At 49.5% G+C, this 101,280-nt stretch overlaps 3 protein-coding genes across 3 annotated transcripts; 2 read left to right on the top strand and 1 right to left on the bottom strand.

Moving 5' to 3' along the window:
• Positions 1-1,763: 1,763 nt before the first annotated feature.
• Positions 1,764-8,864, bottom strand: PDRG1 (p53 and DNA damage regulated 1). The gene is made up of 5 exons (XM_068524601.1): positions 8,698-8,864; positions 6,521-6,596; positions 5,364-5,438; positions 3,342-3,422; positions 1,764-2,716 (listed from the first exon to the last, which is right to left on the bottom strand). The coding sequence occupies exons 1-5, from the start codon at positions 8,782-8,784 to the stop codon at positions 2,634-2,636; spliced, it is 402 nt and encodes a 133-aa protein (XP_068380702.1). The 5' UTR covers positions 8,785-8,864; the 3' UTR covers positions 1,764-2,633.
• Positions 8,865-23,579: 14,715 nt separating this feature from the next.
• Positions 23,580-46,970, top strand: XKR7 (XK related 7). The gene is made up of 3 exons (XM_068524955.1): positions 23,580-24,172; positions 44,472-44,674; positions 46,015-46,970. Exons 1-3 carry the CDS (start codon positions 23,580-23,582, stop codon positions 46,968-46,970), a joined length of 1,752 nt encoding a protein of 583 aa, XP_068381056.1.
• Positions 46,971-59,085: 12,115 nt separating this feature from the next.
• CCM2L (CCM2 like scaffold protein) lies at positions 59,086-78,332 on the top strand. Its single transcript, XM_068566149.1, has 10 exons — positions 59,086-59,115; positions 61,415-61,582; positions 65,337-65,420; positions 65,513-65,696; positions 66,562-67,025; positions 70,138-70,273; positions 71,953-72,016; positions 74,665-74,794; positions 75,359-75,497; positions 76,389-78,332. Exons 1-10 carry the CDS (start codon positions 59,086-59,088, stop codon positions 76,703-76,705), a joined length of 1,716 nt encoding a protein of 571 aa, XP_068422250.1. The 3' UTR covers positions 76,706-78,332.
• Positions 78,333-101,280: the final 22,948 nt, after the last annotated feature.

The following is a 101,280-nucleotide window of genomic DNA, read 5'->3' as shown; positions in this document are numbered from 1 at the left end:
CAGACTTTAACCTTGACGGATCGGCTGTCTTGGCGGTCAGGCCCGAAGAGGACAAATGCAGCAAGTTCTGCTACGCCAGAGATCACATCTAATAAAGGATCACAGTCCTTATTCGGGCTCCAGGCTTGGCTCAGGGGATGCTGTCGGCTGCAGCCAAATCTTCCTGGCTTTGACCCTTTGATGTCTCTCAGGGCATCAGTGTTGAAAAGATCCTCCAGGAGCAAGGGTTCAGGGTTTATGGAACTTAAGCTGTGTTTGCAAAGCAAGCAGTTACTAGATTGAGTTTACTGGGGGTCTGGGGAAGGACTGAGCCTTATATACATCTTGCCCTCCTTACAATACCCTGACTGCATGTCAGGGAACCCATGGACAAGGTAAGGATCAGGAAGGCAGATCCTACTTAGAGACAGTCTCTGCAAAGGTGCACTTAACGAAGTCAGATGGGTGACCTAGGTGCCTCTCTGAGCCTTCCTGTTTGAGGTTGGGAGCTGAGCTTTTTAGACCAGAAAGCCTTGGGCTGGCAGGCAGAGATGGCTTGCGGAGTTGGGCACAAGTAAGAATGTCTGCATTTTCCACATTCCTATGCCTCCTCTAGGTTGAAGAGAAGTTGCAACAAGAGTGGGCTGGTGGCTAATTGCTCCAGGGCGACCTACCAAGGGACCCTAGTCAGCTCCCTCTATCAATCACTCTCCCCCCTTCAGGACAGTTCTTTTGGTTGCAAGAATCTGACTGTGGAGGGAAAGGAAGGGAAGGGGAGGGGTGGGGAGGGGAGGGCTTTTGAAAGGAAAATACTGGGAAATCTGAGTGAATCAGCCAGCCTTGGGAAGGCCTGAAGCCAGGCCATTCTGGGCCTCCTGCCTCCAGAGCGTGGGGACTTCCCTCATCCCTGTGACTGGGGCAAGCCCAGACAACCCTAGGCATGGATTCCACGTCTTTCCAGGAGAAGGAATCTGATTGGCTCTTCTTTGGCCTAGCATCCACCCTCAGCCAGACAGGCAGTGGCAATGTTCAGACAGACCAACTGTGAGCCAGGCAGTCATACCAGACAGTACGAACCAAAGTCATACCAGACAGTATCAACCAAAGGGAACATGTCCTTCCCTTGCACCCTGTGCCCCACCATGCAGTTTCTATTCCAAAGGAACCACATAATTGTTTGCACACAAATTATGAGCTTATTAGACACCTGTCCTTGCTTCTCACTTTAATGTATCTTGGAGCTTGTTTCAAATCAGTGCTCAGAGCTTCTTCATTCTTGATTACAGCTGTATAGTATTCCACTATTTGGAGTTATCAATTTCTTTAATCTACTGTGGACATTTAGTTTCCAATTCCACCTCCCTACTTCTTAGGGCCATTATGGGGAAACCCCAGCAATTTCTACTAAGAAAACTCAAGAGGATGCAAAATCATAGGTCTGGGCCAAATTTGACTTATGTAAAGTGTTTTGTTGGCCAACACCCAAGCTGTAAAAAATTTTCTGAATTAGCAGTATTTAAAAAACAGAGGATTCAACCTAAAAATCTAAAATTCTAGATTATCTTGAAGAAAACACAGGATCTGGCCATGCCAGCCTGATTCCCCATATAACCTGGTTGGAACCAAATGGAGTGCCCTCTCCATCCTGCCATCTTCTGTTGTTATTGCCTATCTAATCCTGACATCATTTCAAGGAGGAACCACTGCCCCTTCATAGATGGTATCCTAAAGGAGTGGCATGCCCTCAATTAAGGACTGAATGAGGTGAAGACTAGAAGCTGCTATTCATTCACGTAGGTAACATTTATTGAGCCCTCGAGGCACACGAAAGACACCCCTCACGGCACATTCACGTCAGGATTGCAGACCCTGAAGGCAGATGGGAACTCCGAGCAGCACTGGCCCGGGTCCTGCTTTCAGAGCCGGTGGAGGCGCATCCTGCACAAGGGCAGCACCGTAAGATGCAGCCCCTCACCCATCTCTGGTGCAGGACTCTGCAAGGCCTTCCTGACTACAGAGCAGCCGCAGCAGGTTGATACGCAGCACCTACTCTGGGCTCCGTCCTGGGGGCAAGCAGGAAGATGGGCCCAAATGGAGGCAGTGCAGGGGGACTGTGTGTCTGCCTATGGCGGGCCATGAAGCACCAAGATTCTGTCCTTCATTCAGGACAGGAGCGTCCACTGAGCCTCCTGCTTTATTCCAATTCCGTTACGCACACTGCTTGAAAATGTGTCTCTCTCTTTCTGAGAGGAATGCTGGAATGAAGCTCCCACTCTTCCCCCTGCCCGGGGCCCATTTCAATAGCAGGCCATTGTTGAGAAGTGCCTGTTGCAGTCATTCTCACACCCCCACAAGCGCTGCCCCCTCCCACCTCCTGGTGGCTGCCAGGGCCTGTCAATGGGCCTTGTGTCCACCCAGCCCCAGTGGTCAGGCCCGGCAGATACTGGCAGGCTGAGGGTTCCCTCCTGCCGTCACAAAATAGCCAAGTGCTACAGACAAAGAAGCTTCGTACAAGGGCTATGGCCAGATTCCTCACAACTGTCCCCTTGCAGAGTAGATCCTGTCCTTGCAGGTGTCAAGGCTGGAGAGTTCTAGGTCCTCCATGATCCCAGGGGGGATGCTGGTCTTAGGTCCCCCACTTTGGTTCTTAAATTTCATCCTTTCAAGATGACCTTGAGAGCTTTCAGCTCATCCTCGTTGAGGGGGTTCAGGTTAAAACCCTTCAGCTCCGGTTTGCCTAGGGAGAGAAGACAATTCATCAGCGAGTCGGGGCTCCTGCTGTCCAACCTACTGGCCCTAGAGTCAGGCCTGGGAAAGGGACTTACACTGCATTCATGCTGCCAAACACTTGGCCTTGAGGTCTGACAGAAATGGACCTCAAATTCTGCAATGCACTGAACAATGCGCATCGACACCTGCTCCTGAGTCACCAGGAACCTGCAGAGTCATGACTGCTGTCTAGAAACCTCCAGGTTTGCACCAGACTGTGACCAATCTGGAGTGATTTGGTTTACCTAGAAATTCAGCTCTAACCTGGACCACCTGACCGAGGCCTTCTGACCCTTAGTCAGAGCTATCCCAGTCCCGACACCATGCCCTGGCATAAATGTGAGATATACCAGGCCATTCCTGGTGCCTGAAAAGAACTTGTGACAGGAATAAGATCCCACAAACTTCCCATCCATTCCATCTCTGAGCGGCTCGAGACAACCCTGCCCACTGCCCACAGCTTCAGTGCCACTCACCAGCTGCCCGGGTCACTGCCCGCCTGGAGGGGCTTCCTACCCCTGCCTTTAAAGTCCGTGTTGATGGCTGTCTCCCCTCCTGGTTTCCAGCCCCACTCCCAGCCCCCAGGCCAATACCTTGGGCCTCAAAGAGGTGATTGACCTTCACTTTAAGTTGTTTCCGGAGCCTCTCTATTTCTTTATCCAGGTGTTCCTGATCTGAAAAAATGAGATAGGCAAACAAGATGAGGTTATACTATAGACAGATCTAAGGGTGCCAGCCTCTCCCCAGCCCCCTTGAGAGCAAGGGGTCTCAGCATGTGGGAAGGAAAAGGGGACTTCGGAGACCAGCTGAGGAAGAAACTAAAGGCTAGAGAAGGGACATGACCTGCCCCGACCCCTGAGTGAGCCCAAAACAGGGCTGAGCACACCAGTCCTGACTCACAGTTCACCGAACTGTTTTCATTATGCAAAGTACCCCGGCCAGTGGATGGGGACGGCAACGCCAGGATTTTAGGTCACCCTCCCACAGTGAAATTATGGAAAATTCAAATGTAAGGACAAAAAGAAGAACCTAGACCCAGCCTACCCTAAGATGGATGGAAAATAGGTGGCTGAGGAATTTCACAAACCCACATTCATCAAGGTGAGGGGTTTTCACAAAGGCAGGATTGTGGTGACTGATACGCGAACAGTCAACGTTCAGCCTAATGCTCACGCTTAGCCTAATTCAGGGCTGTGAAGAGAAGGCTGTCTTACAGGACGGACTGCACCCAAAGGCAGATGCAGGACCGGGAGTAGTGCAACTGCCTGCTGCCACCCAACCAACTCCACCAGCTCTGTTTTCATCCACTCGTGAGTGACATTCCCGTCTTCCTCACAGGCTTTCACTCTTTCTGATGGGTAAAAGCCCTAACCAGCCGAGCCTTCTGGCCTGGGCAGTGGTTCCGGTTCTCACTGTAAATGAGGAAGCACAGTCTCCCACAAGCTTGTTTAGCCTGTGTCCATCCCTGAGAACCAGAGGTGATGATGTCACAGACCTTCTCTATGTCGGTGACAAGACCACACCTGTGGGCTAAGAGAGCTGAGGATCCTGAACCCAGGCAGGCGATGCCCCTGGAAGCTTAGTCTGAGCGGCCTCCAGCCTCCACCCAAGTGAAATGACGACTCTTAATTTTATAACCACGATATTAGTGTATGTTTTTCAACAAGACAGCCGGAAGCTTCTCCTCCAAGCTGACCTAGTTTCCTTTGCTAGAATTTCGGTTTCAATAGGGATAGAGATACCCTGTTTTCAGGGACAGAGGCAACCTTGTTGGTCCTCCTGGCCCACATGTTTTCAGGGGTACGGAAGAGAAAACGTGCATAACTTGCCCTTTTCCCAGTCAAGGACCCATTTGTAGCCTGACCTTTTGCCTTTATGACGCTCCTCCAAAGAGCCTCCAGGAACGTAGTTGTGAGATTTGAGTAACATATGTTGTGTATACAGGCTGTGGCAGACCCTAAAGGTTCACTCTTCCCAAACGTCCATTTTCAACCCACCTGCTATTGCAGGGGATGTGAAAAATAAGAGCTCTTCTCCCAGGCAGCTATGTGTGGGCATGTGCCTTAAATCTGGCAAATGAGGTATCAGCAGAAGTCCCTGAGGCGGACGGTCTTATTTTCAAAATAGAAGGCAAAGCCATATACGGAGAAAACCCTCTGCCTTTTCTCCAGCCTGGCACTCAAACATGAGGCCTTCAATGATGACACAATAACCATGAGAATATGTTAAGGTGACACTGCTGAACAGCTGTGCCAGTCCTGTACTGCCCATCTCTGGACAACTTCTTACATAAGAAAAACAACTCTATTTCCTTAACCCTCAATTTGCTGGATTTCTGTTATTTGCAGTCCAACTCATTCCTCACTGATAAACAAGCACCGCGCTAGGCAAGTGTCCTGTTTTATCTCAACTTCACAACAACTGTGCTACGTAGAAGTGTCCCCCTTTTAGAGATGAGGAAATAACTCAGTGGCAGAGCAGGGATTAACATGCACACAGCCGCCTCTCATCAAGCTGCTGCCCAGAGAAAGCCTGACTCTCAGTTCTGGGTTAAGACCAAGGCTGGGGGCTGCGGGGAGGGGACCTGTTCCTGACCCCTGCCCAGGAGGCCTTACCTTTCTCAATCATTTCCTTCGTCTCACGGTGAGGCATCCTGATAAACATGTTCCCAAAGCAAACCATCACGTCTTCTGAAATGGCAAACAGTCATTCCTTCAACAAATATTTTTATTTCAGGCATTGTTTTAGATGCTGAGAACACAGCAGAACAGGACAAAGTTCCTGCCCTCATAGCTTATGTTATAGTGGAGGAGAGGGAATAAACAAAAAAGTAAAGATAATAAACAAAGATATGATTTGTCAGACCCTGAAGAATATCGTAGAGAAAACTAAAGCAGAGTAAGAGAGATGGAGAATGCCAAAGTAGGGGAGGAGTTTGTCATTTATACCAGGCAGTCTGATATGGCCTCACTGATTATGTGCCATTTGGGCAGAGACCCAAAGAAAGTGAGGGTGTAAGCCCTGCAGACACCTGGGGAAAGAGCAAGCCAGGCAGAGGAACCAAGAACAGCAAAGATCAGTAATGTGCCGGGGCGTTAGGAACAGCAAGGACACCAGCGAGGGTGGAGCCGATGAGTAAGGGGGAGAGCAGAGGAGATGATGTGGGAGAGTTCAAGGAAGTCTGGATTCCATGGGGTCTTGCAGGACTCCGGATTTTACTCTGGTGAGACGAGAAGAAACTGGAAGGTTTTAGGCTTCCCAGTGCACTTTAAACCCTTGGTCCCCAAGGCCCTTCATTATGGCCTGGCCTCTGCCCACCTCTTCAGCCTCATCACACACCCCTCCCCTGCTCCTTACTCTGTCACAACCACTTGGCCTCATCTAAAGAGCCACTATCCCCTTCTCCAAAACCTACCCCATGTCCAATTCCTTCTTCAGCTTTCTCACAATTTTCAAATTGTGAATTTTCAATTCACAATTTTCAAGTGCTGGGGGTTTTTATACCCCCCAGCATTTTCCCAGTGCCATCACTAATAAGCTGGCAGCTAACAACCTGTTACTGAGGAAGTATCATAGAGAAAACTAAAGCAGAGTAGCTGCTGAAACCCTGAGCCACAGTCTATGTCAGACCTGCAATACCGTCTCCCCCATCTCCACGGGCTGTGCTACATGCCTGTGGCCTCCTGCCCAGTCTCTATCAGGGACAAGTCAAAGGCCTTAGAAGGAAAACGGAACAGGCCTCCTGGGCTGCAGCGAGGAGGTCTAGGCTTACCAGAGAGGCTGAGATCCTTCTGCAGGGCCCTCAGGCCCTCCCGGTTCCGATTCCTTTTGGTATCCAGGTCCACAATCTGAAAAACACAGGGGAAGGAAGGAACTCAGCTACTTCTTACCCCAGCCTGTACTCCCAACAGACCAGGGCTATTAAAACCTAACAGAGACAAGGCATCATTCCTAGGTTAATTCCAATGTCCTGCCTAAAATGGACTGATGTGTGAAGGTATTTCTTCCCCCACTCAGCTTCCAGCTCCTTAAAAACAATGCTTTGTCCAGGTGTCTTCCCCCCAGAGGAGGTGCTGGGGAAATGTTTAACGACTAAATAGGTAATTTTTTTTTTTTATTATCCACTGAAGCACTAGTTCTCAAGCTTTAGGGCATTTCAGAATCACTAGGAGAGTGCAAACCACTCCCTGGACAAGCTCCTCCAGTTGATTCTGACCTAGTATCATGAAAAACCCAACAATATTAGATCAGAACAGCAGAGGTGTTGGCACTGAGATGGTGGTAACAGTCCAACAGCTACAAAGGGAGCAAGCAGGCAGTACAGCATACTGCCTGACAGCACTGGCTCTGAAGCCGAATACCCAGGTTTGAATCCTGCTGTCCACTATGAGCTATGTGATTTCACCTCTCTGAAATACGGAGACAGGAATAGGACCCACTACATAGGTTACTGTTTTTTAAAATTTTTTGTTATTTACTTATTTGGAGTATAATTGCTTTATAATGCTGTGTTAGTTTCTGCTATACGATGAAGTGAATCAGCTATTATGTATACATATAGCCCCTCCCTCTTGGACCTCCCTCCCCAGTCCCCGATCCCACCCACCTAGGTCATCACAGAGCACCGAGCTGAGCTCCCTGTGCTATACAGCAGGTTCCCACTAGCTATTTATTTTACACATGGTAGTGTATTTATGTCAAACCTAATCTCCCAATTCATCCCACCCTCCCCTTCACCCCCGTGTCCACACATCCATTCTCTACATCTGTGTCTCTATTCCTGCCCTGCAAATAGGTTCATCTGTACCATTTTTCTAGATTCCACATATATGTGTTAATATACGATATTTGTTTTTCTCTTTCTGACTTACTTCACCCAGTATGACAGACTCTAGGTCCATCCACATCTCTACAAATGACCCAATTTCATTCCTTTTTATGGCTGAGTAATATTCTATTATATATATGGATATATATATGGATATATCTCACATCTTCTTTATCCAGTCATCTGTCGATAGACACATTTAGGTTGTTTCCATGTCCTGGCTATTGTAAATAGTGCTGCAATGAGCATTGGGGTACATGTGACTTTCTGAATTATGGTTTTCTCAGGGTATATGCCCAGTAGCAGGACTGCTGGGTCATATGGTAGTTCTATTCTTAGTTTTTTTAAGGAACCTCCATACTGTTCTCCACAGTGGCTGTTATCAGTTTACATTCCCACCAACAGTGCAAGAGGATTCCCTTTTCTCCACACCCTCTCCAGCATTTATTTTTTGTGGATTTTTTGATGACTGCCATTCCAACTGGTGTGAGGTGATACCTCATTGTAGTTTTGATTTGCATTTCCCTAATAATTAGTGATGTTGAGCATCTTTTCCCACCACGAACTCCCTTAAAACCCTTGGCATTTCCATTAGAACCAGACCCAAACTCCCTGTGCAGGTCTACATGGCCCTCCATGGCCAGGGCCCCACGCTCCTACCAAGTCCCCACTCCTGTGCAATCACTAGACCACTCAGGGCTCTTTCCTGTTTCTCTTCTCCACTCAGGGCCTGGACTGGGGCGGTGCAGCCCAGGTCGGTGAGGTGGCCCAAGAACTGCATTTTGAAAAAGGGGTTCAGGTCAACCAAACGCCCAAAGGGGTAATGGGTCGGATCCAGAAGGCAGGGCAAGAGGCAGAGAAAAGTTGGCGAGAGAGGAAAGGCCTGGCACAGACAACGCTCACTTAATATATGCTAAATAAGAGTGAAGCAAGGTGCCGTGCCACGCATTTAGCCCACGTGATCTCACAACCGCCCGGTCTGTCGTCACAGCCCTTGGCCCACAAGCCTAGGTCAACTCACGGCGAGCCCGAGCTGGAGTCAGTTCCGGACCACGCGCGTTTCCCTAGGCGCTCGCCGTCAGGCCAAACCCGGGCCCCAGCCCCGCGGACGGGCCTCCTACCTGCCGTTTGTCCGCCAGCACCTCCTCGGCGAGCTCCTCCACCTCCACGAGGTACCGAAGCACCCGCTCCGCCTCGGGCGACAGCATGGTGTTCACCTGCTCCGACTCGGCTCGGCCGCGATCCGTATCCCCCTCCGCTCTACCTCCGCTGCAGCTCGGTCCGCGCACGCGCCGATCTGACAGGGCTTCCGGCGCGCATGCGCAATTGAAAGAAGAACGGTGGCGCGCAGGCTCCAATGCACGCGCGGCGGCCGGACGCGAGAGGCGGGGCCTAGCTTTGGGGGCGGGACTGAAGCGCCCCCTGCAGGCCCAAACCTTTCAACCTCTTCCTTTCATACAGTTCTTGAGCCCCTCCTGTGTGCCAGGCAGTTTTAGGGGCTGAGGGTGCAGCAGTGAACAAAACAAAGTCGCTGCCCTCGTGCAACTTCATCTAGCGGGAAACATCGACAATTAATGACAAAACAAATAATTATATACTATGGCAGGCAGTGATAGTGCTTTGGAGAGATCAAATCATTCTTCCCCTCCCTGCCTGAGGAACACCAAGGAGGCCCATGTGGCAGTGTGACTTATACTAACCTCTGACACCTTCAGGTTCCAGTTTATAAAATGAGAGTGAATTAAAATCCCCCTCATTGTCTTTCCTCAGGGTTGGAAGGAGGCAGGAATCTTTTCAAATTCAGTTTGACCCCCACGTTCGTTGAGCCCCTGTGTTAGGCCCAATGTCCGGAATAGATGACGTAGACCCAAGGAAGGGGCTGGAAAACTATGGGCAGTGAGCGATGAAGTGCCAGCTCAGAAGAAAGTTGTGTAAGTGCTGGAGAGTGAATTGGTGTGGGCTGTAGGATCTGGGAAGACCTCCAAGACGAGGCAGGCAGGTGGAAACTGGCGGCCCTTCAGAACCAGAGGGTTCCCTAGAGATCTTCAAGCCCAATACCTCATTGTACAGCTGCAAAAACCAAGGTTGAGAGAGTGGCGAGGACTTTAAAAAGTCAAGAGCAGACCCAGTACTAGAGCTCTGACCTCTTGTTTCCCAGAGTCCAGCTTTTATTTCTCTCCTTTTGGCCGCTGTAACCAAGCCCTTTCACACCCCTTGCCTTACTTGAATTTCACAGCAACCTTTGTGTGGATGGGTTATTACACACTTCACAGTTGCAGACTGAGGCCAGGAAAAGGGCAATGCCCTGTCACACAGCAAGCCAGACCGCAGCTGTCTCTGGACCCTGAAAAAAGGCCCTCCCTAAATCGTGGCCCCAGAAGTCGCAGTAGCAGGCCGTCTTTGCCTGGCCATTGGCTTCCTTCAACTGCCAGAGGGAGAGCTAGTTTTCCCTGCAGCCACCTGTCATGGGGAAAGAAGGAGATTCATTAAGGATTCCTCATTGAGGGTGAATTTGTCGCCAAACCCAGGATGTTTTGTGTAAACACCTTCTGGTTCAGAAACGCAGACGCAGGCCCTGTGAAGGAAGGGGGAACATTTGCCAAAGGAGAAACAGGCCTCACCAGGCATCTGTGGGGCCTGGACCCCAGGACTGGGTCTCCTCCATCTTGGGGCTCAAAGAGGGCTGGACCAGGCTGACCCCTGACCCCTGACCCCTGACAGATGGGCCCGGGTGGGGAAGGGTTGAGGAAGTCTCCCAAATTGGCAGCTTCTTGGCTGTGACTGGCCCTCAGAGGGCACCCCTGGCCACTTGCAATGTTGGGGAGGGAGGTCATATCTAAGACTTTGGGACAGTCAGACCTGGAAAGGCTCCTGTTTCAGAATCACTTATGTTTCAGAACCATCTATTTCACACATATTTATTGACTGCCCTGGCCCTGTTATAGGGATTTCACCGTGAGCAAAACCAGACGTGGTCCTTGACCTCAGAAAGCTTTCAGTCTGGTGGGAGAGACAGACAATAAACACGTGAACAGGCAACTATATCATATGTCAGGTGGTGGGTGATAAGTGCTATGGAGCACACTGCAGGGCAAGGTGGAGAGGGAATGAACCAGGGGTGATTTGAGATAAGGTGGTCAGGGAGGACTTCTCTGAAGAGGTGGCATTTGTGCAGAGATGTGGAGGAGGTGAGTGGGTGAGCCACGTGGGCATCTGGGGGATGAGCATTCCAGGCAGAGGGAACAGCAAATACAAAGGCCCTGAGATGAGCCTTCGTTTGGCAAGTTGGAAGGACAGCAAAGCCAGTGTAGGTGGAACAGAATGTGGGGGGAAGGTGGGGGGCGGGCGGAGTAGGAAGTGATGTCAGAAAGGGGAAGGAGGCATGGAGCCTATGGGCCTATAGATGGGGCTATAGGTGCCCCGCCCACATGGCCAGGCCCTCCCTGTGGGTGGCCTGCAAGTACTGCAGCACAGGCCTGTGGCTTCCCGTTTCTCCCTGCTCACAGATGCAGGTTGAGTGGGGAATGCAGGTGAGTTAACATCCACAGGAGTGGCCCTCAGCAAAGAAGAGGAAGGAGCTAGTGGCTGCCTGCCCCAGCTTCTTTGCCTCTCTGTGGGAGACCCACGAGGAGGCTGTTAAAATCATCCAGGCTGGAGAGGATAGTTGCTGGACAGAGGGTAGCAATGGAGACAGTGAACACTGGTGGGATTCTCTGGGCCTTTGCATGCACTCTTCCATCAGCCTGGATTCGTTTTCTCCCAAACTTTGTACCTGTATAACTACTACATGTCCCCCACTTATCAGCTTGGTGTCACCTCCTCCCAAAGGTCAAGAGTCCTCTCGGGGCCCCCACAGCTTCCTGGGTTACCACCACCTCTGCACTTACCACACCATCTTTTTCTCTAATCATCTCCCTCTCCAGTTGAGAGTTTCTCAGGGCAGGGACCTTGTCTGTCATGTTTGCTGCTGTGTCTCCAGGACCTAGGATGGTGCCTGGCATACAGTCGGTGCTCAGCCATGGGCTCAACATGAAGCAGAACTTTCTAAAACCCAAAGTATCCAAAAGTGAACAGATCTAACCCAAGGGTAACTAGCTCCCCATCCCATAAGGTGTATAAGGCTGGACTGCCACGTTATCGGGACATTGCAGGGCATGAAACCCTCTGCAACTCAGGAGGAGGTGGACCCTAGGTCTTTCCTAACCAGAAAATTCTACCTAGTCACACTGGGGTATGCCCCATCTTTGGCCACCCACCGCCCCGGGCCAAAAGGGCCGTAACTACTGGGGTTTTGGTGTTTGGGGACTGGAGGCAATAAGAACGATGCTGCACCCCTTCCCCTTGGACCTCCTTTGACTGTTTCTGTGCACCACCCCCCCCCCCCCGCCTTGGGTAAGTGTTCAGTGACCAGCACCCACTTCTCTCCTTTGGGAGGACTGCTCTCAGGCTGCTGGAGCCTTCTGGGGGGACCCACCCTTCCTCCAAGCTGTAGCTCATCATTTCAAGGTTATGAAAGCCCACCGTCTTTGCGTGGGATGCTGGCAGGGGCGTGGGTGGATAACTCTGAGGTGTAACTTATGCTCCAGAGTTCCCACGTGGAGTCAGGCTGAAGCAGCCACCCACACGACATCCGCAAGCGCTACTTGGCTTCCTCTCCTTCCCTGTCCTGCCTCCCCCACTCCCTTATGGTCAGAACCCTCCAACGCTCCCATCTCACTCAGTAAAAGCCAAACTCCTCACCGAGGCCCACAAGGCCCTACATGACCTGCCCTACCTCTCTGAGCATCTCCCACCTCTCTCCCCAGCACCTTGCTGCTCCTCAAACCAGCCAGGTGCAGTTCCACCTCAGGGCCTTTGCACTGGCTGCTCCCTCCACCTGTACTTTCCCTTGGTGTCCTCTTGTCTCCCTCCCTCAGCTCCTAAAAGTCTTTGCTTAAATTTCACCTTCTCAGTGAGGCCTACCCCGACCATTCTATTTAAAAATAAAACCCCCACCCCCCCAGTACTCCTGATCAACTTCCTCTGCTCTACTTTTTTTTTTTTTTTACAGCTTTTGTCACTTTCCAGCATGCTATTTAATCTATTTAATCCAATAAATCTGATATTTATTGTTAATCTCCCTCCGTTAGAAAGGAAGTTCCATGAGGGCAGGAATCTTTGTCTCATTTGTTTCTGATGTATCTTCAATACCTACAACAGTACCTGGCCCACAGTAGGTGCTCAATAAACATTTTTGAATGAATGAATGAGGAAAAGAGCCAGAATTCTAACCAAGGTAGATCTCTCTGAGGCCAGGCTCTTAACCCCTATGCTGGAGGTGGAGGTGGGAGCGGCAGGTCATGCCAGGCCTTGTTGTTAAGGTAAGGGGATTGGATTTTGTTCCCAGATCAATACGAAGCTACTGGAGGGTCTTGAGCAAGCATGGGACGTGATTGGGTTTTACCTTGTGAAACCTCTCTGGCTGTGGGGATAGGATGGGCTAAAAAGGGCAAGTATGGTGCGGTCCTGTGTGTGTGTGTGTGTGTGTTTGTGGTTGGGGGTGGGAGGGTGATGATGGGGGCTTGGAGAGGTGACAGGGCTGTGACTGCACTGGGGTTGGGAGTAGCAGGAAGCTGGATAAATATCCCAATTTTCCAGGCAGCCTGGGTGGCTGGCCCACGGGCTCTGGCCTGCGAGTGGTCCAGGCCAGGCCTCCCAGCTGCTGACAACGTGCCCTTGTCCCACAGATGGGCTGTTTGCTCTCCTGGGTGGTCCCCAGCTCCTCCCTCTGCTTCCTTTGTGCCTTGTGGGCTTGGCAGGTGGAGGGGAGGCTTCCACTCCCTCTCCTCCCCTGACCCAGAGAATAATCCCTTATATTCATGTGATTCTCCTCGTGCCCTCACTTCATCCTCCCACGTCCCCAGGGAAGGAAGAAATCTGATTCCCATTGGGCAGATGAGGACACTGAGGCCCAAAAAGGGCATGGGATCTTCCCAAGTTCACGCAGCCAGATGGGGATGCCAGGTGGGGACCTGTGTCCTAACTCCCTGCACTTCGATTTCATCAGGCAACAGATGGTCCCAAGGCTTGACTTGAAAAATCTTAAAAGTGACCTCAAAGATAATACAAGCCCAGAACATTCCCAGCCTCCCTGAGCTGGTCTTTACTACTACCTTTAATACTAAATCCATTCATGTAAAATTCCATGAATAGATTCTTCTTATTGAAAATGAAAACATTACAGAGAAGACTAACGTTCCGTCTTGACACCCCTCCCCCATCTCAGTTCTCTCCACAGGCCCAGTTTGGGTGTGTGATGCTGTTCATTTAAAGATGTAGTTCGGAACCCAGAGAACATATGTAAGACTATTATGTGCGTGGCAGGGTAGGAAGGTGGGATGGAAGGCATTGCACGCAAATGATCACTCTGCAGCCTGTTTGCTCTTGGACATCTTTGATGGGTATATTTAGATCTCTCTCCTATTCCCTGACTGCTGCAGAGTATTCTACAGTCTATAAGCACCGGAGTTCATTTGTTTATCTAGTTTCCTAAACTAAGTTTTACATTTATTTTTCATGCACTAAAGTACAGGCGGTTGAATTAATCCCACCTCTCAGCTCTTAGCACGTGATCATGAGTTAGTCTTCAAAGACCCTCTCTTGTTTACATTCTTTTCTCTTTTTCCCCCCACCCCCACTCAATTCTGAGCTCACCGAAACCCTCTGTACTGTGTTTGATATATGTCCTTAAATATTTGTGATTTCTTGAAAAATGCATAGTAGTTGTGTTATGTGTTTATGTATTTTAAAAATTCTTATGAAGGTATAACACACACAGGAGTGCACAAATCTTAAGTATACTATAGTTTATGAATGTTCAAAAACTGAACACACCCAAGTACGCAGCACTCAGATCAAGCAACAGAATGTCAGCAGCTCCCCTCCCCAGAAGATCCCCTCCAAGCCCTCCCATCCCCCACCCCAAGGTAACCACCGCTCTGACTTCTAACACCATACATCGGTTTTGCTTGTTTTTGAACTTTATGCAAATGGGATCACACAGAGTGTGCTCTTTTATGTCTGACTTCTTTCGCTCAACATTTTGTTCACGGATTTATCTCTGTCGTTGGGTGTGGCTGTAGATCACTTAACTCTCGATGCTGAAGCGTACTCCATCAGAGGACTACACAGCAGTTAAGCCATTCTGCTGCTGGTGGAGCTGTGGTGGTTTCCAGCTCGGGGCTGTTACAAAGAGCGTGGATATGAACAGTCGTGTGTATGTCTTTGGGTACACACACATAGGTATCATTTCTGTGGCGTGAATACCTAGGAATGGGATTGCTGGGTATGATTAGTTTTAGTAGATAGTAGATACGGATAATCCACATAATATTATTGTGCTGCAAATTGTGTTCATTTCCCACTTTTAGTTTTTCTCATCTCGATGTTCCTCGGATCTATCCACATCCTCTGTGTACCTCTAGTTCCTTGCTCCTGGAAGCTCCAGAGAACCCGTAACTTCTTCCACCACGTTTCATACGTCCTCCTCCTTGGTTGTGGGTGCTTGAGCTCCCTTCTTCTCCGCACGGACACACAGTGCCACAACGAACATCCTAGTGTGCTGTTGCCTTGCTGAAGGGCATGCACACGCTTTTTTTCCCTGAACAACGCCTCATTGCCCTCCAGAGTGGCTGTACTCATCTACGCCCCTACCAGTGATGCACAGCCTCCCGAACATTAGGTATTATCCACCTTTCTGCGGCTTGCCAGTGTGGTGGTTGTATCATGTTTACTGACACATTCTTTTGTGGATGGACACTTGTTTTCCATCTTTGGGGATTATAAGAAGAGCTGCAATGATCCTTCAGGGACACATCTCCTGATACTTGTCTGTGAGCTCTTCTCCACCTCCTCTTCCTCTACTCTCCTTGAACCCTGGTTCCCAAACACTCCCTGACTTGCCCACCTCTCTGCCTTTGCTTGGGCTGTGCCCTCTGCCTGGAGTACCCTTTGCTTTCCTTCTCCACTTGTTGAGGCTGACTCTTCTCTTAAGGCCCCTCCTCCTAGAAGACCCCATCCCATCCCCGACCTGATCCCCCAGGAGGGTGGCTCTCCCTCAGGTCTTCCAGAAGGACTGTCGTCCTCCTTTTCTTCTGGCGTCGATCACTTTCTTGTTTTGGACTAAACCTATTTTTGCCATGGTTTTGGCTTTCTCACTGACATGGGAGCCCACTGAGGCTAGGGGCTCTGTGGGCTTCCCCTCGAGTACCCAGGACCCTCAGATGATGTCCCCGGAGAGGTCTGCTGAATGAATGAGTGAGGTCGTGACATAATCATGCCTTGGAGGGAATTAAGAGTCCAATCTCTCTCTCTCTTCTTCTTTACCAACCAAAACATTGCGGAAGTTGCTCTTTCCACTGGAAACAGAGTGGAACATGGAGTCCAGACTTCCGCAGTCTTGGGTGGGGATGCGTGGCTCAACCTTTCTGTAAAATGAGTGTTGGCACTCACTTATTCACTCAGGGCCATGGTTATTGAGTGCCTACACTGTGCCAGGCTCTGCAGATTCAATGGTAAACAGGACAGGCCTAGTCCTGAGCCTCACGGGCTTTTGGTCACAGGGATAAGATTGACATTCGTGCAGGCACCATTCCTATTGTGATAAGGCTCAAATGAAAAGCTCAGAGTCCAATGAGATTGTATAGAGGGGTGTCCCCATATAAATCAGGGAATAGATGTAGAGGAAGCTTTCTTCAGAAAGTGACATTTGACCTGAGACCTACAGATGAGTAGAAATAAACTAAGCAAATGGAGAAGTTATGGGTGGGTGTGGGGTAAAGAAATTGTTTCAGGCAGGGGAAACAGCAAGTGCAAAGGCACTGTGGCAGGAGGGAACCTGGAGGAGGCAGTGTGGCTGGATCCCAAGGAGAAGGGGAGAAAGAGGTAGGGGATGAGCTGAACGGACAGGCAGGAGCTAGGTCATAATGCAGGGCCTAGTGGGCAAAGTGAAGTTGGAAAGTGGACTCATTCACTTACTAAATAATTATTGGACACCTTCCATTAGCCAGGGCTGTGCTATAGCACCGAACAAGACAGACAAGGTCCTTGTTCCCACAGAGCTCGCAGTCTGGGGGCAGATGATAACATCAAGCAGAGGAGGAATGCGAACCTTCATAGAGGCCCTACTATGTGCCAAGAACTATGCTGAGGACTTCCCATGCGCTATCTCATTTTATCCTTACCACCACTCTATGAAGTAGGGTACTCATTTTATTGACGAGGAAACAGGCTTAGCAAGGTTGAACAATTTATTCATCTATTATACAAGGAGTCTTGAGGACTTATTGCAGTCCATTTAAAAAGGCCTATTATGGGCTTCCCTGGTGGCGCAGTGGTTGAGAATCTGCCTGCCGATGCAGGGGACACGGGTTCGAGCCCTGGTCTGGGAAGATCCCACATGCCGCGGAGCAACTAGGCCCGTGAGCCACAACCACTGAGCCTGCGCGTCTGGAGCCTGTGCTCCGCAACAAGAGAGGCCGCGATAGTGAGAGGCCCACGCACCGCGATGAAGAGTGGCCCCCGCTTGCCACAACTGGAGAAAGCCCTCGCACAGAAACGAAGACCCAACACAACCAAAAATAAATAAATAAATAAACAATAATTTAAAAAAAAAAAGAATGAATTGCCCATGAGAGCACAATTAAAAAAAAAAAAAAAAAAGGCTTATTATGAGCACTTTTACTCAATGCTGATATGTGTGGGATAAATTGGTATAGTCCCTATAGGGGGCATCTATCAAAATTATAAACACACCTACCATTGAATCAGCAAGTCCATTTATTATACAGGTATCCAAAATGGTGTGTCCACAAAGTCATTCACTGAAGTATTGCTACAGGCTTGTGACAACCTAATTGCCCACCACCTAGGGGATTGGTGAAGTAGATTATGGTACGTCGATGCAATGGAACACTGGGATGCCACAAAAAAGAACAGGAGTGCTCTCTATGCACTGATATAAACCAACCTCCAAAAATGCTGCTATGCGAAAAAAAGCAACACAGAACTGTGTATAATTAAGCTATGATTTGTTTCAGAATGGTGAAGGACAGTATAAAGGTAAGCAGTGGGGGGCAGGGGAGAAATAAAGAAGGAAAGGAAGGAAGGGAGGCAGGGAGGCAGGGAGGGAGGAAGGGAGGAAGAAAGGGGAAACTTGTGTACCTAAGGGAAGGAGGAACTTGGAGAACAAGATAGGAAAGACATATGTGTTGCCTTTGTACCTTTGAATTCTGAATCATGTGAATGTATTAACTATTCAATAAATAAGCACAATTACGTTAGTTTAAAGGACTTTCAGATTCCATGGAGGAGAAAGTGACGTTGGAATAGAGAAGACATCCCAGGATTGTTGAATTGAAGGTGTCTTTGTGATTCCCTTGTTTTACAAATGAGGAAACTGAGGCCCAGAGAGGCGACGTGACTTGCTTAAAGTCACCTAAGCAGGTAATGGCAGAATCAGGACTGGCTGTCACCTGAATTGTAGACTGTGCCCTTTCACGTCACAGCTGGTTCAGGATCGCTAAGCATCTATGTGCCAAAATCTGCTAAGTGCTGAGGACACAGTGGTGAACAATGTAGGCAAGACTGCTGCCTCCACAAATACATATTATAACATCATGTAGTGATAAATGCTGTGGATGAAAAATAAGGCAGGTGAGGGGACAGAGCGTAGGGGGGAAATGATGAGAAAAACCCCTCTGAAGAGGCAACATTTTAGAGAAGAGAGAGATGGAGGCTTGTGAACACCTGGGGGAGCAGAAGGAACAAAAGCTGGGTGAGAGGGAGAAGGTTGGCATGTTAAAGGAATAGCAAAGAGTGTGGCTGGAACAGAATGCGCGAGGGAAAGACGCAAGGATGAGAGGTTGGAGAGGAGAGCAGGAGAGAGCTTGTAGGCAGGGCTGAGGAGTCAGGCTCAAAGTGAGTAGGAAGTAGTCAGAAGGTTCTGAGCAGAATGGGATCTGATCAGATTTCTCTTTAAAAAAGTCCCTCTGGCTAATGGTGGAGATTGAACAATAGGAGGGGGAAGAAAGGCTGCAGGGCGCCCAGTGAAGAGGCTGGTGCAGTCCAGTTGTCCAGAAGAGTAGCGACAAAGCTATGGTCTGGGGCGGGGTGTTGGGGAGCAGAGGTCAGTCTTCCCAGCTGCACAACGAGGGGGTTGGATGAGATGGTCCCTTAGGGCCTTTCCAGCTCTGGCATTTTGTAATTTGGTTGAATTACCTCAGCACACACCAACTAGGTGCCGCCAAGCCCCTGTTTTTCTTTTCTCACAATCTCTTGGATGCCGAGTCTGGACAGAGCCCAGTGATCTGAGGCTCAGAGTGGAGACTCCTACCCACCCCCACTTCCCAGGGACAGATGGGTGGGCAGCAGGAGACAGCTGTGCCTTGATGCCTGCAGGGCCCCGGGGGAAGGATTTATCTGAGCGTTCATAACCTCTCTCTGCCTTGCAGGTCTTGAGTTAAAAGCCCCAAATATCACAGCCCCAAGGGGCAAGGGTTGGAGGGTGCCAGGAAGGGGGCAGGACAAGACACTTTTCTGCTTCTGTCTGCAGCTGCCCACAGTGGGGCAGAGACCTGGGGTGCTGAGAACTCCAGCCTGGAAGCAGAAGGCCGTTAGAGCCGAGGCTGAAAACTGGTGGCCCTCAGGCCACATCTGACCCACTGACCTATTTATTTGGCCTGAAAAGTGTTTGAGAGAAAATGGAGCCAAGGTTTAAAAATCAAGAGATTTTACAATAAAATCTGGATTTCTGGCTTCTCTTGAGCAATTGGAAAATCTGACCATACTGACTGTCTATTCCCATATGACAACACTCAGCAGCAGCTGAGTAGCACCTGTCCCCGTTATTATTTCAATTTATTAATAGGTAAATACATTCACATGATTCAAAAAATTATAAACAGGCATATAACAAAGTCTCCCTCCCAACCTTTCCCTTCTGCCCAGTGCTCCCCAGTAATCTCATTTCCTTATGTAGACTTCCAAAGTTTCTTTATGCATATGCAAACAAATACAAATATAGATTATTAGTCCCACTTTTCACCTGTTCTGTCACTTGCTTTTCCATACGGCTGCCTCTCTGTATTAGGAGACAGAGTGCTTCATGACCTCTTTTACTGCCACATGCCATTCCGTTGTCAGGAAGCCCATGATTTACTTAGCCAGTCCCCTACTGATGGGCATGTGGGTCGTTCCCAATTTTTCTTGTTATAAACAATGTTGTGTCAATTATCTTGTGCACAGTTTGCACAGGACTAAAGGAATAGTATTAGAAACTGGTCCAAGCAGAGAGTGTGGTAGGCACGGATTAAGCGCTTGGCTAATTGAGGAAATGTGATGAAGGCTGTTCCCAAGAGTGAATCCCAACAAAGCCCAGAGGCCATGTCCTTGGGCACTAAGGAAAAGCTCCCAGATTTGCTTCTGCCACTTGCTAGATATACTTCTCTCTGGACCTCAGTGTCCCTGTTTGTAAAATGAAAGAAGAGCTCAGGGAACTAGATGAGATCTCAAAGGACCTACCCACTTCTGACCAGCTGTGGTCCACCTTCTGCCTCCACATCAGCCAGACCCAGCCTCATCTTAGCCCTTGAATGAGCCTGGCTCAGTCCCACTGCAGAGCCTTTGCCCAAGTTATTCTGCCCCTGGCCCCAGTGGAACACCACCCCTGTACTTCCTCATTGGTCTTAGTCTGAATCTCTGATCTCTGATCTCAGGCTACTCAGAACACACTGGTCCAAACTCGCTCAGGGCAGAGTCCCCTCTACAGCACCAGTGACAAGTGGGTCCCTCCCACCTGACCCACTCAGGCACCCCATCAGTTCCTTCCTCAGTGTCACTCCTCCAGTTGCCTGAACTAGAGTTCTCGAATGCCAACTCTGCTACTTCCTAACTAATGGTCTCGGGTAAATGACAGCACCTCCCTGAGTCCCAGTTTCCTCACTCCCAAAAAAAAGGCTAGTTTGAGGATAACGTGGTAATATCAGTAAATTTCTTAGCACAGCTTCTGACACACAGAAGGGCTTCATAGTTACACAAGTCGCTGCCCTTTTCCGAATAAGTTACTTTGTTTATAAAATGAGGAGCATAGGGCTTCCCTGGTGGCGCAGTGGTTGAGAATCCGCCTGCCAATGCAGGGGACACGGGTTCGAGCCCTGGTCTGGGAAGATCCCACATGCCGCGGAGCAACTGGGCCCGTGAGCCACGATTGCTGAGCCTGCGCGTCTGGAGCCTGTGCTCTGCAACAAGAGAGGCCGCGATAGTGAGAGGCCCGCACACCGCGATGAAGAGTGGCCCCCGCTTGCCGCAACTAGAGAAAGCCCTCGCACAGAAACGAAGACCCAACACGACCATAAATAAATAAATAAATAAATAAATAAATAAATAAAATTTAAAAAAAAAATGAGGAGACTAGCAGAACCTATTTCATAGGGCTGATCACTTATTCATTCATTCATTCATTCATTCAGTGATTTTTATAGAATATCTATTGAGTGCCAGGCACAGCACTGGGCACTCGGCGATTTGTCAGTGAAGAAAATGGATGAATTGTCCCAACTCTCATGGAACTCCCAGACAATTCCAAACAGGCAAACATAAAAAGATAAATTGCCAGTGTATTGATGTTAAGAAGGAAAAGACTAAAGTGTCATGGAAGCTCCTAATAGGGGAAGGTCACGGAGATTTCTCTGAGGGATAGGGAGCAGGGCACAGCTGGGTAGGAGATCCAAGAGGGCTTCCTGAGGGAGGCATCACCTCAGCTAATGATTAGCATTAATTTTCACCACAGCCCTAGGAGGAAGGCACTGGTTATCCCCCAAGCCCGCCATTTTACTTTCTTTTCTGAAGCTAAGAGAAATTGAGTGACTTGCTCAAGGTCATAGAGCCAAGAATGAGTGAGTAGGTTTTGAACCCAGGTTTCCTGGCTCTAGAGTCTCATACATAAAAGTGTGTCTTCTACTGCCTGTTTGAACAGGCTGATCCTGGGATGTGGAGAGGCATGGGAGGTAGAGGGGCTGCCTCCATTGGGTGGGGCCCGAAGGTGAGAACCTAACTCTGTCAGGCCCTATCCATACACATGCAGAACTGGCCAAGGGCCATAAGGGGATCTGGGGTCAGATCTTCCCCCTGCTCAGGGCTCCATGCACTACATGAGTCTCCCTGCCTAGGGCTGTAGAGGAGAAAGAAAGGAAGAGACACTTCTCCTGCTTAATCACATTGGGATTCAGACTCCCCTCCAGCCCAACCCACAAAAACTCCCACCAGTCTACACATGCCTGTGGATAAAGACTGTCAGCTTTGTATCGGGCTTGGAAAACTCCCTTAATCCCTAACTCTTCGTCCTCCATTTTCAGCCTTGGACAACAGCTGGCACTCCAACTCCTGAGCATTGCTGGGACCAAAACAGTCCCTGGACATGAAAGGGATGTTGGGCTGAAGGACTGCAAATGGCTGCTCCTTCCTGACCCAGGGCAGCTGTCTCCCTTCATCTTCCCTTCCTTGCCACTCCGAAGCAGGGTGGTCCTCAAACCTCCCTTCCTCCCCTCTTCTCTCCTCCCTTTCTCACCTAATTCCCATCCTCCCTTTGGAAGGTAGAAAAGCTTATTTTGGAACCAGATGATGGGTTTGAGTTTGACGCTAGCACTTACTGTGTGATTCCAAACAAATAAATAAACTTCTCTGTGACTCAGTTTCTTCATCTGTAAAATGGGAGGGAAACATAAACTACCTCACAAACTGTAAGGATAAAGAGTTAGTAAATATACAGTGCTTAGAATGATTCTGAGCAAAGAGAAACTGCTACATGTGTGCTTGTATCATAAATGCCCTGGTACATCCAATCTGAGCAAAGCAGGGTGAAGTGGGGTGGTGAACTAGGGATATCCAGGACATATGAGGGACCTTACCCCTCTCATGGATTACTGTTATCACTCTCTCTCTCTCTGGTCTCTCCATCCCCACACTGCTTCCCTGTAAGCACTTCTCTCCTCTGGCTGCAGGTCTTTTTTCCAAATCCTGATTTGATCACATTACTTCCCTGCTCAAATTCTGCAGTGGTTCCCCATTGCTTCTGGCTCTTTAGGATCGCATCCCTTGGAACTCTCCAGCCCCAAATTTCCTAGCTTTCCACCTCCTTGGATCTGTGATCCAGACTTCCTTGAAAACATGCCCTCCGGTCTCAGGCCTCCAGGCCTTTGCACTTGCTCTTTCCTCCACTTGGTGTTTCCTCTCATCCTTTTCCCTCTGATGTTGCCCCCTTCCCAGCCTCTGTTCGACTAGGGCTGTGGCCAGATGAAGGCAGTCCCTGAGGGAGGGAAAGGGGAGAGTGGGAAGAGACAGCAACTCTCAGAGCTGCAGTTTACTCAGCTTAAATAAGAAAAAGACAATAAGAAAAGAGACCTCTCAAGATCAAAGAAAGGGATGGAACAATACGTGAACACTTTGGAAACTAGGAAGTGGGGTGTTAGCATGGAGTGATGGTCTAGTGGGGTGCCTGCCTAAGAAGCCCCTTACTTTCAAGTCCCTGGTCCCCTACTCTCCTCAGACCCAGACCACTGAAGGTAAACAGAGGAGATAAATGGAAGAGGAGAGGATGGAGAGAGGGATGGTGAAGAAAAGAGGAAAGAAGGAAGTGGAGTGAGGTGGGGGGCTTAGAGGCAGAAAGCATGTGGCTGGAGCCCCACGCCTCAGAGGAAGGAAGGGGAGGGTGACCTGGGATGCTCTCCCCTCCCCTCCCCCTCTCCATTCCCTGGAGGGCTGCCCCCATCCGGCCACAGCCCAGGCGGGGTGGGGGAAGGGCGGGGGCGGGGGCGGCGCCGAGGGGAATGAATAATTGAAGTGTAGGGGAGGAGAAAGAAGAAGAGGAGGAAGAGGAGGAGGCGGGAGCCGCCCGCACAGGGTCCTTCCACTCCGCACCCCACCCCCCTCCGCCGCCCGGAAGTCGCTCCCCGCCTCCTGCTCCGCCAACATGGCCGCGAAGTCGGATGGAGCGGTGGCCGCGGCCGGCCCGGGGCCGGAGGGGGCGGCCGGAGGAGCTCGGGGCGGTGCGGGTGGGCGCGGGGAGGCGGCGGCGGCAGCCGGGGACCCCGGGGTAACCGGGGCGGGAGGCCCGGGGCCGCGCTACGAGCTGCGGGACTGCTGCTGGGTGCTGTGCGCGCTGCTCGTGTTCTTCTCCGACGGCGCCACGGACCTGTGGCTGGCGGCCTCCTACTACCTGCAGGGTCAGCGCACCTACTTCGGCCTCACGTTGCTGTTTGTGATCCTGCCCTCGCTTGTCGTACAACTGCTCAGCTTCCGCTGGTTCGTCTACGACTACACGGAGACCGCCGGGGCCCCGGGACCCGCAGTCAGCACCAAGGGCAGCGGCGCCGGCGGGCCGGTCATCAGCACCAAGGACAGCGCCGTCGCCTTCCGTACCAAAGAAGGCAGCCCCGATCTGGGCCCCCGACCTGAGCCCTCCTCGGCCAGCGCCTACCGCCGCCGCTGCCGCCGCTGCCGCCGCCTCTGCGTCTGGCTACTGCAGACCCTCGTCCACGTCCTGCAGCTCGGCCAGGTCTGGAGGTAGGAGAAGCTCAGGTGGAGAGAACTGAGTTGGAGGAGTGGGAGGTGGTAAGGGGCTGCCTGCCGCCCCAGCCTTTCTCTGACCCTCCACGCCCGCTCCTGTCCTGACCTCCGCCCCGCCCCACCCTATTGCAGCTCTGATTCCTCCTCTGCCAGCTCCTCCCTGACCTCTGCCCTCTAACTCTGACCAACCTCAGTACCATCCTCTATGATCTGGCTATTGAGGGAAGAGGGAATGGGGCAAGAAGAAAGAGAAAGAGATCCTCAGGGGTGTGTGAATGAGAAGGGCCCAGGGCCGATGGAGATGAATGTGAAGGTTGGAACAGGGCCCCAGGGCTCCATCCAGCCCTGTCCCACTCCCCTCTGCCTGAGTGCTGAGCCTGAGCCTGGGCTTAGGAAAGATCTCAGAAGTCCCTCTCTGCTCTCAAAGATTCTCAGTTCGGAACTGCAGTCCATTCCCAACCTCCCAGGAGAAACAGAATTCGAGGCAGCTAAATGAATATCCCACCCAAACTTTTTGGACTTTTGGGAAAGGTTGTGGTGGACCCAGCTGAGAAGATGTCTAGCTCCTTCTGCCTCCTAGGACTTCCCCAGTGTCTCTGCAGCACCCGCCGCACCCCCCCCCCAAAACAGAGCCATGGGGATATGGGATCTTGAATCTGAGATTAGATAGCCACTATCTGTCCTTTCATCTCAGGACAGTAAGACAAAACCGAAGCTTTGTACAAGCAGCCCAATTCTAGGCTTCTTCCTCTGCCAGGACTGAGGGTGGCTGCTGAGCTGAGCTGAGTTAACTGGAGACAGTGGGAATTCTGAACCTAGGGTTCCCCTTGAGTCTGTATTGCTCTAGTAGCTTAGGCTCTACTGTGCACTGACAGAATGAACTTGTCTGCTATTTGATCTTACACAAACCCCTCCTCCCTCCAAGCCTCAGTTTCCTCACCTGTGAAGAGAGTGCGATTCCCTACTCTTCTCATCTCATTGATCTACATTACATTTTCTTACCTATTGGGATGGTCAGGTGAGAGAAGGTCTTGGTAAAGGCCCTGCAGACTGTAACATATTTTAGGAATGCAATAGATTATCATGATTATCACACCTGTGGGGAAAACATGGAAAAAGTCAAAGTCACTGTGGAGTAAAGGGTGATTATTGCTGTTGTTATATTTATTCTGCTACTTGTTAACACATTGTGCTTAACTCAGAAGATGCAGTTCTGAGCTGAGGGTTGGAAAGAGGACTCCCAGGGTTTGTCCCAGCTGCTCACTTGCTGTGTCACCCTTGTTGTGTTGCCAAATCTCTCTCTGACTTGGTTTCCCCATCTATGCCTTGCCTAGATGATGTATATATTCCATTTAGCTTGCCCTGGGGGGAAAGGTGGGAGGAGCTCTATCCACACTAGGTGGTGTTATTATTATTAGCTTGACACAAAAAATATTCATGTCTACATCCAGGAACTAATCTGCATTTATCATTCTGTGCCCGAGTGGACAGATGGTGAAAGATATTTTTAGATTCTGAAATGGTAACTTCCTATTCTTGGTAACCAAAGCTTCATCCCCTTTTCCCTTCAGCCTAAAATGGGCCAGCTGCCCCTTGACTCACTGGCTACCTCATAACCCCTTTCTCCCATTTTCAGAATCTACTTACAAGAAATACATACTTCTTTCTTGAACATAAACTGAATTTCCCTCATACAGAGCAAAAAATGTCCATGGGTGGAGGTGGGGGTCTCAGGGGAGTGGCTGCAGATGGCTGAGGGTCCATTGAACTCCATGGTTTCTTAGATAAAAGGGCTAGCGATTTCTACTCTACCCTATTCGTAAAATGAGGGGCTTGGGATGAGATGATTTTGCAGGGATGACAAATTAATGGCTCTTAGGTTGAACCTGGCCTACAGAAGTATTTTGTCTGGCTTGCATAGTATTTCAAAAATCCAAAATCCTAGCTTCTCTTGAAAAAAAAAATGCATCTAGCAATATCAGGCCTGGAACAATTTAGACAGGGTATATGTGCTTCAGTTTGTCCGGTTCCATTCTCTTTGATCACGTCTGGACTCTTTCACTTAGGCATTAGGGGCATGAGAGCCCTAATTTACAGTTCTGTAACAATTGTTTCATTAAGCATTCACTTTGTGCCAGACTACTGATTGCCTTTTTACCTGCTTCATCTCCTGTATCCCTCCTAATAATCCTGCAATGTGGTTGTATTATCATTCCTGCTTAACAGATGAGGGAATGGAGGCTCAGAAAAGGGACATCCTTGCCCAAGGTCACATGGCTAGGGAGTAAAAGCCCTGGGACTCAAGACTCTCTGCCTTCAAAGCCCAAGTTCAATTTATCTCCCCTGCAATTCTGCCACTAAAGTGTCCTCCAAGCTCAAAGAATTACGAGTCTGAGATACCAAGATTCCAGGATGATAGAAAGTCAGGGCTTCTGCTGGACTGAGATAAGAGTGGGAAAGGACGGGGAGGGAGTTGAACTATGTGGATAAGGATGGGGAGACCGTGTATATTGTCAGGAAAGTGCTGGATTGGGGGTAGGGTGGGATCAGGAGACTTCATCCAGGTTTGTAACTAGCTGGCTAGGTGACTTTGGGCAAGGCTCTTCCCACCTCTGGGCCTCAGTTTCCCTGTATGTAAAATGAGAATAATAGATTTGATGACCTTAAGAGCCTTCCCTTTTCTGGAATTCTGACTCTGGGTCTATATCAGAGCTAAACCTCTGGGCCCCTGTCCCAAAAGCTTTGGATTCAAAAATGGCTGAGAGTCTGGCTAAATGGAGAGAAATCCAGACAAGAAGCCACCGGAGTTGGTATTCCTAGAAACTAAGCAATGTGGTAAGCAAACATGAGGTTCCCACAAAGAACAGGTTCATTGTTCAGCGGGACTTGGTGCAGATGTTCTGAGGGGTGGAACCCAGGGTAATGAGGAAGGAGATGTGTGTGTGAGACCTGCATGATCAAAGCTGAGGGACTGGCCATTCATTCACCTGCTGATCCCACGCCCCCAGATCTGAATAAATTAATTTGAATCATAAAGATATCTTTCAACTCCTTATGCTTGCACAATGCTGAATCAAAAGCTTGAATACTTTGAGGAGCTAGTAACACAGACTGTGTCAGTACATGGGTGTCAGACAAGGGGACAGTATGGGGCAAGCAGTGTCCTAGAGAAGCTGAAGCTACCACCCAGCTCCAGCTGATGGTGTCACAAGAAATCATGGACCAGGTGTTGTCAAGTCTTGATTTCTCAAGAGAAATGGGAAATTGGGATTTTTTTTTTTTGTGAATTCTGCCAGTATTCAACTACTAATTAAGGTTTTTAAAAATAGTGTCAACCACAGGAAACATATGTGGGCCCATCCTCTTTGTAACCTCTGGCCAGCTCCTTACAATTGATTGAGGTCCTTTCTTCTTCTGTTCCCAGACAACCCTGCAAGACACATGTTATTATTTTAATCACAAAATGGGGCTCTGAGGAGGGAGAGCAAGGGAAGGAATTCACAGACACTATGCACCCTCCATGTCCCAGCAGGTCCCATGTGAGGTGCTCTAGGCATGTGATCTTGTTTTGCCCCAAAACCTTCCCTCTGGTGACAGTTGATATACCCATTTATCAGACAAGAAAGTGAGGCTTGGAAAAGTCAAGTAACTTGCCGAAGGTCACCCACTGAGCAAGTGGGGGAGAGGTGAGGTGTCAACCCACCTTTGTCTAATTCCCAAGCCCAGGCTCTATCCCTGACACCACCACACTGGCTGCATTAGAGGATCCCAGAGCAATGGCCCGGTACAGAGACAGATTGATCCCTGAGAGAACACACAGATCCTCTGGTCAGACATGAAGCTGGCTGGGGGCTGGACACCGACCTGTGTTTTCATCCCCTTCTGCCCAGCTCCCACCCCCAACCCTCTGAGCTGTTAAGCCACTCAGCACTGTTAAGCCAATTAAAGTCCTAACCCTGTCCCCTCTGACCCTGTGGGCAGGAGAGCAGTAAGCCATGAATCCTGCTTTCCCTAATCTTAAACTCACTGGGCCCCAGCTTTGCCCAGATAAGCGTGGTTTGTTAAGCCAATTAGTGGAAGACGATCTGGCATGGGATTCCTCCCAGGCTGTCAGGATCTGGGGACCCCAAAGTGTGAGGGAGGGGAAGGAAAGAGGCAAACTGGACCTTGAAGTCCCTCCCTCTACCACACTCTCTATGTCTAGGCCCCAGCACTGCTCCCTCTGCCTCCTCACAAGCCCTGCACTCCAGAGAAGTTCAGAAATGAATTAGTGACCTAGCTGGTATGAAAGTCAGGCTCTGGGGCTCCTCTCTGGGAAGCTCTATTCTTTGCATGATGGTTAAGAGCATGAACTCTGGATTCAAATGTCCTCAGTTCAAATCCTGACCATACCACTTTGTATGTGTGATCCTGACAGGTCACATAATCTCTCTGTGCCTGGGTCTCATCCTTTATAAACTAGAGACCACATGGTATCACCTCTTGGGTTGTTTCGAGGTTTCAAGAGAAAATATACCAAGGGTTTAGCAAAGGGCTGGCTACCAAGGGTTTAGCAAAGGGCTGGCCATCGTCAAGTACTCAGAACCCCTGGCAATGGTTAGGACCATCAGCCTGGGCTTTGTTCCCTGTAGAAAGAGGTTTGTTCACTGAGCGGGTGGCCTGTGAGTGGGCAGGAGGGCAAGAGGGCCTTGAAGGACCCTGAAGCCATAGGGACACGGCAGCTGTGCATTTAATCTGTAGTCATTCATTCCACAAATACACGGAGCACCTGCTGTCTACCAGGCACTGCGCTAAGTGCTGGAAATACAGTGGTGAACAAGACAAAGTCCCGGCCCTCTTGGAGCTCAAGAGTCTAGTGGGGGAAACCAATAAACAAACAAAATAAAATATAATATATATTACCTAATATAAAATATAAATATAATATATAATGTAAATATAATACATAATATAAAATATAATGGGTCAGATAGTGGTAAGAACTATGGAAAAAGTGAAACGGGGGAGGGTGTGGCCCTTCAAGATAAGGTGGTCAGGGCAGCCTCTGTGAGGGGTGGGCACGTGGGCAGAGGGCTGAACAAGGTGAGGGCAAGCTGTGTGGATGTCTTGGGAAGGGCGTTCCAGGCACAGGGAAGGAGCAGAGCAAGGAGAAGGCCCTGTGGCAGAGCAGAGAGCTGGGGGGAGATTGTAGGAGACGATGGTGGACAGAGTGGCTGGGGGTGGATGACGCAGGGCCCCACAGGCCGGGGGGCAGGATTGGGGCTTTCACTCTGCATGAAGTAGGGAGCCCAAGAGGATTTGAGCAGAGTAGGAACAGGGTCTAGACTTACGCTTTACAATGCACACTCTGGCTGCTGGATGGAAAATGGACTGAAGGGAAGCCAGGGTAAGTCTGGAAACCCACGAAGAGACCCACCCTCGATGATCCAGGTGAGAGAAGATGGGGGCTGGACCAGGGCAGTAGCAGAGGGGGCGGGGGTCTGTTTCAGGCATAGCAGGCAGGATATCTTTCCTTCTTTGGTCAGTTTCCCCATTGGGGCCAGACAGTTAATGGTTAAGAACTCATACTCTGGAATCAGCCTTATCCTGTGTCTGCCACTTTCTGTGATTTGGGGCAAATGGCATAACTTGTCTGTGCCTTAATTTTCTCATCTGCAAATTGGACATTCTTACTGATAGTATGTATCACATGTGGCTTGGAGGAGTAGTAAATTAAAGAATGTATGTGCAGTGTTTAGCACAGTGCCTGGAACACAGGAAGTGCTCAATTCTCAGGAGCCATTACTAGGTGTACAGTAATAATACAAGTATATAAGTAATACATAAAACAGGTCAGGAGGTGGATTCCATAGTGGTTTTCAAACTGTGTTTCACCTCTTACCATCATTTCAACCTGAGTATCTCAAGTTTCTCTTTCTTGATATGATGGTCACGTGTCTAAGATTTTGTTTTGACAGTCCTACAGCTGAAACATGTTTACAACCCCCTGAACTCGGTGACTATCCACAAGGTCCCTCCCTGCTCTGACCTTGCAGGGTTGTTCCAGTCTAGCCTCACCACCCACCTCCTGGGAGACCCCTCTCTAGGTCTCTCTCCACCCGGCCGCCCTCCTCTCCCTGCCCAGCTGGCAGCAACAGGCCATTAGAGCAGCTCCTAACAGACACAGCGGCGGCAGTTGGGCCCAGCGTCCCCTGTTTGATCTATAAAGACCACACAGGAGAAGCCCTGGGGGAGGAGGGAGGGCTGCCAGGAAATGGCTTTGAACCCCCGGCAGCTGGGACGAAGGTCCCCAGGGAGAGGAAGGAAGATGGGTTGGGATCTTCTCTGGCCTCTCCATTCACCACTCTGCCTTTGTTAGAGCCTCGGAATTCCTCCTCTGGGAAATCCTATCAGCCTCCGGTCTCCCCCCAGCCCACTCCTCCCCATCCTGTCTCCACCTGCGGCCAGAATGGTAGTTCTAAAGCTCAGAGCTGACCCTGCCACTCTGTAGCCAGAGGGCCAGCCCTGGCTCCCCTCTGCCCCTTGAGCGAGTCTTAATAGCCTGGTGTCAAGCCCCGCACCTCCCACCCTTTCATCTCCTCACTGCTCTTCCCTCCCCCCCAAATAAGTCACATGCTCTTTTTCTTCATGCGTCTAAGCAGCTGCCTGCAGTCCTTCCTTCAGCAACACCCCGCCCCATCCTCCTCCCAGTGAAACTCTGTACATCCCACAAGACCAAGCTCAAATGCCACCCCTTCTGAGACGCTTGCCCTGAACAAACTCAACATGTGCCACCCTCTGCCCCTCAGACCCCACCTCCCATTTCCTCAATCAGGCTAATTGTTGTCATTTTTCATCTAAAATGAAAACTGCTTGGTTGTTTTGTCTGTTTAAAAAGGAGCTGTATGCTCTTGTTGAAACCTCAGGCAGTGCAGGAAAGGTGCAAAGAAGACTCCCCTCCACTTATTATCTCTGGGGGCGCAGAGGTGGGGTTAGGGGAGATTTTCCCTTACTAATTAGATATTTCTTGTATCACTTGATGATTTTACTGATTTTTAATTAACCAAGAAATACATTTTACCTGCATACATTTTAAAAACATGTATACCTGCTTTTAAAGAGTCAGATACTACTAAAAATTATAGTCACCATTTATAGAGACATAGATTAGGTCATTCCTCTTCAGTCCTGTCAGGTAAGGAGTGTAATAATGAATAATAAGGACTGTGGAGCCCAAACTCTGACTCTGCCACTTAGGAGCTATGTGACCTTGGGCAAGTCACTTAACCTCTCTGGGCCTCAGTTTCCTCATCTGTGAAATGGGATAACACCCCTATACAAATGGCCATTATGAAGGCTTATTGAATTAATATATGGAACATGCTTTGCACAGTATTCAACACATCATTAAGTCCTCAAGTAGTGTTAGCTAGCATTATTGGCCCATGTGTCAGATGTGGAAATTGACACACAGAGAGGTAACAGCCTCCTAATACATAAGTAGCAAAGCCAGTGTTTGAAGCCATGCGGTCAGGCTCCCAAGCCCACATGTGTAACTACCAAGAGATACTACCTTTTGCTAGTTAAGTGTATTCTTACAAAACAAACAATCATGTATTGCTTTGGGAAGAGGGCAAAAGTCAGAAAAGTATTTTTTAAATTTTATTTTAATATAAAGTACCCAGTGTTGACATTCTGGGTTCTTCCTCTCCAACTTTCCCCCCATGCACAATTACTCATTCCTCCTCAGCCCCACAGTCCTGATCAGATTCTGTTGTGATCCTTGCCCACCTGGCTGGTTTTCCTACCAGATTAAAAGCTCCTGGGGAGTTCAGGCCTTGTTCGTTCTTCTTTCTGTCCCCCACCATGACTGGCTCCGAGCTGACACTCTGTTGCTATTGGTGGCCTTGTACCCAGCGAGCTTTGGTGAGGTCCATAGCAGGGTCTTAGAACACGAATTCTGTTGAAGCAGGGTTTGCATCTGTGGCTGATGTGGGGGGCGCTAAGGCAGTGTAGGAGCCCCTTGCTGTGTGGACACAGTGCTGAGGTCTGCTTAGGCCTTCATCCGCAGCCTTCCAAACTGTCAATGAACAAATGCAGGCTAAGGGCAATACATATGTATTTGTACAAGATGTGGTAGAAGCAACCCCAGGGCTGAGTTCCCAGGAGGATGCACGTGTGTCTGACAGGAGATGAAGTTCCTCGTATGCAGTAAGTGCTCAATAAACGTTCACGTGAACTGAATAGAATCTTTAAAATCAGAATCTTTTTTCCCCCACTGTTAGTAACATAACTTTATTTAAATTTTTTATTTTATATTGGAGTATAGTTGATTAACAATGTTGTGTTAGTTTCAGGTGTACAGCAAAGTGATTCAGTTATACATATACATGTATCTATTCTTTTTCAAATTCTTTTCCCATTTAGGTTATTACAGAATATTGAGCAGAGTTCCCGGTGCTATACAGTAGGTCCTTGTTGGTTATCTATTTTAAATATAGCAGTGTGTACCTGTCAAACCCAAACTCCCAATCTATCCCTGCTCCCACCCTTCCCCCCTGGTAACCGTAAGTCTGTTCTCTAAGTCTGTGAGTCTGTTTCTGAAATCAGAATCTTGAGCAAGACATTTCTCTGCCTGGGATTCGGTTATCCCATCTGTAAAGTCCAGTTGGGGGCTTGGGGATCCTGCATGAGTTTTCCCAGGACTTGGACAAGACAGCAGAGTAGCTGAGAGCTTGGGGCACTGGTACAGCCCATGGCGCCATGGCTTCCTTACTGTGTGAACTTGGGCAAGTTGCTCCACCAGCTGGAGCTCTAGTCGCATTGTGAAATGGGGTGATAGTATTCACTCCTTAAGGTTCTTGTAAAGATGTCTTGAGATAATGTAAATGAATAGGGTCTTCACATATTATATGCTCAGAAAATATTTACTACCAATTATTATTGGCCCAAGTAGTAGCCCATCCTACTTGCTTCATAACAAGATAGGGGGTGGGAGAAGGGCATCAAGGGTCCTAACGCTCACTACCCCTCACCCACAGATCCCCCCTTCAAGGAAGGAGACTTATGCTGTGACTCCAGAGACAGTGTGAGGATAGGTGACAACCCAAGGTTAAAGGGAGGCAGAAGCTGTTTGATAAGAAGAAAGATCTCCCTGGGTTGCCCCGAGGGTGTGAACTCCACATCACCAGACATGCATGCAGACAAACATGACTGACTTTGGCAGGGAAGCTGTAGCAGGGCCTCCTGCCTTCAGTTTGGAGGATAAGCCAGTCATCTCTAAAGCCCCTCACAGTTTTAAGAGTCTGTGGATCTAACTTGGGTGCTTTGTGATGCTTATCTGCTGGACCACAGGTTGCAAAGCAGTGGCCCAAGGGCAAATCCAGCCTGAGGATGTGTTTGTCCCACACAGTATTTTTTTTCCCCTACTATTTAATGAAACTTTTTATTATGGAAAAATTTTAAATATATAAAAGCAGAGGAAACAGGATAATGATTCCTCTGTGTACCACCATCCTGCTCCAAGAATCATCATCTGCTGGCCAACCTTGTTTTATTTAGGCCAGCACCATCCGAAAGAACTTTCTGCAGTGATGGAAATGCTATATATGTATATAGGAAATGCACTGTCCAATACAGTAGCTACTAGCCACACATGACTATTGAGCATTTGAAATGTATAACTGAGGAACTGAATTTTAAATTTTATTTAATTTTAACTAATTTAAATTTAAAGAACCATACCATATGTGGCTAGTGTAGGACACGTAGGTGTTGGAGAGTATAGGTCTGGACCCCACCCCATTTCTTGCCCTTCCATGTTATTTTGAAGCAAGTCTCAGATGTCATATCATTGCATCCATAAATATTTCAGTACATCTCTAAAAAGATAGACTTTTTTTTTTTTCACACACACACACTGTATTTTATTTTTACAAGAGATAAATAGACTGACACCAAGCATTGTACATGGATGACCACAACAAAAGCAACAATGATTGCAATTACCAAACATGAAACACACTCATACTATGTCATAATATTGACATTCAGTCCAGTAATAAAGATAGACTTTTAAAAAATATAACTGAAGTGTGTAATACTGTTATCAAACCTAAAGAAGGAATAATAATTTCTTTTAAATTCATATGGTATTTTTAAAATTAGTTGCCAACATTTCCAAATTGAAGTTTTTGGGTTTTATTGTTTTGTTTTGTTTTGTTTTTTGCATAAATATCCTAATTTCCAGCTCTTCTTGAAAAATTGAAATTCCAGCCATACTGGGCTCACATTCTCCCATGGCAGCAATCAGCTGGAGCTGAGGGACAGCTACCTTTCTAGACACCTCTCTTTCATTCCCCAGAGCCCCTCATAATATCAGCTCGGCCCCTCTACCATCTAGGATCTCATAGATCAGAGACAAATAGAAGTGGTGCTTTCTCCCTGCCTTGATCTTCAAGTACCTTCAGATGCCACCAGGAGACCAGGATCTAACTCCTTCTCCCTCACAGGCTCATGCCATCCCAATGTCACACAGGGATATCAGGAAAAGAGGAAAGCGGGGATCAAAGAGCCTTGGGCTAGAGTATGGAGTCCTGGCTTTGAGTCTCTGCTCTGCACCCATTTCACAGATGCGGAAAGTGAAGCCCAGAGAGGGAAGGAGATCTGGCTGCACTCATACAGTGAAGAACATAAGAGGCAGGAACCTGGTCCCAAATGCTTTGCTGGAGAGGAGCTGCCTGCTTCCCTGTTGGGCAAAGAGAGGAGCACTGTCTGGGAGCTGACTGCAGTGGGCGGGTTGGGAGAGGGTCTCAGCTTTACAGCCAGAGCCTAAAATTAGTGGCAGGGAGATGTTTGGCCTTAGCCCAGCAAAGAAAAAGTGCTGTGACTCTGTAGGGGGCTGCTGAGGAGGAAGGAGACAGCCCAGCTCCCAGCACCATATGAAATGGGAGCCAAACGTGTAAAATCACATCCTTTACTGACATTTATGACTCATTAGGCTGCCAATTCCAGGAAGGTCCCATTTTGCATCCTTGCAGGAGTGCTCAGCATTGAGGAGTGGACAGATGGGGAGGGGGCCTCAAGGCCATTCCCCCCCAGGAGCTTCCTTGGCCACATTTCAGGTGAGGAAGCGGTACAATTGGAGGCCCAGTGTTTTGCAGGGGACTCACAGACTGCATCTAGGTCCTCAGCTTGATCCATGCCTGTGGTGAAATGAAGGAGTCCACCATTCCTAATCTGAGATGCAATTCCGATGCTTCAGGCTACTGACCTTGGGCAAGTCACTTCTCCAAATGCCTGCTAAATGTCTCTGGGGTCCATCCCTTCTGTCTGGACCATCCTCACCTCTCACCTGGTAACTGGTCTCCCAACCTCCACCCTTGCCTCCCTCTAATCTGTTCCTTACAGCCAGGGTGCTCCCTCTAAAATGCAGAAGTGCTAGCCAACACTGTCTTCACTCTTCAGATAAAGACCAAATGCTTCACCATGGTCCCCCTCATCCCTTGCTTTCTCACCTCCTTTTCTGGAGCTATAGCCATTCTGACCACTTACTGTTTCCGCCTAACTCAGGACCTGTGCCCATGTTGTTCCTCTGCCAGAAACTCCCTTCCCTCCCTTCACCTGGTTAACTCCTGTGCCTGCTTCAGATCATGCCTCAGTAGCCACCTCCTTCAGAAAGCCTTCCCTGACTGCCACGCCCTTCCCAAGCTGGGCGCTTCCCCCATAGCACTGCCTTCCTCAGCGCTGGAGCACAGAAGCCAGTTGGAACATGTCTGCAACCCACAGAATGTCTGTCGTTTCAAGTCTACAGGACGATTTCATTGATGTCCAGGTTCCCCGCTAGACAGTGCCAGATGGACTGGGTCTGTCTTGCTCACCGTCGTGTCCACCAGCATTTTAGCATAGCTCCTGGCACACAGTAGGTACTCAAAAATGCTGGGTGAATAAACGTCAAGTGAACCTCCTCTTTTCTGAGACTCAGTTTCCTCATCTGGAAAATGGGGGTCATGCCCACGAAACCTCACAGGGCTGCAGTGAGGATTTTAGCAAAGTACCCACAGAAGGTCCTTGATGAGTGGCAGTTATTTTCTGGAGGAGGGCGAAGACCCCAAATAAGGCCCTGCCCTGTGAACTTGTCCAGAAGGGACTTCTCTGACCCTCTGTCTCCTGAGGATGGATTCAATGAGCACCAGGGAAAGTCAGGCGAGGAGTAGGTCTCAGCCTCGACAGAAACTAAACTGGAAACTACAAGACCTCCTCTCCCTGCTGGAGGCTCTGAGTCTGTCAGCTTCTTAAAACCTCGTATTGGTTGAATACCCTGCACTGGGCTGGGCATTTTATACAAATCACCACTTTCTGATTTTATAGCTACCCCATAAGGTGGGCATTGAGCTGAAGGGTTCAGAGAGGGAAGCAACTTGCCTAAAACTATACAGACAGTAAATGATGGCGTCAGGATCTGAACCTGGGTCTCCCTGACTCTCAAGGCTGATTCTTTCCCTCTGCACTTGACAGCCTTCACTTGGGGGCTTATAAAATACATTCACACTCCATTCATTCACTCATTCAAGAAACAAATATATATTGAACATTAACTATGTGCCAGGCACTAGAGGCATAGCAGAGAAGAGGACAAACACGGTCCCCACACTCATGGAGAGACAGACAGGAAATATGTAAGCAAGTAAATTAGATCATCTCTGGTTGTGATATGTGTTATTAAGAAAATAGGGTAACTTGACAGAAAGTGGCAAGAGGGGTGGGTAGAATTGCTTTGGAAGGCAGGGGGGGATCTGCGAAGGCCTCTCTGAGGAGGTGACACTGACCTGAGATGGAAAGAATAAGAATTTGCCAGGTGTTGGTAAAGCCCTTTCCAGGCAGAGGCCCTGAGGCTGGAAAGAGCTTGGGGTGTTCAGGAAGAAGCAAGACCAGTGTAGCTGGAGATGTGGGAGAGGGGGAAGGCGGAGGGAGATGAAGTCCTAGAGGGAGACAGAGGCTGGATCGCACCGGGCCCCACAGGTCATGGTGAGGATTTTATTCTAAGGACAGTAGAGAGTGACATGACCCGACCTAGGATTTTACAGGACCCCTCAGGCTGCTGTGTGAAGAATACGGTCTACAAGGGCAAGGATGGAGGGAAGGAGATCAAGGTAGATGGAGGCTGCCGCTGCTTGGGGTTGGGTGGCTTGGACCAGAGTGATGACAGCGGGGTGGAGAGAAGTACTTGGGCTCAGGACACAGGTGTTGGGCCTTAATGTTATCAGAATTGGATGGGTGGGGAGATGCGCCTGATGAAAACTCCTTGGGGTAGGCAAGAATCAGGTTCCTTGGACCTATTTTGTAGGAGAACTAAAGCCCACAGAGGGACTGGACTTTCCCAGAAAGTCCAGTGAAGGCCTTGAGCCTGGGTTTCCTGATGCTCCAACTACTATTGTCACCCCTTCCCCAGTTTTCTCTAAACCCACATAATTCCAAGCAAAGCTTTTAGGTCCAGCCCTGTCCGACATGGGTCCTCCCGGGCAGCCCTCTGAATACCTTCCAGGCAACTGAAGCACCTTCTCTGATGCAGGGGCCCATGCAGAGCCAAGTCTGAGTCCTAGGTCTGGCACTAACTTGCTGTGTGACTTTATACAAGTCCCAGTCCCCTTCTGGGTCTCAGTTTCTTCATCTGTAAAATAAGGATAATAATAGTACCCACCTCAAAGATTTGCTGTGAGGAATGGACAATATGTATAAAAAGGCTTAGCACAGCCTATCATACAGTGGGCGCTCAATAAGCGTGAGCTATTATCATTATTTTTGCCTGCACACTATCCCCCTACAGACTTACGGAGCAGCTGTGGGCCCAGTTGGTATAGTGTTCTGCCCCTTTCCATCAGGCCAGCCTGGTCACCCTCCAGAGCCTGCAAGCCTGGCCCACAATGGAGACAAGAGAGCTGGCCATGGTGCCATTTCTGGATGGGGTGGGAGCGGGGGAGCCGCTGGAAGCTGCTGTGTTTTTGGCCCAGAGCTGTGAGGGGGAGTGGAGAGGGACGAGAACACACACTCGGAAACGCTGAGATCGACAGATGGAGGAGCCGAGGATGTGAGAGACGCAGACAGACAGAGAGAGCCCCAGAGTCGGGAGACGGGGAGCAGGCAGGGGAGGGCGGCCGGAAAACTGGCAGTCACGCGAGCCACGAGCTGAGCAACAGACCAGCAGATGGACCAAGCCACCGAGAGACTGAAAGACGGACAGACCAACAGGCAGTATCCAAGAGACAGCCAGAAAGACAGACAGAAAAGCAGACCTGGTATCCGAGGGGACAGACAGGCTATCCTGACATCCAAGGGACAGACAGACTGACGTTCCTGGCCTCTAAGAGCAGACAGACAGGCTGACTTGGGACCCCAGGGTCAAGCTGACTAACAGATGGACATAGTATCTGAGAGACGATGTGACCTATAGTCCAAGGACAGACAGGAGGACTGACCCAGGGTCCCAGGGTGACCCTGACTGACAAATAGATTGACTGACTGACAGTAATGGAGGAACAGATAAATAAATAGGCTGACCCTGCATTCGAGGGACAGACACAACCACAAGCTGATCTGAGCCGGAGACAGAGAGAGACAATGACCGAGGATGTGAGGACACACAAAAGACGGGTCCAGGCTGACCTTCTGCATGGAGACTGAGGCCAAGGCCAGCAGCCCTGACTGGTACCAGAGACTCAGGGCAACCCAGGAACAGAGAACAGGAGAGAGATAGGGTGACCCAGAAACTTTCTGGCTTCTTAAGGATGTGGGATCCCCTCATCCTTCTCTCTTCTGCCTGTTAGAAAGGAGCCCTCAATGCTGGGAAGTCCCTGGGCCTGGGGAGAAGGGAATGAGCTCTGTTCATCTCCTGCCCAGCTGCCTGCTCGCAGGGCTGGGGGGTCCAGAGGAGACAGCCTTTCGGATCTTTGAGTGGAGGGATTTCACACCCTCACTGCTGGCTTCTCTCTTCTCTAGGCTTGGTCATTTTGCTCCCTACCCCATCCTCAACGATACACACTTACCGCTTCAATTTCCAGTTTCCTCTCAGACAGGCTTCTTCTCCAAGCCAAAGATTGGGAGTCAGCAAGTTAGATCCAAAACAGACTTCTGAGCACCTCTGTTTCCTCACCGGTAAAATGGGGGTGGTAGAGCTGTCTGTTAGGTTCTGGCTCACGCTGGCCTCAGGCAGTTTAAGGCTGGGGCGTGTCAGAGCTGGGGAGGCCCAACCAGGCTGTGGAGCATCAGGGAAGGCTTCCTGGAGGAGGAAGGACAGATGTTCTGGCTCTGTGCAAACTCAGGCAGGGAAGCCCCAGGGCCTCCAAGGTCAGGAGGGAGACACCTGCAAACACTCATGCACATGTATTCATTCAACAAATATTTATCGAGTGACTACTACACGTACTGATGCTGGGGACACAGTGGTGACCAAGATAGATGAGGTCCCGACCCTCAGCAAACCACAGTGGTAAAACAGAAAATAGATGTGTAAATTAATAAATAAAATTGTTTCATAGTGTATGTTAAGAAGAAACTAAGACAGAGTGATAGGAGAGATGAGAGTGATTTAACGAGAGTGGAGGGGCTGACATGGGATGGGTGGCCTGGGGGGCCTCTCTGAGAAGGTGACGTGGGAGCTGAGGAATCAGCCACGGGAGGATCTGGGGAAGGGGGTGTTTCAGGCAGAGCAAGTAGCAAGTGCAAAGGTCCAGAGTCAGGAACAAGTTTGGCTGGCTTCCAGGAACCTCCAGGACACGAATGAAGCAGTGGTTTGAGACGAGTTGAGAGAAACAGAAAGGGCCAGATGGTTTAGGGTCTGCAAGTCAAGAGGAGATGCTTGGATTTTATTCCAAGTGGGATGGGAGGCCCTTGGAAGATTTTGAGACGGGGAATAGCATGATCTGACATGATTAGTTTTTAAAGTATCCCACTGGTTGCCATGTGGAGAATGGACTATGGTGGTGGGGCACAGGGGTGGATGCAGGACTGAGAAAGCAGAAGATGACGATGGCCTGGAACAGGGTGGTGTCAGTGAATGGACAGACTGGGGATGTGTTTTGGAGGAGAGCAGAGGCACTGTCCCTGAAGCTGGATTCCTTTCCCTGAGATGAGGTGTTCTCTGTAGGTGGCATCGGTCCCATTTGTGGTGAAAATCAACTTCTTCCAACTTCCTTTCAAGTAGAGTGGAATCAGGTGGGCTTCCTGGAGGAGGTTTGAAGGGCACCTGCTAGTACGTCAACTTTCAATTAAAAGAGAGAGGCTGCTTGATGATCAGAAGGAGCCAGAGGCCTCCACCTAGCATATGCTCACCCCCACTATGTGCACATCCCTCTACAGTTTACAAATGCCCACAACAAGGGGGAAAATGAGGCTCAGAGAGGCAGAGAGATTACCTAAGGCCACACAGCATCCAGGGCACGGGCAAACTCACAAGCCCAGCATATTGCCACCTTGTCTCCTGATCCTCACCCCAGTGGCTGTGATGTAGGCAGGAGGGCAAGTGCTGGGCCCCTTTCTAGAGAAGGTAAAACTGAGGCCCAGGGAAATTAGGTTGTATGTCCTGGGCAGAGCTGTTTTAAGACTTTTGTGGGCCCCACATCTATCAAGCATATTAAAATGCAGCCATATCAAACATCAAATGTAAATTATATATACCCAGATAAAAGCCAAATTGCAGTCGACTGGCTGATATCATGCTTTGTTTTGCAGACATTTAATTAAACATTTATTAATTTTGATTCTGCAGTTTTTCCCTGTGTTTTAGAGCCAATTTTGTTTCCAGGCTTCAAATGTTTTGCTAGGCCCATGAAAACCTCGCAGGTCCTTGGCAACGAGCATTTACCACCGGCTGGAAAGGACAGCCACGATTTTTGGTCCTGTTGCCAAAAGGGGCAAGGGGCAGAATGAGGCTGAAGCGAGGCCCTTTCACCCTCAGGCTGCAGCATGGTCTTTCCACGCTCCCTGCTGACCCCATGTTCTTGGGTCTCAGAAGCCTTCTTTCTTCCCCTCCCCCTTCCTTGCTCTGGCCCAACAGCGGCCCTCGGCTGGGTAAGCCCTTTGTCTGCTGTTAGCTGGGGTGTGGGGTGTTGGGAGCTGGCACAGGAGGGGACAGGAGTGGGTGGGGAGTTGGGCAAGCAGCCTGTCAGGTGGTGATGGATGCTGGCCGGGCTGGGGCCTTTCTCATGCTGACCCAGGCCGGGAAACAGATGGTCTTCCAGCCTGAGGGAAACTTCCAGGGTGTTGCCCTCCCCCAGCTCCCCAGGCCCCTTCACACTGGACCAGCTGGTCTCTCCTTCCTGTTCAAAGCCGGAGCCACAGGACTGGGAAAGGGAATGGGAAGGGGGAGATGGAGGCTGGGACAGGTGGTCTGCGTTTTGGGCCCTGAGAAGCTCTGGGGGCCATCCTGGTCTCTCCCCGAGTCACCCCCACTTATGGCATCTCCAGCTCTGCGCTCGGCTCCTCCTCTGTGCCCTGCCTTAACTCAGCCCTGTCATTTCAGGCCTGAACTAAACTGGGGACTCACCTGGCCTTCCTCCAAGCCAGCCAACAGAGTGAGCTTTCTAAGCCACCGAGCTGATCATATCACCCCTGATTCTGGGATAGGATTCAGATTTAGAATAAAATATGAACTGTTTAGTCCAAAATTTGATGCCCTTCACAATTCTAGTCTTCTAATGCTCCTCCCTAGGACAACCCTCCCCACCAGGCCTGGCAAAACACGGGCCGTTCCCCTAAAAAGCCATGTTCTCTCATGCCTCTACACCTTTGCCTTAGTTGGGCTTCCACCTAAAACGCCTTTCCGCTTCCCGTGTGCCTTCAAATGCCTACCCATGCTTTAAAACGGGGATCAAACGTTTCTTCCTCCAGGGAGTCTTCCCTGGAAGATTCCAGGAAGTCTTCCCCAGCTAAAGTTACCCATCTCTTCTCTGGGTTCCACAGCATCTTAGAGCATCTATTTCAGCTCTTAGCTTGTCTGTCCTCCCGTGGGACTGTGAGGTACTTAAGGTCACAGGGCCTGGAACATAGCAAGTGGTCAAGATATGCTTGCTACGTGAATGAATGATTCTAGCTGCAGAGATCCTTATTTGGGGGGTAGGCAGGGGCCTAGAGAATAGAAGTCACAGGGAGACAAATTTCTCCTCATCAGGAGAAACACAGTTCGGCCCTGGAGCTGCTCGGAAGCCAAAGGCTCTGCCTCAAGAGGTAGCGTCTCCCTGTTCTGAGAAGTGTGTGAGCAGAGGGGTAAATGCACGGGGCTGGGAACTGCTGAAGGGATTCCAGCACTGGACGGGAGAGTTAGACTGAAGGGCCTTTGCATCTTGAGTCAGCTTCTGAGGCAACAGCCCTCTTCCCCGTCCTGGGTGCCAATCCCATACTGTTTCACACTGAGGGTGTGTCTACACCACCGATTGGTCCTCAGAAGACCCAGAGATGGGAAGGAGAGGCCTAAATGGGATGTTTCTGGCCATGTTTTGGGGGGAAAGTTTGGGTCCCAGAACATTAGCTCTGAAAGGATCTCCAAAGTCTCCAAGCCCATCCCTCTTGTTGGCAGATAGAGAAGCTGAGGCCCAGAGAGGGCCACACCATTGCTAAGACCAGGATGCTCATTTGGGAAAACTCTGGGACTTAGCTGAGCACAAATTCCAGGGAGCACTGTGGTTCCTCCCTTGGGCTGGTCACACACAGCTGAATACAGAACATCCTGGAAATGCCAGCACTTCACATCTGGGAATAGACCCCCAGATCCCTGGTTCCCTGATTTTGGATTCAGGCAATAGGGTCATTGAATCTGGTGGGATTTTCTCCCCTGGTTTTGGGGGATATGACTCCTAGAGGAGCCCTCTCTGGTTTTATGAAAAGGGCTTCCCTGTCCTGTGTATCAGAGAATTTGGGGGTTGGGGAGCAGGGTCTGTACCTGCAACAGCCAGGAGTGGAGCTGCTGGGCAAGGAACCAGGGCAGAGATCTGTGTGGACAGGTCCTTTGTCACCCTAATGGGCGCTGCACTTTATAGTTGCAAAGTACCTCATCCATTTAATCCTCACAACCACTTTAGATGGGATCAACTAGGGCTCAGAGAGGGTCTTGTTCAAAATCACACAGCAAATTAGAAGCAAAGTCAGGAATTGAACTCAGGACTTCCAGATCCCTTCCATACCTCCTATGGGGCTACCAGAGTTCCATTCAGTTAAACAAACTTGGAATCATGCACTCAGTCATGCAGCCAATAGGGCTGGCACCTACTGTGTGCTAAGAACTGAGGGTATAGCAGTCAGTTATGACCTAGTCATACTCATGGAGTTCACAGACTGGGGGAGATGGATGCATAACCAGACAGTTACAATCCACTGTGACGAGTGCTGGGTTGGAGGGAAGCCGGGGAGAGGCCCCTACCTCAGGTGGCGGGTGATCAGTAGAGGTTACCTGGAAGAAGTCATATCTAAAAGCTGAGCCTTGGATGAAAAGCAAGAGTTATCCAGGTTTGGGGCTGGGGTGGGGTTGGTGGACAGGGCAAGGTGTTCCAGGCAGAGGGAACAGAAAGTGCAAAAGCTTAGCAGTGAGGGCGAGCAAATCTGTGACGTGTGCAAAGCAGCTGGAGCTGTGAAGTTTGTTGGGAGAAGTGGCACCAGAGGAAGCAGCCAAGTCGCAAATGCCAGGGGATCTCTGAGCAGCTTCCCTACGGGGAGAACTGGGCACTCAGACGTGGGGTTGGGGAAGAGGCCAGGAAGCTGGCAACAGAACTGGGGGCTGGCACCAGGACTCTCCCTGAAGGAACCTGTGTATGGGCAAGTCTTTATGGCTTACAGTGAGAGGCAGTGTTGCCTATTGGTTAGAGTGTGGGTCTGAGACCAGCCCACCTGGGTTTGAATCCTGGTTCCACTGCTTCCTAGCTGTGTGACCTTGGACAAATGACATACCTCTCTGAGTCTCAGTTTTCTCATCTATAAAATGGGGATAATAATAGGGTTATTGCAAGCTCCAGGTAAGGTGTCCAGAATCCTGCAAAGAAAGCAGGCCCTAACTTGCCATAGCAATAATGATCCTTATAATGCTGTATTAAAGGCTTACTTTGTGCCAGTGCTTTAAGCTAGTGAGCCCAGTGGGAGCAGCCCAACAACAGCCCCGTGAGGTGATCCTTTCAATGAGGCCGTTTCACAGCTGAGGAAACAAGCGCAGTAAGTGACTTGCCCAGGGCAACACCGCGCCCTGGCCCTTTGCACTTGCTGGGTGGCGAGGGTCTGGTTGGGAGGGGGCGAGGGGGATGAGCGCGCGCAACAGCCTGAGCACCGCGTCCTCCCGCAGGTACCTGCGCACCGTGTACCTAGGGCTGCAGAGCCGCTGGCGCGGGGAGCGGCTGCGGCGCCACTTCTACTGGCGGATGCTGTTCGAGAGCGCCGACGTGAGCATGCTGCGCCTGCTGGAGACCTTCCTGCGCAGCGCGCCGCAGCTTGTGCTGCAGCTCAGCCTCCTGGTGCACCGCGGCGGCGCGCCCGACCTGCTGCCCGGTGAGCCCCGCCCCTCCGCCTGCCCGCCCCGGGCGCCCCCGCCCCCAGGGCTCACTCGTCCGCAGTATTCTGACGGCCCCACCTGTCCACCCCCCACGCCCCCCAACCTCCGCCCCATGCTTAAGGCCCCCTGGGGAGGCCCTGTCCACTCCCCGCACCTCTGCGCACTCACTGTCGGGGTTTTGGAGGCCCCGCCCCTTCTACTCTCACCATTCTCCAGGCCTCTGGAGACCCCCAGGTCCCCTCCAATGGCCCCCTTACCCTCAGTGTTAGGAGACACCCCACCCCTTTGCTCTTCTCAGGCTCCCTGCGCACTACCCCCTCCCGCCCTCCTCCCCCCCGCCCCCGCCATTGCCGGGGCAGACCAGACCTCACTTCTGACAAGTCCAAAAAGGCCCTTGACCCCATCACCACACCTCAGACCCTCAGGGAAGTCCCCTGCCCCTGCTTTCCCCAGACTGTCCCAATCCCAGCCTGCATCTCCTGGGGGCCCCTCTGCCTCACAGACCCTCTGAATCACCACCAGTTTCCAGAGAGCCTTTCCATCCACCCCTCACTGCTCTTCAGCCCCTTGGGAACTCCTCCCAGGCTTTGTCCTGGTCCCCATGAACTCACCCCGCCCACCCACCTTGCCCCTTCTCTAACCCTAACAGACCAGGCCAACCCCTTCAGTGTCAGAGAAAAACCACATTCCCAGTCTCCCTGGAGCTCCCCACGCTCCTCCCACCCCGACACTGCCCGACACACCCTCAGTGTTTCAGAAGACTCTATCACCATCTCTCAGGTTCCCTGGGCATCCCTCGCCCAGGGTCCTGGGCCCCAGTCGAAACTTCCCACCTGGGATTTCCTTCCCATGCCCTCAGCTGTGCTCAGCTTGGATATTCCTTTCCATGCCCCAGCCTCATCCTGGTGGCCTGTAGCTTCTAACAGTCCCTTCTGGCTCCTCCATTCCCTAATCATGACCCCCCTCTTCACCTCCTTTTTCACTCCCAGAGTCCTGGACCCTATTTTCCCACCCTCCCACCAAGACGCCTGAACCCTGACAGCCCCATACTAGAGACCTCAACCTGACCCTTATGGAGACCAAAATCACCCACTTCCCCTCTCCCTTTATGCTCCCACCCCTGCAGAAGTACCCAGCCCTGTCCACTCTCACCCCTGCCTCAATGTTCTTGAAGACCACCCACCCAGACCCTCTCCACACCCCTCTTGATTTACAGACCCTTCCCTCACACCTCCTCAGAACCCAGATCCTGACCCAGACCCCTCCCCCTTTCCTCAGACCCCAACCCAGACCCATCCCTAACCCAGCCCACCCTGCCCCCACCCTGTCTCCGCAGCCCTCTCCACCTCCGCCTCACTCGTGTCCCTGGCCTGGACCCTGGCCTCCTACCAGAAGGTGCTGCGGGACTCACGGGACGACAAGAGGCCGCTGTCCTACAAGGGCGCCGTGGCCCAGGTGCTGTGGCACCTGTTTGCCATCGCGGCCCGCAGTCTGGCCTTCGCGCTCTTCGCCAGCGTTTACAAGCTCTACTTTGGCATTTTCATTGTGGCCCACTGGTGCGTCATGACCTTCTGGGTCATCCAGGGTGAGACGGACTTCTGCATGTCCAAGTGGGAGGAAATCATCTACAACATGGTGGTGGGCATCATCTACATCTTCTGCTGGTTCAACGTCAAGGAGGGCCGCAGCCGCCGCCGCATGACCCTCTACTACTGCATCGTCCTGCTCGAGAACGCCGTGCTCACCGGCTTCTGGTACTCCAGCCGCAACTTCTCCACTGACTTCCACTCGCTTATTCTGGTCTGCGTCGTGGCCTCCAGCTTCGCACTGGGCATATTCTTCATGTGTGTCTACTACTGCCTCCTGCACCCTAACGGGCCCCTGCTGGGTCCCCAGATGCCTGGCTGCATCTGCCCTGAGGCCCGAGGGACCTGTGGCCCACCAGCCGATGCTGTCACAAGTCCCCCGAGGTCCCTGCCCAGGACTACAGGCGCTGAGCGGGATGGAGCCCCCATGGGAGCCGAGCGTGCGGGGACCCCCACACCACCTGTCTTCCAGGTGCGACCTGGCTTGCCTCTCACGCCCATGGCCCGCACCTTGCGGACAGAGGGGCCCGTCATTCGGATTGACTTGCCTCGTAAGAAGTACCCTGCCTGGGACGCTCATTTTATCGACCGCCGGCTCCGGAAGACCATTCTGGCGCTGGAATACTCCTCGCCTACGACACCCCGCTTGCAGTACCGGAGCATCGGGATCCCCCAGGAGCTGCTGGAGTATGAGACCACGGTGTAGGTCACAGTCTCCCTGCACAAAGGGAGGAACTTTGGCTGATCCCACATCGAGCACAGTGTTGAGCCCAGAATTTCAGGGCCACCAGGCTGAGGGGGAGTGGATCTGTTGGTTCAAGGGTAGAGTGGCGCCCACCATTGGGTTATTTCACGGGAGGGGACAGCCTCGTGGAGGCCCCAGGCCTTGGCCCTGTTTTCAGCCCTGTGGCCCATTTCCTAAACTCCCCTGAACCGGGGCCCAGGGAACCAACTGGTGCTACGCTCCTCGTGAGCTGCCCCACTTTCATGGAGGCCTCCATATCACGGCTGGTGCTGAGGACCCCACACCCTCTCCCCTGCCTGGAGTTGCCCACCTGTCAACTCTGGTGGGCCCGCCAGAGAAGGGGGTCCATGACCTAGGCCCTGTGCTCCTCAGGGGGCGTGGGGGTGGGCTGCCTCTGAGAAGGATGGAGGAGGCCACGGAAGATGTGGGGTGAGGCGGAAGCATCTGGTGAACGAGGTTGGTACAGCTCCTGTGGGTGGAGGTCTGGAGCCTGGGCAAGAGGGGAATTAAAGGAGGGAGTTGGGGTAGGGTGGGAAGTTGGGGTGGGGGGCTGACGGTGCTGGGGGTGGACAGGAGGGAGGACCCTGAGACATCGGAGAGGTACAGGCTGGCAGAAGCATGGAGGGGTGGCAGATTTGGGGGAGGGCAACCTCAATCCGGAGCATAGAGAATGTTCCTCAGGAGACACCCTTTGTTGTGGGCTCTTTTATGGATGAGGCTACAGACACCTCAGGTGAAATGTTTCAAGGAGCCATTCTTTGTTCTAGGTGAGCATCTAGAACATTTCTTCTGGATGAAGGTCTTGACCACAATAGATGAACTGCCTAGGAAGATACTCTGTCTGGGTTTGATTGTAGTTGAGGTTCTGGCACGTTTAGCAGGGAGACTGTTCTAGAGAGACATTCTTTGTTCTGGCTTGAGTTCCAGGACACATAGCTGATAAAACGTCCTCGGGAGTCACTCTGAGCTGGATTCTGTTATAACGAGGTGCAGACACTGGCACCCTGCTGCTCTGCTGCGGGGGATTCTAGCTCCTGCCATGGCGGTGGGGGAGAGGGCACCAGAACCCTGTGTGAGTGGAATGTTCTAGGAAAGGGTACTCCAGTCCTAGACTTCTAGGGTTTATAAAAGTTCTGTGCCCCTGTCCACCTTAGTCCACAGCCACCTTCCCGAGGAGAAACTGTCCTCAGAACCCCTGAGACATTTCAACTGCCAACTGGTTTCCAGCTGGAGAAAATTAGCTCTGGGGACATGACATGAATCTTGGCTCTTAGCCACCTTGCAGATGCAGCTCCCTGGGGCTGCAGCTGTGAAACTGATTTGTTTTGCCTCAGATCTGACAACCCTCCAGGACCCGTGGTTCATTCCCATGGTCCAAACATCCCAGGGCATCCTTGGGACCATTCACCCAGCGCCCTTTCTCTCCACCTGGGACAACGAGTCCTGGATAGCATGGGGGGTATGGGAGATGAGAAGTAGGCAGTTCTGTGGGGTGAGGGGACAGAGCCTCTAGGCGAAGCTTGGAACCCCTCCCCACAAATTCCTCCCCCCACCCCGCATGCCTACTAAGGTGCGTTTACTGCAAGGGCTCAGCAGGCGATATTAAGGACAGATGCAAACCTGGGCTGGGGTGAAGTGGACATGAGAATTAGAGGGGCAAACTATGCAAATTAGAGGGGCACTTAGCCCTTTCTGGTTCAGCCTCCCTTGGGTTACAGATAGGAACTGAGGCCCAGAGTGGCAGCTAGTCTCACAAGGTCCTAGATTCCTGGCTGTTCCATCAGAATGTGAAAGGTGATAGTGGCTTTGCTAAGGATGCTGGGAGAGGGCCACACTCACGGTGCAGGGTGGCTCCAAAGGCAGAGAAGGCAGGACTGCACATACACACACACACACACAAAAGCACACATCACCCCTGTGACACAAGTCACCTCACCCCCCAGCACCACAGGTGACTGCACAGACACCCGCCCAGGCCGAGATGGTGTGTGCATGCCTCCTGTCAACACACAGAGAGTGTTTTTCCTTCTTTCTTTCTTCTACTTCCCTGATCCCTAAGATGCCTCAGGAACCAGGCCTCAAGGTGGTGAGGGGTAGGAGAAGCCCAAGGCTGACCCAGACTCCCTCTGGTGTGTTCCCCCATCCTCTTTATCCTCTGTCCATCTGTTTTCAGAGACCAAATTCCATGGCCCTTTGTGAGATGGAAGCATTGAGGATGTGGACCCAGATCCAACCGACCGTTTCTCCTGGGTTGACTGCCAGGAGTTTTCACCCTGGATTGTTTCACTTAAACTCTCCCCTGCCTACAACAGAGGTGTTATCAATCCGTCTTACAGACGAGGAAACAGGCTCAGAGAGGGGACATAAGGGTCAGCCTTGGCGAGTTATTTTATTCCCCAGTGTCCTAGAATGGTCCATCTGGCTGCCCCATTCCCCAGCATCCTTGAAAGAAAAGTTAAAAATATCCTCCCTGGGAGTTGGGAGTCCTGATAGCTCCAGGAGCTGCCCAGAGAACCAGAGAGTAGGGGCGAGCAGGCAGTGCTGAGGTGTGGCTTGAGGCTCATTTTTGGACTTTACTCCACCTCCACCCCACATCTTCTCAATCCCACAAAACCTTCCCTAAAGGCCTCTGCCTGCAAGGACACCTGAACACCAGAAACGGTCATAGTCAAAGGGCCCAAGGAGAGGGCTACAGGCACCTTCTGCATCTCACCCTCTGGAAAGAGCTCAGCCCCTTAAGGACTGCCCCCTCCCTCCACACCTAGGAGCTCAGGACCCCATCCCTCCCAGGCCTGAGGTCCCTCTCTCTGCTGGCCTGTCCCTTACTTCATCTTGTCCCTGCTGGTCCCCTTGTTTCACTGGGATGGAGGAGTCAGAGTAGGGAAGGGGCACCATCCCATTCGAGCGGTTTTAGTTTCCTTTCTGTGACACAATCTACCTCAGCCAGTCTCTCTTCCCTGCCGGAACTGGACACCCTGGGTCCCTGCCTCCTGCTCCCCATTCCCTGTCTTCCACCCTAGCTTGGCTGCTCAGCCCTTCCCAGAATCCCTACAGCGTCCTTGCAGTGAGAGAAGGTTCACAGCCCAGAGGGGCCCTTAGTGCCTCTTAAGCCACCTACCCTCCACATCCACTATAAAGAAGAAATGGAGGCACAGAGAGGGCCAGGGACTTGCCCAAGATCACACAGGAAGTTGTGGCAGAGTTAGGCTTTTCCTGGGGATGAGAGGTAGTTGGGTCCATCTTAATTTTGCCAGGGAGAGAAGAGAACAGGATGCTCTAGGTACCAAATATGTCAGGCCCTGCCATGCTGTCAGTATCTCAACCCCTAGGAGACCGTGTCCCCATTCCCAGGGCAGACGTCTGTCTCCCGGTTTTTTGGAACTGATGCCCCAGGCTGCCGCCTGTGCTCTCCAAACCTCTCCAGGCAGCACACAGCCCTCATCACACCCCCACGCACTGATGTTCCACGTGCCTTGTAACTATCACCTGGTTGGACAGCACAGACCTCCACCCCTCCCCAGCAGGGGGCTCCCCAACAAGGAAGCCTTCCTTGGTCCTCTCCTTTCATCTGCCTTATCCTCGTATCTCCCCCAAATCTGCCTTACCCCAAGCCAGTTCCCTGCTACACCTGTGTCCTGCAGAGGTGTGTCACCCATGAGAGTTGAAGAAAGCGGAGGGCAGGGAGGGCAAGGCCTGGTCCAGGTCTCAGGGTCAGGGCCAACAGGGCTAGGGGTATCCAGGGAGGGAAGGTCTTGCCTGGCAGCCCCAGTGCCCTCCTAAGGGCTAAAGTCCCACAGGTCCCTTGGAGATCACCTGGCCTGGGAATTCATTGAAACCTCAGGCAGTGGGGAGAAGGTTTCTGAGTGCATGGGTTGCAAATTCAAATGCCTCCAGTTAATGAAAATAAGAGCAGTAGAGGTGCTAGACAATAAAGAGCGGTGGGGACTCTGACAAACCGGAGAGTACGTGCCCTGCCTACAGCCACTAAAGTTCAAATTTTTGAAAAATCCAGTGCGGGCCAAACTAAACACTCATATTTGACCGTGGGCCACCAGTTTGAAACCTCTGGTTCAAAATGTTAATAAGGTTCTGGGAAGCCTTGAAGAGTCTGGAAACTCCTTTGAGACTTTTCTAGTCCAACCCTAAACCCCCATGGCCTGGCCACCTGAGAACTGGTCCCATGCCCTCTCGACTGAAAAGGCCAGAGAGGTCTGGGCATCCACGAGGTCCCTGGCTTGGGAACCATCATTCGATAAGGGCTGCAGGCCCCTCCAGTGACTGACAGGGGGCAGCGTAAGGACTGGGGTCTTCTCCAGTTTGGGGGCCCCCAAGTAGGAGGAACCTGCACTGGGTAGGGGGAGAGTTCAGGCACAGGCAGAGGACTGAAAGCCAGGACCCAACTGCCCCATCCTGTGCTGGGCAATGCCACCCTTTGGCACCCTGAGGATGGCTCCCTCCCAGATATGGCCTACAGGGGGAGAAGCTATCAATTTCTGTACTTCCGTTCTTTGTAATGTCTCAGTGAAAGAGATGGAGTGAGTGCCAAGCCACGTGCGCAGCAGTGGGGATGGGGTCTGCGGTCCCCCTTCCCACCCAGAGGGGCTTCTGAGACCCTGGGGCTGGGGGAAAAAGACTCTAAAGTGCCCTTCTGGTTGGGGAGGGGCTAGGACATTCCCGGGTTCTTGGTTGCTGCAGGTAGAGGCGAGGGGAGGAACAGCAGGAAATTGTGGAAGTGGGAGAGGAAGGCCTGATCTAGGGATGGCCTGGTTCCTGGAAGCAGAAAACTCCCCGGTATGTGTGTGTGGGTGGGGTGTGGACCTGCTGTGCCCGGCTTCCTCTACCCTTCCCTTCTCCCAGCAAGAAGGGGGCTGCCTTCTCCCTAGCAATCCTGGCCTTTATTCTATGCACAATCGTCGTTAAGGGCACCCCCAGGCCAGGCTGAAGGGGGGTGGGCCCTGGGGCACCTGCAGTAATCCCAGAGTGGAGGGTAGCTTGAGGCTAAGGGGGTGAGAAAGGCACTAGGTAGGAAAAGGATATTCTTCCATCTCCCTCTCACCCAAATCCCAGACTCCAAACCAGGCCTGTCTCCATTTGGTTGGCTAAACAACCACACTTGGAGGGACCCCATCTGAACAGCCCCCCAAAACCACTGTCTTTTGTGAACCAGTCATAAACTAGCTGGAAGGGACCTGAATGATTCCCAGATCCCCCCTTATTATTTTCACCCCTGAAGATCCTATAGTTTGGGAGATTTTTCTCCCAAACTAGCCTCACTTCTTGAAGGATAATTAATTTTCCCACATTAAATGAACTCAAACTGAGCTTCTGATTGCAGATAAATGCTTCCAAGGCCTTGAGTTAGCTTCTAGGGCTTAAAGGTGGGGGGAATATCTGTATTCTGTTGGCATTTAACACATAATTCTCAAGAGCACCTGTGGGCCCCATTCTTGCCTCTGGGACCCCAAGTTAGGAATCAGTGGTTTAACCATCCAGCGTCTGTTGAATCATCCTTCCCCTTCTGAATGGGAAGGCCCAGAAGAGGTGGCCAGCGGAAGGTCGCACAGTGAGTTGGGAGGGTGGGATCAGAGCCCAGGTTCTTCGGGGTCCCACCAGAACACCCCCAGCCCTGATGCCCCCTCTTCCACTTTTTTTCCAACTCCAGGAACCACTAGCCATGCCCGAGGGGCTAACTTCCCTCCCTCAGCACAATTCCGGGTGATTCTCCCGTCCAGATTCTTTCTTCCCTCCCTAGTCGGCCCCCACCCCTGCCCAATTGTGTTTCCAATCCCGATCCCACCTCCTGGTATTTACTGCATCTGTGCCATCCTCAGTCCCGACCCCACTCACCCCTCTGCCCTTCCCCCAGGAGGGGGTGGGGACCCCAAGCTGGGACTTCTGTACTGAGACTCTTTTGTACACCACAAACTTTTTGTATATTTTTAATTTTGCTGCAACATGAGATATTAAAAGTCATTTCAGTACGTGCTGTTTGCGTCTTATTGTTTTGGCTATTCTGCGCCAGAGAAAGAAGATGAGGAAGGAGGGTGCGGGGAGAAAGGATACCCTCTGCCACAACCCCTGCGGCTCCTGTGGCTCCATTAAGAGACAAAGGCATTTGGCTGGAAGAGGCCCGCAGTGCACAAAGCTCCCTGTTGATTGGACAGAACCTCAATCACTCAATCAGAATGGTGGGTGGGGACAAAAATTTAGGGATTTTCTCCAAACTCCTCGTTTTACAGGTAAGGGAAAAAAGGAACTGGGGACAGACTTGCTAGAGGTCACAGAATGAGTCCGTGGCAAAGTCAGGACCTAGACCGAAGTTCCTAATGCCGCTAAAACAAATGTTTATTGAGTACCTACTACGTGCCAGGCACTCTTCTAAGACACAGTGAATAAGAAAGATATAAAACAGTCATGATCGCTGCCCTCCTGGAGCTTACATTCTAGAGGGCATTGCCCCTAAGAGAATTCCCTACCTCCAGGGTTTCCACCCTCTAAGCCAGTGGTTCTCAAACTTCAAAATGCATCAGAATTACCTGAGGTAGAGGGGGGTTATTTAAAATGCAGATTTCTATCCCCATAACTGGAGGGGGGGGAACAGAGCATGCCTGGGAATGTGAATTTTAAAGGGTCTCCAGAGGATCTAGTACAAGGGGGTCTAAGAACCTCACTTTGAGGACCATTGCTTTAATGTTTCCTCCCCCAAACGTGACCATGACATTTCCTGGCTTTACAATCTCCCATGGCTCCCCAGGGCCTTCAGAATAAAGATTGTCAACTTTGAAAAAGCGCACAAGGTAAAAGCTGTGAGTCAGGAGCCTTACTGAGGGGCTTCCCTTCCCTGGTGGCGCAGTGGTTGGGAATCTGCCTGCCAATGCAGGGGACACGGGTTCAAGCCCTGGTCTGGGAGGATCCCACATGCCGAGGAGCAATTAGGCCCGTGCACCACAACTGCTGAGCCTGCGCTCTGGAGCCCGCGAGCCACGACTGCTGGGGCCCGCATGCCTGGAGCCCGTGCTCCGCAACAAGAGAGGCCACCGCAGTGATAGGCCTGCGCACCGCAGAGAAGAGTAGCCCCTGCTTGCCGCAGCTGGAGGGAGCCCTCGCGCAGCAACAAAGACCCGACGCAGCCTAAAATAAATAGATAAACTTTAAAACAAAAAAAGAAAAAGAGTCTTATCGAGGACTATAGCCTGGGAGACTGCCTCTTAGCTAGCTCTGAGAAACTGTCCCGAAGAGGTAAGGGGGGAGATCAGTATATATGTGATTTTGGTGAAGGGAGGTACGTGCAACCAAGCACACATCTCGGTAGAATGTTGCTGCTAGTCTCAAGCAACAGATATCTTAGTTAATGGTTTTAGTGCTTTTCGAAGTATGGGAAGATGCAAGAATCCAGGTGCATAAAAAATTTCTCCTGAAAATGTATAACTATCTGAAGGTCTGTTCTGCCAGTTTTCCCAGAGCACAGAGTGCCTCATTCCTGATCTCCTTTCAGGGTGTGTTAAAGGTCAGTGACTGCAGTGCCTAATGACTCAATTCTTGTAGAGCCAGATGGCTGGTGACATTCTTTAGTAGGCAAGATGCTGACTTTTCACAACCTGGACCCAAAATACCTCTTAATCCTCACCTCCAACATCACCCCACCTAGACCTCATAGCTTCTCTAAACCACCATCTTCCTGTTTCTGTGAGGTTCTCCTGGTTGCCCTTTCTCACCATTCTCTCATGCAGGTAGAGCCCCATTTCCTAGGAGCCCCCAGCCCAAGTGCTCAGGGAATGTAGCCCCTACCTGGCCTCAGGAGGCAAGACAGTAGTTCTCAAAGTGTGGTCCCCAGGGCAGCATCACCAGGAAATTTGTTAGAAATGCTGATGCTCAGAGCCCACCCCAGACCTACTGCATCAGCCATTGTGTGGGTGGGGAGCACCATGTTTTTATAAGCCTTCCCGGGGATTCTGAGGCACACCCAAGTTTGAGAACCATTGGTCCAAGATAATTCCCCTGACTGAGGATTGGTGGGGGCAGGGCCATGTGACCCAATTCTGTGAGGCAGAGACTGCTGTATGTCCCCCAGTATCCATGCCCCCCCTTTTTCTATAAAGGAATTATTAGCTGGGCACATGGCCACTCAGAATAGAAGACTGTATTTCCCAGCTTCCTTTGCAATTAGGCGTTTCCATGGAAACGAGTTCCGGTCAATGGGATATGAGCAGTAGAACTTTGTGCTGCTTCCAGGTCATCCCTTTAGAGGGAGGAGCTGTGCTCTCCTCTGGCTCAGTTTACCCTTCCTACTGGCTTGACTGCAGCTCTGTGGAGAGCCAGCTTGAAGTTGAAAGCAAAACCCTAGCCTGGTGGAGCAGTGAGACAGGAAGCCCCTAGGTCCTGGACACATGCAGCTGCTATACCTGCCCTGGACTGCTTATGTGGTGGAAGAGATCAACTTCTATCACGTTTAAGCCACTGTTATTTGGGTCTTTGTTAGAGCTGAAATATATCCTGGCTAATACATCTGACCCCTAGATTCCTAAGGGAAGTTTTTTGAAGAATCTCTGGGAAAGGTTTTCCTTCTCGATAAAAAGACACACAAGAAGGGGAAACCCTTGGCCTCATCAAGGGTTGATAGCATCAAAACCAGAATAATGATGAGTAGTATCATGTCTGTATTGGTCCTACAACTGCTACAGCCCTCTTGCCAGCTGTGTTAGTTTGCTAGGGCTCCCATAACAAAATACCACAGACTGGGTGACTTAACGGAAATTTATTTTTTCACAGTTCTGGAGGCTAGAAGTCCAAGATCAAGGTGTCAGCAGGACGGGTTTCTTCTAAGGCTCTCTCCTTGGCTTGCCAATGGCAGCATTCTCACTGTGTCCTTAGGTGGTCTTTCCTCTGTGTGTGCGCGCCCCTGGTGTCTGTGTGTTCAAATTTCGTCTTATAAGGACACCAATCAAATTAGATTAGAACCCACACTATGGCCTCATTTTAACTTAATCACCTCTTTAAAGGTCTTCTCTCCCCAAACAGCCACATTCTGAGGTACTGGGTGTGCGGGCTTCAACAAATAAATTTTTTTTTGGGGGGGGGCACAATTCAGCCTATAACACCAGCAAAGCAGAAGATGTAAGGAACTTGATGCCATTTTTAAGCTGCTCAATTAACCAGCCCTAAAATCACTTACCATTGGGCTTTGTCTTGGGAGATAATAAATTTCCCTTATGTCTAAGCCACTTTTGATCGGATAGTCTATTCTTGGTAGCCAAAAGTGTCGCATCTCAGGCACTGAGTGTTCACGCTGTTCCCTTTGCCTGGAGCGACCTTCCTGTCCATACGCCCTTCAAAGTCTGGCTTGAATGCCACAGGCTTGGTGAATGGCTCCTGATTCTACCTTCCCCAAACAAGTCGCTTGCCTTGTATCAGAGTTCTTTGCCTGTGTGTCTTTCTCTCTCACCAGTTTAGGGGTCAGCATATGCACTGTACACCAGCTGCCACATTCCCCACCCACCCACCATCCCATGGCAATCCCTTTTTCATTGGGAGTAGATCTGGTTTTTCTAATCAGCACTCCAGGGCAGCCCCTGCCAAACAATTGGAGGTGGCTCAAAAGAGGTGAATCCTATTCGCCACAACTGTTAAGTCTTGAGGGCATGGACTTTGTTTTACTCACCTCTTTTTTGATTCACAAGCAACTTTATTAATAAGTGTTACCACTGTATGCTTCTGATCCCATTTAATCCCTGCAGCAGCCTTCTGAGGCAAGCACCATCATTATCCTGCTTTTGAAACACGAGCCTCTGGGACTCCGAGAGAAACTACTGGTTCAAGGTCATACACATTTGAACCTAGGTCCACCTGTCTCCGCCCATTTCCACTGACATGTACTAAGCACTTGATCTGTTCATGGCCCTGGGGTGGCCACTGCAGGGAACACAGAGATAGTTTGCTCTTTTTAGTGGCATTCAGAACACTTCTTGTCCTGTTTGAGATTCCCAGCAGTTGAGTGATGTTTGGAGTTATTCCAGGAATAACAGACATCCCCTTTTTACAGATAGGGAAACTGAGGCTCAGAGAGAAGAAAAGGCTTGCAAAAGTCAGTCATGGGGGACTTCCCTTGGAGGTCCAGCAGTTAAGACTTCACCTTCCAATGCAGCGGGTGCAGGTTCAATCCTTGGTCACGGAGTTAAAATCCCACATGCCTCGCGGCCAAAAAAATCAAAAAAACATAAAACAGAAGCGATATTGTAACAAATTCAATAAAGACTTTAAAAATGGTCCACATCAGGAAAATCTTTAAAAAAAAAAAAAAAAAAGTCAGTCTTGGAGGTGCCAAAGCAAGAGACCACCTTTCATTCCCTGCTGCCACTCTGAGGGTAGGAATTCAGGACCTGCTCAGGGGTTAACTGGGAGTTTGATGTCTGGGGCAGTCAGGGATTGGGTAGCACAACCTGGCCTCTTCCTGTTGGCCGGGGGAACAAGGGAGATCTCACTTCCTGCTGTTGGGAGGTGACTGGCAGGATGTAGGGGAGCAGGAGGGGGCGGCTGTATGAGCTAGCACTAAGCAGCCTGGGCCATTTCCCCACCCCCGAAAAAGGGAGGGAGGGGAAGAGGGAAGGCTGGTGTCTGGGAGTCTCCGTCTGCTCTCACACCCAGAGGCAGTGGGGAGCTCTGACCCTCGCTCCCACCGGCACTAACCTGGCACACCCAGGCTTTTAGAAAAAACTCACATCAATCCTACGCATTGGCCCCTGCACTTCATAATTTCCAACTGCCTTCTTATCCCCGGCCTGATGTCTTTCCTGCCATGTCTCTGACTGCAGGACAGGGTTTAGGGGATTATTGTTCCCGTTGGAAAGATGAGGAAGCTGAGGCCCAGGGAGCTTACAATAAGCAACCTCCCTGGATCATACAGCAAATCAGTTCCAGGACTTAGGTCTCCAGAACCCAGGGGTCGTGGCAAGGTAAGGAGGGGTCAGTCAGAACCTTTCCAACTGTCCTGGGTGGGCCACACAGAGGGCATAGGCCCTAGAGGAAAGGAACCAGGCTTCAGATCAGAGCCAGACCCAGCAGAAATCCCAGCTCCTCCTCTCATTCACTGTGTCCCCTCCTTGGGTCAGCCTCTGCAATTGAGCCTGTTTTAAAAATCTGTATAACAGGTATAATAATGGTACCCCAATATTGTGAAGAATAAGTGAGATGAAATATGTAAAGTACTCAGTCCAGAACCACAGAGGGAACCTTGCCTCTCTAATATTATTCTCTCAAGAGACAGTAAAACAGCCCAGGACACACAGACACACAGGTAAATAGTTAATATTTATTGAGTACCTCACATGTGCCAAGAGCCTTTCTAAGTGCATTTAATTCTTACAAGGTCACAGGCTGGTATTATGCCCATTTTACAGATGGGGAAATGGAGGCACAAGAGGTTACAGACCCAAGGTAATAACCCTAGTAAGTGACAAAGCCAGGATTCAAACTCAAACAGCCTGTCTCTGAAGCCCATGCATACCACCTCCCTTAATAGTAATGATTAATTTTTAAAGTCATTACTTGCTCAGACACAATATTCCATAGTTTATGAAGCATTTTCCCACCCACTTCCATTTAGTTCTCACCACACCAGCCCAGAGAAGAAGGCAATGTTTACTCCTAATTTATAAAAGGCAGGCGGAAACTGAGGCTGTGAAAGGGGGAACTAACCTGTCTTGCCAAGGTCACACAGCAAGGTCGGTGGCAGAAGAGGGGGTGGAATTTGGGACTTTCCGACTCCAAATTCAGGGGACCATTTCCAGCCTTATTCAACTCCCAAGCCCCCTAAATAGCAAGCCTGCTGGCTGGAGGCCTTGGGGGCTTTCTCCCCAGGCCAGTTGCTCTGGCTGGGCTTCCACTGTTCAGCTGGAGGGTCCCAAGGCTGCGTTCTCCACCCACCCCACACCCCACCGCTCACTATCAGATGGGAGGGGCAGGAACTCTGGGCCTGGTGGAGCTTCCGATGAGGCAGGAAAAAGAACAAAGGAACTGCGTGGGGGGAGAAGGTGGAGGGGGGTGGCCAGGAGGGTGGCAGGAGTGGAGGGGACACTTCACCATGGAATATGAAGTCAAGAAAGGGAAAAAGGTAGGTGGGAGGTTGGAAGGGGTGCGGGGTAGAGAAATGTCCCCGGAGTTGGAGAAGTGGGAAGCCTGGGGGGAGGAGGGGGGTGATGGGCAGTGAGTGGCGTCAGGAGAGCCTTTCTTCTTATTGGGAAAGACCTTCCTCCCCACACTTGGGCAGCCAGACATTTGGGATCAAAATTCCCTAACCCGTCTCCCTGCTCTCAGTGGCTTCTGCCATCCCAGGAATGTGCAGATGGACAGGCACCTTCCAGGAAAATCCAGCCAGTCAGATTAGTTTGGGAGATACTGTCAACCTGCTTCCCTGGTGTTCCTGGGAGTTCCCTCCTGCAGCTTCTCAGACCGAGGGACAGATGGACAGCCACCCAACAAACCCATTCCCCTGCTCCCTGCCTCCCCCCAGGCAGAAGGACCTCAGCCAGGGCAATTCTGTGCTATGAGGCTGCCTATCCAGGCTAGAGACACCTATGGGTTCCCCCCCGCTGGGTTCCAACTGAGCCTGCCCCCTCCCTATCTTTATACAGGGACCAGTTCTGCTCCAAAGGCCTCAGCCTGGGGGTCATTCCCCCCAGCCCTAGACCTTTACCCCTCCCTGACTCTCCGATATTTTCTAGTCTAGTTCTCTGGGCATCTCACCTGTTTGTCTTTGTGGTCCAGGGAGCCTCTGGGATTCCAACTCCTACTCCCACCCCCACTGAGCCCTCTTCCCCCAGGAAACCTAGATCCAGCTGTTTGAAAAGACTCCCACATGAACTGTGAGGGCTCCGAAGGGAGACAAGACATAGGTGCTTGTTCTCTCTTGGTTCATTCCTTCTATAGATATTTATTTATTCAGCACCTATTATGTGCCAGGCACCGTGCCTGGTGCTGGTGATAATGCACTTGGTAAGCAAAGTCAGACAAGGTCCCTGCTCCCTCCCTGAAGCTCACATTCTAGTGAGGGAGACAACTATTACTTTTTTTCAAAAAACAATTAATGTAAAACTGCACAAAAGTCTCCATACGCAGTGCTGGGGGACAGAATATTAAGGGACCCAGCCCTAGACTGGTCAGTTTGAGCTGAGATCTGATGGGTGGAAGGAAAGAGGACAGGGAAGAGTGTTTTAGGCAGAGGAACAGCATGTGCAAAGCCCCATGGTAGGAAGGAATGTAGCAAGTAGGAAGAACTGAAAGATGGCCCTATAGCTGGAGGGCAGGAGTTAGGGGCAGTGTGGGGTGAGATGAGGCTGGAGAAGTGGGCAGGGGTGGGCCATTGAGGGCCACAGACAAAACATTTACCTCCCCACTCCACTCACACATATACACATACTCCCATATACAGGATAAAGTCCTGGCTCCATAGCCGGCATTCGAGCCCTCTAAGACTTGTTCATCTCGTCATTCAGCCACAGCTACAACACACCTTCTCCAGGCTCGTGCTCACCCTTGCAGCCCCCAGTGTTTTGCACATGCTGTGCCCTCTGCTTGGAAGGCCCGTTCCCACATCGCTTGTTGTCATTTCTCAGAGCTTCCACGTACTTCATCCAGGCTCCATGATACTGATTTTAAAACTTGAGCTGGGCCTGCAGCAGAATCACCTGGAGCGCTTGATAATACACAGATCATTGGGTCTCATCCCACGTTCTGATCCAATAGGTTTGGGATGGAGCGCAAGAATGTAGATTTCTCTTAAGTTCACAGGCGATGTTGCTGCTACTGCCGGTGGAGACCCAGGAACCACACACTGAGAACCACCGCTCTAGAGCAGTGCTCACACTTTCCTGGGAGTTTAAATTCTGTTGGGCTGGGCTGGGGCCCTGAAATTTGCTCCTTTAACCTTGATCCAGGCCATTTTTATGCAGGTGCCCACTGGATTAAACTTCAAGGTACTTGTTAACCATTTCTAATATTTAGGAAAGCACAGAAAATAGCTTAAATACCTATGCACCCACCACTCAGCCACATTGAATGTTAATATTTTTCTGTACTTGCCCCAGCCTGGGTGGGGGTTCCTTAAACCTCAGCCTGGGCCTGCACAGGGCTTCTACCCTCACCTGCGTGTTTAGAATGGAAGGTTTGGAGCCAGACTGCCCAAGGTGAACTAGTGGTTCTACCACTACTAGCTGGTGACCTTATTAGCTAGCTCCCTCTCTGAGGCTGTTTCTCCATCTATAAAACGGAATCATAGAGCTACCCCCTCTGCAGAGTTTTTGTAAGAATTAAATTAGGTAATGTAAGTAAAAGGCTGCACATGTAAGTGCTGAATAAGATCAAGTCAGTTGCTGTTATTACTGTTCTTCCCCCCACGCCCCTGCCTCTCCCAGGGCTTCGTGTCCCCCATCCGGAGGCTGGTGTTCCCGAAGGCTGGGCGCCGGGCAGCCTTTCGAAGCAGTGTGAGCCGCCGGCCCCTGCATTCGATGCCCCTTTATCCCCCCGACTACCTCATCGACCCCCAGATTCTGCTGTGTGACTATCTGGAGAAAGAGGTCAAGGTACGTGCGGGATGAGGAGGAGGGGTGGGAAGAATCTTGAGGTAAGGGGTTGCAGGGAAAGTTTTCTTCAGCCCTCTTAGGTTACCTGGCTGGATCTGAAAATTAAACTGAACAAAGATTAACAGGAGAAAAGCACACACATTTTATTAAGTTTTCACATGTACATGAGAGCCTTCAGAAGAGAATGGAAGACCCTGAGAAGTGACCAGAGCAGGAAGCTTTTATACTTTTTGACAAAGAAACAATAAATCTGTGAAGAATGGACAAGGCAGAGGGGTTTGGAGGGGGGTGGTAAATGGTGAAAGAGGAACAAGGTTTGTTTATACAGACTTCTCGGCCCTTAATTCCCTGTCCCTGGTGATAAGGATGTCTCCCTTCCTACTGGTACCTTGAAAGGAGGGTACCCTTCACCAGGGAGATTTATCGCCTGCTTTCACGGAAGATGGGTGAGGTGGGGGAAGTTAGAGTGACCTTCCTGCTTCTGCCGTTTTCTCAAACTCCTTCAGCTTAAGATATTCAATGTGCCAAGATGCCATATTTTAGGGAGGCATGTTCTGGATCCCATCAGGAAAGACCTTACCTCTCCCCCACACCAACCCCTGACCAGCCCTGTCTCACACAGGGGAGGCTCAGGGGAAAGAGGCCTGGGTTCAAGGCAGCCTTGCCCCTGAATTATGCTGGGGACCCTCAGCAAGTGACCTCCACCTGTTCAGCCTCAGTGTTGCCATCTCAACATGGGGCTCAAAGCCTACCCCAAGGGGAGAGCAGATGGGAAGGTGCCCTGTGCACCAAAAAGCCAGACTGTCCTGTGAGATTTTACTGCAGTGACGTTGCTGCTACTTGGACAGTGTCCAGCTTAAAGGAAGCCAGTTCTGCAGGCCACATGGACTTAGGCCAACTCAAGGGCTTTACTTCTATTTCATGAACACCATGAAGGAGCAGTGGAGAATCCTCACTACCCAATAAAGACTGATATGGGGGTAGAAGTGTCAGATTTAGCAAAAACAGGCACCCAGTTGAGTTTGAATTTTGGTGGGGAGAGCGATAAATTAGGAGTTTGGGATTAACAGATACACACTACTATATATAAAGTAGATAAACAACAAGGACCTATTGTATAACACAGGGAACTATATTCAATATCTTATAATAACCTATAATGGAAAAGAATCTGAAAAAGAATATGTATTTGAATCACTTTGCTATATACCTGAAACTAACACTGTAAATCAATTATATTTCAATAAAAACATTTTTTTAATTTGAATTTCAGATAGGTGATGAGTACTTTTTTAGTATTGATATTAGTTGTTTATGTGAAAACCAAGTTTAACTGGCATCTTGTATTTTACCTGGCAACCCTATATGAAGAGAAAAGCTAACAAACAAATCCACGTAAAAAATTGGGAACTGAAATTTCATAGAGAATAAAAAGAAAAGAAATGGTATGATTGGTAGAATCACCTAGAAGAATAAAACTAAAAATATTTTAAAAAGTTAATTCTTATATTAAATAACATTTAAGTGCGATAACATTACGCTATAACTAAGAATGAATGCAGAATTTACTATTACTATTAATTTAATTTGGGGCATCATTTTTCTGACAAAATTATATACTAATTGGATACAACATTCTTCCCTTTCCATTTGACTTCTGCAACAAGATCATAAAGAGGGCCAGTGACCTGCACAGTCAGTTGACACTGGTGCTTGGGGTGCACAGAGCCACTCAGGCCAAGCAGGAAATTCAAGCTATTCTAATGACTTTTGTTTCTGCCATAGCTAAATAACTATGTGGTCATAAAATAAGCTTATTTTAGCAAAAATAAGCTAGCAGTGAGAGTATGGACTCTGGTGTGTGGAGTCCAGTTCTGCCCTTTTTAGCTCTATAATATTGGGCAGTTTATTTGGCTTTGCTGTGCCTTAGTTTTCTCATCCTTAAGCGAGGATGAATGAGTGCATAAAACTCTCAGGACTATGCCTGGCTCCTACGATGGCTTTAATAACAGTTATTATCAGGCTATTATTATTATTATTTTTTTTAACGTCTGAAACATTTATATTAACATATTTCCATACATATTTCCATACAAATACAAATATAAGATTCTTAGAAATTTCATGTAATGCCTGAAACATTTATATTAACATATTTCCATACAAATAACCCAATGAAAGTTTAGTATTAGTTGTTTTGTTTGTTTTTTTATACTGCAGGTTCTTATTAAGCATCAATTTTATACACATCAGTGTATACATGTCAATCCCAATCGCCCAATTCAGCACACCACCATCCCCACCTCACCGCAGTTTTCCCCCCTTGGTGTCCATATGTCCATTCTCTACATCTGTGTCTCAACTTCTGCCCTGCAAACTGGCTCATCTGTACCATTTTTCTAGATTCCACATACATGCATTAATATACGATATTTGTTTTTCTCTTTCTGACTTACTTCACTCTGTATGACAGTCTCTAGATCCATCCACTTCTCAACAAATGACTCAATTTCGTTCCTTTTTATGGCTGAGTAATATTCCATTGTATATATGTACCACAACTTCTTTATCCATTCGTCTGTTGATGGGCATTTAGGTTGCTTCCATGACCTGGCTATTGTAAATAGTGCTGCAATGAACATTCGGGTGCATGTGTCTTTTTGAATTACGGTTTTCTCTGGGTATATGCCCAGTAGTGGGATTGCTGGGTCATATGGTAATTCTATTTTTAGTTTTTTAAGGAACCTCCATATTGTTCTCCATAGTGGCTGTATCAATTTACATTCCCACCAACAGTGCAAGAGGGTTCCCTTTTCTCCACACCCTCTCCAGCATTTGTTGTTTGTAGATTTTCTGATGATGCCCATTCTAACAGGAGTGAGGTGATACCTCATTGTAGTTTTGATTTGCATTTCTCTAATAATTAGTGATGTTGAGCATCTTTTCATGTGCTTTGTGGCCGTCTGTATGTCTTCTTTGGAGAAATGTCTATTTAGGTCTTCTGCCCATTTTTGGATTGGGGTGTTTGTTTCTTTGATATTGAGCTGAATGAGCTGTTTATATATTTTGGAGATTAATCCTTTGTCTGTTGATTCATTTGCAAATATTTTCTCCCATTCTGAGGGTTGTCTTTTCGTCTTGTTTATGGTTTCCTTTGCTGTGCAAAAGCTTTGAAGTTTCATTAGGTCCCACTTGTTTATTTTTGTTTTTATTTCCATTACTCTAGGAGGTGGATCAAAAAAGATCTTGCTGTGATTTATGTCAAAGAGTGTTCTTCCTATGTTTTCCTCTAAGAGTTTTATAGTGTTCAGTCTTATATTTAGGTCTCTAATCCATTTTGAGTTTATTTTTGTGTATGGTGTTAGGGAGTATTCTAATTTCATTCTTTTACATGTAGCTGTCCAGTTTTCCCAGCACCACTTATTGAAGAGACTGTCTTTTCTCCATTGTATATCTTTGCCTCCTTTGTCATAGATTAGTTGACCATAGGTGCGTGGGTTAATCTCTGGGCTTTCTATCTTGTTCCATTGATCTATGTTTCTGTTTTTGTGCCAGTACCATATTGTCTTGATTACTGTAGCTTTGTAGTATAGTCTGAAGTCAGGGAGTCTTATCAGGCTATTATTATTAATTCAGATATTTTTATCTCAGTCTACCCGCACCGTGTCAGTGAGGTCAGGGTCCTCCAAGGCTTCAGGGAGACCTCTCTCTGCTCTTTTCCCACCACCCCCGCCCCCGCCCCATTTCCATCCAGTTCCTGGGCCACCTCACCTGGGTCACCTCCTCACTGAACCCCTCCAGCCGGGACGAGCTCCTGCAGCTGCTGGACACGGCCAGGGTGAGGCTCCGGGAGAGGGGAGGGCAGGGTCTGGTCCTCTACCTCTCCCACCCGAGGCCCCCGGGACTCAGGAGATCCGACCCACCCCGCAGCAGCTGAAGGAGCTGCCGCTGAAGACCACGGCGGAGCAGGACAGCATCCTGAGCCTGTCGGCCCGCTGCCTGCTGCTCACCTGGCGCGACAACGAGGAGCTCATCTTGCGTATCCCCACGCACGAGATCGCCGCTGCCTCCTACCTGCAGGATGACGCGCTGCACCTGCTGGTGCTTAAGACCGGTACGGCAGGCGAGGCCTGGCAGGGGCGGGGCGGGGGAGGTGAAGGAGTAGAGAAAGGGCCCAACACCTAGTCTTGGGCATGGGCGTGACCTGGGGCAGGGGCGGGGCCTGAGGCTGGATAACGGGGTGATGGAAAGACCTGACCAAACTACCCTGAGACTAGGGGTAGGACATGGCTGTTTGCAAGAAGAGGGAGCCCAAGGTTGAGGCTTGAAGGGGGGGCGGCCTGACCCACCATCTTCGAAACGGTAGAGAAGCCAGAATCCTGAGGCCTGAAGTTAAAGGGCGTGATGAGGGGTAGCAAGGCTCCGAGGCTAGGAGGGAACCTAGCAGAGGCGGAGTCTCATCTAGGGGAGGGGCCATACACTGGGGAGGCGGAGCTCGCGGCTGGGGTATCTTGGTGGGAGATGCCAGACCCTGCCAGACTAGGGGCGGGGCCTGAGGCCAGGGGAGGGGTTGAAGGGAAGCCGGAAGCCAAGGAGGTGTTCCTGAAACCCGGGACAGGGTCCGAGTTAAGGGTAAAGAAGGAGGGGACAGCCTGACCACTACTCTCAGACCAGACGGCAGGGTCTGTGAGGCAAGGGGCGTCGGGATCGGGTGGGGCGGGTGGGAACTGCCACACCCAGGGGTGGAGCCTGAGGGTGGGGGCGGGACCCAAAAGTAAGGACCAGTAGTGGGGCGGGGTCCGGCCTCCTGACTTTGAAGCCAGGGGTGGGGCCTGAGGACAGGGGCGGGGCCAGACACGGCTGGACCCCTTCTTCCCCCAACCACCCCCGCAGCGGCGGGGTTAGGACACCCAGCTGGCCTCGGGAGAGGGCTCTCAGCCCGGATCTCCTGCTTCTGATGGCCACCCGGCCTTTCCTAGGTCTGGGCGTGGACCCGGTGCCAGCCGGAGTAGACGCCAGCCCCGGCGGCGCGGGGCGCGACCCGGGCCCGCCCGGGGCGGCGCCCGAGAAGCGGCGGGTGGGCGCCACGGAGCGGCGCCACACCATCTGCAGCCTTGACTGGCGGATGGCGTGGGGCGGGAGCGCGGGCGCCGAGGCCCGGGCGGGGGGCGGCGGCGGCGGCAGCCTGGAGCGCCAGCGCGCCGGGGCGCGGGCGTCGGGCAGCTGGGAGCGGCGGCAGACGTTCAGCGGCAGCTGGGAGCGGCGGCACGGCGGCGGCGGCGGCGGCGGCGCCGCGGGCAAGCCAGGCGGCAGCTGGGAGCGGAGGCAGGCGGGAGGCGGCGGCAGCTGGGAGCGGCGCCACCCGGGCCCCAACCCACTCGACCCGCAGGACCCCAGCCCCGACGCCTACTGCAACCTGGTCATCCTGGCTGTGGCCAACAGGGTGAGCCCGAGGGCATCCCGCGGCCCTGCGCCCTGCCTCCCCGGCGCGTCTTCACCGCCCCACCCCCCAGGTTCCTGGAGTCTACCCCAGCCCCTTTTCTTTTCCCTCCTTTGGCCCTACTGCCCAGAACTTCAGATAATACCTGTGTGCCCATGACGCCAAAAGGCTTTTACTCCAGCCCCAGGACACCTCCCCCTTGCTGTCCCAATGGGGTGAAAGCTCAAAATGGCCCAAACAGACTTGATCTAACCCCTCATCCAGCCCTGCTCCTTCTCCGAAGTCGTCAGTGTCCGCACTACCACAGTAACAATCATGAGGGCAGTAATCACCAGCACGAATTCAGTGCCGACCTGTGCCAGACAGGAAACCAGCATTAAGTCCTTTCATTCTCACAGTAACCCCTAGAGGCAAATATTACCACCATTCCCATTCTATAGAGAAGGAAACAGACCCAGAGGCTAAGCAACTTGTGCAAGGTCACACAGGAAGCAGGTGGTGATTTCAGCATTGGGACCCAGAAGTTCAGAGCCTGTACTCTTGGTAACAGTGGCCATCACCCAAGGCAGAAGACTTCCGGCCATTCTTGCCCATCCACCCACCCACCCCCATCTTCCACATTCACCCTTGCTTTTATTCATTTGACCATGTTCATTGAGCGCCAGCTTGTGCTAGGCATTGGGCTAGGTGCCATGGATACAGAGATGAACAAAGACATATTTAGTGCCCTCCCTTAGGGAGCTCACCATCTAGCAGACACCTACAAACCCTGAGCCTTGTAAGCTGTTTCTCTGGCCCAGGGCCCTGAACTCCTTCTATATATAAACCCCACATGGTGAACAAAACAGACACGGTGCCTCTCTAGAGAGAGAGGTGGATGGTAACCAGTAAACTCAGGCTCTGGTGCTGACTTGAAACATTTTCTCACTTGGTGTCCAGCTCTGCACATTCTCCTGGTTTTCCTACCTCCCTGGCTGCTCCTTCTCAAGAGCTGGTGCCTCCTCTTCTCACCAGTCTCTTGAGGTTGGACTGTCCCAGGCTTAGTCCTTGATCCTCTTTCTCCTTTATCTACACTCATTTCTAGGTGGCCTTCTCTAGTGAGAGGACTCCCCCAAATGTTACCTCCCACCAAATCTCCACGTCTGTGTCTCCACTCAGCCTCTCCATTCAAAGGTCTAACGACCAGAGCTGAGCGCCCAGTCTTCTCCCCAGGCCTGCTCCTCCCTTGTTCTCCCTGTCTTGATTAATGGCAGCTCTGTCCTTCCATTGCTCAGACCAAAACCCTGCAGCACTCCTTGGCTCCTCTCTCTCACACGACCCATATCCACTCTGTTGGCCCTATTTCTAAAGTATAACCAAAGTGCATCTACTTCTCCCCACACTCCATTGTCCCCCCACTCCCAGGTCCATGCTCCATCTTCCCCCACCTGGGTCATTCACTCACCCCTAACTGGTTTGGCCATTGCCCAGAATCTGTTCCCCAACACGGTCAGAACAGTCCTGTTAACACAAAAGTCACATCGTGTCACTGCTCAAAACATTTCAGTGGCTCCCCAGTTCACTCAGAGTAAAATCTAATGTCCTTAAAACTGTTTATAAGGCCGTCTACCTTATAATGGTGGCCTAGCCACCATCCTCATTTCCTCTCTAGCCTCATCTCAAGATATCTGTGCATTCTGGATGGTTCACTGTGGTATCCCCGGCCCCTAGGACAGTGCCTGGCACATGATAGGTGCTCAATAAATATACTGAATAGATGGATTAATGGGTACTATGTTACTATGCCTTGTGATGGGGACCAAGAAGAAAAGCAGGTTGCAATGTTAATGAGGGAGGAGATCCATTTTCCAGAGGGAAAGTGAGTTTGTGCCTTTTAAACTGAAATGTGTAAGAGAGAAGGAAGCAGCAGGGCAAAGAGTCAAGAAAGCAAATTTCAGGCAGAGGGAACAGTGTACCCTGTTTATCCCACTGGGCTCTGAGGGCTTTAGGCCTCATCTAATTCACCTCTGAGACTCCACAGCCTGGCCCAGTGCCTGCCACACAGTAGGACTAAATAATAATTTGTGGCATGAGTAAATAAATAAGGGTTGTTTTCTAGGAGTAACTGAGCCTCTGGCCTCCAATCTGAGGCATCATGGTCCCAAGGAGGGTACAGGAGTTAGAGTCAAAAAACCTGGGTGCCAATATTAACCAAAGCCACGAGCCTGCTGTGTGAGCCTGGGCAAGTCACTTAACCACTCTAAGCCTCCATGTCTTTCATTATAAAATAAGGATGCCCTCTTCCCTGTCCATTTGGTAGAGCTATTATAAGGGTCAATCCTGGTTTAATGATAATTTCACTCCCTCATCCCAAAATGCCTGTCCTGGGTTACATTTTAGTTTACTCCCTGGACTGGCTTTTTTAGAAGCACAATATAAGAAGTGGCTTCATGAAGTTGGTCTCTTCATTAGTTGTTGTCTTTCCATGTCTCTTGCTTAAAGATTTAAAGAGGTAAATCAAAGAGGCAAATTCCTCTTCAAATTTGCGATCTCAAAAAAGTTGCACCCAAGAACTTAAATGCCTTCCTTCTATCAGGGACTGAAGTTTATGTGTTCATCCTGCTTCCATTTTTGCCCTGGGTGCCAGGAAGCTCATATCTAAATATGGCATAGTAACTATGTTGAGCAGTAGTAACTCTGTTGAGCCTAACATTTTCATACACTTAATTCTTCCTTTCCTCTTACTAAGCATTAGGAGACCTGGGTTCCCTGGCTAATCACTTTAGGTCTCTGGGCTTCAGCTTCCTACGTGTAAATTAAACTAAATTAGGGCTTATTTTAGATAAGCTTCAGGAGGCCCCATAATCCTCCCAGAAATTTGGGGTGCATGTGTGCATTATTCAGGGCAGAAGAGTTACATCTGTCACTGAATTCTGTAAAGGCCAGTGAGTGGCAATTTCTATAGAGGCCACCCAGAGCGTGGCCATATAATTTTGATGAAAAATGTCCTCAAAGTCGATTTAAAGGCTCCCATAGTTGTGTGTGTGCCCCTGTGCGCCTCCTCACACTGCGTTTTTAGGAAGCAGGGGCATCCTGGTCCCTGGAGAAAGCCTGAGCTCTGTCCTCTCTGGGCCAGGATGCTGCAGAGGAGTCCTGCGCCCTCATCTGTCAGGTCTTCCAGATCATCTACGGGGACCAAAGCATCGAGTGCGTGGACCGGGCCGGCTACCACTACACGTCCACACCCGAACGGCCGTGGCTCTGCAGCCGCAGTGAGTACTCCAACTCCTGGCGGCCCCTCCTGTGAAACATCCTGGAAGGCCAGAGGAGGGGGGGATGTCCCAGGACTGGGGCCAATGAAAGCCCTCAGGGGTCCTGACCTCTACAGCAATTACAGCATACCCCCGATATGTCGCTAAAATAAAATGTCAAATTTCATAATGACCTCAAACGTAGTTTCAGAACGAGACCCTCAGAGCTGAACTCTCTCTCCCTTTTGTTTTTTTGGTGTCCCTGCTTTGCCAAAACCTAAGCACATGCATTGTCAGTTTACTGAGCCATCTAATCCCACTAGGACTCTAGGTCAAAACCAAGATTTCCAGACTGGTCCTTGAATTTCATCAAGGGCTGGAATGAGAATGAGACCAATAGAGGTATTCGTTGATCACCAACTATGTGCCAAGCACAGGGCCGATGTACCGAATCTTATTTAATCCTCATAACAACCTTGTCTGTCCTGTTTGCCACTGTATCCCCTGTGCCTAACACAGGACCAGGGACGGATGCTCAAGGTGTATTTTCTGAATGGATGAAAGAACGCCCTGAGGCCTTATGAATACAATTTTTACAGATGAGGACATTAAGGCTCAGAGTAGTCAATAAATATCTCAGGGTCACACAGCTGGTAAATGGCAGAGTCAGGATTCAAACCCAGGTGCATCTGATTCTAAAGCTTCCATCTGCAACAGCCTCACTCCCCATGCTGCCTTCAGGGCCATTAAGTGAACTTCCTCAGTCACAGCCCCCTGAGCGTGGTCCCTGTTTGCATAGCTCAGGCAACGGGGAGCCGGCTCTTTCCTTCTGGAGGCACTCGCATCTGTGGGAACTGTGGTTATTGAGAATTTGGGAAAGTTCATTGACTCTCCCAGGGATGATGGACAAATAAATGAGATAACTCAACAGATATTTCAACAAATTCATTCATTCAACAAATATTTCTTGAACACCTGTGTGTCAGTTCCTGCTAATCACCAGGATGTACTGGCGAGTAAAGCCAGATGCGGCCCTCCCTCTGAGGCATGCAGTGCTGAAGTAGGCAGACAGTAATTAAATAGTTACACAAATAAAATGTAACCACACACTGTGTTATGAGAATGTATAATGAGGAACCAGCGGGGCCTGGAAAGTCAGGGGAGTGTCCTGAGGAAGTGACGCTAAGTGAACCACGATGGGCAGGGGGAGGCCAGTAGCTGGATTCACTGAGATGACAGGGACAAGTACAGAGCAAGTTCTCTGTACCTGGTGTTCCTTTCTCCTCATGATTTTGAGCTCCTTCCCCTCAAAGTTCTTTTTTCTCTCTCTCAAACATATACAGTTTACAAAGCGCTACCTCACCTGTTCCCTGGCTTGCTCTCCCCAAGGCCCCCCTGAGGTAGGCAGGAAGGTGGTATTGTCCCAACCCTGGGGAAGTTGAGTGCCAGGAGAGGAGAGGTGCGTTGCCCAAGGTTGGCTGTGTGTTGCCGGTGGGGGCAGGAATCATGGTCAGAAACTTCCAGTGGCTGCCCATTTCACTCAGAGTGAAAGCTAACACCCGTACAGTTACTAACAAGGCCATTCGCGCTCCAGCCGGCCATCCTTACTCCAGGGTGGGGCTGAGCTTGGGGCCCCAGGGAGCCAGAGATGTTGGTCCCTGCTTTGCCGCCTCTGACCGCCCTCTGTCTGCTGCCCCCAGGTGAGAGCTGCCGCACGGATGGGACTTACGCCTATGACGCCGACTTCAGCTGCTGCAGCTCCTTGTGAGTACCGTCCTTCTCAGGGACCCCACTCTGGTCCCCTCTGTCCCTGCACAAACAGGGTTGCTCATCTAGGCATTCTTGAGCCCCTATGGGCAAGAGAGGGTGGGAGAAAGTGACTCCATCTTGATTTGTGCTGAGATGCTAGGCCCTGAGGGTGCGGGTAACCTGAACTTCCCAGGCTCTGGTGAGCTTATAGGATCTGAACCCCTGAGAGACAGACAGGGCAGCCAGAACTCAGAACTAGGTCCACATGGGCCTGCGGCTCTTTCCCAGTCATCCAGACACAGTGGCCTGCAGAGGCCAAAATCACAGCTAATGCCAAAAAATCATTTTGGCTCTATGGAATAGAGAATCCTAAAAAAGAGTAGCTTTAAAAAGGATAAAGCTTTTTCCCCCTGTCTCTTACATAAAATAGACAAGGAGTTTATGGCCTTATGGTCATTAAGGGCTCGGGCTTATATTTTCCTCCCTCTCTAACACTTGCTTCCATCCTCAAGGTCACCTCATGGGCCCAGATAGTGGCTGTAGCTCCAGCCATCACAGTAGCATACGAGGAATCTCTTTAAAGAAAGAGCTTTGCTAGAATTCCTACCTGATGGCTTCTGCTTACATCTCATTGGCCAGAACTTGGTCTCATGGCCATAACTAGCTATAAGCAAGTCTGGAAAATGTAGGTTTTAAAAAAAAAAAAATCTCATTTGGGAACATTGTCCAGGGTTCTAGTTAGGGTGACCAACCACCCCAGTTTGCCCAGGATTTAGGGGTTCCCCGAAACATGGAAGTTTCAGTACTGTAACCAGGAAAGTCCCAGGAAAACTGGGACAAGTTGGTCACCTTAGTTCTGTTACTAAGGCCTTTGGCTTGACAAGGGACAGTCTCTGCCAATGATATAGGCCTTACTTCCCCCGCCCCCCTTTTCAGCGGCAATATACTTGCTTAATACTGTGCACTCTTAGGCCAGTCCTTAAACAACCTGCTATCTGCTAGAGAGATGACAGTCATGACAATGATTAACTTTTGAACTTGCTGTCTGCCAAGTGCTATTCTATAATGCACTTCATTTTTAAAATCAACATAGCAACATTACAGTAGCTACTGTTTATTTACTGCCTAGTCCATGACTCTAAGTACTTTACAAATATTAACTCCTCTGTTTCTTACAATGACACCAATTTTTTTTAAAATTTTTTATTTATTTATTTATTTAATTTTTGGCTGTGTTGGGTCTTTGTTTCTGTGCGAGGGCTTTCTCTAGTTGCGGCGAGCGGGGGCCACTCTTCATCGCGGTGCACGGGCCTCTCACTATCGTGGCCTCTCTTGTTGCGGAGCACAGGCTCCAGGTGCGCAGGCTCAGTAGTTGTGGCTCACGGGCCTAGTTGCTCTGCGGCATGTGGGATCTTCCCAGACCAGGGCTCGAACCCGTGTCCCCTGCATTGGCAGGCAGATTCTCAACCACTGCGCCACCAGGGAAGCCCGACACCAATTTTTATCATCCCATTTTACCGATAGAGAAACTGAAGAATAGAGAAGTTAAGTAACTTGACCCAAGGTCAAGCAGCTAGTAAGTTGTAGGCCTGGGATTTGAACCCAGACAGGCTGGCTCCAGAATCCACACTAAGCTTACACTGCTTCTCTGGAGGTAATAATTGAAGATGGTTCTGGAACAATGTAGAGACCAGGAGGCAGGAGCCCAAGGTTGACTTTTATTTAAGCAATATTTATTGAGTACCTACCATGTGCCAGGCACTGTGCTCTGTGCTAGGGATACAGTGGGGAGCAAGACAAGGACGAGGCCTGTGCTTGGCACATAGTAGGTACTCAACAAACAGAGAAAACCAGGTCCCTGCTCTTGCATGGTTTACAAGGTAGCACAGGAGACAATGACATCATTATTTAGTAATAATAAGCATCAACGGTGATAAACACTCAAGAGAATCTCAGAGTGCTGAGAGAGAGGCTGTGGAAACCCACCTCATGTGGGGAGTCAGGAGGGCCTCTCCGAGGTGATGACACTTGAGCTGAGACCTGACAGATAAAAGGGGGAAGAGCACTCCAGGTACAGGGAACAGCAAGTGCAAGGATGCTGAAGCGGGATCCACTTGGCATGTTTGAGGAGCAGCCAGGAGGCCACTATGGCTGCAGCAGAGGGTGTGAAGGACAGAGTGGTTAGAGACGAGATCTGGTGGGGGCATCGGAAAGGCCTTCATGTCATGGGTAGACTTACAGACTTTGTGACCACATTTGACAGAGGGTCTAACACATTCTAGAGGGATCAGGGAAAACTTTCCTGAGGAGGTGACATTTAAGATCCAATGGTGAGGAAGAGTTAGCTGAGCAAAAGACAGGGAAAGAGAGGCATTCCAGGCAGAGGGAACAGCATGTGCAAAGGCCCAGAGGTGAGGAGGTACTTGGAGTATTAGAAGAAAAGACAGAAGGCAGGGTGACCTGAGCACAAACAGCAAGGGGGAGACGAGGCTTGAGAGGTGGTGCGTGGCCAGATCATATGGGGCCTCGAAGGCCAAAATGGGATATAGGATGAGGCCCCAGGCCCAGAGCACTGGTGGCTGCGCCCTCCCACCTTCAGCCTACCACGTGGAGAGGAGCTGGAGGGAGGCGAGTGAGGGCCCCTTCCGCCCCTGTCTCTGCAGCAATGGCTCCCAGGACACATTTGAAGCCTGTTACAGCGGCACATCCACACCCTCTTTCCATGGCTCCCACTGCAGCGGCAGCGACCACAGCAGCCTGGGCCTCGAGCAGTTGCAGGATTACATGGTCACGGTGAGCTGGGGCAGGCAGTGCGAACAGCATAAGCAAAGGCCTGGAGAACACATGGGGTATTTCAGGCATCATGAATAATCCTGGACATAACTGAAGCATAAGACCTCAGAGGTCAGGGCAGGGCATGAGGTTAGGAGAGCAAACGGAGTCAGCTGTGAAGGCCTTAAGTAATGTCAACTAGCATTGAGTGTTGACTTTATACCAGGCACTGTTCTGAGCACCTTTAATGCATCATTTCTTTTCATCCTTTCAACAACCCAAGAAGGAAATGCCTTCATTATCCTCACTCCTCACGTTGCAGATGAAGAAAGCGAGGGTTAAGGAGGTTGTCACCTACCCACGATCACAGAGCTGGTCAGTGAAGGGGCCAGGATTTGAAATCGGGCAGCTTGAGTCCACATCCCATTCTTAGATGCAGCCCAAGGGGTCTGGATGTCCCCCAGTAGGCCGGGTTTTCACAGGAGGGCTGGGCTGGATACACCCTTAGCGAGGGCTCTGGGTCTTTTAGGCAGGGGTTGGGTGGGGGTTGCTCTTGGGATTAATCTCGAATGGTGTCCCTGACAGTTGCGGAGTAAGCTGGGGCCCCCTGAGATCCAGCAGTTTGCGCTGCTGCTGCGGGACTACCGGCTGGGGCTGCCCATCCAGGACTATTGCGCAGGCCTGCTGAAGCTCTACGGAGACCGGCGCAAGTTCCTCCTGCTTGGTGAGCCCCCTGCCCAGGCTGGGAGTGTTTACTCTTTATCCCTCGGCCTCCCATAAAGCCGACATCGTGAGATCCATGAGGCACACAAAGAAACCAAAGTGCAGAGAGGGGAAGAGACTTGCCTGCTGTCAGAGCCGGGAGAGAGAGCACAGGTGTAACCATTTCACCTTCACAGCAAAGCTGGAAGAGGATATGATTCTTCCCATTTTGCTCCATGAGGAATCTGAGGCTCAGAGAGGCTAAGGAACTCTTCCAAGGTCACAGAGCTAGTAAGGAGGGCTAGTGATAACAGCAACAGGAACGATAATCTTACTAAGCTAACATGTATTGGGCAGTTACTGCGTGTAGTGCCAAGGATCATCTCATTGAACGCCCTCAGTTCTGGGAAGTTGAAACTATGATTTGCCCTCATTTTGCAGATGAGAAAACTGAGGCTTAGAGAAGCAAAGTACGTAAATAAGTCACAAAGCTAGTAAGTAGTGACAGAAGTAAAACAGAAGTCAAATGGGGGCACTCAGTGTGTGTTAAGTACCTTATTTAATCCTCACAGCCCTACCGAGAGAACAGGTGTAATTATCTCCGTTTTACAGGCGAGGAAAGTAAGGCTCAGAGTAATTATTGGCGGAGTGTTACACAACTAACAAATGGGAATGTAATAATAATAATGATAACAACAATAAGCTAACATGTAGTGAGCATTTACTGAGTGCGGAGCATTATGCCGTTATTCTCTGGCTCAGAGAGTCAAGGAATTGTGCAAGGTCACACAGCCAGCGAGCGGCAGGGTGGGGATTTGAACTCTGCTTCCCAGAGAAAGTGATTCCTCCTGTGATTCTTCTGTGGGAGGGGAAGGGTTGACCCCGAGGAATCACCCTGCCCCTCGGCCTGCAGGGATGCGGCCCTTCATTCCGGACCCGGACATCGGCTACTTCGAGGGCTTCCTGGAGGGCGTGGGCATCCGCGAGGGCGGCATCCTCACCGACAGCTTCGGCCGCATCAAGCGCAGCATGAGCTCCACGTCAGCGTCGGCCGTGCGCAGCTACGACGGCGCGGCCCAGCGGCCCGAGGCGCAGGCCTTCCACCGGCTGCTGGCCGACATCACGCACGACATCGAGGCGCTGGCCCCAGATGACGACGACGAAAGCACGGACGAGGAGGCCCGGGGCTCCCCGAGCGGGGCCGATGCGGCCGAGGACAACTACCTGTAGCCTGTGCCACCGCCCATGCGGAGGGCGGGGAAGGGGGTGGCCCCAAAACCCCTCCCCTGAGTCTCACTCGCCGTTGCCTGTGGGACCCCATCCCCAGACCTCCTACTCAAACCCCAAACCGGGGCTCCACCCTCCCGGGGTCTCTGTCCCTACTCCCGGGGCTCCGGTCCCTGCAGTACCGAGAATGTCCTGCAGGGGGCGGGATCCTAACCGGGACTTGGCAGCCCCTAGGCCGGCTGGGGTGGACTGCGAACTTCTTTGTCCCACTAGCCTCTGGACTCTCCCTCCTCCTCGAGACTCCGCAGCTTTCTGGAGGCCAAGGGAGGGATGAAGAGTGGGCTCCACCTGCTGGCCGGTTGAGAAAATAATTCTCAGAGCCCAAAGACCTCTGTTCCTCTTATTTTACAGTTTGAGAAACAGGTTCAAGAGAAGGGACTTGAGGGAGTCTCCTGATTCCCCTTAGATATTACCTCAAACTGACCATACTAAATGGTGTAGAGGGTCTTTTTAAAGCTCTAAAAGGCAGGGTCTCCCCTTCGCAGGTGGAATTAGATCGTTAGTGTGGAATAGAGGTTTCTTTCTACTGAGAGTCAACCCAGAGGTGGACGATTTGGGTCCCAGTCCTGGCCCTAAGGCTCTGAACAGGTTGCTTGTTCAGATCTTGCATTTGGAGCCAGACAGGCTAGGCCTCCTGTCTGGTAGCAGTTCTAGATTCTCTGCGTCTCCATTTCCTCTTCTGACCATGAAGTCGGCCCCACCCACCTCACAGGGGGGTCATAGGGATTACGGAAGGTCAGGACCTTAGTGCTGGGTCTAGCACATGATAAGCACTCAATAAATGCTGTTCCCTTCCACATCGAACACTTTCTGACTCAGTTTACCTGTCTTTACCTGTGTGCAACGGGACAGGAACTGAGGTGGAGGTGAGAAGACCCTCAGGGAGCTCACAGTTTGGGAGGAGGAAATAGGAATTGCCCCTCACAGCTCTATTACAGCCTGGCTCCGTGCTCGAGGCCCAAATGAAAAGTACCCAAGATTCCGCAGACAAGCCATCGCATCTGGGGTAGTCAAAGAAGTCTGAAGACAGGGTTGGAGGGGAAGAGAAGTCAGCATAAGGACAGGACTCAGCACAGCCTCAGTAAAGGCTCAGAGGCTGAAAGAAAGAAGCCCTGAGAAGAGGCAAGAGAATTGCATAGAAGAGCTAAAATTTATTTGTAGAACTTTACATGGCCTTCCATGGCCAGACACAGGGCACTTACCGTGAGGTAGGTACTATTATCACCATTGTTAAAATAATATCATTATTATTATTAGGGCTTCAGATCCAGAGAGTTCCATGAGTTATACTCAGTTCATGGCAAATGACCATCCCATCATAACTGATCCATGAAAGGCCCTTCTGATGTCTAACTTTGTTTTATATTCCCCGAACTCCATCCACACATCCCCACAATCCTTCCCCTCCCTACAATAGGCACCCCACCCCTATGTGTTGATATATATCCCCGGACATAAAATGTACAATGTCTTCTGTGTGTGTGTTTATATTACATAAATGGTATTGTATAAGGATCTCATTCTGTTGTTTCCTTTTTCACTCCATAATATGTTTTTAAGATCTACTCATGTTGGGACTTCCCTGGTGGTGCAGCAGTTAAGAATCTGCCTGCCAATGCAGGGGACACGGGTTTGAGCCTTGGTCCGGGAAGATCCCACAGGCCATGGAGCAACTAAGCCCGTGCGCCACAACTACTGAGCCTGCGCTCTAGAGCCCGCGAGCCACAGCTACTGAAGCCCGCATGCCTAAAGCCTGTGCTCCGCAACAAGAGAAGCCACCGCAATGAGAGGCCCGAGCACCACAACGAAGAGTAGCCCCCGCTCGCCGCAACTAGAGAAAGCCCTCGCACAGCAATGAAGACCCAACGCAGCCAAAAATAAATAAATTTATTAAAAAAAAAAAAAAGATCTACTCATGTTGCTGTGTAAAAACCTAAATTATTACATCCAACCACCACAAAATATTCCAAGCTGAGCATCCACTGTTTTATTTATTCATTCCCCCAGTGATGGACACTCAGGTTGCTTCCAGTTGCCTCTTACCATAAACCACACTGTGATGAACATCTTTGTGCATGACCCTTATGGAGCTGTGTGAAAATTTCTTTGAGCTCTATACCCAAGAGTAGAATTACTAGATCATAGAGCATCTCTGTTTTAATTTTCACTAAAATCTGCTAGGATGGCTCCACTAGTAGCGTGTGAGGGATGTTGTCTCCTCACATTTTCAACAACTTTTACATTATCTGACTTTGTAACTTTTGCCTAGTTTGGGTGTAAGATGGCATCTCGTTGTTTTAACTTGCGTTTCTCTGTCAATCCTGAGATTCAGAACCTCCTATACTTGTCAGGGATTTAGGCTTCCCCTTCAATGAATTGTCTGTCCATATCTTTTCTCCATTATCTCCTGGATTTCCTGTTTTTTCTTGTTGATTTGTAGGAGTAGCTTATAAATTTTAGATATTAATCTCTTGTTGGATATTGTTGTTACAAGTATCTTCTCCTAATGCATTGCCCATCTGTTATTTATGGCAGTGGTTCTCCAACTTCAGCATTTATATCAGAATCTCCTGATCCCCACCCTAGAGTTTCTGACTCAACAGAACAGAGATGGGACCTAAGAGCTTGCGTTTCTGGTTTTGTTTGTTTGTTTTTAGCACTTGTGTGTTTTTTTTTAAAATAAATTTATTTATTTATTTTTGGCTGCACTGGGTCCTCGTTGCTGAACACAGGCTTTCTCTAGTTGGGGCGAGGAGGGGCTACTCTTCGTTGTGGTGCGCGGGCTTCTCATTGGGGTGGCTTGTCTTTGTTGCAGAGCAGGGGCTCTAGGCGTGCGGGCTTCAGTAGTCGTGGCACACGGGCTCAGTAGTTGTGGCTCGCGGGCTCTAGAGTGCAGGCTCAGTAGTTGTGGCGCACAGGCTTATTTGCTCTGTGGCATGTGTGGGATCTTCCTGGACCAGGGCTCGAACCCATGTCCCCTGCATTGGCAGGCGGATTCTTAACCACTGCGCCACCAGGGAAGTCCCAGCACTTGTGTTTTTAACAAGTACTCTGGTGATGCTGATGGTTCAGGGACCACACACTTTGAGAACCGTTGGTCTGTGGTGCCTTCCTTTGAACAAATTTTCCATTGGACAAATCCTTAATTTTGATGTTTTCAAATTTATTTATCCTCATTTTATGGATGAAGGAACTGGAGCTCAAGGAGGTGAAATGAATGACCCAAGGTCACACAGTGAGCTGGGAATTGGACCCATATCTGGCTAACCCCAGAACCCAGGCTCCTACCTGCTCTGCTCTCCTCTCTACCAGTCTTTGGGATATAATGATTGCAGGCTGAGGCATTTGGACCCGAGGCCTTGGGGTGCCCTAGTAAGTTCCTGAGTGAGGCAGCCATGAGGGAGAAGTCTGTTGATGAGGGGCAGAGGCCAAAGAAATGGGGTCCCTCTCAAAGGGCTGAGGGCTTTGCAAGAGGCTCAAGCTTGGAAATTGCCCACAGTCCTAGCCTGAGCACGATGACAGGGCTGCTGAGAGGCACTGGGACAGCTCTTACCCCACAGCTCCAAGGATGGAGCAATTTCCCGCACACCCCGAGGAAGTCCCCACACCCCCCGGAACTACCTTCTTACCAAAGCCATGCAACCCCTTGGTTTCTGAGGTCCAAAGGGCCCTGGCTGGGGTGACTCGGGCTCTGAGCATGGGGACGCTGGCCACACTTCCTCCTATAGCACTCAGAAACCCTGCCAGGATCACTTCCCATCATGGTTCAGTTCACTGCAAGACGGGAAATGCCCCTGGCGGTGGATAGTTGATTCCCAAAGACCAGTAGGGGTGGCATAATGATGGAACTCCCCCACCAGCTGGATCGCCTGGGGACAGTCTCGACCCATAGACAAGTGGTGGGTAGTGAAAATGTCTCCAGCTGCCCCTTACACTGAAGCCCCTCCCATTTGGGGGCCCTGGAGACTCCTAGCAATCCTTCACAACCGCGTGTTGGGGAGGAGTCCTGGGGCCACTGCCATTCAGTCACTGTCATTTAGAGATCACCCACTGTGTGCCAGGGGTTGTGCTAGACACTAGAAGGAGATACAGAATAATCCCTGCCCACTGGGGGGGTTCCTAGCCTGATGGTCCCCAAATTATCACAGCACAAAATTCTCAACTGTAAAATCAAAGAGTGTGAAACCGGCTCTTTCTGAGGAAGCTGGAAAAAGCTTCTCGGAGGAGGTGACATATGAGCGAGACCTTGAAGGATGAGCAAGATTTTTGGCAGGTTGACAATAGCAGGGAGAGCCCTTTGGGGGGCCCAGCATGAGCACAGGCAGGGGAGCCAGAAGGAGCATGGCACAGTCCGAGACACTTAAGCACTCTGGCTCCAGGGTCAGACTGAGTGGTTTTCAGTTCCAACTCTGTCATCTGCTAGTTGGGTGACCTTGGGGTAAGCCCCTAAATGCCTCTCTGGGTCCTTCGTTTGCTCATCTATCACATGAGATAATAAGAGCATTGCCCTCATAGGTCTCATAGATTGTTGTGAGGCTTAAACAAGATAATCCATGTAAAAGTACATCTAGGAAGTGCTCAGTCAATGTGACCATTATTTTTTCTGGAGGAACATGGGATGTGTGAGGTGAGGGGCAGGACTCATAGGAGAGGAAACCAGAGAAGTGGGCAGACTGAGAAGGCCCTGAAGGGGCAGGCTGGGAAGTATAGGCAGTGGGGAGCGAGCTAATGGGCTTGCATTTTCTTGAAGTGAATCTAGCTGCTTGGAGGGGAGTCAAGAGAAGCCTGGGCACTGGGGGACTCGGGGGGTGCGGGGACAAGGACCAGAGGAGAGATGCTAAGACCTGACTCAGATGCGGTAAGAGGAAGGAAGAGGAGAGGGCAGTTTACTCCACACGAGGAGGGCAGGGGACAGAGGCTCCCTTCTGGTCAGAGCAAACAGCAACCCTCTAACATCCCTTCTGAATCTAGACTTCATTCATTCATTCTTCATTTCACAGCTATTTATTTAGGCTGAATGCTGGCCTCACTGGAGCTTACATTTAGGAGTTTATTATTATATTAAATAATGTTCACCATGGGAATTCCCTGGTGGTCCTCTGCACTTTCACTGCCAAGAGCCTGGGTTCGATCCCTGATCGGGGAACTAAGATCCCACAAGCCGTGAGGCCAAAAAATTTTTTTATTAAATAAATAAATAAATAAATAAACAAATAATGTTCCAGATGCAGTAACCACCCACTCAAGGCCCATATGATCAGAAATTGACAGCCCTATTTGTGTGTCTTCCCCTTTCTGACTTGTCTATCCGCAGACATTCCAGATGAAGGGCAAAAGGCCTTAGAGCCAGGCCAGCCTGTCTTGCCCACTTCCTGCCCTGGGGAGCTTGCTGTCTTCTGAGACAGCCCTTTCCATCTAGTGTGAGAGCTAACAACTGCCTCCTTGCCCACCCCTCCTCCCCAACCCCAGCGCCAGATCCTAGCATCACCTTCTAGAACTCTACATGGCACGGCTGCCCCCTTAGCCCTTAGGCAGCCCTGCAGTGATGCACAGAAAATGATGTGACCTGTAGAAACTTCTCATCTCTGTCTAAAAGCAACTTTTTTCCAAAAAATTATTTTTGAAGCTTATCATGCAGACAGTGCTTTGATGTGTAAAGAGAACGTTCAAATAAATATAAGGACCCAGCCCAGCAGAAAAATAGGCAAATTATTTATTCAGTTCACAGAAAAGAAATACAATTGTTCTGAGACATGTGACAAGGTGTTCAGCCTCACTCTAATAAGAAAAATGCAAATTAAAACTACATTGAGAAACCATTTTTCAATTACTAGATTGGCAAAGTTCGGAAAGTTTGATAACTTACCGTAGTGTGTAGTGTGAAGAAACAGGCACTCACATGTTTTAAGTGGGAGGGCAAGTTGGCCTAAAGCCTACTTAGCGGGGGACTTCCCTGATGGTGCAGTGGTTAAGACTCCACGCTCCCAATGCAGGGGGCCGGCTTCGACCCCTGGTCAGGGATCTAGCTCCCACATACACATGCATGCTGCAACTAAGAGTTCACATGCCGCAACTAAGGAGCTGGCAAGCCGCAACTAAGACCTGGGGCAACCAATTTTTTTTTAAAAAACCTATTTAGCAATATCTACCAATGTTTTAAATGCACACACCCTTTGATGCAACAAGTTCAATTCCAGGAATTTCTCCTGCATTCATAGGCACAAAATGGAAACGATGGCTATGCGAGGAAAATCGTTGCAGCTTTGCTTCTAAGAACAAGAGGTTAGAAATAAACCAAATGTTGGGACTTCCCCAGTGGTTCAATGGTTAAGACTCTGCGCTCCCAATGCAGGGGACACAGTTTCCATCCCTGGTCGGGGAACTAAGATCCCTGCATCCTGCGTGCTGCGTGTCACGGCCAAAAGAAAGAAAGAAAGAAAGAAAGAAAGAAAGGGAGAAACCAGACGTTCGGTGATAAAAAGGACTGGTTAAATAAATCGGGACTCAGGCAGACAATAGAATACCATGCAGCCATAAGTAAGAATGAAGTAGCTCTCTGTGTACTGATATGGAATTGTTTCCAAGATAGAGTAAGTGGAAAAAAGAAAAACAAGGTGCAGAATAATGAACTATGGATGGTGCTTTTTGTTTAAAGAGGGCAGTAAATGTCTTTGTGTCTATGCATGGAACACATAGTTCTGGAAGCATATACAAAACAGGTTATAGTTGTTGCCTCTGAGCTAGAGGAATGTACCGCTGTAAAATATGGAGGAAAGGAAACTCTCTTTTCATGATGTTATCTCAAATGTTGTGTCATGAACATGAATTACAGAAAAGCAATTTTAAAAACCACTATTGTGAGATTTATCATACTCTACAACACTGTCATCTGTTTCCATGTCTGTCTGACCTCCCCATCTCCACCTCCAACACACACACACACAAAGAGATCTTGATCTTGTGAGGGGAAGGGGGAGAACTGGTTGTGACTCATCCTTACATTCCCTCCAGGAGCCCAACACAGCATCCAGCACAAGGCAAGTGCTCAGAAAATCTGAATCCATATTCATAATGGCTTTCTTCTCCAAGAAGTCCTCAAGTAGTCTCACCTCCTGGCATTCTTGCTCTTGTGTGGACCACTCCCACACTGACTAGAGATAACCTGTGTACCCAGTGTGATGTGTCACCTTGCTCTCCCAGATCACTCGCTCTGGGGGAAGCCAGCCACATAAGCACACTCAGGCAGGCTTACGGAGAGGTTCATGTAATGAGGACCTGGGCCTCCTGCCAACAGTCACATGAGTGAGTCACCCTGGAAATGGATCCTTAGCTCCAGTCTATCCTTCAGAAGACTTCAGATCAGGCTGACCTTGCCTGCTTCACGAGAGACCCCAAGCCAGAACCACTAAGCTAAGCTGCTCCCAGATTCCTGACCCACAGAAACTGGGTGAGATAATAACTGCTTATAATGCTTTAAACTGCTAAATTTAGGGATAATTTGTTACACAGCAATGAATAACTAATACAATCAGTAAGTCTTTATTAAGCATTTACTGTGTATCAGTTCTGTGGGAAATGCAAGCGAAAAAGACATCGTCCTGCCCTCAGGGGAGCAGGCCATGTGCACATTCATCCTTCAACAAACATTTATTGAGCACTTACTATATACCTGGCCCTGTGTGGAATGCTGACTCATAGAATGTTGCCAATTAAAATATACTGTAGGACAAAGGGAAACTTTCAGGATTGATGGCAATCTATTTTAACAGGGTTGAAGTTACATGGATGTATATCCATTTGCAAAAATTCAGCAAATGAACACTTAATCTTATTCACTTTGTTGTATGTAAATTTTACAGTAAATTTTGTAAGCAAACATTGAACTAATATGTATGCCAAAGTAATTTACTTTTTTTTTTAAATTTATTTTTATTTTTTTATTTTTGGCTGTGTTGGATCTTCGTTGCTGCGTGCAGGCTTTCTCTAGTTATGTCGAGCGGGGGCTACTCTTTGTCCCAGTGCATGGGCTTCTCATTGTGGTGGCTTCTCTTGTTGCGGAGCTCGGGCTCTAGGCCCCCGGGCTTCAGTAGTTGTGGCACGTGGGCTCAGTCGTTGTGGCTCGCGGGCTCTAGAGCGCAAGCTCAGTAATTACGGCGCATGGGCTTAGTTGCTCCACGGCATGTGGGATCTTCCTGGACCAGGGCTCGAACCCGTGTTCCCTGCGTTGGCAGGCAGATTCTTAACCACTGTGCCACCAGGGAAGCCCCCAAAGTAATTTACTTTGAAATACATTTCAAAGATGAATTGATGTACAGCTAGATGGCCAGACATGTGATGAAGCAAGTAGAATGTTAATGGTAGAATGAAGGTGGTGAGTATAGGGGTTCTGTTGTAAAAGTCTTTCAGTTTTGCTCTATGTTTGGGAAATTTCATAATAAAACGTTTGGGGAAAAAGACCCTCCATAACCATATATTCCAATCTTCTCATTTATTATTATCATTTTAATTACACAAATAAAAACAAATACTCTCTAGTTTAAAAAAATAGAAGAAAGTTCATCTCTTTCTCCCTGATCCCAATGTTCCTTTCTTCTTTCAGTGACAATCTCTGTTCTTATCGGCTGTGTAGTTTTCAGACCTTTCTCTACACATTTACATACGTATATAGGTAAATACAAAACCATGGTTGGTTTGTTGGGGTTTTTGTTTGTTTGTTTGTTTTTTAATGAATGTACTCTATACTATTCTGAAAGCGTATCTTGGGGCTCTCTCCATATTAATTCATACACATCGCCTCAGTTTTAAATTGCTGGATAGGACGTGCCCTCTCATTCAAGATGTGAGTCTCAGAGAGGCGGTTCTGTACAGGAAGAGACAGTGTGTTGGGACTGCTGGGATGCGAACTCGCTCTCCCAGCTCCAGGTCTGGGCCCACCCTGCAGGACCTCGGCCACCGAGGACAGGGGGCGGGGCTAGGCCAGGCCTTTTTATTCTGCTGAAAGCGTGTGGGCGGGGAGGCCCTTCTGTGCCCCGCCCCTCCCCCCGCCCTTCCGAAGGACCCGCCTGGGCTCGCAAGCACCCGGACCCAGGAGGAAGTCCGCGTAGCGCTTCCTCTTTTCTTGGCCTCCGGAGACACTGGGGGAAGGGAGGGGGGTTGTGAAACCGAACAGTCCCGTACCCCCCGCCCCAGAGGGACCCATCAGCTGGAGGTGGCCACGCAGCTGGGGGCAGAAAAACAACTTCATTGACACCCCCCAACATCCCCATCCCGGTTTAGCCCTGCCACACCCCTGAGCAAGAGGTCGGCTGCCTCTAGGATGGTACCTGGGGTAGGTAAGCTTCCAAGACATGCATAGCCCAGTTTCCCTGGTCACCCTCATGAGAAAGCCCCAGCTCCTTATCCGCTGCTGCTGCTGCCATCTCCAGCCTCATGGTCTGCCTTCTCTTGCCTCGGGCTTCAGGCACCAACAAAACAGAAGGTCTGTGGTTCCTCAAACAGGCCAGGCTTTCCTCCCTCAAGTCTTTGTCAGGCTGTACCTTCTGTCCGGAAAATCCTTTGCCATGACCTGCCACTATCATCCTTTAAGCCTCAATGGATCACCTCCTTCAAGAAGTCCTCCTTGATGCACCCCAGGCTGGGCCAATGTCCCTCCTACTTGGTTCTACAATATCATGTGCCTCTCTACCACAGAATTTTCCACTTCTGTATCTAAGTTATTGGTCTAAGTTTTTGTCTCCCTAATTGAATTGGACGTTGCTTGAGGGCCAAGACTATCTTGTCCATTTATGTCCTCCCAGCTCCTGGCAGCATTCTGAGAGATTAAAGTCCCTGGGCCCCAGCCTCGCTCACATTCAGCGGTGAATTAACATGGAGAGAGCCCCAAGACATGCTTGTACAATAGTACAGAGAGTACATTCATTTTTTTAAAAATAACATGGTTTTGTATTTACCTGTATATGTATGTAAATGTGTAGAGAAAAGTCTGGAAACTACACATAGTAAACCCTTAATAAATACTTATAGAATTAATCAAATGAAGGGTTTGGATCCCGGCACTGTTATTCACTAGACCTTCATTCATTCGGTTCCTTCCTTCATTCAGTTTCTTTCATTCATTCAGTGTCCTTCATTCATTCAGTTTCTCCATCTGTAAAAACATGCACATGAATAGTATCTGCGTGGAACTTGCAAAAAAAAAAAAAGTAGAAGAGATAGACAACAAACAGGTTAACATGTAAGTATGTATTAAAGTGCCTGGTGGTGACAAGTTCTCTGGAGAAAAATAAGCCAGGGCAGGGGTGGAGGCGGGCATGGGGGGCTAGAGATGACGGAAGATGGAGGAGTTTTTTAAGAGTGGTCAAGAACCTGCTGGGGGCTGTTATGAGGTTCTCAAGGGCTAGTCTTCTCAGGTTTTTGTTTGCCTCTCTTGGAAAATGAGAGCAGCAATGACCTCCTGCCTGAGAGGGTGTACACTGGCTACTTTGCAAATAAAAGGGGAAATATTTGGGCCTTGAAATAATCATTTGTGGCTCTCTTCCCCATCTCCCATCCTGTTTTGAATGTAGAACAATCAGCAGTTCCCAAAGAATTTGAAATAAAATGCAAATGCTCCTGGAAATAGGAAAATATACTTTTGAAGGAGCTAACCTCTGACCCCCTGTAAAGTGAAGCCTGCATTGTTCCCTAGCTCCTGCCCTCCCTCCGGGACTGAGCCCTGCATCATGTCCTCCCATCAGCATCTCTCTCTCTCTACTCCTTAATCTCCCGGGCACACTTAACTAGGTTTGTGTAGTCCTTACAAGCACAGCCTTTGGAGGCACACTGGAGGCTCACAGACCTGGATTCGAATTTGTTGCTGGCTGTGTGACCTTGGGCAAGTGTCTTTACCTCTCTGTGCCATCCACTTATAATCATCCCCATTTCAAAGAGATTAAATGAGATGATATAAGTGAGGGCACAGTAATGAGCTTGATATGCAATGATTCAATGACCTGGTGAGGTAAGCACTCTTACCATTCTACTTTGCAGATGAGGAAGCAGGGGCAGAGAGGAGTTGCGTAACTTGCCCAAAGTCACAGATAGTGAGAGGCAGTCAGTCCAGTCTCGATGCCTTTGCTTCCATCATTCCTACACCCCTGGCCCCAATGTCAAGTGCACACCCAGAACCTTTTTGGACTCTTCATCCTCTAAAAATCCTACCCAGCCCCAATTCTATCTTGTCCATGAAGTCTCTGATTTTTTTAAATGACTTTATTTTTAAATAGTTAATATATTCAGGTCGTTCAAAATTCAAGAGTACAAAGGGTATACTAGGACCAATAAGTCTCCCTCCCTCCTCTGTCACCCAGCTACACAATTCCCTTCTCTGGAAGAAACCACTGGGGCTGTTTCCTATGTGTGCCCTTCCTGACTCTGCCCAGGCATGTGCTGGTAAATTCCTGTATCCTTGTTCTCCTGTTCTACACAAATAGTAAAATACAGTAGAAACTGTTGTGCACCTTGCTCCCCCCTCCCCTTACCCACATGTTCCCTATTAGTACATAATGACTTTCTTCATTTAAAAAAATTTTTTATTGAATTATAATTCACTTATTCATCCATTTAAATGTACACTCTAGTAACTTTTAGTATGTTCACAGAGTTGTGCAGCCATTACTACAATCAATTTTAGGGCATTTTCATTACCCACCCCCCCCCCAACAAAAACCCCGTACCCACTAGCAGTCACCCCTTACTTCTCCCCAACCCCCAGCCCTAGACAACCACTAATCTACTTTCTGTTTCTGTAGATTTGCCTATTCTGGACATTTCATGTAAATGGAATTATACAATATGTGATCTTTTGTGACTGGCCTCTTTCATTTAACAAGTTTTCAAAGTTCACCCATGTTGTAGCATGTATCAGTACTTCATACTGTTTTATTGCCAAATAATATTCCATTGAATGGATATAGCACATTTTATTTATCCATTAATGGACATCAGAGTTGTTCCACTTGTTGGCTATTATGAATAATGTTGCTATGAAAATTTCACATACAAATGTTTGTGTAGACATATTTTCAATTCTCTTGGGCAGACACCTAGGAGTGGGATTGCTGGGTCATATGGTAACTCCATGTTTAACGTTTTGAGGAACTGCCACACCGTCTTCCAAAGGGGCTGCACCATTTTACATTCCCACCACAATATATGAAGGTTCTAATTTCTTCAGAGTCTCATCAACACTTGCTATTACCTGTCTTTTTTGTTATTAGCCATTCTAATGGATGTGAAGTGGCATCTCATTGGGCTTAATTTGTATTTCCCTAATGACTAATGATAGTAAACATCTTTTTATGTGCTTATTAGCTATTTGTATAGCTTCTTCTGAGAAATGTCTATTCAGATCTTTTGCCCACTTTTCAATTATATTGTCTTTATTATTGAGTTGTAAGTGCTATTTAAGTATGTAGGATACCAGTACCTTATCAGATGTATGATTTGCAAATATTTTCTCCCACTCTGTGGGTTGTCTTTTCTTTTTCTTTTTCTTTTTCTTTTTCTTTTTTTTTTTTTAGGCCACGCCATGCAGCATGCGGATTCTTAGTTCCCTGACTAGGGATCTAACACAGGCCCCCTGCATTGGGAGTGCGGAGTCTTAACCACTGGACCGCCAGGGAAGTCCCTCATTTTCTTGATTGTATCATTTGTAGCACAAGTTTTTAGTTTTGATGAAGTCCAGTTTCTCTGTTTTTTCTTTTGTCACTTATGTCACATCTAAGATGGCTTTGCCTAACCCAAGGTCATATAGATTTACTTCTAAGAGTTTTATGTTTTGGGCTCATATATTTAGGTCTATGATCCAATTCGAGCTTATTTTTGTGGATGGTGTGAGGTAGGGTTCAACTTCATTATTTTGCATGGGGACATCCAGTTCCAACACCGTCTGTTGAAAAGACTGTTCTTTCCCCCATTGAATTGTCTTGGCACCCTTGTTGAAAATCAATTGGCCGTGAATGTGAGGGTTTACTTCTGGACTCTCAACTCTCTTCCACTGATTACTACCTTGATTACTGTAGTAAGTTTTCAAACTGGAAAGAGTGAGTCCTCCAACGTTTACTTTTTCAAGTTTGTTTTGGCTGTTCTGAGTTCCTTGCATTCCCATATGAATTTCAGGATGAACTTGTCTATTTTTATTTTTTATTTAAAAAAAAAGACATCTGGGGTTTTGATAGGGATTTGGTTGATCACTTCGGGGAGTATCATCATCTTAACAATATTAAGTCTTCCAGTCCACAGAGGGATGTCTTTTCCGTCCCCTGAGATGACTTTACTTAGGTCTTCTTAAGTTTCTTTCAAGAATGTTTCTTTGGGGACTTCCCTGGTGGTCCAGTGATTAAGACTCCGTGCTCCCAATGCAGGGGACCTAGGTTCGATCCCTGGTCAGGGAACCAAATCCCGCATGCCACAACTGAAAAAAGATCCCGCGTGCTGTAGCTAAGACCAGGCATAGCCAAATAAATAAATAAATATTTTTTAAAATGTTTCTTAGTTTTCCAAGTATCTTGCATTTCTTTTGTTAAATTGATTCCCAGTATTCTATTCTTTTCATTGACATTGTAAGTGAAATTGTTTTCTTAGCTTTATTTTCAGATTGTTCTTTGCTAGTGCATAGAAATATGATTAGTTTTTAAACATCATTATTCTTTTGACAACTGCTTGGTACTCCACTACTGTATTATCATTTTTTTCCAGTCCCCAAATGATGGGCATCTAGGTTATTTCCAGTTCTTCCCTAGTAAAAGTGGTGCTGCAGTGACTCACCTTGTGCATACCCGTAAAGTTTCAAGCATTCTGATCCTTTCTCTGAGCTCCTACAATTGTCATTTGCCACCACCCCGGCGCATGCCACCATCATCTTGCCTTTGGAGGACTGCCTCAGCCTGCTCACTGGGTTCCCTGCTTCCCCTGGCCCGTCTAATCCATTCTCCACCCAGCAGCCAGAGAGATCCCATTAAAAAACAAGCCAGCTGTGGCTTACTCCTCTGCTCAGAACCATCCAATGGCTCCCATCTCGTTTCAATTAAAGTTTAATATCAGTACCAGGAGGTTCATGGCCTCACAGTCTGACCCCACAACTTCTCCAACATCATCTCCATCATTCTCTCCTGTGCCCACTCTGTTCCATGTACACTGGCCTCCTTGTGTTCCTTAAACACATCAAGTGCAGTTGCACCTCAGGACCTTAGCCATTACTATTCCTTCTGCTTGGAACACACTTCCCCCAGACCACCCCATGACTCACTCCCCCAATTCAGCAGGTCTCTGCTCACATGCTCCCTCTTCAGAGAGGCCTTCCCTGCCTCTCTGTCTCAAGTCATACCATCACCCCTCCCCCACCGCTGCTACCTCTCCCCTTGCTTTGCTTTATTTTCTTTTTAATCCTTATCACCCTCAGACATAAGATGTTAGTTGACTCTCACAATGACTCACCGAGGTTAAGTACTATTATTATTCCCACTTGACAGATAAGGAAACTGAGGCTCAGAGAGGTGACTTGATATGTGCAAGATCACTCAGTTGATAAATGGCAGTGCCAGGGTTTGAACTCTAGTCTGACTCCAAAGATGCAGTATTTAGCACCACTGCTTGTGGCCAGCTATACTCCCCATGACAATGAATGAATGAATGCATGAGTAGACAAAATGTTTGCCACCCCAAATACTAGTAAGCCAGTGCTTTAGGGTAAAATGTGTAATTGTATCAATGTTCTTTGATGCTAATATGAGTTAGATGGGAAATATTTTTTTAATTACAAAGAACGACAATACAAAATTGACAGGATGTGACAAAACTGGAAACCATACATCACTGGTAGGAATGCAAAATGGTATAATTACTCTGAAAACCAATTTATCATTGTATTATAAAGTTAAACGTACACTTACTATATGACCCAGCAATTCTAGTCCAAAGTATTTAACCAATAGAAATGAAAACATGTCCACACAAAGACTTGTACATGAATGTTCATAACAGCTTTATTCTTGTAACAAAAGGAACCCAAATATCCACCAACAAGTAAATGGATAAACAAACAGTGATACATCGGTACTATGGAATACTTCTCAGCAGTGAAAAGGAACAAAATACTAGAATATGAAACAACATGGAAACTCTTAAAAGCAATATGTGAGTAAAAAGACAGATGAAAAAGAAACATACTGTATGATTGCATTTATGTAAAATCCCAGAAAAGACAAAGCTAATCTATAATGACAAAAATCCAACCAGTTGTTACCTTAGGAAATGAGTGGGAGAAGTTGAGTGCAACAGGGTAAAAGGGAACTTTTTGGAGGGATAGAAATGTTCTATATCTTGATTAGTGTGGTGGTTACACAGATGTATACAGCTGTCAAAATTCATCAAGCTGAGTATTTTAAATGGTGCATTTTATTTATAAGATTATGCCACAATAAAGTTGATAGGGGCTTTGGGAACACATATAAGAATTTTTATTGCAGCATTACTTTAATAGCAAAAAAATTGGGGAAATTGGCTGTTAGCAGGAGAATGTTACAGCTATCAGTGGTCCTTTGCCATCAGAATGGCAAACTTGTGGAAGAAGATGCAGCTGATGCTGACAATGACCCTCTAATGTCCCTGGAACCTGCATCTCTCTTCCTAAAGGCTCTCTCTGGTGACTGGAGCATGCATGGGGCAGACCAGAAATGCTGGAGGATTAATATCCCCCTGGGAGCAGCCCTCATCCAATGTCTGGCAGGCATTGGTGTATAAATACCCCAGCTCCCTCAAGCCTCAGGTGGGATAACTCTGAAGTGGGTTCGCTTCCCAGCAGGATTGAGCTCCGGGAGCCCACAGTTGGAGCTTGCTTGATAATGCTCTCTTAATTGGCTTTCTTCCCTTGCCTGCCTCATTCACCCACTCCCTTACCAGTGTTTTCTGCATCTTCCAAATAACTGACTTTCACTTGAATCCATGTCTAGGGTCTGCTTCTGGGGAACTCAAATTAAGACCAGCAGATGATACCAAGGGACAAGATACGGGGAAATGGCAGGAGAGGAATCCAGGCAGCAGCCATTCTGCAAGAATCTGTCATTCTTGGCAAAGCAAGTCTTTATAAAATTCTCACATGGGTTCATAAGGGGACACATATCAGGATGTCCACAGTGGCATTGTTTATCGTAGTGTGAAGTTGTGTGCAATCTGGGTGTCCATGACTAGGGGAATGGATAAATAGACTATGGAGGATGTAGACAATGACCTTCAGCAACATGGCTAGATATTAATAGTATCTAGTGATGGAGTGAAAAAAAAAGGACAAAATTGAGTAAGTACCATCCAAGTAACTCAAACACACAATTAAAACATTATCTAGGGGCTTCCCTGGTGGCACAGTGGTTAAGAATCCACCTGCCAATGCAGGGGACACTGGTTCGATCCCTGGTCTGGGAAGACCCCACATGCCACGGAGCAACTAAGCCCGGGCGCCACAACTACTGAGCCTGCGCTCTCCAGCCAGCGAGCCACAACTGCTGAAGCCTGCACGCCTAGAGCCCGGGCACCGCAACAAGAGAAGCCACTGAAATGAGAAGCCCGCGCACCCAGTGAAAAGTAGCCCCCTCTCGCTGCAACTAGAGAAAGCCCATATGCAGCAAAGAAGACCCAACGCAGCCAAAAATAAAATAAATAAATTTATATATATATATATATATATATATATATATAAAACCATTATCCACTTTTTTTTTTTTTTTTTTTTGGCTGCGTTGGGTCTTCGTTGCTACGCGGCGGCTACCTCTAGTTGCGGTGAGCAGGATACTCTTGTTTGCGGTGCGCGGGCTTCTCACTGTGGTGCACGGGCTTCAGTAGTTGTGGTGCCGGAGCTTATCCGCGGCATGCTGGACCTTCCCGGACCAGGGATTGAACCTGTGTCCCCTGCATTGGCAGGCAGATTCTTAATCACTTAAGCACCACCAGGGAAGTCCCCCGTTTTCTACATTTTAAAAGTGCATACATGTATTTAAGTACATAAACAAAACACATAAGAGCAGAGTCATTATCTTTCTCATCCATGGTCTGTCCCCCTCCTCTGCCCCCCTCCCCTCCCAGGACGTTTGGTCATGTCTGGAAACATTTTGGCTGTCACAACTGGGGAAGGGGGTTGCTACTGGCATCTAGTGGATGAAATCCAGGAATGCTGTTCAACATTCTACTATGCACAAAACAGACCCCACAACAAAGAATTTCAGGACCTAAATGTCAATAGTGCTGAGGCCAAGAAGCCAGCCCTGTGTAGCCCAGCGCCCAGCACAATCCTGCTGAATGAATGAATGGAGAGATGATGGTGGCCTGAACTGGCTGGTAGCAGTGGGACTACAGAGACACAGTAGGATTCCTGTACATTTTGGAGGTGTGTTCAGCAGAATTTAGGGTGACAGTCCCTCTCTTTCCAGGAGGAAATGTGCTCTGCCCTTGCCTGGCCCTGGGCACATCTCACTCATCTGTGGCCTCCAGCTGTGCCCTCCAGCCCCACTTGCCGCGCCCTCAATTTTCAAACTCCTCTGAGCTGCCAGGAAACCTGCAAGGAGTAAGCCAGGCTGGTTCCTGCAGGCAAGGAACTTTGCTTGGCGTTTGAATCGTTTGAATCGACAGGGGCCTGCGGAGCACCGCAGACCACAGAAGGGCCGGGAAGGCTTGGGACGCGGTGTGGGGAGGGGCCCGGGCTTGGAGGTGGCGATTGGAAGGGTGGGGAATGCTTGGGGGAGGAGGAGTGGATTTAGAATCGTGTGAGAATGACGAGGGTGGGGTTAGGATCCTCCCGAAAAGGTTTAGAATCCTTTGATAGGTGCCATCAGAAACCCTGGAAGGCAGGGATGGAATATTTGGATGGGCCGGATTAGAATCCTGGGGGGCGGATTAAAACCCTATGGGAACAGGTTGGGATCTCTCAGGAGAGAGATTAGAATCCCTAGGATTAGGGTCATAAATCCTGAGGGCTGGGTTAGAATCTTTTCAAGAAAAGGGTTAGGATCCTTCGGTTGGCGGGATTAAAATCCAGGGGGCAGAATTAGAAATCTCCAGTAGGCGAGGTTAAAATTCCTTCAGATGTGACATTCAAAATCCTTTGGGGCAGAATTAAGATCTCAGGAGGAGGAGATGAGGTGTGGGGTTCTCGGAAGGGTGGGGTTTAGAATCCTTTAGGGCAGGATTAGGGCGATGGGAGGCAGCATTAGAGTACATTGGGGGAGGTGTTAGGTTATTTGGGGGTTAGGACCTTTGAAGGACCGGTTAAAATTCTTGGGGGCGGGGTTATTATCCCTCAGGGACAAGGTTAGGATTCTTGGGGGCAGAGTTAGAAACCTTGGATGGGCGGTGTTTAAAAAAATCCTTAGGCGGCGGGATTAGGATTTTAGGAGGTGGGGACAGAGATTAGAGTCCCTGGGGTGGGGTTAGAATCTTCGGGGGCGGGTTTAAGACACTTGGGGGCGGGGTTAGCATCACTCCGGGCGCGGCTAAGGAGCCCAGATGGCCTGTGGGCGACACCGCGTCTCTGGTTCCAGCCCGGGCGCACCGCCGGGGACTCGAAGCAAGTGGGAGGGGACGCGGACAGTCCAGCACGAGAGGGGCCCCATAAGACGCGCGGCCCCGAAGCCCCTCGGAGCGCAGCCCCAGCCTCTTCTCGAAAGTCAGTCCATTTTCCCTAGGGCACGAGCGCCCGGGACGCCGGGGGCTGCCGAGCTGGGGGGGCGCTCAAGCTGCGAGGATCCGGGCTGCCCACGGGACGAGGAGCGGGCGCCCAGGTGAGTGCAGCGCACACGGGATCGGGGGCAGCGGCCCGTGACCCTCGGCCTGAGGGTCTTCGGGCTGCGGAGGGAACCCGGGGTGGTGAGCCGCGTAAGTTGGGTTGCCGGGGAGAGGGACCGTCGTGGGAGCGGCGGACAGGAGGTGGGATGCGGGGGCCGACCCGCGGGGGAGGGTGCCCAGATGAACAGCGGAATTGCCTGGCGGCGAGCCTGGGAAAGCTGTAGGGTGACTTTGTGCCTGAGCTGCCACTTCTCTAGGCAGTCCAGGTTCCCCTTTTGCAAAAGGAAAAAAAAAAAAGAGCTTCACGGAGCCCGGGAGGGGAAGGCCCTTACGGTTCCTGGTGGGGGTGGGTGACCGTCACGGTCACGGCGGGTTGGCAGCCATAGTGGGGAAGGGGACAGCTGGCCGTAGGCGTGACGGTGCAAGTCACACCCAGGCAGGGCTGCAGCTGGGTCCGCTCACTGAGCTCCCTCCTCCTCCCAGCTGGGCCCTGATCCCCAGGTGGTCTAGGTCAAACCCCAAAACCTCCTGGACAGACCACAGGATGCGTGGCCCCCACTTTCCTCCTTGTGAGACCTTGGACAAGTCACTCTCCCTCCCTAAATTCCAATTTCCTTATCTGTCAAAGAGGGCTATTGAGTCTTTCTTCCAAGGCTGCAGTGAGCTAGAGTATGTTAGAGGTCACGTAAGTGACAGTTTAGTGTAGCGGTTACGTAAAGGGTTTCTGGGAGCAACCTGTCTGTTGGACCTTGGGCAGCGGATTTAGCCTTTCTGTGCCTCCATTTCCACAACTGTAGGATGGGGATAATTCAAATATGGCTCCTTCATAGGGTTGTTTTGAAGATTAGATTGAGTTACTGAAGGAACGCTCTTAGAGCACTGTCTGACAGGTCTAATTGCTTAATACGGGTTAACTATTGTCATAGCTATTACAGTCTAGCCCGGTGGTTCTCATATTTTAGCAGAACACCAGAATCACCTGGAAGGCTTGTTAAAACACAGACTTCTGGGTCTTGACCCCAGAGTTCCTGACTCCGTAAGTCTGGCACAGGACCCCAAGAATTTGCACTCCCAGGTGATGCTGGTGCTGCTTGTTCAGGGGACACACTTTGAGGACCACTTTGGCCATCACAGAGAAAGCCCTCAAGAGATACTGGTTCTCTTCACTGCTTTCTTTTCACTATCCTTTTTCTGGGGGGGGGGGGAGGCTGAGGTTAAAATACAGAAAAGTGAAGAGAATAATATACTAAATATCCCAGGAACCCACCACCCAGAATTAACAAATGTTCACATTTTGTCATGTTTGCTTCAGTTTTTAAAAAAATAAAATTACTAAAAGTAACAGTTAAAATGGAAGCCTCCCCACCTTGGATCCCTCTCAGTTCTGTTTCTCTTCCTCCCCAGAGGCAATCTCGGTCATGAATTACAGTGCTTCCTGTCTGTGCCTTTCAAAAATTTATTACATATATATGGGTACATAAACAATACATAAAATTGTTTTTCGTGTTTTAAGGATCTACATAAATGCTATCTAACTGTGCGATTCTTCTGCAATTTCATTTTCCCCTGCCTTCTTATCATTAAGTTGTCAGGGTCTAGCCAGGATAAGAAACGGAGCTCTAGTTTATTCCTTTTAAGTGGAGGATCCCAGCAGGGGACCATCCTGCCTTACTTCTCATTCCCCTGGTGATGAACATACAGGTTATTCCAGGGGTTCACGACAACACACAATACTGCTGGGGCCAGCCTGGATGTGTGGTCTTGGGTGCGTGTACAGGTGTTTCTAGGGGAAAACACCAAGAGGCTGGATGGCTCTCCCGAGGGGCAGCTTTTGCGTATGAGGAGGACTGAGGCGTGAAAGGGTCACCCAGGGAGTCTGGGGCAGTGAAGAGAGAAGAAAGAATCTGGCTCTGCTGACCTTCCAGCTCTTTCTAGACCCAGGGCCACTGTCGCCTGTTCCCTGCTGCAGGAGGGCAAAGATCTTCATTCATCTCGTTCACTGTGACTGACATTTAGTAGATGCTGAAGCAGTGGAAGCGAGTCTTTTGCTGTTGTTTGTTTTTTGCTTCTTGACCACACTTCGCAGCTTGTGGGATCTCAGTTCTCCAACCAGGGATTGAACCCCGGCCACGGCAGTGAAAGCGCTGAGTCCTAAGCACTGGACCGTCAGGGAATTCCTGGAAGCATGAATCTTTTAAAAAAAATTTGGATAACAAACATTTTAGCTTATTTTTATAGTCTTTTTTGTGCACATTTTATTTAACATAATTAGTAAAATGCTGCATATACAATTTTTATCCCACTTGTTTACTTAGTATTACATTGGAAGCATTTTTCCGTGTCATTAAAACATCCTCGAATTTTGAATGTCTGAATAATACTCCACTGTTTGCATGCACCATAATTTGTTTAACCATCCTAGCAAAGCACTTTTATGTAGTTTGTAATTTTTAAAACTATTTTTAGATGAACTTCACATAACATTATAAAATTAACCATTTTAAAGTGAACAATGCAGTGGCATTTAGCACATTCACAGTGTTGTGCAATCAGCACCTCTGTGTAGTTCCAAAACATTTTCGTCATCCTAGAAGGAAACGCAGTACGCATTAAGCAGTTACTCTGTTCCTCCCTCCTCTCAGCCCTTGACAACCACCAACCTGCTTTTTTGTATCGCTGGATTAATTTATTCTGGATATTTCATGTAAATGGAATCACACGAAGCCACACCTTTAGTGACTGGCTTCTTGTTTTCAAGGTTCATCCAGTTAAATACTGACATATTTAATTCCTTTTATGGCTGAACAGTATTTCATTGTATGTATACGTTACAATTTGTTTATCCATTCATCTGTAGATGGAAATTCAGGTTGTTTCCACGTTTTGACTATTGTGAATGGTGCTGCTATGAGCATGCATGTACATATATTTGAGCACCTGTTTTCAATTCCCTTGGGTATGTACTTAGGAGTTGAATTTCTGGGTCATATGGTAATTCCATGTTTAACTTCTGAGGAATCACCAAACTGTATTCCACTACTTTACATTCCCATCAGCAATGTACAAGAGTTCCAATTTCCCCACAATGTGGCCAACACTTGCTATTTTCCTTTTTAAAAAATTATTATTAGAGCCATCCTAATGGGCGTGGGAAGCATGAATCTTAATCTCACCCCAACCAGGATGCTCTGTGGGGCCCCTTACCCCAGAGGGTGAGGAGAAAGTTGTCTGCATTCAGGGGACTGGTCAGGGCTTGGACTTTAAACTCTTTTAGAAGTTAAGTCCCATGAGGGCACAGACATGTCTGTCTCCTAAACTACTGTATCTCTAACACCTGGCACCTGGCACACAGTAGGGCCTCTGAAAAATACGGAATTGAGGGACGTTGAACAGCCCCTCCCTCCCTTGCCTGGGAGGTATTTCAGCAAGTAGGTGTATTTCAATTGACCCCACAAAGTGATTCTTTTTAAATTAGTTGCTAACAGTTAAAGTCAAGAGAGCTCACATAAATCTGGGTTTCTGTCTTCTCTTGAAAAACTGGAAGAGCTGACAGTCCTGGGTCTAGCACCTTGGTCTCCTGTACTCCCCTGCTATTGACTCATGGCAGTGTTGGTGATGCTGAATGGGGCTGCCCTGTAGACTGCCCCTGAGCTGTCCACTTTGCAGCACCCTTGCCCGGACCACCTTCCTCATGTGGATGGCCCTGTGGGCCCCTATAGCCATTTGAGTTTTCAAGACCAGCCCTCCAATCATGACAAGGTCTCCCTTTATGTAGAAAAGAAATGTCAGGCCCAGAGAGGGTAAGTAACTTTCCCAAAGTGACACAGAAAGTTAGTAGTACAGTCTCTCTTAGCCTCTGTCTTTCTAAGCAAACCCTCACAGCACTTTGATCCCCATCCCATTTCTCCAGTTTCCTCCACCCCAGGACTGGGAGTTTTAGTGTACTTTCAGAGGCATGGGTAATGATACAGAAGAAACCCTTGCTTGAATGTAAAATGTGCCCTGTTCTTGGCAGTGGCTGTGGCCACACATGCTGCACCCTCTGGATGGCACTGCACTGGGGCTTGCATTCCTAATCCTGCCCTATGGCACCTGCCCGAGCTCCCACCATCACCATGAAATCCTTTGGTCCAGGAGACTTAGGTACAACCAAGAGAATAGGAGATCCTCCCTCAACTCTGCCAGAGAAATGAAGCACAGTAGACAGAGCACAGGAGACCTGAGTTCGAGTGCTGACATTGCCTCGTACAAATTGTGATGCATCAGGCAATTCCTTCGCTCTCTGAGTCTCAATGTCCTCATCTAAAAAATGGGAATAAGAAGAATACTGCCTCATGATTCATGCAGAACAGTATTCCTTTGATGTTAACACGCAAAAAAAATGATACTCCATATTTTCTGTGGGTATATATGTCTCAGATTGAGTTGCCCCAGAAGCAGACCATAGAAAAGATTTCAAATGCATTTACTATTTAGTTTATTTGGGAGCAGATCTCAGAAAACGCTGGTAGGAGAGCGGGGAAGCAAAACAGAGGAGAGAAGGCAGCCAGTCAAGGTGTGTTATCAAGCCGGTCCCACTGTGGGCACCTGGAGCTCATTTCCACTGGGAGCACTGGGAGCTGATGACCGCGCTTGAGAGGCAAAGGAACTGGGGTATTTATCCGCGTGCTCCTGTCAGCCACTGGTCGAGGGCTGCTGCCGAGGGATGGTGATTCTCTAGCACTTCCACTTGCCAAGCTCAAGGGCAGAGCAGGCACCAAGGGCCACAGAGAAATCTCTTAGGCAAAGAGATGCAGGTGCTAGCAGTTGGATGTCCAGCGAGTGTTCGGAAATGGTGAAGGGCTGAGCTATGGGGCAGAGAGCCGACAGCATCTTCTTTGATATAGTACATGTATGCAAACGCACGTGCAGAGGCTACCTGGAGGGGGGAGGGGTGGCCGTGGAGAGCCTCTAAAGGGTACCTTACAAGCCTTACTCCAAGGGTGCCTTAGATTTAGCTGTATTGTTTTCAATTTTTCTTTTTTTTAATTTTTTGGCCACCCCGCAAAGGCATGCAGGATCTCAGTTCCCCGACCAGGGCTCAAACCCGAGTCCCCTGCAGTGGAAGTGTGAAGTCTTAACCACTGGACCACCAGGGAAGTCCTTGTTTTCATTTTTAACAAGGACGGTGTATTGTTTTACTAGGTGATGAAAGGTAATTTTAAAAACAAAAACACATACCCACCAAAACAGAAAAGAATATGCTCTGTCAACTATAAAAAAATAAGTGTAAAAGGGTCAGAGGATGTGTTTTTTTAGCTTTGAAGTTTCCATTTGTTGAGGACAGATTTGGGGGCAGCTGACCTCGGAGCATGTTGGGAGGTTGAAGTGAAAAGTTGCCCCTGGGGTGAACTGGCCACCATGTCCTTTCTGAAGGGGGCCACCACCACTCAGCTTCAATGGAGGAAAGACTTTGTTCCTCTCCAGGCAGAGATAAACAAACATGGAGAGTCCTTCTCAGTTTAAACACACATTTGTAACTATTGTTTAAATGGGGAAATCTAGGGCACCCTGGCAGCTACAGGGCGCTTCGTTCAATTACTCAAGAATTTATTGAGCACCTACTGTGTCCTAGTTTTGCACACTAGTATATAGCCATGTACCAAACAATCATTACCCTCATATATCTTACTTTCTATGGGAGGACAGATGATACATCCACAGGTAAC

The sequence above is a fragment of the Eschrichtius robustus genome, chromosome 16, assembly GCF_028021215.1.
Source record: "Eschrichtius robustus isolate mEscRob2 chromosome 16, mEscRob2.pri, whole genome shotgun sequence".
Taxonomy (NCBI): domain Eukaryota; kingdom Metazoa; phylum Chordata; class Mammalia; order Artiodactyla; family Eschrichtiidae; genus Eschrichtius; species Eschrichtius robustus.
Note: the sequence above shows the minus strand (reverse complement) of the source record. Positions and strands in the feature narration are given on the sequence as shown.

What these genes read in the sequence shown, in the direction of transcription:
- XKR7 (XM_068524955.1), top strand. Translation starts at nt 23,580, where the DNA reads ATGGCCGCGAAGTCGGATGGAGCGGTGGCCGCGGCCGGCCCGGGGCCG. An exon ending in CAGCTCGGCCAGGTCTGGAG is followed by an intron (nt 24,173 to 44,471) that starts GTAGGAGAAGCT and finishes GTCCTCCCGCAG; the next exon opens with GTACCTGCGCACCGTGTACC. An exon ending in CGCGCCCGACCTGCTGCCCG is followed by an intron (nt 44,675 to 46,014) that starts GTGAGCCCCGCC and finishes CTGTCTCCGCAG; the next exon opens with CCCTCTCCACCTCCGCCTCA.
- PDRG1 (XM_068524601.1), bottom strand. Translation starts at nt 8,784, where the DNA reads ATGCTGTCGCCCGAGGCGGAGCGGGTGCTTCGGTACCTCGTGGAGGTG. An exon ending in GAAGGATCTCAGCCTCTCTG is followed by an intron (nt 5,439 to 6,520) that starts GTAAGCCTAGAC and finishes TTGCCATTTCAG; the next exon opens with AAGACGTGATGGTTTGCTTT. An exon ending in GAAGGAAATGATTGAGAAAG is followed by an intron (nt 3,423 to 5,363) that starts GTAAGGCCTCCT and finishes TCATTTTTTCAG; the next exon opens with ATCAGGAACACCTGGATAAA.
- CCM2L (XM_068566149.1), top strand. Translation starts at nt 59,086, where the DNA reads ATGGAATATGAAGTCAAGAAAGGGAAAAAG. An exon ending in CCTGCTGGTGCTTAAGACCG is followed by an intron (nt 65,697 to 66,561) that starts GTACGGCAGGCG and finishes GGCCTTTCCTAG; the next exon opens with GTCTGGGCGTGGACCCGGTG. An exon ending in TTCAGCTGCTGCAGCTCCTT is followed by an intron (nt 72,017 to 74,664) that starts GTGAGTACCGTC and finishes CTGTCTCTGCAG; the next exon opens with CAATGGCTCCCAGGACACAT.